General features: G+C 35.4%; 14 protein-coding genes and 4 long non-coding RNA genes across 20 annotated transcripts in view; 8 read left to right on the top strand and 10 right to left on the bottom strand.

Annotated features, from left to right (window-relative positions):
• LOC104747463 (subtilisin-like protease SBT1.6) overlaps positions 1-320 on the top strand; it is a 2649-nt gene extending 2329 nt beyond the window's left edge. Inside the window, exon 1 of the mRNA XM_087489176.1 lies at positions 1-320. This exon is cut by the window's left edge and continues 2329 nt beyond it. Coding sequence (XP_087345302.1) covers positions 1-158 — 158 coding nt within the window. The 3' untranslated portion in view covers positions 159-320.
• A 1465-nt stretch (positions 321-1785) lies between these two features.
• On the bottom strand, positions 1786-3040 carry LOC104747462 (actin-depolymerizing factor 5). The gene is made up of 3 exons (XM_010469093.3): positions 2730-3040; positions 2395-2654; positions 1786-2215 (listed from the first exon to the last, which is right to left on the bottom strand). Exons 1-3 carry the CDS (start codon positions 2748-2750, stop codon positions 2065-2067), a joined length of 432 nt encoding a protein of 143 aa, XP_010467395.1. The 5' UTR covers positions 2751-3040; the 3' UTR covers positions 1786-2064.
• An 11995-nt stretch (positions 3041-15035) lies between these two features.
• LOC147927175 (uncharacterized) lies at positions 15036-16140 on the bottom strand. The gene is made up of 3 exons (XR_015582978.1): positions 16006-16140; positions 15437-15797; positions 15036-15098 (listed from the first exon to the last, which is right to left on the bottom strand). It is a non-coding gene; the product is annotated as an uncharacterized LOC147927175 (long non-coding RNA).
• Positions 16141-45073: 28933 nt separating this feature from the next.
• On the top strand, positions 45074-47803 carry LOC104747461 (protein NUCLEAR FUSION DEFECTIVE 4). The gene is made up of 3 exons (XM_010469092.3): positions 45074-45565; positions 45733-46568; positions 47116-47803. The coding sequence occupies exons 1-3, from the start codon at positions 45233-45235 to the stop codon at positions 47588-47590; spliced, it is 1644 nt and encodes a 547-aa protein (XP_010467394.1). The 5' UTR covers positions 45074-45232; the 3' UTR covers positions 47591-47803.
• A 2250-nt stretch (positions 47804-50053) lies between these two features.
• LOC104747460 (proteinaceous RNase P 2) lies at positions 50054-53056 on the top strand. Its single transcript, XM_010469091.2, has 7 exons — positions 50054-50339; positions 50659-51708; positions 51830-51931; positions 52010-52185; positions 52279-52399; positions 52537-52605; positions 52688-53056. The coding sequence occupies exons 2-7, from the start codon at positions 50722-50724 to the stop codon at positions 52820-52822; spliced, it is 1590 nt and encodes a 529-aa protein (XP_010467393.1). The 5' UTR covers positions 50054-50339; positions 50659-50721; the 3' UTR covers positions 52823-53056.
• Positions 53057-53275: 219 nt separating this feature from the next.
• Positions 53276-57648, top strand: LOC104747459 (translocase of chloroplast 132, chloroplastic). Its single transcript, XM_010469090.2, has 3 exons — positions 53276-53374; positions 53739-57359; positions 57479-57648. Exon 2 carries the CDS (start codon positions 53756-53758, stop codon positions 57263-57265), a length of 3510 nt encoding a protein of 1169 aa, XP_010467392.2. The 5' UTR covers positions 53276-53374; positions 53739-53755; the 3' UTR covers positions 57266-57359; positions 57479-57648.
• A 136-nt stretch (positions 57649-57784) lies between these two features.
• On the bottom strand, positions 57785-59479 carry LOC104747458 (uncharacterized). Its single transcript, XM_010469089.3, has 3 exons — positions 59050-59479; positions 58416-58968; positions 57785-58326 (listed from the first exon to the last, which is right to left on the bottom strand). Exons 1-3 carry the CDS (start codon positions 59201-59203, stop codon positions 57984-57986), a joined length of 1050 nt encoding a protein of 349 aa, XP_010467391.1. The 5' UTR covers positions 59204-59479; the 3' UTR covers positions 57785-57983.
• A 1515-nt stretch (positions 59480-60994) lies between these two features.
• Positions 60995-61875, bottom strand: LOC104747457 (peptidyl-prolyl cis-trans isomerase CYP19-1-like). Its single transcript, XM_010469088.3, has one exon. The coding sequence runs from the start codon at positions 61687-61689 to the stop codon at positions 61171-61173; it is 519 nt and encodes a 172-aa protein (XP_010467390.1). The 5' UTR covers positions 61690-61875; the 3' UTR covers positions 60995-61170.
• Positions 61876-66862: 4987 nt separating this feature from the next.
• Positions 66863-67756, bottom strand: LOC104748756 (early nodulin-like protein 15). 2 transcript variants are annotated; one of them, XM_087489598.1, is made up of 2 exons: positions 67397-67756; positions 66863-67342 (listed from the first exon to the last, which is right to left on the bottom strand). In XM_087489598.1, exons 1-2 carry the CDS (start codon positions 67754-67756, stop codon positions 66863-66865), a joined length of 840 nt encoding a protein of 279 aa, XP_087345724.1. The 2 variants fall into 2 exon arrangements, with proteins under 2 accessions (XP_087345724.1, XP_010468655.1); XM_010470353.2 differs by having other exon boundaries at positions 66863-67756.
• A 1287-nt stretch (positions 67757-69043) lies between these two features.
• Positions 69044-71557, bottom strand: LOC104747456 (translocon-associated protein subunit alpha). The gene is made up of 8 exons (XM_010469087.3): positions 71272-71557; positions 70979-71128; positions 70821-70871; positions 70642-70727; positions 69882-69959; positions 69590-69793; positions 69399-69470; positions 69044-69308 (listed from the first exon to the last, which is right to left on the bottom strand). Exons 1-8 carry the CDS (start codon positions 71333-71335, stop codon positions 69261-69263), a joined length of 753 nt encoding a protein of 250 aa, XP_010467389.1. The 5' UTR covers positions 71336-71557; the 3' UTR covers positions 69044-69260.
• A 2847-nt stretch (positions 71558-74404) lies between these two features.
• Positions 74405-78403, top strand: LOC147927174 (uncharacterized). The gene is made up of 2 exons (XM_087487664.1): positions 74405-74550; positions 74833-78403. The coding sequence occupies exon 2, from the start codon at positions 75735-75737 to the stop codon at positions 77589-77591; it is 1857 nt and encodes a 618-aa protein (XP_087343790.1). The 5' UTR covers positions 74405-74550; positions 74833-75734; the 3' UTR covers positions 77592-78403.
• LOC104748755 (F-box protein At4g00893-like) lies at positions 74456-79568 on the top strand. The gene is made up of 3 exons (XM_010470352.3): positions 74456-74550; positions 74833-74870; positions 78457-79568. The coding sequence occupies exons 1-3, from the start codon at positions 74456-74458 to the stop codon at positions 79470-79472; spliced, it is 1149 nt and encodes a 382-aa protein (XP_010468654.2). The 3' UTR covers positions 79473-79568.
• Positions 79569-81863: 2295 nt separating this feature from the next.
• Positions 81864-83645, top strand: LOC104748754 (F-box protein At4g00893-like). The gene is made up of 2 exons (XM_010470350.3): positions 81864-82150; positions 82337-83645. The coding sequence occupies exons 1-2, from the start codon at positions 82056-82058 to the stop codon at positions 83472-83474; spliced, it is 1233 nt and encodes a 410-aa protein (XP_010468652.2). The 5' UTR covers positions 81864-82055; the 3' UTR covers positions 83475-83645.
• A 19137-nt stretch (positions 83646-102782) lies between these two features.
• Positions 102783-103572, bottom strand: LOC147927173 (uncharacterized). The gene is made up of 3 exons (XR_015581539.1): positions 103356-103572; positions 103199-103273; positions 102783-103119 (listed from the first exon to the last, which is right to left on the bottom strand). It is a non-coding gene; the product is annotated as an uncharacterized LOC147927173 (long non-coding RNA).
• A 542-nt stretch (positions 103573-104114) lies between these two features.
• On the top strand, positions 104115-105630 carry LOC104747455 (F-box protein At4g00893-like). Of its 2 annotated transcripts, XM_087487685.1 has the most exons (3): positions 104121-104276; positions 104370-104870; positions 105000-105630. In XM_087487685.1, exons 1-3 carry the CDS (start codon positions 104182-104184, stop codon positions 105451-105453), a joined length of 1050 nt encoding a protein of 349 aa, XP_087343811.1. In that variant the 5' UTR covers positions 104121-104181; the 3' UTR covers positions 105454-105630. The 2 variants fall into 2 exon arrangements, with proteins under 2 accessions (XP_010467388.1, XP_087343811.1); XM_010469086.3 differs by having other exon boundaries at positions 104115-104276; positions 104370-105630.
• Positions 105631-112804: 7174 nt separating this feature from the next.
• LOC147927172 (uncharacterized) lies at positions 112805-113860 on the bottom strand. The gene is made up of 4 exons (XR_015581575.1): positions 113667-113860; positions 113416-113583; positions 113240-113315; positions 112805-113023 (listed from the first exon to the last, which is right to left on the bottom strand). It is a non-coding gene; the product is annotated as an uncharacterized LOC147927172 (long non-coding RNA).
• A 5346-nt stretch (positions 113861-119206) lies between these two features.
• LOC147927171 (uncharacterized) lies at positions 119207-120261 on the bottom strand. The gene is made up of 4 exons (XR_015581574.1): positions 120068-120261; positions 119817-119984; positions 119641-119716; positions 119207-119422 (listed from the first exon to the last, which is right to left on the bottom strand). It is a non-coding gene; the product is annotated as an uncharacterized LOC147927171 (long non-coding RNA).
• Positions 120262-128149: 7888 nt separating this feature from the next.
• Positions 128150-128746, bottom strand: LOC104747454 (uncharacterized). The gene has a single exon (XM_010469085.2). It carries the CDS (start codon positions 128608-128610, stop codon positions 128314-128316), a length of 297 nt encoding a protein of 98 aa, XP_010467387.1. The 5' UTR covers positions 128611-128746; the 3' UTR covers positions 128150-128313.
• Between the last annotated feature and the right edge of the window lie 14017 nt (positions 128747-142763).

Raw genomic sequence — 142763 nt, 5'->3', positions numbered from 1 at the left:
CCGTTAAGAAACTAAGCTATGCTGTAACAGTGACTGTGGATACGAAGAATCTTGCGCTTGGTACGTCAGGTGCGGCGTTTGGGTCGGTTACTTGGTTTGATGGTGGAAAACATGTGGTTCGGAGCGCCGTTGTTGTAACTCAGATGGTCCCATTGTGAGTCGGGTCGGGTCTGGCCGATTATGACTAATGAATGAATCTTGTATGCCAAGTAACCGTAGAAGTTCTTTTTAGTTTTTGCCTTTTTTCTTCTTAGTGGTATTTATATTTGCCGTTTGTCTTTTTTACTTTCCTTATATATGAAAGAAGAAACATATAAAAACTCTATATATCTCAACTGATATGTGTTGCTTAGTACAATAGTACTATGTGTTTGAATTTGTACGGTAAGCTTCTTCTCGCAGCCTTAGTACAAACACAATCACAAGAAGTACTCTCTTTCTCTTCTTCTCTACTCTGTTTACTTCTTATCACAAACATGAATCATGAATGAACCACTTTTATAGCACCTCCAACGCCAAGTTGCTGCATTTTTAAAACTGCTCAAACTTGAACTTCACATTATACACATCACCTTCTTTTGGGGTCACTCCTTCGGCCCATATACAACAACTTGAGAGTTTTAGACCCAATGCTCATTTTTGACAACATGCCAAAGAAGTGGGAGCTCTAAATCTTGCATGATTGTCTCGTTGGAATGTTCATAAATTGCTGAGTTTCGAAAGAATTTTGCTACGATTTAGTCATAACCGTAAGCACATAAAAAACTTAAAGCGGTTAATGGATTGCCAATAATGCGAGAAATTTGGAATTTGAAGTGAGCCAAAGAATAAGTCTTTCTTTGGTGAAGTTTGAAGAGTTATATAAGGTCGCATGAAAAGTAAGAAAGAATTATCCTATTTGAAAAGTGTGGCTCTTCGAAGTTTTGCTTGGGTGTATAGTATGTAAAGAGAAGAGACAAAAGAAGAAAATTTAGTTTCGTTCGTTTATATTTTTCAATTTAATTGAAGAAAATAATGGTCGCTCTCTTTCTTTCTCTGAGATGGTGATAAGATATGCTGATTTGGTATGTCAGTGTCTATTAGAGAAGCAAAAATGTAATTGACATGTGTAGGGATTTTATAGGAGAATATGGACTACGACTACATAGATCCAAATCAAAAGTTATTTTTGTTACATCTTAACTATATTGGAAAATAGTTTCACGATCTAATACTTGTAATAGTAATACTGTAATACACAAAAACTATGTCGACGTAGATTAGAAAACTAAAAAAAAATCATCCGAGTAATAGTTTAGTTGGTGAAAAAATAGCTCAATCAGAATGTCAACATTGGTTTTACATAGAAGCCATATTAACTGGTCTAAATTAACGGCCGATTAATATTTGTATAATTATTTTTTATTTTCTCTATACCAAGAGGATAAAAAAATATACTAGAAAAATATGTTTAGCATTATGTAGAAAAGCCTCACAAATGCTTAAACACGACGCAGAGGCAAACCTGACCATACTAGACTACAAAATAGAAAAGTTGACTTTAAAAAGACTAACGTCGACGTCGTTAAAGGTGGACAAACTAATTTCTTCTTCATACGTAATTTGTTCGGAGTTATCTACTTACCAACTGTACGGTTGTCAATCTCTGCTTTCAACATCCCAATAATTCCTAATTTTGAATCCTAATCTATGATATTTTTATACACAATAATATCTCAAACATGCCCATAATTTGGTCGAATTCGGACTTCAACTAACCATTCATTACAAATTAGATATATGATATTTTGATCCAAAGATACATTTCTCATAGATGTATATGTCGTTACTTAAAGACAAATTCGAAGCTTATGTTTGCTTAACCGACAAAAAAAAAAATATAACTATAAACAAGTAAACAACACAATCAAAAACACAAACAAACGTCCATAATTAAAGGGTAGTGCTGGTAAGACTGAAAGGAAAAAGTAAGCACTAACCCGCAATAATTAAACATTAATCGATACCTAATTAACGTTAATTATTGACAAAGTGAGTCAAATCATACTCGCTTAGTTAATAATTTTACTTAGCACGGTCTTGGATGATATCGAAACCCATCTCCGTCGGATCAGTGGCTTGAAGCTCATAGTGTATCCCTTCCAATACTCTCCTCAGCCCAGCCTTTGACGTCGCGTACAATATCTTCGCCCTTATCCTCGACGCTTCCGGCGACCTATTACAATTACCATTTTACCTTTTTAGCCCATACAAATAATCACGGACATACAAAGACATATAATTACTATTTTTACCCTTTAAGAGCAATATTTAGCGTTGAGCAGGCGTTGAGTATTAACGAACTATCTATTTTACCCTTTGTTATGTGGGGTAAAAAGGTAAAAATGGACTAACCATGAGATGAAGAAGATCTTGCTCTTGCGGCAGTTATCGACGGTGACAAAGTCGAAATCGAAGACGGCGTAGCGACAGTCGTCAACAGGCAAAGAAGCGGTGAGATCGTGGTAGTTTTCGCCGGCGCCGCCGACTTTATCGACGGTGACTTTACGTGACTTCTCATCGATCTTGAAAACGATGTATCTGTGGATTTTTTTCCATTTCATCTCCATGAATGAGCTCGTACACTCATCAGTCACACGCATCCCCGTCGTCGCCTGCATGAACCATCATCATCATCAGAATCAAGAATCTTTAAAACGGAGAAAGAAAGAAAGTTTTCAGAGTTTTACCATCTTGAAAGCCATCGCCATTGTTGCTGCTAAAGGTTGTAAAGTTTGATTCTTCTTCTTCTGTCTCTTTCGTTTTTTTAGGCGTGGAGAGCCTTTTTTTGGTTCTGTTCAAATGGTAAAGACTTTGAGGTCTTCTTTATATAAAAAGTAATGCATATACAAAAATTACTCTTATTACAAGATTACCCTTGTCAACTTTTTTCGTTAGTGGGGAATATATTTGATTTGTCGTCGGCATGTACACGTACGTCATTGTGTGTTGTGCACTAAGTAATTCGTACTTAAACGATATTTTGTTGTTGTCTAAACATGCTCGTTTGTATTTTTCGCTGTTTTACAAATCTAATAGTAGATTCAAACTCAGATCAGATCTAGTATCGCTTATAATATTATAATCTAAATGAAGTATTGAACTAATTGCGTTTTGATCAAGCGTTTTTTATTTTCCTTTAACAGAAAAGTATTCGTAAAAGCGTCGATTATATATATTACTTTATTATTTAATTTCGTAAATGAGATTACTCATTTGAAAAAAGAAGCTTGCAATCCTTATTTCCTAAGTTAACACTTAACAGTATTTCAAGATTTTGTTTATGTAATGTGTTGTTTGTGAAATGTCATTTCTCATTTGTTTTACTAATCCATCAACAAACATTGGATATTTGGCTTCTTTTTTTCATCCTGTGAAACTTCGAAGAAATAGATGGAGCATCATATAGTTCAAGAGCATGCAGCTAGAAACTTTAATAATTTCATTTTGTTTTCTAACTATTAATTATAGTTCAAGGACATTAAATAAGTGCACTGAATAGTATATATTTGTATTGACTTGACCAGTAAAAGATCCTAAATTTTTACTAGGCAATTTAGGCCTTGAATGGTAACTTCTCATAAGTGGATTTCAACACTACTTTTTTTAAAAGTTAATTCATTTACCAATCACACATATTTGATGTTATTTGCGTTATTGAAAAAGTAAGGGTCCGAGTGGTAACAGCGGATTTGGTTGTGCGGGACAAACGATTTACTAGTGCGGTATGATTCAACAGCGGTACGGGCGGGACAAATATATTTGCAGGACAAGTGCGATTAATACAAAATAAACAGTACAAAATAATGTATGATTGGTGAAAAACTATTTGCTGTGCGGATTTTATATTATATGATTATAATTAAATTGTATATTTTATTTTTAATGAAAAAATATTTTCATATATTTTTTATGATTTTTTAAGAGTCAAAAATTTATTTTGAAATAATTAAATGAATTTTTTTTATTAAATAGTAAAAAAATACATGTTTTTAAAATAATTTCATAATTACAAAAACTATATATTTTTTTTGAAATTGTTACATCTATTAATATATATATATATATATATATTAATCATATTTTTCATCATAAAGTTGACTATAGATTTTTGTTTTTACAAATCTGTTATTTTCTATATTTAAACTGATTATTTTATAATTTATGAAAAATAATGAAGTAAGTTAATTTTGTTTTTCAAAAGATACACATTTAAGAAATAATTCATCAATGAAAATCTTCAATAATTAAAAAAATCTTTTTAGCATACAGTCATTTGTTCAAACTTATGTTGATAATTACTTTTTTCTTAATTATAATTTAAATAAATCAAATATTTGCTTTATCCAAAGCGTTTTTGTTAAAAACCGCATGATAATTGGTTGTTGGAAATACAAGTGCGGTTCATAAGGTAATACTACCAGATTTGGAATAACCCAAACAATACTTTTTATGTTTATCCCAATAACACAAATTTCATTTGGTGGTGTGATTGGTGACATGGTTTATTTTTTTCATAAATATTGAAAAGGAAATTTTATTAAATTTACCATATTTGTTTTCAAACTTTCGAGTTCTACCACAAACGAAAACATTTTTTTCAATATACCATAATATGAAGAGAAAATGACCAAACTGATCTGCATGTAATGGACTATAAATATCGCGTGTATAAGCAAAATGAATCTATATTAGAAGAAAGAATCAAAGTACAAAAAGACAAATAGCTAAATGAAAAATTCGTGAACAATAATTATAGTCTACCAGATATAATAAGTTTTTTTTTTCAAATTTGTGTCCGTAATACAACTTGGGAGAGCTCATATAACTTGTTTTATATGTAAGAGTATTAAAGTTGTCCACCGAAAATTTCAGTGTTATCCACCAAGATTTATTTCATTGTTGTGCATTTCTATATTGGTGGACAAAATTTATTTTCTGCTAAAACTAAGAAAATAATAAATAACTTTATAGTAATTATTCACAATAATTTATTTACTTGAGATAACTCATCTAACTTGTTTAATTTGTAAAAGCATGAAAGTTGTCCATCTAAAATTTTGTAACATTGTGTATTTTTTATATTCGTGGACTAAATTTATTTTTTGCTATAATTGTCTATATATAATGTAAACTTGTCCACCGTTATATTTGAATCTCTAGAAAAAATAATGTAGTTGTAATAAAGAAAAAGGTAAAGAAATAGAGAAAGAAAAAAAAACAAAAACTTTCGTCAGAGTTGTTCTTTATTAAATAAAAAACAAAAAGAAACAATTTTCTGTGGTTTTGCAAAAAAAAAACAAATTGGAGGGTTATAATGGTCATTTTTAAAGAGAGGTGTGGTAATTTTTGAAAGTTGTTTTGCAATGTGGTACATCCGGAAAGAATGACTTCTGAATTTGGTAGAACTAATAAAATTCTCTATTGAAAAACACTTTTTCACGTGTTACCATTCAAGACCTTAAAATAAAAAGTTGGGTGCGTTTTTCATGTAGTGTATTATCAAGTGGAACAAAGTTAATTTTTAGATTTGGACCAGATTGATTTAATTATCGATTTGGACCGGTTTGCTTTAGGAAAAACCATTAAACCAAGTTATTTAAGTGTTTTGTCGACCATAAGGGTTTTGGAAAGATTGTTTGGTCACCGTTCTCATCGTTTTGAGAGAAAACAAAGAGAAAGTGTGTTCTTGAGCTTTTTGGTGATTTTTGGGAGATTTGTTGGCTTTTCTTGGGAGATTGGAAGCTAGGAAGAAGCTAGAAGATTGCTGGGAGTGTGAGATTCATCATTGTTTGTCAGATTCTTCCTGCAGAGAGGTGAGTGCATGACCATGGCTAATCTAAGCCTGTGATTCCTTGTTCTTGCTTGTTTGTTGCTGTGTTTGTGTGTTTTTCTTGCTGAGATTGACTGCTACAGGTTCCTACGGATGTATATGGCTTGGGTCTCGAGTATTGGACGATTTGGTGGAGTTTGGGAGCGAGATTCGACTCTCGGCTTCGTGAGGATTGCGGTTGCAGAGGTAGTGTCGATTGACACCAGATGGTGTCGGTCGACACCAGTGAAGCGGCATCGATCGACACTGTTGGATAGTGTCGGTCGACACTTGGATGGTGTCGGTCGACACCTCCCTTCCAGTGAGACGATGTTTGTTTTCTTAGTTTGTATGCTTTGTTTGTTGATTGTTTGGAACATTGGAATTACAGTTGCTTGTGTGTATAGCCCAGTAGATGGGAGGATTGTCTCACTGAGTGTTTATAAAATACTCATGCATCTCAATTTGTGTTTGTGGTGCAGGTAAAGGCAAAGTGTGATCGTGAAATCAAGGCAATGAAGAGGAGGATGTTCTAGGGACTCGATTGGTTGTTGTCTGACATTGCTAGGTTGCTAGAATTGGGTCATTAGAAACATTGCTAGGTTGATAGTTCTATGTTTCCTGTTGTTTGGTATTTGGATATTGTTATGTTATAATATTGGTTTATTATTGGATTATTATTGGATTATTATTGGATATTTATTGGTGTTGGTTATTTCCGTTGTTGATTGTGAATGTGGTTTTGGTGGCTATTGGGTATGGGACCACTAGTTATAGTTTATTTATAATTATTATTTATTATTTATTATTTAAAAAAAAATAACGGGTCGGATCGTTTCATTTGTAAAGTCTTTTCCTTCGGTTTGGGCAACCAACCTTGGAGTTATTTTCTAATTTAACGTGTGGTTGAAAAAAAAAACTAAGCATCATTTCATAATTAATTAAAAATAAAAGTCAACTAAGCATGAAAAAAACTGCAAAATTTAAAGAGTCAAAATTACCAAACAACATTAAAATTTGTAAAGCATTTTTTTTTTGTAAAGCATCTTATAAAGTGAAACAAACAAAAATAAACTTCTTAAACATTTTATATTATAGGATATAAGGATTATTGAATTAGAGAGTACCCACGAAAATGTTTCTGAAATCCTTCGAAAGATATTTAAAGTAAAGGTTTTAAGATTTTAGAGGAAAAGATCATAGTTGAACATTTTCGTATCGACGCGACGAGAATGTTTGGACAAGCCTTTGAAGTTTGAAGAATCGATTAAACACATTATGGGTTAAATACAAAGAAAATCAGAGTATAGGATAGGGACAAGAGAAATAATAGGTCAATGCTTGCTTGCTTATATGCAATTAAAATACAAAAAAAAAAAAAAAAAATGTGACGTTAGGAATGGAGAGGGTGGTCCCAATGAATAGAAGTGGATCTCCAAGTAAACTACTCAACATCCACAATTTCCATTGATCTCTACAATTTCGTGTTACTCAAAACTCACCCTTTACGTGAAAGCTAAGAAATTGAGATATAGATGAGTATTGTTCCATTTTTGTTTTCGTTAGATTTTTCAGCTTCAACTATTGGTAAATTATATCAGTTGACAATTCAAACGTATAATTCACCAATGACAATGAGATGGGGCATTGAAAACAATAATACTAAAATAAGAAAATATTAATATATTCATGTGGAGTACAATGCAAAAATGTTTTCGTACGTTATATATATATATATATATATATGTGTGTAATTTTTCTGTTGACGAAAATATTTCATAAACATTTCATGTTGCCATTGATTTTTTTTTAGAAAAAGAGAAAGCGTAAACTTCATGTTAATACACTAATATTATACTCCACATGAATATAAAAAATATTTGCCCACGATTTAATATAATTATCTCAACAGACAATTATACTTGAGGTTGGTTTAGTTTGCTGGTCTAAGATCAAGTTACCAACAACTTATATAAAAATCATTAGTGTTTGTGACTAAGTTTGGGAAAAACCAAATATTTTTACCCACGGGTTAAAATAAATTATAAGTCTCTAAAAGTCTCATTTGGAGAAAACACAATACTTTTATCAAGTCTTATAAAAAATAGTATTGAGGAAATCAGTTTTCTATGTGACCAGAGAATGAGAAAAATAATCACTTTACCACATCTTACTAAAATCACCGGTCTTTGTGACTGTGATTGAGAAAAGCAAACTCTTTTAGAGCATCTCTAATGGTTCTCTATTTTTGCCTCTATAATTGAGGAATTCTATAATAGATGTGGATTTTACTCTAATGATCCTCTATTTCCACCTCTAAAATAGAGATTCCTCTATTCATAGGTCTTTGCTTTTACCCACATCTTTAAAAAGCAAAGACCAATATTGGATCGTAAGGGCAATTCATAATAATGTTGGGATATTACAGAATCAATAAAGGTATCTATTTCAACTCAACCATGATCGTCACAAGCTAATTTCTTGAACATCGATATTTACGTGGAAAACAATTGAATTATCTTCTTACCTCGGTGACTTCTCATATTGAGCTGCACATTCGTAATGTTGTACGGATGTGTTTGTTAGGCAATTGGATCACGCGACCAGAAGTGTGATGTAATCGCTTCCAACTTAAAAGCACTATTTCACAAAATCGAAAGCGCAAAACTCTCAAAAATAGAACAACAAAGATCTCTTTACCAAATACTAGGATCGCACCCGCGCTACAGCGCGAGAGAATGTTTACAAATACATGCAATTTATAACAAATTAAAATATATTATAATTTACATATTGAAATATATATATTATATTTTATTTTACTATAGTACGGATAATTATGGTGAAATAGTGGAAGAGAAATAAACAAATAAAAGAATGATAATATACTGAATTTTCATACAATAAAATATATGAAAAACAAAAATTATCATAAATTTGGAATAAAAAAGAATAAAAATAATGAGTAAATGATATTAATGTATAAAAATAAATACATGTAAATATTTTGCAAATAATTAAGTTTGAGATACATTTTTAAAAATGATCAATATAAATACACGAAAATATATATATATATATATATATATATTGGTTAATTATTTATATACGTAATGGACTAAATATATTAAGTCTAAGTAAACTATGTGGGCTTAGTACAGTATTAACATGCAGCTAATATACTTCTCAAAGTATTGCATAATGCCAATACATTATGAGAACAAATGTCCATAAAAGAGGTGATCTTCTACATGGAATTATGTCTCATCAAGTCACCTTCACGTATTCTCTACTTATCTGCTTCCCTTCTACTCAGCCAGGCTCTAGACATGTGCTAGGTGAGCCATAGCACCGGGTCTTTTCATTATTTTGGTTTTTTTGGTTAACAATAGGGTCCAAAAAAAAAAATTCACCAAAAATACATAGGGGAAAAGGCCAAATTTTTTTTTTTTTAGGTCAGGACCTTTATTATGTTAAGAGTTTTGTATTGAAACTTTCTCAAATCTTCTCCATATTTTTGCAGTTCAATAGCGATGCACCTTTGTGGAAAGGAACCACCGAACCCAAATGTGAAGTCACATTAGTACAACTGTACCTGCAGAAGAGAATCCAAAATATACAACTTTATTATCACATGAAGATTTAAAATTTCTTGGCTAATCTACCACCACCAATCTTATAATCTTCACAAACAAAAACCAAAGATAATAAAGATTAGATTGTTCTACAAATTATTTAAGCAGTTACACTTATACATTTTGTTGCAAGTCGTCGTCTCTCGTTTATATATCTGCATTTCTTAAATTTTTATCACTTTAGAAGCATACTAAAGGAAGTGTGTTATGGCCAAGAGCTTGGATAATTTTATTAGTTAATGAAAAAAAAAAAAAAAACATTGAACTTACTTGATAACGCTGTAGATTATTCATGTTGAAGATGAGAGACTTTATCTCTACTTTTCTCCTGAGAAGATGTTGGACTTATGATTGTTGAAGCTGGCTCTTGAAAAGAACCTTTAAGAGCAACAATTTGATTTACCTTTGTCATATTTTTGTAAGTGTGTGAGATTGGTAAATAAAAACAGTAAACGATCTTAAACAGATTTTCTAGAACTAATCAACAAAAATATAAAATTCTGGAGATTAGTGATTGTTCTACAAAAGAGACTAATTGAATCAAAGGCATACTGACCCGCGAGGAAGATGTTCCCCTTCCAAGAGGCTTTCCAATTCTAGAATCATCTCTTTTGTGCATATCTTTTCTGCATATGCAGAAGCATCTGAAACCTCTTAAATCCTAATTAACAAATTATTTAAAAAAAAAAAAAAAATTTAAAGATCAAATGACAAAAAATCATTTGAAATAAATCTGCTTTGAAATTGAGTAAATTGTATTAACCCTTGTTAAGCTGCTCCGATTTAATCTTCCACCACGAGCATCATCGCCAACAACACACCATTGTCATCGTGGTGGTGCTCTCCAACAGAAACTTACGAACCTTAATCACTAAAACACTATTTTTTTTTTTTTTGACAAACAATCACTAAAACACTATAAGCAAAGACATTCATGAGTTAAACTAAGAATTTCAAACACAAAAACCAGAACCAATTTCACATATCAAATGTATGAATTGAAAGCTGTATGACAAATGCGTATTTATACTTAGAGTATATTCTCATAATTGATTTGATAATTTTAGAAAGTTAACCTTCGTGGATTTTGTTAGTTTAAGAGGATGATTATGCGATTTCTGTTTTCAAAATCAATTAGAAGACTAAAAATTAGGATTAATTTACCGAAAATATATTTGGTAAAGATATGATATCTTTGACAGTAATTTTGGATTTATGAATAATATCCCACTAGGTAACAACCCGCACTATGTGCGGAATAAATCAATTTAAAAAAAATTATTATAAGTAAATAATAATTTATATTTTCAAAATCAAATTTATATTTATGGTTTATCGACTATAACAATTTTGCATAATGTAATAGCCACTCATTTTAAATATATTATATTTTTTGGGTACTAAGTTTATTTATAATGATAAGAGTTATTTTCTCATTCCTTTTTAATAGCACATAGAGGAATATACAATTAGAACATATATTCTTATTCGGTTATCAATATTTCTATTTTTAATGAATAATGATACTAAATGTTGAAATTAATTAATTTACATACTTTAGATATATATAAATAATCACACATCATGATAGTCCCTAATTTTTTGTCATTTTTATATTTATTTATGAATATATATAAATCTATATTTATTAGGATTCAAGTTTCTTTTAATGAGTTGGAGATAATTTAGGGATAATATACTTCTTTCTGTAATCAATTATAATAACTATTAAAAGGCTGTTATTTAAATTATTATGGTTATAATACTAACATAAAAATAACATTTTGTTTTTATATGATTATGTTCATAAGTTATATGTTTTTTCTTTTTATAAACTTTATATTAATTGATATGTTTTTATAGCCTTTTCAGAATATTTTACTTATATTGACTCTAAGAAATCAATATAACTTTGTCTTGTATATTTGTAAGTAAATTATAGTAAAATTTTACCTTAAAATAGTATGTAGTTATTTAATTAGTATTTGATATTTAAATTTGTGTCAAAAATGATGACATATTTAACTATTATTCAGTTAATTGTCTTTTTTAAAAATATAATGGCATGTTAATGTAATTAAGTAGTAAATTGAAGGGTAATTTGCTAAAAGGTGCACAGAGCTCTCTGGCGGCGATACATCAGCTTTTTCAAGAATGTGCTTCTCTATTAATATATAGGGGATAGAAAGAAACATTACCTTATATATTCTAATGACACATTTATGTAAATAATAATGAAATAAAGATTTCCTTATATATTTTAATGGCATATTTAATAAATCAAAGGGTGAGTTACTAGAATATTGCATAAAAGCTTCCTTATTACAAAGGTAACATACAATTGTTTGTTATTACTAGACTAACCCATTGTACCTATACTACCCCTGAAACTAGTGTTGGGAAAAAACGTAATTACGGCTAATGCCATTAGAAAAAAAAAAAAACATTGGAAGTTGGGACTAAGTCTACCGATCCTTTGATGATAGATTTATACACGTGGACTGATTAAAGGTGTACGTCAGATATTTTTGGTACACTTAGTTGTAGTCTTGGTACACTTATCGGTCATTGTAGATGGTACACTTAGTTGTAGTGTTGGTACACTTATCGGTGGACGTACATGAAATCGATTCGGTAGATTAAGTTGGTAGAGGAATTTCCCTTTGATGATAGACTTTTGTTTTTAGCGCGTGTAGCGGCAAACGTAAAAGGGTGGGAAGATATTTATGGTAGATTAATGGCCTGTTGCGACAGATTTTTGCGACAGCCTTCTCTCCTTACAGATATTTTTGGTATACTTGTTTGTTTTTTTGAAATAGTTTTCGGAGTGTGATGGTAGGTTTCTTGTCCGTGGTAGATTTAGTAAGCATTTCTGACAGCTGTAAAGTCTTACCAGAATAACACGAATTTGTTTGAGCTGTCAAAGACAGTCTAGCGTTGCGATAGACTTATTGGAGGTAGATCTAAACACGTTTGCTGTTCTTCCGATCTATGGTGTTCATGTAATAACGTTTGTAGCAGATTCATCAATCGTATTCTGTTTGTCGGCCGGAGCAAACGTCTTTTTCCTACTCTGTTTCGTTAATCTTTCCTCTGGGTTCATCCATGGAAGAGCTAGATATCTGTTCGAAAATCTATATAACTCACTTTTTATAGGTTTTTAATTTAGAAATCAGATGTTGAGATGAAAATCTATAATAGTTGAGTAAAAAACCCACAAGTGAAACCAAAAAAATAGACATAAGTCGTGAAAAAATAAAGTGAGGCAGGGAAAATTAGGGTTTTCAGTCGTATGTTAGAGGTAGAAGACGAGGATATTCTGGTAATTTCGGGTTCATTAAACCTAAAATCGAACGTGTACGTACATATAAACGTGTACGTACATATGAACGCATACGTACATAATGTTCTTGAGATTAGAGTACGTACATAACGTTCTTTTCCTTAGTGTAGGTCCATAAATCCGTTTTAATGAACAATATTATTGTAATTTTGTAGTCATCTTCAACATATCTTCTTCTATAACCCTAGCTAATATTGTCGTTGTTGTTCACCGGAAATGGAACAAGTAAGAGATGTTACTAGAAAAAGTAAGAGATGTTACTAGAACAACCTATGTAATTCGTAATTGTTTATTTATCATATTTTCGAGAGGTAATGAACAATAACCATACAAAATTACATCCACGTTATAGTTAATATTATTAATTAGTAAAAGTATTTAGTTAGTATCTATTATAATATACATTTGAATTATTTAAAAAGTAGTGGTTTCTATTCTTGGATGTTCGTTCGTTACGTTCCATTATAGAAGTGATGCTATAATGACATATTTCTTCGTCGAGATATTACTAAAAAAGTTGAAGATCTGAATTGTGAAATTTTGTTTTTTTCTTTTTCTTTTCCTCCTAAACTATACAAGGGTTATAGTAGATTCTATATGTCAATATGAGAACACAACAAGAATCATTCAACTATATTCTAATCGGACAAGACCGTGCTGATTTTGATTTTTCAGTGCTATTGGGAGAGAAAGAGAGATTAGAGAAGAGGCGTTTCTAAATGAAGACCAATCTTTTGGATAAACGAAAACAAACTAGATATACAGTACTTTCAATAATACAATATATAAACAAACATACTCCGAAGTAGAACAAGAATGGAGATCATCTCAAGAATCTGATTATGAATCATATGAATCAAAGAGCTGGTGAAGCAGAAGATGTCATCTCAAGAAGCTGATTATGTAAACGTCCGTTGCTAACTAGAACACCACCCGCAGGGAAAATGATCCTTCTTTCAGATTGATCTTCCTCCAAATTGATTTCATCTCCTTCCCAATCTGTTACCTGAGAAGATAGAGACTCGTTCTCTCAATAAACTTTAAAAAGAGATCATGATCATTAGACTTAGGGCCTTGTTAGATTCCTAGGCAAGCTCTATCTTGTTATTTGCCGATTTTTAAGAACTCTTTATTGATGAAATGATATGGTAACAAGAATGGCTTCGAGACACAGTGTATAAAGATTTCACCAACCTTTCCTCCGGCTTCATGAACACATATCATCCCAACAGCATGATCCCAAGACTACATGTTTTCAAGACAATCTCTTAAGAGAAAGAGAGATAAATAATACTCGATACAACAACATAAGAAAGAGATTTTGCTGTGCGTAGATCCGGATCAAACAATCTGAGTACCTTTATTGTTCGCTGAGTTTTGGTTCGGAGCTACCACCATATACTTGCACAAACTGTACACACAAATAGGGAAAGTTAACTGAGTGGGAAATGTTAAAAATTTGCATACAAGCAACTCGTAGATAGTTTCAGCTCTAAAGAGGTAAAATTGTTCATTACTATTTCTTTTTGTATGAAGAACTTTAATGTGTGTTTTAGTAGATAGAAAATTAGTAGATACCTTCCACAACATGTGGGCACCAGAATGATATCTTCATGCTGTAAGTCATCTGAAGCTATATTTGCAGCGAAGAAACCAGAGAGAGGAAGTGATTCCCAGGTTTGGCTTTCTTGTATACAATACCTTGCTTTGTTCACTAAATCACAGGAATCAACAAAACACCTTGTCCAATCACCGCTTACTTTGCCAGAGATATTTTGTAACCCCTTGGTCCACGTTCCACAGCCAATATGCGAGATCATTAGAGTTCCGGTGGATTGATCTGATAAATCTCCTGGCCAGTTTGGACATCCCATAACTCCTAGCACAATTTCATTATCTACAACAAGGGCCAATCCTACCTGAGATTTATGCATATAAAATTTATGACGAAGAAGAGATATCAGAAACAAAACAAAACAACATGAAACCTCATATCCAACTCATATATATGCATAAGAGAAATATATATCTTGTTCATTGCTCAGCCGTGCTTTTGCAAAAAGAAATTAAGTAAAGCTAAGCAAGAAAGTTTTTTGAGGATATATCAAATTATCAATCCCAAAAGATGGTTTCTGTAACTCTCACACGGACCTTTTTTAAGACTCTGAAAGGAAATGAAAAGCACAGAGGTATGTCATACGAGAGATACCACATATAAAGCTTCATCTCCTTTAAGAAACCCCCTTGTGCCATCAATTGGATCCAAAGCCTGCAGAAAATCAATGGAAGTGAGTTGCAGACAGTATGGAAAATTATCGTATCATCTAGGCACAAAAGATATATGTGCATCATTTTCCATTCTTCGACTTCGCAAAGACACATAAATCGAGTATTACACATTTCTTAGTTCAAGTCTAACATTCCAAGATTTACAAACTTCAAAATGACAATCAACTGTGGATGGTAAATATCTAATCTACTGAGATTACCTTTGACAAAAAAAGCTAATGGCGGAAGATGATATGGTCTTATCTTTTGAAGATATTATGTAAGACCACAACATACGAAACTTAGAGAAACCTTCAAACTATGCTACGTATAACATACCCAATAAGTAGCTGGTTTGTTGCAAAACGCATAGGCATCTTTGCCACCTCTGTCAATTGCTTCTAGTACATCAGCATCAGACAAATCACTGTCTCCAATGCTTGTTTTTGATTTGACTTCACTTACCACAGAGCTTACGAGGTTATTAGCATCAATAGACGGTTTGACGACGCCGGCTGCTCATTCTTGCTCACAGACTCAGTTTGTGACGACGCCGGCTGCTCCGGTTTAGCTGCAGGGGGTTCCGGTTTAGGTTTCGGTTTAGTCTTCCCAGCACGGCCAGGTGCGAATCTACGGGTTTTAGCAACCTCCTTTGGCTTGGGTTCATCATCAAAGTCCATATTTTTTAGCTTTTTGCTTCCTGTGAAAATTGCAATTAAGGGTTTTAATTCATCAAACGAAACAAAGACTGATCAAACCCAATACGTAATCATAACAAAGATTCAAACTTTGTCTAAATCACTATTTTAAAAACCAATACTTTCAGAAATCTTAATCGATAAATCTTGAACTGTTACGAACTGAGATAGAAACGAAAAGTGTGCACAAGAAAGAAAGAAGGTAAAAACCTGTAAATCAAGAACAGAACAGAAGAGAAGATATAGTCACACTCCTCCGGTCAAAAGAGAAACGTCGGCGAAGAAAGTGAAAGACTGAAAAAAAAAAATTGAAACCTTTAAGGTTGAAATCTCTCCTCTGATTGACATCTCCCAAAGAAAAGAGAGAGAGGAAACCCTAAAAGAAAAAAAATTGTAACTTTATTTGGTGGAGAAGTGAAGCTTCTTTTCTTGCATCCGGGAATTTATCAGAGTAAAGGAGGATTTGACAAAAAATCAAACAAACATCGATTCAAAAAGAAACAAAAACAGGGAAACAAGAGCAAGAGCATAAGATCTCAAGTTTTTTTTTCAGAACAAATTTAATTATAAATGACATAAATCGTAATAAAACACACAATTCAGATATAGAAGTAATTTGCAAACTTTTATGTGTTATTCTAGTAAAACAGAAATCTCAACATGTTAGTCTAGTAATAAACCTACTTTTATGTAATATTCTAGGTAATTTCCCTAAATCAAAAGACATTTTTGTAAATATGTTTATCTTGAGATGCTTAATTGCAATTAAATCTCCAAATCGTTCTGGTGACGACACATTAGCATTTTCAACAAAATGCTTCTCTATTAATATATAGAGGATTAATTTTGATTGTTTCCTAAATTATAGGAACTGTAATTATACATCCGACCCTCTTTGTTTTTTTATAAGATTTATGGAACGATTATGGAACGATATGAGAAGTATCCATTTGTAGATTTCGGATGTTAACAACCCAAATCCGATGAAATCAATTTCGGGTAATTTTTTTTATTGACCCGACCCAGAAAATATTTTGTACTTCTCTTTTACTAATATAGAGATTGCTTGATATTGAAGACATGAGAGTAAGTGTCTTAAAAAAAAAAGTTAACCCGTGGGTAAACTAGAACTACCTAATAATACAAAATTATCTAAATTTTATATAAAAAGTTTTTAAAAAAATTAACCCGTGGTATACTACGGGGTAAATCCTAGTACACTAATATTATGTGTTTTAACTCGAACTTGGAGTTTTCTCCATGGGGATTTATCGTGTCTAAAATTGGTTTAAACCAATGGCTATCACTTTTGCATTGTAAAGGGAACAATAATTATATAGTAAGAGCATTTCCATTGGGGATTGCTCTCACAATTTCTCTTATAACTAATTAAAAACCTATTTTTCGGTCCGTTACAAAGAGTATTGATTCTATGGGAAGGAATTTAAGCAATGCAGTAGTGATATGTCTATATTTTTTTCCCTTTAGCATATATTTATCATGCATTTAGCTAGGATAACTGATTGTTTTCCAACATCTTCTAGTCTTTTCCATACACTTTGCATGTCTAGGTAGTTATTGCATCATCCTTGCATACATTGTGCATTTTGGAGTATTTCAGGTATCTAGGAGACGTTGGGAACACATCGCTCAACATCACCATTCGATTCGTTGTCCGAGCCATCCTCCAAGACGTCGTTCGAGTCGCACCACTCTAGTCGTTCGAGTCACTCCACTCGAGACACCTCGTTCGAGTCGTTCCACCCGAGTGGGATTTAGCTTTCGACGTCTTCATAAAAGTTGTAGAAACTTGAGTCATCTTTCCAACGCCGTTTATTTCAAGCCAATCAGAGGTGTGGTTCAAAAGTTATCATCGTTTTAGTGGAAGCGTATATATCCAGCTCGAGTCGCCTTGCATATTAGTTTGCACTTGCTTATTAGGATTGAAAAAATTTCCACAAAAACATAGAAAAACCATAAAAATTTGAAATTTTTTTGAAAATTTCCACAAAAACAGAGTGTTCATATAGTTTGCACTTGCATATTAGGATTGAGTCTAGTGTTATTCATATAGGGTTGTTGCATTTAGCATAGGGGTTGATGAGGATTGTAACCTTGGTAGCATGCTGGATTCAATAGGATAGGATCAAGGCCCTTGTTATTAGTTCTTTGATGCATGTTGATTGAATTTGAAAATGAAAGATTGAAGCATGTTTTGAATTGATATCATTTCCTATCTACCTGAACCTAATCCTGACTTGCAATTATCCTGTTATGCATTGAAGTTGAACTCATGGATACCATATACATACTTGGATTTTCTTTCGCATTTTTACCACCCTTGTCAGTAGTTGATTCCCATCTCTAGAACAGTTCTCCGCACCCTTATCCAATCATTCTTTCAAGCCAATTGTATTCTTGAGTGTCAGGCCTTTTCCGAGTTGAGCTTGTTAGAAAGTGTTAGGTTCTAACCGACAAGAGTAAGATCCTATGTATTTCTAGTTCGCATTATCCGGACTAGTAGGACTAGGTGAAAACTCGATTTGGGGTATTGGGTATGGATCTGTACAGAAAAGTAAAGGGTAGAAAGTCTTAAGGAGGGGGATGTGTTTTCAAAGTTTACAAGTCTAGTAAAGGATTTTGGGTTGAGCAAAATAATGAGTTACTGGTTCTGGGTATAAAATGAAAAGATTAGACAAAGAAAAGAAGGTAAAATGTTTAAGATGTCTAGAGTCCTTAGAAGAAAAGAAAAAGAACCTTATTGATAATAAAGATTTCCCAATCCGCTAGAGTGATAAGAAGTAAACTCCTCCTAAGACCAAATCTAAAGAATGAAAGAATGGGTTTGAGATGAAGTTTCGGATGAAGGGTAGAGATAGGACCAACTTCGGTTTGGAATATTCTTTGGGCAGACAGGGCGCTGCTCTTGTATGTATCAGTTGGTTTCAACCTTTAGCCTTCTCTTAAGCTCAACTCTTTTCATGAGAGAACCTTGTTCTGAATTGATGAAACCACTTGAAAAGGAGACCATCTAAGTCTTTAACCTTTTACCCTAGCCAAATGAGTTCAACGACATTGCTTAGCTCGATTCACGGTTCTCTGTTAATGAATGTTAAAGGGAATGATTGATAGGATTGCATGTGTAGAAAAAATATAGAGTTCCTTCACCATGCATCATAGAGCTAAAAACAAGGACCTTGATTCTAACTATTTTATTTAGCATGTTTTAGGTTCTGAGACCCCATTTTCAAACCTCTTCTCCATACGTTGTTCTTGATTGTTTGCTTGAGGGCAAGCAAAGAATAAGTTTGGGGGAGTTGATATGTCTATATTTTGTCTCTCTTTAGCATATATTTATCATGCATTTAGCTCGGATAACTGATTGTTTTCCAACATCTTCTAGTCTTTTCCATACACTTTGCATGTCTAGGTAGTTCTTGCATCATCCTTGAATACATTGTGCATTTAGGAGTATTTCAGGTATTTAGGAGACGTCGGAAACACATTGCTCAACATCACCGTTTGAGTCTTCGTTCGAGCCATCCTCCAAGACGTCGTTCGAGTCGCACCACTCTAGTCGTTCGAGTCACTCCACTCGAGACACCTCGTTCGATTCCTTCCCCCTGAGTGGGATTTAGCTTTCGACGTCTTCATAGAAGTTGTAGAGAATTGAGTCATCTTTCCAATGCCGTTTATTTCAAGCCAATCGGAGGTGTGGTTCAAAGGTTATCATTGTTTTAGTGGAAGCGTATACATCCAGCTCGAGTCGCCACCCGTCGACTCGACCCTCCAGCTCGAGTTGCCACCCGTCGACTCGACCCTCCAGCTCGAGCTGCTGCCCGTCGACTCGACCCCCTCCACTCAAGCCAATACCGTCACCCACTCGAGCCACTACTCGTTCGCAGATGTCAGGAAGACGTTCCGTCTTACACGCTTCAGGAGATTCCCAAACCGACTCTTTATCTTGTCGTTTTAAGTTTTAGGGATTTACATGTTTTCACTATAAATACGTTTTGTTAAGTCTTGGCGGACATCATCTTAGTTTTTATCTCGTTTTTTTGTAAGGTTTACCTAGCCACTAAAAACGCTCTCACACTTTGTATCCCGATATCTTTGAATTTATTCAGTATTTTGATTCGATTTCTTCGACAAAGTTGTTCTTCACATTTTAATCTATCTAAGAATGCTTCTTTCAATGTTTTATGGGTTTGCATCCTTGACTATGATTTTCGGATCCGAGTAGTGTGGTAGTTCTTGAGGATGGGATAGATTAGGTGGAGGATCTTAGGATGTAGGGTGTTTAAGCGTTGATTTGTATGATTCCCTTCTGGACTAGAGTAAGAATTATTAGTTTCTCTCTGATCAATTGGAACTAGGTTCGAGACATTTCCACACCCAAAAGGTGTTCGATGAAATGTCTGACCAACTAGTGCCAGAGACATACGTTCCTAGCCTAAGAGATTAGTTGTCTAGGATTTTTGTTGACGTGAATGAACTTGTTTGTCATGCCTGCTCGACCACGTTTCTCTAGCGAGAGCTAGGTATGGAAGTGGTTGAGTCTGAGTAGCTTTTGCCAAGAGATTGGATTAGCTAAGTTGTGATGTTCATTGTTTAGGGATAGTTTGCTTGTGGTATGTTAAACACTCTGTAGAGTATGATACTCCACCGACATCAATTACCCCATCCTTAGGACTTCTTTCTTTCTAATTTTTATTACATTCTTGGAACTGTTTCATTTGTTCATGCTTAGAATCATTTTCGGTTTCACTTATTCTTGTTCGGTACTTGTCATACATTTTTGTTTATGATTCTGTGACTCGTTTCCGTTTTGTATTTTGACCATTCTAGGATTGTTAGAAAAACACTCTTTTTGAATTGGCTTAACTTGTGACTTCTTGATTGCATCTTGAGTGATAGTAAAGGTTCCCAATTGGATTGACACCTTAAGTACTATAACTACATAAGGTTAATTGAACCTGCTAGGATAGACACACAAAAAACCTAGTATCAAGTAGCAACGCTACGTGGCGTTTTATGATACGTAGATACATAAATATAAAAGGAAAAAAAAATCACATTTTTTCTTTCTTTCTTCCCCGATTCTCTCTTTTCTCTCTCTTTTCTCTCTCAATCGAAAAGGCGAATCAATCGCTGTAAAACATCATCAATGAAAATTCTAGTTTCATCATCATCTCCGATCTCCGATCAAAACCAGAGAATTGAGGTTCTTGTAATCTCCGATCAAAACCAGAGAATTGGGTTTGCTGATGATAACAGACACGGATATCTCTAGAACGGCGTTTTGCTGCGATTGTGTGGGGTTCTCTAGTGATTGAGTAACTTCTTTGGAGTTCTCTAGTGGAAGGATAATTTTGTTTAAAGTTCCAAGTGGGTAGCTTTGATTAGTTTAGTATTAATTATATGATTGGTTTATTTCTGAACAACTTAATAGAGTTTCTGGAGTGGAGATGGTCTAACGTCTTCTTAATTATTTTATGTCTATTTTGGTTGAATAGCGGGAACTTCTTTGCTAAGTTGTGCAGCTTGGTGGGATTTTCCGTTTGAACATTGTTGGGCTTAGTCTATCCACACTAGTACTGGCTACAGGACGGGTACCCTTGAATTTTCTCCGACCCTTTACTCGTCCCGACCCTAACGGGTAACAGAAAAAATTTACTCATACTCGACCCTTAAATAACGGGTACCGGAGAAACGGGTACCCGGTAAAAAATAGTTGACCCTTTACTCGTCCCGACCCTTTATTATTACCCGGAAAACGAGTACCCGATAAAAAAATGTTATAATCGCAATAATAATTTTATCTTTTGAAATCCAAAAAATGAAAAATTCATAAATTTATGCAATATATAGTTCCAAAATTATAAAATTACGAATTTTGAAAATAAAAATAATATATTAATTCAGTTAGGCTAAGTTGAACTTAGGTTTTAATTCTAACTCTATAAATTAATAATAAATAATAATAATAATAATACAAAATATTAACGGGTATTTACGGGTCGGGTAGCAAAACAGGTAAAGGGCCGAGTAACGGAACGGGTATTGAAAACTAAACTAATACCCTATACTCGTCCCTTACTCACGGGTAATATAAATATAATACCCTTTACTCGACCCTAAAGCTGCGGGTACCCTTTTTTTTGGGACGGGTACGAGCTGAGTAACGGGTCGAGTATGGGTAACGGGTATTAGTGCCCAGGCCTAATCCACACCATTAGCTTTGAAAACCTCTGTTTCAAAACTAGACTTTGATTGTGTCACCTTTATATAAAGCACTCTCAAGATCTACTGATATATATATAATCAAATTAATCATGATCAGTTGTAAAGCTTCTGGTTATAAGAATTACCCCAGTTCAGTGTATATTTTAAATACTTGATCTTGATTAATTTGTCCATAGAATATAAGTTATAAGCCAATGAAACGTTGAAGGCCTGGCCACTAGACAATTCCAAGGTTATTTTTCAATCCCGAAACTGTTAGTTTTCCCATAATATTATTGTCCGATGATTGAATGGTACAAATTGACCAACTTCACAATATCTGTATTATTGTGTGTGTGATCAGTGTGAGTATATATACTTAAAAATAGATATCTATCATTTGTGTACATATATGACTTTGAGTACGCGAGTGTGCGTGCACGCTCACGTAATGTTCAGGGAAATCAAAGTACTATACATGGGGACGTAAAAGATCATTCCAAAAGACCAGACACTAAACCTAATGCAGCCTGTTAGGTATATGGCCACGTGAAGGTCGACATGCCTTTTCACCTCCAATCCTTTTCCGGGGTTTAAACTTTCGCTTTATAGGAAAAATAAAATCAAATTATAAGAAAAAACAAATACGATTCTGTTTCAATATGATTATATCTTATTATATAAAGTTAGGTTTTGAAAGTTAGTCATTAACAAGATTTTGACATGTGTACAAATTAATATAATATGAGAGATTTCAAATATCAAAAGAAAACAAAATATTTTGTTTTAAACAATATTAATAATGTAAAAAGATAATTATCAAAAAAATACAAAATTTTAAATTTTTTTTTAAAACAAATAATTATAAAAAGATTCTATATAAAAATATTTCATAAATTTCGAAATTATAACATTATTTACTTATTTTTAATTTTAAATTATTAATTTTACAAAACAATAGAAAAAAGATTACAGAAAATATACAGTTAACTATTTATTCTAAATTTTGTAAATGCTCACTTCTATATAAACATAGATTGTCTCATATTTTTCATCTAACAAAATAATTTTTCAAAAACACTGCTTTCAACTTTGTTCTATTTATAAAAAAATTTTAATGGAAAACTAAAATTTTCCTTTTTTTATACCAAAATTTTCTTCTACTTTTTCCTTTTTCAGTTCGAAATAGATAAGATTAATATATTGACCTAAAAAAAATATTAATATATGCGTCTTTTTTTCTAATACTTTATTTTAAAATTTATTATAGTATTTTTTATTCTTTTATTTAATTTATATTTTCATCTCTGAATTACTTGGGATTTATATATTACCGTGCTTATAATTTTCTATTATTTCTTTAATTATGTCAAATCAATTTTTTCTAATTTCTCAACCTTGATTGGTTGGTCATTGAAACTTTATTTTTTGTGCAAACATAATTATTAACATTCATTCAAATCCTAAAAGGAGATAACGAGTAGAAGCTCATCAACCTAATGATTGGATAAAATAGGCTAATAAATACAAGTTTACAACAAAAATAGATAGATAGATAGATTGGAAATACATAAATCATTGTTGAAAGATCCATAGGAGCTTGGAGACTGTGACACCCTGGTTTGTAGAAAGGTTTAAAAAAATATATTTTGCCATCTATGTCACCAAAGTGTACTTATCTTTTTGGTCAAGGGTCCTGAGAGAACTACAGAGTTAAGCGTGCTTGAGTTGGAATAGTTTTAGGATGGGTGAGCTTCTGGGAAGTGATTGTAGAAACTGCACGAGTGAGAACAAAACACAGAGAAATATCATGTGGTGATTTGTAGGGTCCGTAAAGTATTTAAAGCCTGCCAGATGTAACAAACCGGCCGTCGGATATATGAGCCCACGGGTCGGGAGTGGACGTGGGCCCACTAAGGAAGGTGGATGTCATGGCGTTACAAAGACAGAGGCTACATCATGGTATGTCAAAGAAGCTTCCACGAATACATTAGTAAATTTAACATTAGTTTTTATCAAAAGATTTTGTGACGTTAGAAAATGGTCTTTAGTTTCTTTAGTTGTCGAAGCAAACCAATTTGAAATAGCTAAAAAATGTGAACATGTTCTCTCCACATAGGAGGAGTGCAGAGCCGAGGTTCTCTCTATAGTGGAGGAGGTTGGTCGCAAGGTTATCTTCCCAAGGAAAGAATGTAGAGAAGGTTGGACGCATGGTTATCTCTCCAAGGGAGGAAGGCGGAGCCAAGGTTTTCTCCATGGTAGATGAGGTTGGACACAAGATTCTCTCCATAAAGGAGAGAAGAGGGAGGAAGGCGGAGTCGAAGTTCTCTCCATAGTTGGTAATACACTATTGTGATAATACATCATTGATTAGTATACTTTTTTAACAATACTTGATTAGTATACTATGTAATATATTTTTTATTTGAAATATTTTTTGAGCCAATAATTTTTGTAATTAGAAAAACTGTGCAAATGCAAAAGTGAAAGTAAAGAGACATATAATAGTTGGCTTAATGTGTTCATATAGACATTTTTTAGGTGGTGGTAACTATTTGTAACATAAAATATATTTAGGTGTAAAAAATACATTTTTAATGATAACATACATAAAAAATTTGTAAATAGATATAAATCAGTGTATTATAGCAAAAAAAAAATTATTTATAACATACAACAAATTTTAATATATTTTGTTAAATTTAATTTTATTTACAAAATTTTAAACCCGTACATCGAACGGGTCTTTATCTAGTATATATATAATATATATGGTACTAATGATTTGATATCTACAATGTGATTTTGGGTTGAAATAGTTTACGAAGTATGTTATTTTCTCTTTTCATTTGTTATTTTTCTCATTATGGTACGTGTAGGATTTGGTTTATGTTACATATATATATATATATATATATATATATATATTTCAAAAGTTTATTTATACAGTTCTTTCAATCCTTTATTCATACAAAACTTGTTGAGTTATCGTTTGAAATAACTTCAAGAGAAACAGTAAGTCATTAGTCCTTGTTTGTAGATCCAAACATGAGTTGTCAATTAAGGTTTTTTTCTTATTACAAGAAAAGGATTACATAACTAATTTAGTATAATGACGAAATCAACCAAAAGAGAATACCAAGGTCAGAACTCAGAAGGACAAGAGGAGTGAGGGGATCGGGGGATCGGAGCGTGATGGCCAAGTCAAAGCCACGTTAACTCTTGTAAGATACGAAGAAGAGTTGGCTCTCAAGGCTGCCAGGGAGCCGCTTGAGTCTTTAGGGCCGCAAGAGGTGGTTGTGAAGTTGCATGATAGGACACATGGCAAGGTACTGCTAGCAACTACATGTGACAGAAGAGGAGGCATAATGCAAGAAGGTGTCTCATAAATATTTCTAGCGAGCATCAACATGTTTGTAAAGGTTGTTGATTTAAGCTTGAAGAGAGCTTGAGTTATAAGTAATCCTAATCCTACCAAGTTGTGGTTTCTAAAAGGATTAGGATAAGAATAAGTTATATTTAGGAGTTATCTAGATATACAAAGTCTAATAGGAATAGAATTTGGTTTATGGGTTTTTCTATATAAGAAGATGCAAGCATGTTGCATAACTTATCAAGTTTTAGAGAACAAGAAAATATTATTTAGGTTTTGAGAGAGTTTCCTAAAGATTAATAAAAGAGAGTGATTCTTTTAATTTTTGTGTTCTTTAATCTTTGAAGTTTACTTTAGGTTCGATCTTTGAATTCTATATTTGGTATTAGAGCAAGATCTTTCTGCACCATTGATTTCAGAGTTTCAAGGTTTATGTGCCCCAACCTTGCATGCCACCTACTTGATTCACTTATGGTCTTAGAAAATAAACATGTAGTGTTTTTAACTCCCATGATTACCTTATACATCCTGTTGTTGGACCTTTCTGCCTTGACAAGTAGCTTCCCATTGTGATGATGCATAGTTAGGTGTTCTCCTCGCATTCTGATGTCACATCCTGCCTCCGTAACTTGTCCGAGGCTAATGATCTTATTCTTGAGGTCCGGAATAAAGTAGACATTCATCATCTTTCTTGGTTCCCAATTGATATCTATAAAGGAGATTGGTCCTTTTCCTTTGATATCAATACGGGAATCGTCACCAAATATTAACTTTCCTGTGATGGAATCATCAATCTGATCAAAATATCTTTGATCACCGGTCATGTGATTACTAGCACCATTGTCAAGGTACCAAACATTCTCTGCACTTGTGTTTGGTTCAAATTGACTTGGTGTGCAATGTTTTTCATTCAAGTAGATAACCTTGTGTATCATAAGAGCATATGCATCCTTTGTGTCATTGTTAATGTCTGGTTCTTGAATTTACTGCAGTTTTAGCAGGCGATCAAGACAACTGGAGGCGTAATGTCCAATCTTGTCACAGCGAAAACACATTACGTTTGATGTGTCTCTTCCTCCATTAGATCTTCCATGACCTCCTCCTCGGTAAGAAAAACATCTTCCTCATCCTCGTCCTCGTCAACTGTTTCTCAAGGACTACCACGGTTCATTATTGATTCAGAAGTTTGCTCATCATGCTTACTTGGAAAGCAAACACGAAAGGTATTCCCCAAATCCACTTCATACAGAGCAGCCAAGGTTTTAGAACTCATCAACGATCATCTTTGTGGACTTATCTCGCCAAACACTGTTGCAGGTAACAAGTATGCCTTTGTTCTCATAGATGGTCATTCGCGTAATATGTGGACAATCTTACTCAAAGAAAAAAGTGAAGCCTTTGAGAAGTTTAAAACATTCAGGCAACATGTGGAACAAGAGGCAGGAGCTACTATGCAAACTTTCAGAACAGGTAGAGGAGGAGAGTTGTATCTTAGGAATTCAACTTGTTTTGTGAAAAATAAGGCATTAAGAAACACCTTACAGCTCCATACACTCAGCAACAGAATGGTGTGGTTGAAAAACGAAACAAGACGCTTTTGGAAATGACAAGAAACATCATGAAGCACATGCGGGTTCCAAACTACCTTTGGGGAGAAGCCATCAGACATTCGACTTATCTCTTGAACATAATAGCAACAAGTTCTCTTGAGAATAAAACTCCATATGAAGCATTACGGAGACCAAATATTGATCATCTTCGAGTGTTCGGTTGCATGGGCTATGCTAAAGTGCACAAGCTTCATCTTAGAAAACTAGATGATTGGTCACGAACCACTGTTCATCTCGGAACAGAGCCTAGTTCTAAGTCTTATAGACTACTTGAATCACAAACTCTGAAAATACTAGTAAGCATGGATGTTGTGTTAGACGAGACAGAGGGTTGGAATTGGTGTGCTAACAACCAAGAGCCAGAACAGAGTGGAAGCTTCAGTGTTATGTTTGGTGAGTTTGGAAATTGTGGCATCTAAGAGGAGAATGATGAAGAGCATGTTCGAGATCAACCAGTTGTTTTAGACCATGGTACTAATGCGGATCAAGATCATCTAAACAATGAAGAAAACATTGACAATAGCTCATAAACTTCACAGGATTACAAAGAGGATGAATAAGTACATGTTCAAAATTAACATGTTCTACGACGAAAACAAGGCAAGAGTGTAAAGCCTAAATATCTCCAAGATTATGCTTTACTAGCTAAACAAGAAGGGGAGATTTTACTTATGTGCTTAAACAATGAACCGAGAAACTACTATGAAGCGAAAGAGGTAAAAGAATGGATATGTGCGTGTGAAGATGAACTTCATTTGATCAAGAAAAATCAAGTGTGGAACCTTGTGGACTTGCCAACTGGAGTTAAACCAACAGGTTTAAAGTGGATATTTAAGCTCAAGCTAACTCGGATGGGAGTATCAACAAATACAAGGCTCGGTTGGTGAAAGATATGTGCAGTAGTATGGAGTTAACTTTGAGGAAGTCTTTGCTCCAATGGCCAGAATAGAGATTATACGGCTGTTGCTTAATCTTGCAGCGTCTAACGGTTGGAAGATACATCATCTTGATGTTAAAACAGCGTTTCTACATGGCGAGTTAAAAGAAAATGTTTATGTCACACAGCGTGAAGGTTTTGAGATAAAGGAGAGCAAAGACAAGGCTTACAAATTTAACAAAACACTATATGGATTAAAACAAGCTCTGAGAGCATGGAACAACAAGTTAAATCAGATTCTTATTGAGTTTCAGTTCAAGAAGTGTTCAAAAGAACCATCAGTCTATCGCAAGGAAGTAAGAGGTAATCTGCTTGTAGTTGCAGTGTACGTAGATGACTTGTTTGTCTTAGGGGTAATACATGAGCAGACATGAACTTCAGGTTTGGTTGAAAATATTGGGGGTAGGGATCTGATGGTGTCGGGAAAGAGACACAATAACTAGAACTGTTGGCAGCGTATTGATGGCTAAGGTCATTAGATAGGATTTGCATGGAATCATTGTTAGCCAAAGGTCTCCCAACATCAGGATCAAGCAGAAGATAATTTGAATTCAGAACTAAACCGATGGGAGGCTTCAGGGTAATGGGAGCAAGAATAAACACCACATAAGGAGCCATTACCATGATCTAAGATAATGATTGAGCAGACATAGCAATCTAGTCGGATTATTTCTCAAGAGGAGTCTTCAACCTATGAGAATATCACGACCTAGATCTAGATAAAAGCTAGAAACTGACCAAAGAGATGATAAATCGGACCTAATTTTTTCCATAATGGGTTAAAGCTTGATAAATGCTAATGGGCCAACTTCAGGCTTCAAGTCCATCAAGAAAACACCTAAGCTTTTGTTTGTCCACCAAAGGAAAATTGGTGTGCGGAGAGAGCATTGTGGTTTTCAGTGAATGGTGCATCTCTAGGTGAAGCAGGTTCAGTCCCGCCAAGCTCTGGCAGTGATGTGTGGTTGAAGCGGAGAGCCAATTAGTAGAGGAGACCATGAACCTGAAGAAAGGCTCACCGTGCGCCGTCGGCATCTCCTCCTGGCAAGGCGCATCTGATGGTCCAAGAGGGATCTCTCCTGCCATCGATGAAACCGAGATGAAACAAATCTCAGGTGGCCATGAAGCTCCAGATCGGGACTTGTAAACAACCATGGATTCTCAATCCGCTATCATGGTGTCTGGACTCATAAAGGGGTTGTTGAGGCTTGCCGGAAACCATCTCCAACCGTTGAGTGGGAAATTAGCCAGATTTTTTACTTTCAAAAGGATTTGAGAAGTGTGATAAAAGCTTAAAAAAATGGGGAAAATACATGAAAAGGAAATTAAACAAAGAAGATCTGGAACAGAGATGAGCGGGATGAAGGATCTCCCGACGCCGGCCGAAGCACCACCGGCACCGAAAAAGGTAGCCGATGGAGATGTCTCGATGTTTGGGCCTGAGAGAGTTTAAAAGATGCAACAACACTTTATATTATTTTTTTTACACTCCAAATACAACATTTCGCTTTGACCTATCTTAACCATTTGATTCACTTTGTTAAACATAAAACTAACATGTCTAATTTTAGCTCCATTTGATTTCTAAGTCACATACTACGATGGTCAGTCAACTAACCAGAATCCGCTAGGTTTAGGTGGTGTAAGATATTCTCAGATCGACCTAATTAATCGTCATCTTCATCTTCATTTTGATCCTAAACCAAATTTAGGTCGTCGTTTGCCGTTTACTTCACGGGTTAGGAACTTAGGAAATTAACCTTGTTAACCAACCTTGTTAACCAGCCTTGTTAATGACTTTTATCTGAAATTTATATCCCTTTTCTCCAACTAGCACTAGTCAAAACACAAAGTTCAAAGTCATCAAAATCATGCAAAAAATTATGTTTACTCGGAATACCGAATATGAACTGAATTGTCTTAGGAGTGGAGACTTAATTGCTTCTAGGTGATAAGCCGCATTTGGTGTTTGATACTTTTAATCAGTTAATCCAAAAGCTCGTTAGTCGTTACCACATCCACCAGTCGAGTCGTATTACTTTTTTGGGATCTAGAAGAATTATGGGCTATTGATCAGTTGTGGAGAAACTATACCAATTGTTTTGTGGGCCTTTTGCATTCTGTATAATATAATGCCTACACATTTTGGATAATGTTTTTGAAAACTTTCGGTGATTAGTTGGATGGTTGAAAATTTCAACTTGAAATATACTTACTTCTTGGCGATCATAAACTAGTGCTTGATTTTAGTTTTCCTGTAAAATATTAAAGTGACCAAACATCTTTAAGTGATTTTAGTATGTTTATGAAAATCTTTCATACTATTTTGGACACTTTCATAAGTTCCGATACTTTCACAATATTACTTTAAAATTTTTTAATTTGTTTTTCATCACACTAAAATAATATCAATCCCATCGACAATTTAAAATGTGGTCAATTCTTCCCATTTAATATTTTTTCTAACTAAATTTTCTAATATAAATTGCTACCGTGACATTTCATGCATCTATGCTACACAACTTTTGTCTCAATCTGCTTTTAACGTATGTGCGAAAGTGTTTCTTTAGAGGTAGGTAGCTAGCAACAAAATTTGAGAAAACATTTTTGTTAAAAATAATAGTAAAATATTTACTTGAAAAACGAGTCTTGAAAAACAACACAAAAATGAGCTATCTCATTAAAGTAAAGAATCAAAAGGGATTACTCACCCCGGTTTTGATTATATCATCATCAATTTAAACTTTTGTTTGTCTTTTCTCACATCATGTCGATTTATATAGAAAAGCAGATGTTGAAATCTCTAGTTATTTTGTTTTTGTTGTTAATAACAACACGCTGTATTGTACCACAGCTAAAGAAAAAGCGTATAAATAGTGAGTTCAAAATTTATTAAATCACTCCATTTAACTAGTCAAAATGGTACTAAACTACTAATGTACTATACTACAATAGAAGAAGAAAAAAGCAAACGATGGGTTTCAAGTGGAGGTCCAAATCAATGGTCACCACCAGCCTGCCGCTGTGGCTTGTACCTGTATAGGTAGGTAAGATATTTCTTCACGTCACTTAATTTTGTTCTAGACACATTCTCTATATTCTTTTTCGTATTCATTTGTACTTTTTTCAAACTTTCTCTTTGTCTCTTCTTGCTTTTATTTTCAGCATTTTTCGTATTAATTAAATATTTGATCGTAAGAAAAGAAAAAGTAATATAAAAGCTTTATATGGCTGTCACATTTGACTCGATCAAGCATTATAAGATTTGATTTAGATGCGATGCGACATGTTTTAATTTTTATCTTATTGCAACATGGTTATTTAAAACTTGGACGATACAATTTGCGTCATTGTTAAATAGACGAGCATGAAGCACATCGCTGTTCTTATATAGCTTTTGTAAAGTAATGGCTGCTGGGGACATCATAAGGCCACTTGTAGATTGCCTTCAAATCAAAGAGAAGAAAAACTTCGTCCTTTTCATGGCGTACACTCATGAACTGCCAATATCTATCTGTGTTTTAGGATTAGGAAGAGCAAACCAATTTGTACACTTGTTAAGCCATTTTTTTCTTCTTCTTATTATGAATGTTTTTCTTTTTTTGTCAATAGCGTATTATAATAATTAAAAGGATCAAAGAGCACGTACCCATATCATTACGTATATCTTTTTTTTTTGTCATTTGAAATTTCTATTAATAGTAACAGTTACATCAAGAAACCTTGCGCCATTAGCGTTAGTGTTGTTTATACAGCTGCACTAACCTCCAAAAAATAGACTAATTACAAGTTTTAACGAGACAAACCAAATGCACATGGCTAAAAATTTCTCACTCACATTCAAATAAATCATGCAACCAATCTAGATAACTTTTGGCCTAAAGCATTTCTTGTTGTACTTAAAGTTATGAAAGAAGCTCCTATCGTAGATGAAGGATCATTGAAGTGAATTGATGAAGTAAAAAGGACCAAGCTTTTAGTCTTTCCACTACTTTGACCAGTTGAGTTTCTTCGGATGAAAAGATGACTTTGTGTCCAGCTACATCCTCAGATGCTCATGGTATACCAGAGTAGACATTGCAGATGCATGTAATCTTTACTTGCCAAAAGATTTTCAGAACTCATATAAATCCAACTTTTCTTATCATCATCAAAAGCGTTTACTGATAGCTATAGCTAGCTACGATGCGGTGATTTTTCCAAAACTTTAAACGAAACCACCAGTCCACCACAGCTTAGCTAATTCTAGTCATTGTCAGTCACCAGAACTTTTGTTTCAGTGTACTAATTAAATTAAGTAATCATACACCAACATGTTCAGCCGCAAAACAAGCTCACCCACTTGCCTAATGCCTACTGCTTTGGCTTGTTCCTCCATGTAGGTAAGATATTTCTTATGTGATATGTCACTAACTCTTTTCAGACATTATCAGTTTTTTTTTTTTTCTGTCATTTTTCTTCGTTCAAATATAGATTTTCTGTTTCGGTTTTATCTTAGATTATTAGGCTTCTTGATTTCCAGTTTGAATTTCATATTCAGACAGTTGAAATAAACAAAATTGCTGACATTTTGATAGTTGCAAGTTGCAACAAATGATTTGTATTTCCTCTTCATGCGGAATTGAAAAATTCCTAATATAAGGGAAAGTCAAACATTATGCGACACATGATTGAGATATACCTCAAGCCTTGGAGACGAGTTGTTCAAAGGTGGTAGTGACGACTCCACTCTCCGACTGAATGACCAACATTTTGTAATCTCAAGGATGGTTTTATAACTTTTAGATATCAGTTTAGTAGTCTTGAGTATGATTCTTCTTTTTGGTTCACAAAAGTATTTTGAGTCGAAAAGGTAACATGAAGTAACATTTTTCATTTCGACACATTTGATTCGCTCAAGCATTAATTAAGATTTGGTTCTTTTATTGTTATGTTAAGTGCAACATGGGTTATACGATTATTAAACGTAATAATCCCACTAATGGCTTTTGGAAACCACTTAAGGCCACATGTAGATTTGCCTTCCAACTGATTTTTATACTACTTAAGTAAACTTATAAAGTTATAGTTAACAGCCAATTTATATATTATCTTTCCAGATTAGGAAACGCAAACGAAGCTGTACACTTGGTTTTTATACTACTTATTAACAGCCAAGTTTATTTTAATTTTTTCTCTAGCTATAGATAAAATTGCTACTTAAGAAACTTTTGTTAGAACATTGTAGGGCTATCAAAATATCGAGAAGTGCATTTCGTGAGTTTCATCTAAGCTTCTGTTAACCAATAATATTAATCTATTGGTCCTAGGTTTTATGAATTTTTATGATCTTATTGGTCATAAAAACTACACTACATAACAATGGTACAATTCACATATCTCTCTCTCAGCCGTTGGATCCATCACTTTTAAGATCAGATCAGATCATATCATTTTAAGACAGCCTGTCGAACGCCCGTACCAAAGAGATAAAGTTTTCGAAGTGCAAGTTTCTGTCTTTTTCGAATGTGATAAGCAAATTGTGATAACCTCTCCCGCAAATCGAATCAATGGCTAATAAAATAATACGTCTCTATTATCGATGGTACTATCAACTACGGTAGATAGAGAGTCGTCTTTATCAATCTATTTCTCTCTTATCCCCACCATTTTCTGCAACTTACACGGCAACATTCATTAAATTTTTACCATTATTTGACTATTCTTTTTTTTTTTTTGGACAAACCATTATTTGACAAATCAAAAACCCATTTTTCTATTTGGAAATTTAAAATGAAGATTTTGTTTTGTTTATGGCGTATTACTCAAACGTTAACTCAACAGTGAAATATTCTAAATATAATAATTAATTTTAACAAATTTTTTAGTCATCAAATTTACAAATTCTTTTAATTTATTTTATATTCATACTACAATAAAACATCTATAAATTAATAATGTCGGGACCATGAAATTTTATTAATTTATAGAAGTTTTAATTTATCAATAAATTAATAATTATTAATTTATAGAGAAACTTTGGTAAAAAAATAATTTACAATAAAAATTAATTGTTAGAAATAGTATTTTATAAAATCAATTACAATGAAAATAACAATTATCATGTTTTGAAGATAACGCTCAAAGATCTTTAAATAGGAAAAAAAATTAAAATAAACTCTAATGAAAATGAATGTGTATACATATATTTAGATAATTTTATGTAATTATTAATTTATACTATTGATAGAACCATATATTTACAAAAGATTTTTTAAAAAATTGTTATCTTATTATATTTTCGAATTGTATCCAAAATTACACTAGTATCAACTTGGGACTGGAAAAATTTATTAATTTATAGAGATTATCAATTTACCAAGTATTAATTTATAGAGGTTCTACTGTAATTTGTTTTTTATTTATTTTTTTTTTGTTAAAAGGTATTCAAGTAAAAAATATACCAGAGGGCTATTTCCGGATTATGACCATACAAAATCCCCTTAGGGTCCAACCCATATACATTAAACCAAAACTAAACCATTGGAATCTAAAACCGACCGGGTTCACAAACCGAACTAAACCGGTCGCTGAAACCCTAATCTACAACGTGTTGTAGCCGCCGTCCAACAGATCTGCGGATGCTTACCGGAACAGGATCTCCGGTAAGCCTGGAAGACGCAAGCCGAACGGAGATGGTGATCCAAGATCCGTTTCCATTCCGCCACCGTAGAGCCGTTTTGAGAAGGAGGAAGAGAACCGAGCTTGTCTTTGTCGCGGAGGCTTCTTGCTCAGTCGTGAAGAAGAAAGACAGGAGGGAGTAGATAAAGAGACCTTCGACGGTGGCTTAGCCTCGCCGGATCAGAGACTACTGATATATCATGGTTTTTACGGTCTTTAACCATGATATAAGTGTGCTTTTTGAGTCTTTTGATTTGTTTTCTAGTTTGTTTTGGAGTCTTTACAGGTTTTCTAGGACTTTGACACAGAAGGAGCAAAGTGGAGTAATTTAGATCATTTTGGAGCATTTAACCGGAGGAAACAAACTTGGAGCCGATGAAGAGTGATGGTGTCGATCGACACCACCTTTTGTCTACACGAGAAGCCAAGTTTTGAAAGTTTTACAAAATTATCCAAAGTTTTCCACAATTGCAACACAAGTCCCTGACGTGTTTTAGGACATATAAATAGTATTTTTAGGTTTTACAAACCCTAAAGTTTTATTCTAGAAAGTTTTATTTTCTGCAACCCTATGAGATTTTGAGAGCTTTTGGGAGAGAGAGATCTGAACTGCTTTGTAGAGAAGAAATCATAAACTCCCTCTTTACTCTTTTAATTTCAATTGCTTATTATTCAGAAAGATGATTTGCGTTTCATTGAATATGTCTGAGTAGTTTGCTTGTTAGGTTCAGGGTTTTTTATAGGGTTTATATGAATTATTAGATCTGTTTATTTAGGATTCATTATCTTTCTAAATCTTCATCTTAGGTTGTTCTTCATATTAATTCTTGATTGATCACCTAGAATTAATTACTTAGAAAAATAAATTGATATGAGAATATAATTGATTTTCCTGATAAAACATTTTGATGAGCAAAATTACTTTTTGCAAAGAGATTTGATTTAGTAATTTTGTGAACAATCTAAACATGTTTTCAAAGGTGATTTTTAACCTAGAATTTTAGAAAGAGATTTGGATAATTTAGATAATATTTGCAGTGAGAACTGATTTATTTTACAAAACAGTTTAGAGTTCTAGATCTGATCTTAATTGTTTGAATCCTATTTATTTGTTGATTTAATATATTATAAATTCCTGAGAAATTTCCTAAGCCTAGCTTTTTGATCCATTGAATTTTTACAAGCTTTTATTTAATATTTTGCTTTTCTTAATTTTAATTCAACTTGTTTAGCATAATTATAAAACTCTATAATTTATTGTGTAGATTTGAGTCCTTGTGAAATTCGACCACTAAGTACTGCAGTGATCTCTTAATTTGAGAGAGTAGCTCTAGGGATTAATTTGAGTTTATCAAATTTTGGCGCCGTTGCCGGAGACTCTTTGATCTACCATTAGATTTGAGTTTTTGATTTTGTCTAAATTTTTCTTTTTATTTTTAACTAACACGCTTTTGTTTCTCTTCTCTTGTGTGTTTCAGGTACATGCCTCCCAGACCTAACACTAGAAGCAATAAGACTGGTCCAACTGTGAAGCTTTCAAACCAAGAGTTGGGAAAGTTAGAGCGTGAAAACCGAAAAGCAGCCAAATCCTTGAAGATGGTTAACACAGTCATTATGATTCGTGATGAGGATGGTGCTTTGAGGGATCAAGAGGGCCACTTGCGCAATGAGCAGGGCCAAAAGCTTGATGCAGAAGGGAATGTTATTGTTGAAGTTGTTGTTGTCGACGAGCAGGCTGATGGTGTCGACCGACACCAACAGGATGTCGATCGACACCCCTTTCTTGCAGACGAACGTGGAGCTGCAAACCACGTTAATAACCCGGTTCGAAGATAGGAGCACAACCGAGACTTGATCAGGACCATTGCTGACTTCAACAGAGCTGACCTAGTTTATCAGAACCGATATGCAATTGTTGCTCCTCCATTCCAAAGGAATGACTTTGAGCTGAAGCCTGCTTACTTCCAGCTGGTTGGACAGAGACCTTTCTCTAACCTGCCCAATGAGAAGCCTTTGGACCACATAGAGCACTTTGAAGATCTTGTGACCAGTATCAAGGCTAATGGTGTGACAGAAGACTACATCTACTGCAAGGTCTTCCCATATTCACTTGCAGGAGAAGCATCTCAATGGTTAAAACAGTTGCCAGATGGATCTTTGACATCTTGGCAACAAATTAAGGTGGCTTTCCTTAATTATTTTTATGATGATGCTATGTCTGATGAGTTGAGAGTCAAGCTGTTCTCTTTCAAACAAAGACCAGATGAGGCTTTTAAGGCAGCCTGGGTGAGATTCAAAGCTTATCAGAGGGACTGCCCACACCATGGCTTCTCAAGGGTGCAACTTCTAAGTATCTTTTTCAGAGGATGTGACTGGGAGTATCAGTTAGCTTTAGATGCTGCAAGTCATGGGAATTTCAAGACAAGATTTCCAGAAGATGTTGAAGGTTTGATTGAGAATCTGGCTTCCAGTAATAGCACTAAGAGAGCAGATGCTGAAAGGAAGAGATTGCATGGAGGATTTGATGCAAACCAGCTTGCTTCTGAAGGAGTCTGTGGAGGTTATCAATCCTCATTCAGTGAATCAATCCTGAATGACGAGCTGGTTTGCATCAAATCTGATCGGAACAGTTAACTGTGACATTCAATGGTAAGATTGATAATGTCTACAATGTTCCGATCAATCCTGATTCACTGAATGTTCATGTTAAGAAGCTAGAGAGTCAAGTTGCACAGACTGCTGGGTCTGTCAAATGACAAGAGGGTTTTCTTCCTGGAAGAAGTGAGTCAAACCCCAAGCATGCTTGCAATGCCATATTAGTGAGAGATGAAGAGTATGGTGAAATTTCTTCTGCAGAACAGGGAGAGAAATCGACCAAATCCTCTACTTCAGATGATGGTGTCGATCGACACCAACTGGGTGTCGGTCGACACCAACTGGGTGTCGGTCGACACTCATCTCAGACGGAATCCAACATTACAAAATCTCCGTTTCCAGGTGCTGAGAGGGTGCACCAACTGGGTGTCGGTTGACTCTCTAGCTTTTTAGGATGTCTACAATCTTACCGATCAATCTTCATTCAGTGAATCAATCCTGAATGACAAGCTGGTTTGCATCAAATCTGATCGGAACAGTTAACTGTGACATTCAATGGTAAGATTGATAATGTCTACAATGTTCCGATCAATCCTGATTCACTGAATGTTCATGTTAAGAAGCTAGAGAGTCAAGTTGCACAGACTGTTGGGTCTGTCAAATGACAAGAGGGTTTTCTTCCTGGAAGACTTGAGTCAAACCCCAAGCATGTTTGCAATGCCATATTAGTGAGAGATGAAGAGTATGGTGAAATTTCTTCTGCAGAATAGGGAGAGAAATAGACCAAATCCTCTACTTCAGATGATGGTGTCGATTGACACCAACTGGGTGTCGGTCGACACTCATCTCAGACGGAATCCAACATTACAAAATCTCCATTTCCAGGTGCTGAGAGGGTGTACAAACCTAAGATTCCTTTTGCCAAGCCACGAAAGTCTAAGCAGTAGATGGAGGAAGCTAGATGCAAGGCAATGATGGACAAGGTGATGATTGAGATGCCTTTGATTGATGCATTAAAGCTTTCACCACCTCTTAAGCGGTATGTGAAGAGAATGGTATCAAATGGTTTGAGCCTTGAGGAAGGAGCTTTGCTAACTAAGGATGTCAGTGCAATTATGTTAAACCAGCCTGTTCAAAGGAAGAAAGAGAGGAAAGAGAAGGTGGCTGTTTCTGAGAATGTGAGTGCAGTGATCCAAAGTAGAATTGCAGAGAAGCTACCTGATCCTGGACGTATTGTGTTAGATTGTTCTATCTCCACAGGAAGGTTTGCTCACTCACTTTGTGATCTTGGTTCTAGTATCAACTTGATGCCACATTTCTGTTGCTGAGAGACTTGGGATAACAGAATTCACGCCAACTAAGATATCTCTTATCTTAGCTGATAGATCACAGAGAATTCCTGAAGGTGTCTTAGAGGATATTCCAATTAAGATTGGAGATTTCATGATTCCCACTGACTTTATGGTTTTAAAGTATGATAAAGAGCCTAAAGACCCTCTCATCTTAGGAAGATCTTTCTTGGCTACAGCTGGTGCCATCATAGAGGTGCAGAAGGGACACATAACACTGAATGTGGAAGGTTTGAGTATGAATTTTGAGATGGATAAGCTGAGGAGGGCTCCTACTATTGATGGACAAACTTTTTCTGTTGAGGAAGTTGCTGCAACACGAGCATCAGGCTCAGTGTCGATCGACACCTCCTCTGTGTCAATCGACACTCCTTCACGACTGAGTCCAAACTTGTCCACAACTGATGACTTGCAGAATGTTCTCTATGCTCCAAGTAAGAAAGCTGTAGTAAAGCAGAAAACTTCACATTCTATGCTCCAGAGTCCTCAGGTAAGGTAAAGGTACACATCTTCTGCACCTAATCCTCCTCAAATCATTGATAAGAGTTTCAAAGATACAAAAACTGTTTTGCAGTTAACCAAGCCAAAAGATTATCGTAGAGCAGTTGTTTCTTCTGTTGATGATTTTGCAGGACATAAAGGAAACCCTCTCATACCTACGTCTCGCCCTGGTCATGTTCCTCACATCCTTGGCAAACGTCATGCACCTAAAGCTTATACACCCCCTTGGATGAAGAGGCCATTCTCTAAGAGGCTTACATTGCCAATTTCCAATCCACCGGATGCCTGAGCTCCAGCACAGTCAAGCTACTGACTGAAAACAAGCGCTTAGTGGGAGGCAACCCACTCATAGGTTTTTTCTTTTTCTATCTTGAGTCATTTTTATTCTTGCTTTGAGTCAGTTTGAATTAGTGTTGAATTATGAACTTCTGTCTATCATGTTGCGTTTAATCTTTTGTTTGAGTGACTCATAGCAATGCTAACATCCAAGGATTGAGAGGGACACAAATTAACAGTAACTAACTGTGGGATTTCTGAGCGAACACTCTGCAGACGCAGAGAGTGCCGACCAATACCACTATTGGTATCGCTCGACACCACCATCACAGATGAGTTAATCCGATTTTGGTTCATACTTTCAACACTCATTCATTTTTGTTTATTTTTCTTTTACCAATCCTAGGATTGATAACACTGTGGACATTGTTGTTTAAGTTTGGGAGAGGCAGTTACTAACTACGTTTTTGTTTTTGAGACTCAGTCGAAAAAAAAATAAAAAAAAAAATGTTTTATTGTGTCAAAAATTAGGTTGGAAACTATGATTTTTCTTTTTAGTGTATGCCTTGGTTGATTAATGTTGCGGATTGAATCCACAATCTGACTAATGAAAAATTCAAAGGCTGACCAGTAAACCAGAGACATCCAAATTTTCAACAGAATCCACAAAAGCCTGAGGTAATTTCTGCGCTTTTCTTTTTACCTCATCAAGGAGATTGATGTTCATAGGGTTTGACTCCTTGTTCATACCTGACAAGTAAGATTTCAAAAAAAAAAAAATAGTACTCCTCTCCTTTTTTCAAGTTAAAAAAAAAAAAAATCCTGAGAGCTTTGTAAAAAAAACAAAAGAGAATAAAAGATGAGATGATTTTGATCAGTTTAGAGGGGTAGGTAAATTACCTGTGACCTCATTATTCTACTCTTGAGTCAAATGATCACACAAAGTTTGGAAGCGAGGGGTAGGTAAATTACCGATGACCCAGTATTCGCCTACAACTTTTGATTAAAAAAAAAAAAAAAAAAAAACAGCAAAGCAAAACTCAAAGGAAGATAAGAATATAATAAGTCTGGCGGAGAGAAAGAGTACCAAATGTGTTAAAGATATTGTCTTGCTTGTTATAGTATTGTACGGGAATGAGTCTTGAAGGTTCTTGACATTGATCAAATTGATGAGTCCCATCGATGAAGGCCTAATGGAGGATGTTGAGGAAACTGGGATGCTATAAGTGTCAACGGAGAAGTACATGGTGGTTGGATTTGGAAATATCTGCTAAGCATATGGATTATGGTTTGGATGATCATGGCATTACTTTAAAAAGAAAAGGAGTTTTCGCGTTTTCAAATCTCTTTCACAGGTCTAAATTCCTGTTTTGCTTGAGGGCAAGCAAAGACTAAGTCTGGGGGAGTTGATATATCATGGTTTTTATGGTTTTTAACCATGATATAAGTGTGCTTTTTGAGTCTTTTGTTTTGTTTTTAGTTTGTTTTGGAGTCTTTACAGGATTTCTAGGACTTTGGCACAAAAGGAGCAAAGTGGAGCAATTTGTATCATTTTGGAGTATTTAACCGGAGGAAACAAACTTGGAGCCGATGAAGAGTGATGGTGTCGATCGACACCACCTTGGTGTCGGTCGACACCCCGTTTTGTCTATGAGAGAAGCCAAGTTTTGGAAGTTTTACAAAATTACCCAAAGTTTTCCACAATTGCAACACAAGTCCCTGACATGTTTTAGGACATATAAATAATATTTTTAGGTTTTACAAACCCTAAAGTTTTATTCTAGCAAGTTTTATTCTAGCAAGTCTTACTTGTCAGGTATGAACAAGGAGTCAAGCCCTATGAACATCAATCTCTTTGATGAGGTAAAAAGAAAAGCATAGAAATTACCTCAGGCTTTTGTTGAGTCTGTTGAAAATTTGGATGTCTCTGGTTTACTGGTCAGCCTTTGGATTTTTCATTAGTCGGATTGTGGATTCAATCTGCAGCATTAATCAACCAAGGCAGTACACTAAAAAGAAGAATCATAGTTTCCAACAAAAATTTTGACTCAATAAAACATTTTTTTTTAATTATTTTTTCGACTGACTCTCAAAAACAAAAACGTAGTTAGTAACTGCCTCTCCCAAACTTAAACAACACTGTCCACAGTGTTATCAAGCCTAGGATTGGCAAAAGAAAAATAAACAAAATTATTGAGTATTGAAAGTATGAACCCAATTCGGATTAACTCATCTATGATGGTGGTGTCAAGCGACACCAAAAGTGGTATCGGTCGACACTCTCTGCGTCTGCAGAGTGTTCACTCAGAAATCCCACAGTTAGTTGCTGTTAATTTGTGTCCCTCTCAATCCTTGGATGTTAGCATTGCTATGAGTCACTCAAACAAAAGATTAAACGCAACATGATAGATAGAAGTTCATAATTCAACACTAATTCAAACGCAATTGCTGAGTAATGCATTACCGGTGGGTGACTTCTTAGTGCGCAGAGGACTTAAAATTGATGGAAGTTGCCAAGTGTGTGGTATGATTGGTGAGTCTATTTGTCATGTTATGATCTCTTGTCCATTGTCAAGACATATATGGGCTCTATCAAACTATCCCTCGCCAAACTTTGGTCCAAATGAGGGATCGGTGTTTTCTCACCTTCACCATCTACTAATCAATAGAGATAATGTGATGTGGCCTTCGGAGATCAGGAAAAGCTTCCTGTGGATACTATGGAGAATTTGGAAAAACAGAAATTGCCTGGTTTTTTAGAGGAAGTCTTTTTCTCCGGTGGAAACCGCGATCAATATACAGGAGGATGTCGAGGTGTGGTTTGCGTCTTAATTAAGTGAACATGCTATAGACGAAACAACAGTGTCTGTCCCTTCACAGTGAAGAAAGTCAATCGGTGATCCTGGATCAGTGGCTGCCTCCACCTCAACAATGGTTAAAGTGTAACATCGGTGTTTCTTGGTCAAAAAGGAAGAAATTAGCGGGTGCTTTTTGGGTGGTGCGTGATGCTAGTGGAGGAACGGTGTTACACAGCAGGAAAGTTTTTTCCAATATAAATTCCAAACAAGAGGCGGGCTTATTATGTGCTGTGTGGGCTGTCGAGAGTATGATAAGCCATAAATTGGGGAAAATTGTTTTTTGCTGTGGAGGATTCAGTTTTGGTGGGAGCGGTTAATAGGCCTAAGGTGTGGCCATTTTTTAGTTTCCATTCATCCCGGTTGCTGTTAGCTCTGGCTGGGATAGTGGATTGGAATTTTGTTTTGGAAATAAAGTCTTCAAATAGAGGAGTTTTTCTCATTGCTCGAAGTGTTTCCGAGGATTCAGTTCTATGTGGCCGTGGGGTTTCCATTTTGGCTAACGGGCTTTTCAACAGTGAGAGAATGGGATCCTCTTTTTGAAGGTTTGTTGATGCTGGGTACTCCTCGGATGGAGTCATTCTTTTGTAAAGACCACGGTGTATCTGGTGGTGTCTTCGATGGGTAGTGTTATAGAAGGTTAGTAACTATTTTGTTAGTCCTTTTGGCCTTGTACAAAGATGCTTTCCTTAAGTCTAATTGTAACAGTTAACCATCAATCTAATATCAATACAGTTGACAAAAAGAAAAAAAAAAGATCGTGGGGTTGTCTACCTGACAAGCTAGCAGTAACCGATTCAACCCCAAATATTAACAGAGCAGCACCAACAAATAAAATATTAATATATTTATTGAATTAAATTTTAGTTTAGAAAATGATTAAACCACATACATAGAGATAGCCCTGGGCAAAATACCCGAACCCTAAAACCCGATCCGAACTCGATCTGAAAAACCCGACCCGAATCCGTACCCAAATTTTTAAAATACCCGAATGGATCTAGTACCTATTAAAATCGGGTACCCGAATCCGATATCCGAATGGATACCCAAACTAACTCGAATATATATAAACATATACTACAAAATAATAAATAGTATGACTCAAACCCGACACCTTAAGGATTTATGGGATACATTGTAACCATTTTGCCACTTTAAAATCTCTAATCAGTATTAAAACCTTAGATACTTATATATTACTAGATACAATTGTCCCCATATTCTATAATGTGGGTTTGCCCCTGTTATTGATACCAGTTCTATTTTCTTTTTTTGAAATTTTAGATATGAGACAAATATTTTAAAACAAATATTTTTAGACGCGTTATGGAAGCAAAATTATAAAAGTTTTCTAGAGCTTATAATTATACTTTATTTTCTAAAATCATATAATTCTCAAAACAGAAAAAATTATAGCAAATCTTTTTTACCTTTTCGGATAAAAAATAAGTTTCAAAAATATGATGTAGATCTAGTATGTCGATTTTATAATCAAATATCGTGATTTTATCTTGCGATTCATAATCTCATAAGCCAACCACATTGAAGAGATTTGTAGAATTCACTAACAATATTATATCTGGCCTCCAATATTCATTTTTCTTTAACTATATTTTTGTTCACGATTTTCAATCCGTAATTTCCATAGTCTTTATAATCTTATTTCAATAAATTTATTTCTTTTTATATTTTTAAACCAATTGAATATTGCAAGCAACTTTTCAAAACAATTTTTTTTTAAGTATTCAAATAGTTCGAACTTCGAAGAACGCTTCTCTCTAGTGGAGAAAGTCTTCAAGTTCCCAATATATTCATCCGTAACTAGGCATGTCAATTAGAGCCAAAACATGTGGGTTGGTGTAGTCTAGTCCTGAAAAATATTGGATTCGGGCTTAAATATATATATGTCCAGAAAAAAATCGGGCCTTTCGGGGTCAGCCTGTTTGGGCTATAGAGTTTTCGGGCTTAGCCCGACCAGGCTCGGGCCAGCCCGAAAAGCTCGGACCAGCCCGAAAAGTTCTTTAACAAATATATTGTACTTTTGTGTTAACATTTTTGTTTGATTGCAATATTTGATTAATGATTTATTGTAAATAAAATTTTAAACTCTAATCATAGTTTTCATATTTACTTAGTAACCTTACTTAATACTTTTAAAATCTTTATCTATGATATTTTATATGAATTATATATTACTTTATTTGGTTAAAGTATTAAAATTTTATTTAGTTTTAAATTTTAATTTTGTAAATTAAGTTGGTTGTAGTAAATATAGATGAGTTATTAAAAATTTGATTGATTTGTTTTATAGTGCACCTTTAAACACTGCTTTTTAAGACTTATAAGTTTAAATTTTTGATCTAACATAAGCCCGGAAAAGCCCGAAAAAGCCCTGTTAAAACCAGATTCGGGCTTTAAAATATAGACTCGAAAATATTTCGAGCCGGGCTGGACCGGACCAAACTCAAACATATGCGAGTTTTACGAGTTTCGGGCCGGGCCGGACCGAGCCAGCCCGATTGACAGCCCTATCCGTAACAGCTTATTTACATGTATCTCTCTGTATTTAAACTTCCCGATACTCAGACTTTATATAACGGGTCGGAATTGAGTAATATATCAAACCGTATATTCCTAAAGATATATCATATATCCATGATCCATCCCCAAGTTGGTCATCTACTTATTATTAAACGACCGGAGAAAGTAAAAACACAAAATATGAGCACGCCGTGTTTTAAATATTCCGTGTCATAATACATCCACGGTTTATACACCAACTTTAACCGTACATGTCGGTGTCGTACGCACCTTCCCTGGTCTCATTCCACATGTTAAAATTAAAATACAAGTTGTTATTTTTTTATTTATATTTTTCTTTGTATACAATACAACTTGATATTTTGACAAAAATGTCAAAACCTAATTAATTAAATAAAATAAAATAAAAAAACACGCAAAAGCATAAAACCCTTTTCCCTTTTTCTATTTCTATAAAAACCGTCCATAAGGTGAGGTTCCACGACCAACACACACACTTCAATCTTTTTCACACAATGGGTTTCCGAAGATCTTTCTCTTCTTCTTCCTCTCTAAAATGGCTTGGATTTGTAACAGCGGTTTGGGTTCAAGCCATCTCCGGCAACAACTACACTTTCTCCAACTACTCCGGCGCTCTCAAGTCTCTCATGAACCTTAACCAACTCGAGCTCAATAACTTATCAGTTGCTAAAGATGTCGGCAAAGCTTTCGGAATTCTCGCTGGTCTCGCTTCTGATCGTCTTCCAACTTCTGTCATCCTTCTTATTGGTTGTTTTGAAGGTCTTCTTGGTTATGGTGTACAATGGCTTGTTGTTAGCCGCACCATTCAACCAATCTCTTATTGGCAGGTACTAAAACCAACTTTTTGCTAGTTTTTTTTTTTTTGTCAACCGCACATTTAATCAATAGATTTTTAGATGATTGGTTACTCAATTGTGCCGGTGTTATTAGTACAACAATGTTACAAATCCCAATCTTATAGTTTTTTTTTTTTTTAACTTCTTAAATTTTTCAGATGTGTATATTCCTCTGTATGGGAGGAAACAGTACAACGTGGATGAACACGGCGGTTTTAGTGACTTGCATACGCAACTTCAGGCGCAACCGTGGTCCGGTCTCGGGGATTTTGAAAGGATACGTCGGTTTAAGCACTGCTATATTCACAGATCTATGTACTGCTCTGTTCTCAAACGATCCGGCGTCGTTTTTGGTTTTACTAGCGGTCGTGCCTTTCGCCGTATGTCTCACGGCGGTTTTTTTCCTCCGTGAGATCCCACCGGCTTCTTCCGCTGAAGAGGAGAACGAAGAGACTCGTTACTTCGCGGTGTTCAACATTGTGGCAGTCGTTGTTGCTGTGTACCTTCAGTCTTACGACATCATAGGAATCAAAACCGGAGTGTTCTCTGTCGCTTTCGCTTCTATACTTCTCTTCCTATTAGCTTCTCCAATAGCTATACCTTTCCACTCTTTCATCAAGAGCTTGAACAACGGTGAACAAGGTGATGACATAGAAGGACGGATTCAAGAACCGTTGCTCAGATCAGAGATCGCGGCCGCAGCGGCGGAGAAAGAAGTGATTGTTGTAACTGCTGTAGAGGAAGGGATGGAGAAGAAGAGACCAGTGTTGGGAGAAGACCACACTATAATGGAAGCAATAATGACAGTTGACTTTTGGGTGCTATTCGTGTCCTTCTTGTGTGGTGTAGGAACTGGTTTAGCTGTGATGAACAATATGGGTCAGATTGGTCTTGCCCTTGGCTATACAAATGTTTCAATATTTGTCTCCATGACTAGTATTTGGGGTTTCTTCGGCCGCATTCTCTCCGGTACTCTCTCCGAATACTTTCTCAAGTAAGTTCTCCTTTTAACTCTCTATATGCATTTGTTTTTGCCATAGTTTACTGTTTACTCTGTCTCGTTCTGAACGATGCTACCATTGAAAATATCATTTCAATTATCTCATTCTAACATTAATTACTAATATTTATTACATAGCTGTAACGTGACGTCTATAAATTTTCATTCTCATATATATGGGCATGTAATATTCAATGCGTTCTGATTTGAAAATATATTTTTCCCATCTGCATTTTCTTCTTCCTTGAATGATTTTTCTCATAAAAAGAAAAGGGATCTTTTAGAATTTTCTGTTTGATTCATTTAACTAAATTTTGTTCTTTTACATAGACATGTCCAAATCCAATATTTTGATCTTTTCCTTATTTTGGACCAGACTCATAAATTTTCCTTTGGATTCTTTAGATATTTTTACTTTGTTTTAAAAAAAAAAAAAAAAAAAAAATTAAAAGGTTATGTATCAGTATCACATAGATCATATCAATAAGCATGTTGCTTTTATACTTTACTAACCAAAAAATGTAAATTTGTTCTCTTATAGGAAAGCTGGAACACCAAGACCACTGTGGAACGCAGCTTCTCAAATCCTTATGGCCGTTGGATATATACTAATGGCGTTAGCCGTGCCTAACTCACTCTACATCGGTTCAATGGTGGTTGGAGTTTGTTACGGTGTTCGTCTAGCCATAACAGTCCCAACAGCATCTGAACTCTTTGGTCTCAAATACTACGGTCTCATCTACAACATCTTAGTACTTAACTTGCCACTTGGCTCGTTCCTCTTCTCGGGTCTCCTTGCTGGCTTCCTCTACGATGCAGAGGCCACACCAACTCCAGGTGGAGGGAACACGTGCGTTGGAGCTCATTGTTACCGTCTCATATTCATAGTCATGGCATTAGCTTCTGTTGTCGGAGTCGGTTTGGATCTTGTGTTGGCGTATAGGACGAAGGAGATTTACGCTAAGATTCACGCTAGCAAAAAGTCCAAGAATAAATCTGGTGGTAGCCTTAGTTAAGAAATTGTAAATCTAGTTCTGACGCACTTGATTGTTCGTAACGTTTCAGATGCTGATTCTTTTAGACATGATACAATATCGAATTCAAGATATTGTTGAATTAAGATTTCAAGTACCAGTGATCATTGTTGCAGGAGCACCGCCAATGTATTTTATTTGAAGATTTTGTTCAGAATTAATTATATATAAATGTTATTAGACATTTTGATGTTACCAAGTCCAGTACTTCTTTTCTATCCTTTTCTTGACGTAACATTATGGACCAAAGTCGATCTAACCTGACCCGACTCGAGTCTTTGCAGCCAGAAACCTATTAGCGATAATACAGTAATAAGAGACAAATGAACCTGATCGTACTTTGTTTCTATACAATTAATTAATTTAGTCATGAATACAAAAAATAATGCAGAAACTAACTCACCAAGATTTCACCGCTCAATAAATCACTTGTTGCAATACTGAGCAGTTAATACATGGAAACTTGAATATACCATAATTAAAGTTCAAGATTTTGACGGTCACATATACATACAAATTGACCATGTTATTGGCACATTGCCACTCCCATATAAAAGAACCATCCATAACGCTTACTTTCATAGCTATCTTTCATATTTCAGTCATTATAACAGCAGTAGAGAAAAATAAGAAAAAAAAATGTTTTGGAGAAATTTGTTTTCGAGAGTTGCAAAATGGTTGGATTCTGCGAAAAACATGGTTCATAACTTCATCTCCCCAATTGTTGAAAGGGTCCAAGAAACGTTGTCCTCTGCGGTTCCCAGGCTTCGTGGTTTCTTTGTTACCGTCATTGCTAAGCTCCGCAACTTCTTTGTTGCTGTCTTTTTTAAGCTTCGTGATTTCCTTGCGAAGATTCGGAATTTCTTTGCTATGGTTATTGCTAAAATTCACAATTTCTTTGCTACGGTTATTGCTAATGTTCGCAGTTTCTTCGATACTGTCAAAACATTGTATCGCCTTTTTCAGAAATTGCAAAAGCCACTCAGCCTAATAAACGACTTGTTGGATATCTTGGAGAGTGAGATGACGCTCTTTAGCAAAATGCTTCGTGTTCTCGATATCTTTAATCGATTTGAGGATTTGGGAACTAGCTTTGGTGGAATGGTACAACACTAGTGAAGCCTTCTTATTCTATTAGTCGATCGTTTGTATTTTTTTTTTTAATAATCATATGGATAATAAAATTGATTTTGCAGCAGCTATTATTGTTTTATATAATGGATATTCATTTTTTTCCTTCATTATTTTTACTACTCGTCTTTGCCTAGTGTCGCTCTAAAATCTCATCATTATTATTTCGTTCAACTAAAAATTATTCATCTACAACTCTTCTTATTCAATTCGTCTATTATTCTCCAACTTCTTCATGCTAACTTGATTTACGCATACTGCATACACTTCCTTCCATTTGATCCTGATTAAAAAAAAAAAAAAATTACATGGACCATCCCGACCTGGCCAACATGCTTTATATTTGTTCGATTTCCAATCTGTTTTAGAATGTACATACGTACTAATGAAACTTAATGATAAATTCCAAAAGTATTTGGTGCTATTTAGCGCCAAAGTAGAAATAATATTGTACAAAACTTAAAAATTTCATATATATATATATATTGAATCTTTATTTATTTTCTTTTTTGTGTTGTGAAGTGCCAAAAATGAAAAATATACTTCAATCTTAAAATTAATTACGACTAGTTTTCTGGTCTAAGGGAAATTTATAAAACAAATTCAATGTTTTTTTTTCTTATTTTAACGCTGGATTCATAAAATAACCAAGAGTTTGGAAACAAGGAATAAGCAAAATGAAAACAGGACAAAAATTAAAGACAGAATCCTGAAGAAAGAGCAATCCAAAACAGGCAAAAACTCAACCTCCATAGCGTTTGTCATGCTCAATCAAGTTGTGTAACCATGCCGGACCACCCAAAGCCAAATATGAAGAGAATTGTCCATCCCGTGTAACACTTGAAGCAATATCCCTAGCCAAGTCATTAGCTTTCGGTGAAGAAAGCTTTAAGGAAACCTCCCCCATCACCTGTACTACTCCAGTGATTCTTGACACCTCTGAACGATACTTTGGCCAATCTTGCGGTGTTTGAAAAACTGTTATAGCCGTTTGACAATCAGTCCATACTTCATAGCTGGTTATATTTAGATCACAAAAGCTTTGGAGACACCAGCCAATACCATTCAACTCTGCAGATATCCTATTGATCCGAGGCAGAAAAGCATTCCTCACATGATAAAGTTAAAACAAATTCAATGTTTTTTGTGAAAAAAATAATAAAAGTTAAATGTCTATTAATAGTATTGGTTAATTATTAAAGTGAAGAAAGAAAGAAATATTTATTTTGGAAATGTTATGCATGAATGATATAGTATTACATTTCTTTACTGAAAAATAAAAAGTATATATAAATCTGATGACCGGTTCAACATGATGATGATTGATGAGTGATGACCTTCTCTTAATTAGCTCGATAACCAGGTCAATTACAAGTAAATCAAAAACTTAACCAAGATTACGCTGAACCGGGATCGACAATTCAAAACCCGATAAGCAATCCGGTTCACTTTCAAATCTTTGTTGCTCAGTGAGTCGCCGCCGTGCTCTTTTGTCGAATTCGTGTGGTCTCTCCTCCACGCATCGACGTCGCGCCACCGTCTAATCGCGTAAACGTTCGTCACCTGGTTTCTCTCGCCGGCCTCGTCTACTCGGAGCAAGGTAAGGTCTTTGTTCTGTTTTAGGAAGTGAAACTAATAGATGTTTTGCAATTGGTTTAGAAATGGAATTGAAAAACTCAGGAGAACTATAAATAGTTAGAGCAATCCATGCAGAATAAATCGAGATTCCAAAATTTGTATATTTCTTTACACTTTCAAGAAAAGTTCAATTTTTTTTTTTTTTGATTTTGGGCGATCTTGTGCAGCTTTGATAAAAGCTACAAGCTGATGTCTCAAGTTTGAATCTTTGTAAAAAAATATTGATTTTGGAATTGTATCAGTTGGTTTGTTTCAGCTTATTTAAATTTTGTGGCTGTCAGGGTCAGGGGTCTCATCTTCCAGTTTCTGCCAATGCAAAGCTTGTAACGATATATAGTATATACATGGCTGCTTCTGATCAACACCGCTCTCGCCACCACGACGGAAGCCCTTCAAAACCCAACAAGAGGAAGAAGGTACGCCAGAACCCAGAAGCAAATCTCCTCTTCAGTCTCAACTCATGCTCCAAGTCCAAGGACCTCTCAGCTGCCTTAGCTCTTTATGATGCAGCAGTCACTTCTAGTGAAGTACGCCTCAATCAGCAACATTTTCAGACCCTTCTTTACCTATGCTCTGCTTGCATTAGTGACACGTCTCTTCAAAAACTTGCTATTGATCGTGGCTTTAAGATTTTTGATTGTATGGTTAATTCCGGGATAAGTCCTAATGAGGCATCCATCACTTCAGTAGCTCGTCTAGCTGCTGCTAAGGGTGATGGTGACTATGCTTTCAAGGTTGTCAAGGACTTTGTTTCAGTTGGCGGTGTTTCCATTCCCCGTCTGAGGACATATGCGCCGGCTTTGCTATGTTTCTGCGAGAGATTGGAGGCTGAAAAGGGTTATGAGGTGGAAGAGCACATGGATGCTGCAGGTATTGCATTGGAGGAGGCTGAGATCACGGCTCTGTTGAAGGTAAGTGCTGCCACGGGACGAGGAAACAAGGTTTATAGATATTTACATAAATTAAGGGAATATGTTGGCTGCATTTGTGAAGAAACTTCGAAAGTTATCGAGGAATGGTTCTGTGGTGAGAAAGCTAGTGAGGTTAGTGATAATGGAATTTGTTCTGGTGTTGGGATGCTTAGAGAAGCTGTTTTGAAGAATGGAGGTGGGTGGCACGGGCATGGATGGGTTGGGGAGGGTAAATGGATTGTAAAGAAAGGTAATGTTAGCTCAACCGGAAGATGTTTGACCTGCAGTGAGCAGTTGGCTTGTGTAGATACCAATGAGGTAGAAACACAAAAGTTTGTGGATTCTTTGGTGGCTTTGGCTATGAAGAGGAAAGCAAAGTTGAATTCATGCGAGGCAACGGCGGTGTTCAGCGAATTTCAGGTTAGAGAAAGAATTGCATTTGAAAGTCGATTCTCTTAGGTTGAAACATACAAAAAATATTTATCTTGAGTATTCAAATTTCAATTTTTTTTTGTTGATGTTGCTTATCTATATATGTCAGGACTGGCTTGAGAAACATGGAGACTACGAAGCTATAGTAGATGGAGCAAATATTGGGCTCTACCAACAAAATTTTGCAGATGGCAGTTTCAGTCTTTCACAGGTTCTCATCTATTTTTACATATTTTCTTTTGTGAAACCATTCCTGCAATACTGAGAACGTACATGCGTGATAATGCAGCTTGAATCTGTGGTAAAGGAATACCATGAAAGTGGTAATAACAAATGGCCCCTAATTCTATTGCACAAGAGACGGGTCAGGGCGCTTTTAGAAAACCCAACCCACCGGGATCTTGTTGAAGAATGGATTAGTAACGGTGTCTTATATGCAACTCCACCAGGTTCCAATGATGATTGGTATGAAATTTAGCTTCTCTTATTTGGTTTAAAGCAAACAATGTTACCAGACACACTCATCTTTTGCTTTTTTTTTTTTCTTAAACTTTACAGGTATTGGCTGTATGCTGCTGCTAAGCTCAAGTGTTTGCTTGTTACAAATGATGAGATGAGAGATCACATTTTTGAACTGTTAGGGAGCAGTTTTTTCCAAAAGTGGAAAGAAAGGCATCAGGTAGACTTGTAAACTTATAACATGTAACTTCTCACCAAAAAAAAAAAAGCTTATAACATGTAACTATTTTTATAGTGAAAGTGTAATTTTGAGAAATCTGCAATTAGTTAGCTTCTGGTTTTATGGTTTTGGTACAGGTCCGGTATACTTTTGTGAAAGGTAATCTGAATCTTGAAATGCCTTCGCCTTTTTCGGTTGTCATGCAGGTTTGTTTACCATCTCAGTCCGTTTTGTTTCCTTGGTTTTACGAAATGGATAGTTTCTAACTTATTTTTTCGACAAAATCAGGAATCAGAGAAAGGGTCATGGCATGTCCCGGTATTATGCGAAAACAATGAAGAGTCTTCAAGAACTTGGATGTGCATTAGCAGACAAAGTGTTTTAGATTCATCTAAGATTAATGGAAAGCTTGCAACTTCTTGAAATGGGAAGATTCTTAGTAGCTGCAACATCTTATTGAGTTAATCTGTTGTAGCCTAATGATGAGAAACAACATTTTGGAATCCGACAATGGAGCGAACCATTGTTAGCCGTCGAAAACATGATCGGTTGTTGTTGTTATGATTTTTATTTATAGTCCTTGAAAGATTAACACTTTGTCAACTGAACTTTGCTAATAAGTAATAAGTAATAAGAAAAAACAAAAAATTGGTTAAATCAATGTGCACAAGACCGAACCGGACCGGACCGGGTTGGTTGAATCGAATTAGCACACGAGGGTTTTCTATTCCCATTACGGCTTCTCACACTCTTCTCTACTTTATTTTTTGTCCACGTCAGTATCATTTTCACGACTGCATCATCCACCGTACGATGCTTAAACCCAAAACGATCTGGACCGTTGATGAACGTCTCTTATCTCCTTTCTCCCGTCGTAGTCGCAGGGGCTCGCAGCCGGTAAAGCGCATGAAGGATCTTCACACTTTTTCACCTTCTCTCTCTATTTCTCTCTCTCTCTCTAACGAACCCTCTCTGGTAAGCTCTTCGCCATTTCTAATTCTCCTTCTTCTTCTTCTTCTTCGTCTCTCTTCTGTTCAGTTTTTGGTTCTTCTTTGTGTGTTTGGAGATCCTTATCAGTTAATATACTTGTGTTTAAGCCGATTTGGTTCAGTTCAATTGAATTTTAGTTTCTGGGATTAGTAACGGATACGTGGATTTGTTGTGGTGATTAGCTCTGATCTAGGGTTTTTCTAGCTGTGTGGTCAATTTTGTTTTTGTTTTTGTATTTTGGGGGTTGTTGGATTATGAGTAAGAGCTTATTTGATTTGGTTTAGTTGCAATGATTTTGTGATTTGTGATTTATGAATAAGTGAGATTTTTTTTTTTGTTTCAATTGTAGCGGTGGTGATCTAGAAAATGGGAGATGGGACTGAGTTTGTGGTTAGGTCAGATAAGGAAGAGGATATAATAAAGATTGGTGAGGATGAGCAAGTAGTGAAGAATGAGTTGGTGGGATCTGATGAAACTAGGGGTGATACAGAAGATGATGTTTTTGAGGAAGCTATTGGTTCAGAGGATGATGAGCAGGAGGAGGGTACAAAACCTAAATCATTTGAACCAGATGAGTTGCAAAAGGGTTCACCTTTGAAGGATTCCTCCAAGGATGAAAATGAAGTGGAGGATTTTGAAGAGGCAGTGGGTGATGATCTGGATGAAACAAGTAGCACCGAAGGAGGAGTGAAAGATTTGAAGGTTGTTGGAGAGAGGCATGGAGAAGCTGAATTTGATTCTGTGATTCCTAAAATAAATGGTGATAACGGGGAAGCAGGTGCGGGAAATTCTTATGGTCAAATTGATTCAAGCTTGGATGTTGTTGAGAACACTGAGATTGTTCATTCCAATGGTTCCAGTGTAGTGTCTGAGGGTGTGACTATTGTAAACGGAAAGACTCATTCTTTTTCGGAAAATGGAGTAAACTCTCCTAAGAATAAAGATCTAGCGGCTGAAGTTATCTCAAAAGCTGTTGGGCCTGAGGAACCATGGGATGATGGCATTGAAGTCGAAAGTTGGGAGGAAAGAGTTGATGGCATACGTACAGAACAAGAGGTTAAGGGAGATGAAGGAGCAAATAAGAATAGTGTTGAGAAGGGTTCAGTATGTATTGACAATGAGTCTGAGGCAAAAAGAAATGGTGAGACCGGTGTCGACTACACTAGTAAAATTGTTGAAAATGCTTCAGGTGACAATTTTTCTGAGAACAATAGTATTGGAGTAGCAAGTGCTGAGACTTCATCTCCATTGGATAATTCTAGTTCCAGGGATAAGGGAGAGACCGAAGGGGACAATACTTTTTTGAAACCAGAGCAACAGTTGCCTTCTTCGCCGAACTCAAATCTTGAGTCTATTGAACTTCACAGCAATAGTAGCTCCCCTGGGGTAACTTGTAGAGAAGACGGGGCAGTTCAAAATGCTAATGGAGGACATGATGTTCAGCAGAGTCCTCAACCTAAAAAGGAAGTTGAGAAGCAGCAAAGCAGCAGAGTAAATTTAGATCCAAAGATTAAGGAAACCTCACATGTGGGTAGAGAATCTGAGGTAGTAAGTTCTGTTTCACCAACAGAGCCGAGAAGCAATCCTGCAGCATTACCACCTGCTCGTCCAGCAGGGCTTGGTGGTGCTTCTCCTCTTTTGGAACCTGCACCACGTGCTCCTCAACAGTCTCGTGTCAATGGAAATGTGTCTCACAATCAGTCTCAGCAAACTGAGGACTCTACCACTGCAGAGACTGATGAGCATGATGAGACCCGTGAGAAGCTTCAGTTGATCAGGGTAAAGTTTTTGAGGCTTGCACATAGACTAGGGCAAACCCCGCATAATGTTGTAGTTGCTCAGGTTTTATACAGGCTTGGACTGGCTGAGCAGTTGAGGGGGAGAAATGGAAGCCGTGTTGGTGCTTTTAGTTTTGATCGTGCCAGTGCCATGGCAGAACAGCTTGAAGCAGCTGGACAGGATCCACTTGATTTTTCTTGTACGATTATGGTGCTTGGTAAAAGTGGGGTTGGTAAAAGTGCAACAATCAATTCTATATTCGATGAAGTGAAATTTTGTACCGATGCATTTCAGATGGGGACAAAGAGGGTTCAAGATGTTGAGGGTTTTGTTCAGGGGATTAAGGTACGGGTGATTGACACTCCTGGTCTCTTACCTTCCTGGTCTGATCAAGCCAAGAATGAGAAGATCCTGAATTCTGTTAAGGCTTTCATCAAGAAGAGTCCACCTGACATTGTACTATATCTTGATAGGTTGGATATGCAAAGCAGAGATTCTGGTGACATGCCTCTCCTGCGCACTATTAGTGATGTTTTTGGTCCATCGATATGGTTTAATGCCATTGTGGGTTTGACTCATGCCGCTTCTGTTCCACCAGATGGCCCAAATGGCACTGCTTCTAGCTATGACATGTTTGTAACACAACGTTCTCATGTCATCCAGCAGGCCATTCGCCAAGCAGCTGGAGATATGAGGCTCATGAACCCTGTTTCCTTAGTTGAGAATCACTCTGCTTGCAGGACCAATCGGGCAGGCCAGAGAGTATTACCGAATGGCCAAGTGTGGAAGCCTCATTTGCTGTTACTCTCATTTGCATCCAAGATTCTAGCAGAAGCAAATGCTCTTCTGAAATTACAAGACAATATTCCCGGGAGACCATTTGTAGCTCGGTCCAAGGCTCCACCATTACCATTTCTCCTTTCATCACTTCTGCAATCAAGACCACAGCCGAAGCTTCCTGAACAACAGTATGGTGATGAAGAAGATGAAGATGATTTAGACGGATCATCAGATTCGGATGAAGAATCAGAGTATGACCAGCTTCCTCCCTTTAAGAGCCTGACTAAAGCTCAAATGGCTACGCTTAGTAGATCTCAGAAGAAGCAGTATCTAGATGAAATGGAGTACCGGGAGAAACTATTAATGAAGAAGCAAATGAAAGAGGAAAGAAAGAGACGTAAGATGTTTAAGAAATTTGCTGCAGAGATTAAAGATTTGCCTGATGGGTATAATGAAAATGTGGAAGAGGAGAGTGGTGGACCTGCATCAGTTCCAGTTCCCATGCCAGATTTATCTCTACCTGCGTCTTTTGACTCTGATAACCCGACTCACCGCTACCGCTACCTTGATTCCTCCAATCAGTGGCTTGTTAGGCCAGTCCTGGAAACTCATGGGTGGGATCATGATATTGGTTATGAAGGTGTGAATGCAGAATGCCTCTTCGTTGTAAAAGAAAAAATACCAATATCTGTCTCAGGCCAAGTCACAAAAGACAAGAAGGATGCAAATGTGCAGTTGGAAATGGCAAGCTCAGTTAAGCATGGAGAGGGTAAATCAACTTCCCTAGGTTTTGACATGCAAACTGTTGGAAAGGAATTGGCTTACACTCTTCGAAGTGAAACAAGATTCAACAATTTCAGGAGAAACAAAGCTGCAGCTGGTCTCTCTGTAACTCTCTTGGGCGATTCGGTTTCTGCGGGGGTGAAAGTCGAAGATAAGTTGATTGCTAATAAATGGTTCAGAATGGTTATGTCTGGTGGAGCAATGACTAGTCGGGGAGATGTGGCTTATGGTGGTAGTTTAGAAGCTCAGTTGAGAGATAAAGATTATCCGCTTGGTCGGTTTTTGACTACTCTTGGACTTTCCGTTATGGATTGGCACGGTGATCTTGCTATAGGAGGGAACATACAGTCTCAGGTTCCCATTGGACGTTCCTCTAATTTAATTGCTCGTGCAAATCTGAATAATAGAGGAGCAGGGCAAGTGAGTGTCCGTGTAAACAGCTCAGAGCAGCTCCAACTTGCTATGGTTGCAATTGTTCCTCTCTTCAAAAAGCTACTTAGTTATTATTCCCCGCAAACGCAATATGGACAATGATGAAGAATATTTAGGCTGATTTCACTTCTATCCCTTTGCAATGGAGCATTAGGAAATGATTAGTCACAAGAACACGTTAGAGTGAGTTGAAAAGGTACAGAATCTGATATCTATGGATCTATATCATGCTTTGTTTGCTGATTTCGGTCTTTTTCGTTTTTCTTAATGGAGTTTGCACTTCTGCTGATGTTGGTGTGGTTTGGTTTTGAGCAGGAGTTGTTTGCTAGCAAGAGACCAATATCGCTGGAGGAAATCTTGTGTCTTGAAATAGCCAGAACATAACACGTTCCCTGTCTGATATATACTAGCTCAGTGGTTGTTTTCCTTCTATTTCCAAAACGTTGTGATCTCTATTATGAATGAAGCATATCTATTTTTGTTCATGTTCCTCTCTGGTTTAGTCCTTTCTTCAGTCAATGTGGCGCATCAGATAATCATATTCATATTTGTGTGGGATGTTAAATTTGACTTATGTTTAAATACATCGTACACAATACACAGATATACAACATTTTAGGCTTTGCAGAAATAAATACTGATTTTATACTTAAGAAAGATGTAAACAAGTACAACAAATAGGGGACTATAATAATAGTCTATAAATTCTCCAATGAATCCAAGTACAGACTTTTTATAGTATTACAAAAGGTACCCAAGAACAATGGAAAAAAAGAAGATAGTGTCTGTAGAGTATGTAAGCAAAAAAGAACACACCCAATCAATTGCAGACTGTGAATCTGCAGGTCCCGGAATTAGCCTTGATGAAACGAATAGCAGTCATGAGAACATCATGCTGCGAATTCCCGAGGAGAGCCAAATTGGTATGTGTGATGACAGAGATGGAATTGTAAGGAAAGCCAAGAGAGTTGTATGAATTGAGTAACGCAGTTGTTGCCTCTCTTAGGAGTGTCTTATAGGCTTCTCCTCGACCGTCAAGCGCTTCCCTTATCGTCATATCAGTACCGTATCTCCTCCCAGCCACCAGCCCGAATGCAACAGCGACCTTTGTGTCGGGGCCTATAGCTCTCCAGTAGCATCTATACTCAGGTTTCATCCACAACCTATGTATATATCACAAAGCGAAAATGTTATGAAATTATATGAAACAGAGGTCCAGGCATGATGTGAATGGATTAGAGAGAAAGCTCACTGGTGAGAACAAGCTGATGCCTCTACAAATGGCACTGGAGGGAGTGGAGGCAAAGGTGGAAGCTTAAACTGAGGAGGTGATGTAACTGGAGGAGGACTTATGACCGGGACTTGAGGAGGAGGCAATGTAGCTGGAGGAGGATTTATGACCGGGACCTGAGCAGGAGGCTTGGCCGGCACTTGAGGAGGAGGCTTGACCGGCACCTGAGGAGGTGGCATGACCGGGACTTGAGGAGGAGGCATGACCGGAGCTGCGGGTGGTTTAGGACAAAAAGACCTGGGCTGAAGTGGCTGAGCAAGAAGTGCATCGGCAGCAAACGTTTCAACCCCAAAAAAGCTGAACATTAGTTTAAGTTTCTGAGCAGGACCTGAAGCAATGCTGCAACTATTTGGGTCTTGTTGAGCTCCATTGTCTGAAACCTGAGCATAGCAGTTACTCAGATCCGGTGTCCCATCAAATCTCATCACATAACCTCCAAGCCAATTAGTAGTCTCTTCTCTCGACATATAGACCTGTCCATTTCCATCAGAACATGTGACACTAACCTTGACCCCTGCAGCATATTAACAAACACATCTTAAGGAACACAAGCAGAGCTAGACAGCAATGTAAAAATGTTATTAACTATTATTACCGGAGACAGGAAAATCGAACAAAGATCTCTCTCCATCCTTGCATTGGTCACAAAATACCGAGCCTGTGACCGTGGCATATCCGGCTACTTCATTAGCGGCTAAACAAAGAATGAGAAAGGATACAAAGAGGAAAATATTATGATATGGATCCATTGATGCTCAGAAGCTATAATCAATAAAGAATAAGAAGAGAGATGTGTAGTTATGGTGTAGTCTTTTAAAAGGAAGACGATAAAAAAGAGTAAATAAAAAGCTCCTCTCCAACCATCAACTGCTAAATATTAATTGAGGTTGTTGACAAAGACATTTTAAAAATAATAAACAGTGTTTATGTGTATGAACATGAGAGCATCCGTACGAGTCAAGAAAATTAATGTTCCAGCCTCCAAATTTCGTAATGGACTCTTAATGATCTCCCTAACCTTATGTGCTGAGCAATAAATTTTGCTGTTCTTTTTATAGTATATTTTTTTAGTGGTTTTGGAAGGTGTTGTGTTGGCTCTAACGCAATCAATACAATCAAGACTTTGTATGAATATGGTGGTTGTGTCAAAGGCTTTTCCAAGGTAATGGTTGTGTCAAGCTGTTAACTAATGTGTGAATGTGAACACAGTTCCACACAGAACATGTGAAGTGTGAATAAAAAAGAGAAGAAATAAATTTTACACGACCCTACCCGCACGTATTTTTACAAGTTTTTAACATATTGTCCACTGTTCTTGAAATTTTCTTGGAGATGTTTGGATGTTTTCTTGATATAAGAAGAATGATCTTGCAGTGTAGGAATGTCATGCAATTTGTATCTGTTATGCTGATTCAAAAAGATGTTTATTTTGTTGTTATATTATTTTACATCAAGACTTCTCTTCTTCCATGATAAGTAAACAAGTTTATTGGTTTCATAAGTTAATCAAGGTGAGAAAATTCGAATATACACCACTACTAGTCTACTACATATGGTGTAAAGCTACGACATCTCATTGCAAATAAGAGTGTTATTTCTTTCAGATATTTTGTTTTTCCAATTTATATCGATGATACTTATTATGTTTCACAATGAATGTTATTTTGACATGTTTCACAATTCACACAAATTAAGAGATTTTTAGTCTTAAACTGTAAAACAAAATTAAAACCTTAAAACGATACTCTTTTTATAGAAAACGAAGGATTTTTTTTTTGTGTGAAATGAAGAGAATAGTATCTAACGTAAAAACTTATGTATATATATATTTTTATACCATTCCAATTTCGGTTTGGGTTTGTATTATTCTAAAGTACATCCTTAAATCTTTAGGAAAAAAAAATACTCAGTATAGATTGATTTTTTTTCTTTTTCTTTTCCAGGTTGCTTCGGATTCAAATTTGTTTTTTTTTTTATGGATACAGAAACGATGAATCAATTTAAACCAATATTATGATATGGTTTTTGGAACGATCAGCTAAATTCGGCTTTGATCAGTTTATCAACACCATTGAACATCCTAGCATTATATGGTAACGCAAAGAAATGTAATTGGGCCTCAAAATGTAGCGTACAATATTGAAATGGGCCGTCCTTACAAACTCATATTTTGGTTCTGGTTTCACTTTCTTCCTCGTGTGCAAAACATGACCACATAGCAAAAAGACTTGAACGAAAAATATCCATAAAGTTTCACCCTTTTCCATGCCCTGACACCTAAAAGCCAGACCAATCATCCATTTCATATAAAAACAATATACTTTCTTTTGTCACATAGTCCAAATTTCAGTACTTTACCATATCCAATAAGAACTAAGTCTACTTCACATAAACATTATTGTATACGAACGAAGCTTGACTATTCTAAGATGCATAAGCTTTTAGTGCTTTACCATATATCCAGTTACAACTTAAGTCTACTGCTTATATGAAGCTTCGATTCTTAAGACGATGATGCTTAATAATAGAAGTAATAATAATAACCTAAGAAGAATTATTCTCATTTTTATTCAATGGTAGCCAAACTCATAACGATCACAAGAGCAAAAAGAAAAAAAAAAATCGAAATCCAAAAGAACACAAACCAGAAAACTTCAAAAGAAACAACACAAAGCTACCATTGTAATACTCATCATCACCACTCTCTCTCTCAGATCTAAGAAATCTGACCACAGTCAGCAATGACAACAGGCTTAGAGGTCCTTCCAGCATCAGATCCAACCTTCTCAATATCTCTAACAACATTCAAACCCTCAACAACTTGACCAAACACAACATGTTTCCCATCGAGCCACGAAGTCTTCTCAGTACAGATAAAAAACTGAGATCCGTTCGTGTTGGGACCAGCGTTGGCCATAGACAGAATACCTGGTCCAGTATGTTTCTTGACAAAGTTCTCGTCTTTAAACTTCAACCCGTAGATAGACTCGCCTCCGGTTCCGTTCCCGGCTGTGAAGTCACCTCCTTGGCACATGAATTTGGGGATCACACGGTGAAAGCTCGATCCTTTGTAGTGCAACGGCTTGCCGGATTTGCCTACACCTTTCTCTCCGGTACAGAGTGCTCTGAAATTCTCGGCGGTCTCTGGTGTTGTGTCAGCGTAAAGCTCCATCACGATCCGACCAGCTGGTTGCCCACCGACGGTCATGTCGAAGAAAACTTTAGGGTTCACCATGATTTGATCGGAGAAGACGATGAAGAAGAAAGGTTTGTGTTTTGTGTTTTGTTGTGAATGTGAGAGATTAGGGTTTTGTACTGTTTTATATAGAGGAAGGCTAGTGAAAAGGAAAGATTTTTATGACCGTTGATTTGTACACGTGTAAGGAGATTAAGAAGGTTTGTGTTAACTGTGGTTAGTGTTGAATCTAACTAGGGTTAAAAGTTGCGTGGATCCAAGGCAGAGAATATTGTGTGTTTGTTTCCTACTTTTTTACTGGATAGATATTTGACTGAAGTAACGATGTCGTTTCATTCGTTTAGTTATGGGCCTAAAATAATGAAGTCCAATGTAATAATTTAAAACTCTTTGGTTTTGGAGGTAAGCTTTTGTAGGAACGCTTTTGTAATTTTTTCTTACAATTTTTTTTGTAATCAGGCCATCAAAATCTTTTACATGTATGTATATCTCAAATTTGTTATATATATGTACATACCTAACAAAAGTTCCGTTATAGCACTATGGTTAAACCTTACTGGATCAGTAACTTTTCGGCTTCAAAGCCTGGCAGCAGAACGCTTTTGTAATTTTTTCTTATAATTTTTTTTGTAATCAGGCCATCAAAATCTTTTATATGTATGTATATCTAAAATTTGTTATATATATATGTATATATGTACATACCTAACAAAAGTTCTGTTGTAGCACTATGGTCAAATGTTATTGGATCAGTAACTTTCCTTGTTCAAAGTCCGGTAACGGAAAACTTTTTGTACTTTAAATAAACACATGCAAGGAGGAGCTACCTCCATAAAAAAAAAACTCTTGAGAAGATCTCAATTGCAAGGTCACCTTTTCTCATCCCCTTAGTGCTCTTAAAGAATCCCAAATCCCCACCCCAACCATGTAAAAACATGTAACGATGTCGTTTCATTCGTTTAGTTATGGGCCTAGAATTGTGAAGTCCAATCTAATAATTTAAAACCCTTTGGTTTGGAGCTTTTGTAATTTTTTCTTACAATTTATTTTTGTAATCAGGCCATCAAAATCTTTTAAATGTATGTATATCTCAAATTTGTTATATATATATATATGTATATATATCTATATTATTATTCTCACAGCAACTTTAGCAAAGAAGGCTTGAAGTTGAGAATTATTTACATCTCATGCCATTGTAATTTAATGTTTTTTTTAATAAAATTATAAAACATAAAAAATCATTTCAACTCTTTTCCATTAACAAAAACAAAGATTTTCTAATTTGTCTCCCTATTAAATCTGAAATAAAATTTCCAAATTTCATTCTCCTAAAATCTCTCTACAAATTCTTTACAATAATCGATTTTAAAATATAAATTTATGAGGAGCCTATAAATCAGCTACAGTTGATTTTCTATCTTCCTAATTAGTCACCACATTCAATTGTAAAATACAATAATTTTGTCCCGAATTTCTATATATAAAATCGTATAAAAAAAATTAATGACTTAAAATCAATCAAAATTAATCTAATAATATAAACTTGGCATATTCCCATATATATTATGCGATTTTATAGTTATTAATTTATTTTTATACGATTTTTATATATAGAAATTTGGGACAAATTATAGTATTTTAGAATTGAATGTGGTGATTAATGAGATTAAGTTGAATATGTCCACCTATAAGTTGAATACTAGGTAACAACCCGCACTATGTGCGGGATAAATCGATTTAAAGAAAATTATTATAAGTAAAATTATTATTCTAGAACCAATATTTGTTTGTGTCAAACATAATATGTAACTAAAGTTTTTATTTATTTATTCAAAGCTGCGTTTTTCGTGTAAAAAATATGTTTCACCCGTGAAATCTTTAAATGTGGAAGATAAAATATTGATAAAATGTTATATTTGTTGCAACATGTCTTTTGTGTGGTTTAAAAATCAAATTCATATCTTTTATGTTTTATTTTGTAATCATAACAATTTTGCATGTTTCTTATGTAACCATAACAACATATACTAAATTATTCGGTAGTTTAATTAATTAATTTTATTATATGTTAGTAACAATCAGATTCTAAACTAAATTTTCTGAAGATAACCTAATCTATTGATTTAATATTTGTGATTAGGCTATTTAAATATTTTGAGTTAGTCGGTTTGTTAATATTTTCTATAAATAACGGATTATTACCAAAAAAACCATTATGAATAAATTAATGAAATTTCAAAATCAACGTATTCGTGTAAGAATACATTTCACCCATGATTTATGTGAACGTGGTAAAGAAAATATTTATAAAATGTTACAATTTATTGAAATATATATTTTTTGTGTGCTTTAAAAATTAAATTTTATATTTATGGTTAATCTAGTAACTATAACAATTTTTCATAATCTAATAATCACTCATTTTAAATATATTATGATTTTTTTGGGTACTAAGTTTATTTATAATGATAAGGGTTATTGTCTCATTCCTTTTTAATAGCACATTGATTAATGCACAATTCAAAAGTATATTCCTATTTGGTTATCAATATTTCTATTTTTTAATGAATAATCACACTAAATGTTGAGATTAATTAGTTTACATACTTAGATATTTATAAATATTCATACATCATGATATCCCCTAATTTGTTATCATTTTCTATTTATTTATGAATATATATAAATCTATATTTATTGGGAATTAAGTTTTCTTTAATGAGTTGGAGATAATTCAGGAGTAATATATTTTTTTTTATAATCAATTATAATAACTATTGAAAGCTTGTTATTTAAATTATTATGGTAATAATACTAACATAAAAATAACATTTTTATATGATTTTGTTAATAATTTATATGTTTAATAAGTTATATGTTCTTTATTTTTATTAACTTTATATTTTTATAGCCTTTTTAGAATATTTTACTTATCTTGATTTAAAGAAATCAATATTTTATATTGAATTCTTAAAAATAATACTCCCTCTGGTTTTTTTTACTTGTCATTCTAGAATAAAAATTTTGTTTTCCAGATTTCCAATGCATATGTTTGGTAAAAATACCAATTATATCCCCATTATTTTAATGCTTTGACCAATAAGAAAATTAGAAAATATATTAAAGAAGGAGTAAAATAGAAAATTGAGTTGTTTTCTTAATCTCCGTGAAAAAACCTTAAACGACAAGTAATTTAAAACGAAGGGAGTATAATTTTGACTTGTATATTTGTAAGTAAATTTTAGTGAAATTTTGACTTAAAATAGTATGTAATTATTTAATTAGTTTTAATATGTGATATTTAAATTTGTGTGAGAATTGATGACATATCTAATTATTATTCAGTTAATTGTTTTTTTAAAATATAGTGGCATGTTAATGTAATTAAGTAGAAATTTTAAGGGTTTTTTGCTAAATATGTCTCGAGCTCTCTGGCGACGACACATCAGCTTTTTTAAGAGAGTGCTTCTCTATTAATATATAGGGGATATCCACCTATAAATAATGTTGACTCCTATTCTCAAGTTAGCATCACCAGCAACATAAAAAAATGCACCTATTTATTATGCTCATTTGGCAGCTGCACATATACAACTGTGATGAAATATGTCGAGATGTCATAGAGGGATCACCAAATCTGGAGCAGTCCCTATGCCTCCCATCATCCCATGCCACAGTTGAATGATAAGGTTGTGACCTCTATGTTCTTTTGCTGATGGAAAACAGTCTAAAGTAGCTGATTTTTAAAAGTTTTTATGCTTTATAAATGTATCTCCCCATCTTTTCGTTTACTCTTCTCTGGGTTCAATATCTCTTATTTTATTTTTGGTCTATCCTTCAAATTCACGGGGTTATATAGGTTCACGGGTTTGGATTAGTATTAATATAAATTTGAAATATCATTATTTTGGTACTACAAAATTATTCATTAAAGTATTTATCAATATTAAAATATTAGACATATTTAATTAACTTGATTAAATTATGATTATGTAAAAATAAATTATTTCTCTGTATACTACGGGTTAACCCTAATATTAACTATCAAAATACACTTATACAATTTTAAACACTAAATAAAACAAACAAAAATTAACAAACAAATGCAGGTTAGAATTTTTATATTTTAGTTTAAATGTAACCGCGGGTTAAAATCTAGTATATATGTATATACCTAACAAAAGTTCCGTTGTAACACTATTTTTTTTTCTTTGGGTTAAATTTCAAACGATAGTTCTTGCTATTGTTTTATACTAGGGGTTCAATTGCTCCTCGGAATCTAACACAGGGACATGTCACATGTCGAACGCTTTTGTAAATTTTTCTTACAATTTTTTATGTAATCAGGCCATCAAAATCTTTTATATGTATGTATATCTCAAATTTGTTATATATATATATATGTATATATGTACATACCTAACAAAAGTTCCGTTGTACCACTATGGTTAAACGTTATTGGATCAGTAACTTTCTCAATTCAAAGCCCGGCAACGGAAAATTTATTGTACTTTAAATAAAAACATGCAAGGAGGAGCTACCTCCATAAAAAAAAAAACTCTTGAGAAGATCTCAATTGCAAGGTCACCTTGTCTCATCCCCTTAGTGCTCTTAAAGAATCCCAAATCCCCACCCCAACCATGTAAAAACATGTAACGATGTCGTTTCATTCGTTTAGTTATGGGCCTAGAATTGTTTCATTCGTTTAGTTATGGGCCTAGAATTGTGAAGTCCAATGTAATAATTTAAAACCCTTTGGTTTGGAGCTTTTGTAATGTTTTCTTACAATTTTATTTTGTAATCAGGCCATCAAAATCTTTTAAATGTATGTATATCTCAAATTTGTTATATATATGTACATACCTAACAAAAGTTCCGTTGTAACACTATTTTTTTTTTTCCTTTCGGTTAAATTTCAAACGATAGTTCTTGCTATTGTTTATACTAGGGGTTCAATTGCTCCTCAGAATCTAACACAGGGACATGTCACATGTCAAATGCGACGTGTTCGTGTTTATGAATTTATGGCCATTCTCATGATCAAAGTAAATAGAAACGTTGAAATATTAAAGAAAAACAGATGAAAACATCTAAAACGAAACAATGTATTCGATCCAGCCACAAAATTAACGACTAACAAAAAGAAAACCAAAAAGCCAAAAAAAAAAAAAATAACTTTCAATAACACCAAAGTAATAAACCCAAATGCTTAGTGATGAGGTCTGAAAATGCGTAACCACCACCTGTTGAAGTGGTAAATAGGTGACGACTTCATCTTCTTCTTGGGAACACTCGGCAAAGTAACGTCTTCGGTTGATGGTTGCACCGTTACACGAAGTTTAATCCCAGCTTGACAGAGACCAGTCTTTAAGCTTACAAAATAATGCACTCCTGGTTTGGTGAGCTTAACAAGATCGTGCCCTGTCTTGTACACGGCTACAGTAGAAGTTGGTTCACATGATTCGAACTCAAGTTCATCGCTGATTTCTCTAACGTCGTTGATGTGCTTGTTGTATTCGAAAAAGAGGGTATCTCCAACACGAAATTGTTTATCTTCACTCCACTTGGAATAGTAGAAAGTGTTATATACGCTCCATCCGCTTGAGTCGCCGACCTCGTAAATCCTTCCAGCAGAAGGAAGTATCTTGCTCGGTGGTGGTGGAGGAATCGGACGTGATGGGCCATTGATCTTCCTCGATGGTGGTGGTGGTGGAGGAGGAGTCGGACGTGACGAGTCATCGACGACAAGAACATCGAGTTTCATTCCCCAGACGCATTGAATATGATTTGAGGTGATGAAATAGTGATGTCCTGGTTCCGTGAAGGTTACGACATCGTGTCCTGTGTTGTAAACAACTTTAGGAGAAGAATTATCGCATAACTCATACTCTAAAGCGTTAGAAACTTGAGTGACGTCGTTGACGTTCTGATCGTATTCGAAGACTACTGAATCTCCAACGTGGAATTCTTTATGTTCAGCCCAAGAGTCGTCCTTTACCGTCCAGCCATAATTGGAACCTCCAACTTTGTAGATTTTAGCGGAGCTGGAACCCAAGAGAAACATGACCATAAGCACGAAGCCAAAGATCTTCTTTGTGGCCATGATTCGAATCGTATGGATAGGAGGAAGATGTAGAAAGATGATGATGAGATATATGAACTCTGAGAATGTGTTGGTGAAAAATACGTACGTATGTGCCCTATTTATATAAATTTACAAGCTCTTATCATAGCCCTTTTAGGATTTTGTTGTTAGTTTAGTTCCTTTCTATCTAGATGAATACGTAAGTTATAATTTTTTTGTGTATACATAATATAATGTAGTGATCCTTTTTGCAATCCTTTTCTCATTAGGCTTTTATTTTTCAGTGTTTCTAATATAGTGGAAAATCTTATTTTATTTTATACAACTACGTATGGGCTTTGTTCATAAATTATATACTTTAATTACTACTAATTCTTTTGGTGATAATAGGGTATATTGGATAGATAATATATGATTTACAAATCATAGTCTAACTATACGATCTCAATTTCTCATATGTCTAACGTAAATAAATTTCGTGTACGGAAGAAAACTATTATGTCTTTAATATATTTTATAAGTAGGATTAAAATACAGACACCCAAAATTGGTGATGTTAGAGATCATCACTAAAATTTAGAAGCTGTGACATTTTGTTTTTTAACGTCTTCAGCAAATTTACGAGAGAGAGAGTTCAAACAAGAAGTAATAAATAGGATTTTTGCCAAATATGCCCTATTTTTTTAAAAAAAGTTTTGAGGAATGCCACATTTGTTTCATCTTTCTAAAAATTCCATACTTTTGCTGTTCACATGAAGTGAGGCGTCAGTCACTCGTAAAACAGGCAATATCCTTGCTATAACTGTAACATTTATGTAAAATATACAAATGTACATGTACATAGCCAAGATTACTCTTAATTCATTGTAGAGATATAGCTTCATATATAGAGCACATAATAATAGTTCCATGAAACTAATATGTATGTGGATTGAACTGTTTTTTATTTCCAATTGATAAATTATATCCATAGTGGTGTGAATCCAAAAAAAAAAACCACCGTGGGTTCTGATACTATATGAATAGAGACTGAATGATTATATTAGATAGTAATGTTACATTATATTATAACAATAAAATTTAAATTATATAAATGTATATGTACATACCCCCAAATTACTCTTAAATTCTAGAAGAGATTGAGAGAGATGGCTTCATAGAGCATAATGATAGTTCTACTGAAACAACTTTTAGATTTTATACCTTGTGCTATACGATCTTAACACAAAACTATAGGATCTTGAGTATCCAAATACAAAATGTATGTTTTCTAGTTTTCTTTACTATGTTTATGAAATTCGGAAATTGGAATTGTAATATTCTTAGATAAAAGAAATTAATTCTGACAAAATTACTAAAGAAACATAATTAAGAAAACTGTTTCCAGAAAAAAAAAAAAAAACAGTAAAGTTTTTGTGAAGTTACACAAGGAAGGAGGATCTCTCTACCAACAACTGCACCGTTAGTATTGTTCGTGTGTTTTTTTGGTTTCTTAACAGAACGTGTGAGATTTGCTCTTAACCTACTTCTTCTTCTTTGACTTACTCGAAGATTTAGTATACGAAGTACCCTGCAGTACGCGATAAATTGAGAGCAAAGTATCAAATACCAAAATTATCACTCATTATGGAAAAGATATTAGGACTTGTGTGACGAATACCTCAAGCCATTCATCATGCGAAGCATCTTTAGTTGCTGTTCCAACTTCAACTTTTGGTGCTCTCTTTGTTTTCTGCGCGAGGAATTCACAGTAACCAACCAATCTCAAAGTTAGAACAAAGTTTTGGAAATGTGTTTTTCCCTTAAGAGAAAATGACAGATGGGGCGAAAGTGCAATAAGATACGATGTACCTTGGTCATATGCTTTAAACCATTTTGGATATAGAGGGCAAGAAGAACGATGACAAAAACTAAAAGGCCACTAAGGAAGACTGACTCCATCCTGAAGAGAGGACCGTCTTCAACAACTTCAATAGTTCCATTGTAAAAGGTGCTTTGGTATGGCTTACCATCTATCTCGTAGATAATGGTGCCAACTAAATCAAAAGCACCCGCCTGCACAAACAAATGGTTAGCTCGGATTCTTTTCTTTATTTTATAGTCATCTAGGGGACTAGAAGAGCTATATGGTAAACAAACACACCTGCAGGAACTTGCTGACTGCAAAAACATATGGGAAGGTAGCTTGAGCGGAAGTTGGCACAGATGCATTGCTGAAACTCTACAAATAGAAGATACAAAAAAAAAATTACCAAATAAGAAAGTAGAAAACTTAATGACAGAACAAGAAAAGAGGTAAATCTCTGTATTCAACAAAGCTATGGCGTAGAGAGATGACCAAAGAAAGTAGCCAGATATAAAAGATAGATGAGCATGATTATACAAAAGCACAAAACTGGATTCCAATTGTAAATGTTTTAGGTGCAGAGTCTGGGAGAGACATGAGATGAGACTAAAACAGGCAATATAAAAACCTAATACAACAGCAAACTAAGACTGATTTGTTAAGGAGACAAATTAACACATGACATTCATCAGAGGCAACAAATGTGACGAACCGAGGTCAAGCATACATGTTCAAGATTATAAGCTAGAGAGCGACAGTGAACCAACAAGAGCACAAGTTAGTTATAAAACTATGATAGAACTAACAAATACAATCAGAAAGATCCAGACCCATAAGTTGTAATACAATGAGATTCAAAGTGGTGCTTAGAAAACGAAAACACACCACAGGATGGAAAAGGCAAATGTTTGATTATGGTGTAGTAGAGTGTAGAGTGACATGAGATACAAAAAAAAACAGGCAACAAAAAAGAACTGATTGATTTGGAAAGACACAAAATTGACACATGAGAATACAAGCAATAAATGTAAGAGGAAAGCAAAGATCATTAAATTACCAAAGCAGTGAGATTCTGAACCGCATTTTGATCAAAAGGAAGATGTAAACTCCCTTTAACCGCAACAATATCTACATTGGATTGACCTATTCATATGACCCCAACACAAAAATTAGAAACTTTATAGCTAACTTTCAAGTAATCAATCATTAGTTGTAAAAAAAAAAAAATTTCCTTACCATCATTTTTCATTCCAACAAGCAGCTCAGTCTCAACTCCAGCTTTTATTACTAAAATAAAATCAGACAAAATAGGATTAGCAGAACACACACAAACAAAACTGAGACTAATTTAAGAAAACTTGATGTTTAAAAAAAAACAGAGGAAAAATCTAAACTTTTTGCAGTGTTTTTGGGGAAAACGCAAAGGGTTTCAACTCCAGGAGCTGAACTAAGTTCCAAACCAAACACTTCCTCTGTATCACTCTCTTCACCAACATCAGAAACTTCAAAGCCAGAATCTTCCGAATCCGATTGGCACAAAGCAACTAATATGAATTCAAGAAAGATCATGTGAGCAACCTTAAATAATAGTTGGGCAGGGCCGGATCGGTAACAAGAAACAGAGTAGACTAAGTTAATGGATCAACAACATGATCTATAGCTATGGAGAAGCAGAGAAAGGTTTTACCTTTGAGGAAAGGTGAGGCAAGGAGAAGGAAAGCGAGGAAGAGAAGTCTAATACTTGTCGTCATGATGGTTTTTGAGATTGGTCTCGAATTGATCGTCGTGAGTTGAATGAAGTAAGGGCGAAGAAAGCAAGAAGACAAAGGTGTTGTTATGTCTTTTTTGACGTGTTTTTTTTTTTCTTTTTCTTTAAGGCTATCTGAATCTGATGATCGGATTTGCAAACAATGTAATAAACCGGCGGTGGGTCCATTATAAAAATTGGCGGTGGAGTGGTATCATATTAAGTTATCGAATATTATGTGTTTTCATATATTATATATTAAGGTCGTGATTGGTAGACTACTTTTAAGACTTTAAAATTTTTTAAAGTCATGATAGTCATTTTTTTACCAATCAGACTTTTTTGGCTTTTAATTTTTTTAAAATTTTAAAAGTTACTTTTTTTTTTTCTCTTCCTTGTTTTCCTTTCCTTTTTAAAGCGTCAAATTTATGCTTTAAAACAAAACAATTTTTAAAGCATTCTTTTTTTTTTCACCCTTTTATATTTAAAAGCTCTTCAAAAGTATATATACATATTTTATATACTTTATTTTTATAAATTAATTATTCTTATTTTTTTCTTTTTTTTTTAAGACCCATTTCAATAATAAATTTTATTTTTTCATCATCATCACTAATAATATTATAAAAAAGTTTATGAAATTCATCATTAATAAGAGAATAACATTCAAACAATACATTGATTAGTGGTTAATAGATTTTTGACTAGTTTTTATAAATTAATGAATTATTCTAGATTTTTGTGACTAGATTTTTGACTAGTTTTTATATATTTTATTTTTATAAATTAATTATTCTCATTTTTTTCTCTTTTTTTAAGACCCATTTCAATAATAAATTTTATTTTTTCATCATCAGCACTAATAATACTATAAAAGAGTTTATGAAATTCATCATTAATAAGAGAATAACATTCAAACAATGCATTGACTAGTTTTTTTTTTTTTGCATTATTTAAAATTTAATAAGTTAATAAATTGATGTCTACAACTTCAATTATTTATTTCTTATTCTTATAGTTGTTTGTTTTTAATTAGTTTTCAAACAAAATTTCATATTTGATTGATTTATATTTTTTAAAATTTTAATTTATCATTAATAAAATTTATTTTGTCATTAAAATGTTATATAAATTAATTTTTGACATAATATATATTTATTATTAATATTTATAATAATAATAAAAATAACAGCTACAACTTTAAAAGTTGTTGGTAAACAATCAGATTTTAACAGTTAAAGTTTCTACAGTCAAAGCATCTACAGCCAAATTTTCTACATCTAAAATTTTAAAGTCAAAGTCTTTACAGCCAAAAGTAACAGCCGTTACCAATCAGGGCCTAAAACAGGTTATATAATATTTTTAGTTAGTGTATCATACGATAATTTGATTTTTTTTTTGAAGAATCCCTACTAGAGAGTAACGCAACTTAATTGAATCGAGAACTTAGTGAAATCAGTCACAGAAGTGATGCTGTAACTATTTGGCTAAAAACATATCCTATTTTATTATAATTTTTACTTTGAAAAGTTTTTATATATCTATAAATTAATTTGATCTTAAGTTTTTACTTAGCACAATGATAAAAATTTTTACTTTTAAAAATTTTAAATACTTTATCATAAAATAATTTGATTTTAATTTTTACTTCTATAAATATAAAAATATTTAAGTGAGAAGAAAAAAAAGAACATGTGTCAAATATTTTGATGATGCCATGGGTGGTAGCAAGTATTAGGAAGACTTTACTTTTTTTTTTTTTTTTTCATCCGAAAGATTTTATTTCATTGATAAACGTCCAAGGTAAAATACAAACAGTCGGCAAAGAATACATTCCTTCCAGAGACTTAAGCCGGAGAGTACAAGAACACTCCCGGAGACTAATACCAAACAAGGTAAACTAAGGGGAAACAAACCAGACAAAGAAACACAAACATCCATTCAAATACTTTCCGGAACAGACTCCAGAGCTCCAAAGGTAGAAAAATAAAAACTTAACCTTTAAAAATTAAAAACATATCTGAGACAAGAAAGAACACACAAACGGGTTACAAAACAAGATTCTCCTTACCTAGAGTTAGAACCGAATGAGAGTGCCGTGCGACCTCTTTATGTTGCTCCATAGGTGAGCTACCAGAGACGGTGAGACAACAAACAAAGCCTAGAGGCTCTTCAAGATGAGCGACTTTTAGAATCAGAAAGGAGATCTAGATCTACGGTTGTGAATTTTCTTCATCTGAGGCGGTGAAGAATATGTTGGAGACTGCCTCTACCTTGAAGACGGCCAGATCTGAAGCTGAACTTGACGGTGAGAACATAGACAAGTAGCTGAACCCATAGTTGAGAAGGTTTAAGGTTAAAAAAATCTGGATCTGAAAAACGAGATCAGAGGTCGTAGAAACAAAAATTGAGATGAATGTGCCGAAAAAGGAAAGAAACCAAATAATTAAAGAGATACATCCAGCTACGGTGCTGCGAAAGCCACCGGAGCTGGAAACCCTAGGTGGCGGCGAGCTTGTTTCTAGAGAGAAGAGAGAGCGTTTGTTTTTGGAGAGAGAGAAAATTAGGGCGACGAGCTACTACGAGGAAGATTTTACTTTATCATATAAGATTTGATTATATTTTTTTAAAAGTATGAAAATAGTGTATATTTTTAAATTAATTTGATCTTAAGTTTACTTCGCATAAAGATAAAAGTATACATCTTTCTCTTTTAATTATTTTATCCTAAAATAATTTAATTTTAGTTTTTACTTTAAACATATGAAAACATTCTATATATTTTTAAATTTATTTGATAAGTTTTATTTAGAGCAATGATAAAAAAGGAAACATATAGAAATATTAATTATTTTTTAAATGGAAAGAAAAATTAGAAAAAGACATATGTCAAACTCTTTGATGTCATATATATGTCAGTTTTTGGTAAAATATGATTAGGAAAACCTTACTTTATTATATAAGATTTTTATACACATGTCAACTTATGATTGGACTTTATAAGATAAAAGATACACTTACTATCACCATCACACAGGTGAGTTGTGCTTTTATATTAAGGAGAACTTATTGTGTTGAGTGTTGAAACTAAAAGTAAAACTCAACAAACCCTAAGGTCTTAAGGATGCTGCCAGTGTCCTCGTCCCGTCAAAGTCCACCGCCGTCTCCGAAAATGGCGTCACCTTCTTCGCTGTCTCTTGCCACCGTCTCACGTAGAGGGTTTGTTACTCTTTCTGCATTTTATTACAAATTATAATATTCGATAATATATTGGATTTGAGAAGTTCGATAGTGTTTTTCTCTTATTGGGAAAAATTAAACTGAATCGAATCTAAAGTGAATCTAATGTTAAAAGGTTTCTATGATATTCATAGATTTTGTTTTTGTTTTTGTTTATTATTGTGTTAGTTAGATCATTTCCGGGTTCTTTCACATTGAGATCCGAATTTAAAAGTCACGACCGGCCTGATTTTAAGTTGATTAATTATAATTGTTTTGTAGATCCAAAACTCCTAGCGAGAAGGCCCTGAATCCAAATTTCGCTTGAAGATATATTGGTCTGTCTGAAGTAGTGTCTGTGTGATTCAAGACGTGATACAAGATGGCTGTTGTTTTATGTGCGTGAGAAGTTTCTAGAAGACTTGAGAAGGCAATATTGAAGGACGGTTTGAGGATAAATTGAAGAGGAAAACTACTATTTCTTTGGTTGATTAAATTGGAGTTTTACAAAGAAAAGGAAAATAGCAAAAAGGAAAAAGTATTTTTCTTATGAGATTTGGAAATCTTCTCCTATGGTGATTAGGAAGTATTGATGGGTATATAAGGAGGTGTTAGGCACGTCCTAAAGAAGCAAGAGAGCTGAGGCATAAAGGTTAGAATCCTAGAGAGCTTTCTGTTGGTGTGCGGCTTAGTTTCGCTGTTTGGTGCTTGTGTTGTTCAAGCTTCTTTGTTCGTCGGTGTGACGTGTGTGTGAAGGTTGCTCAAGAGAGTTGAAGATCTGAAGTCTAGGCTCAGGGGGAGTTTAGCCCAAGGTTAGGTTATCTTGGTTTGAATCTAGGCTTGGTGTTAGTCTAGTTAAGGGTAGAGAATTATCCTTAAGATTTCGTGTTATAGAACGGAGCGGTGAATTAAGAGGGTTGTGCTTAATTTACGCGTTTGCGAATAGGTTGTATTTGCTTTCTTGTTCTAGTGGAATCGAAATCTGGACGTGGTCCCGGGGAGTAGGAAAAACCGAACCTCGTTAACAAAGTTCTTGTGTTCTTTACTTTCTGCTCTTTATTATTGCCTCATCCGCATTTACAAGTGGTATCAGAGCGGGTTCTCGATAGAGATTCAGTCTTGTTTCGGGTAGATCAAGGGTGAGGGTAGTTCAGGAAGTAAGGAAGAGCTTTGAATCAGTTGTGATGACTTCATACAGAGAAGGCACGTCTATGACAAGGCCACCGTTGCTTGATTCATCTAATTATGGATATTGGAAGGTTCGTATGCAAGCGTTTATTAGTAACCTTGATGAGGATTGTTGGAATTCGATTGAGCTTGGTTGGGAGCCCCCTAAATTCGTGGATGATAAAGGAGTTGAGTGTCTTAAGCCAAGAGATAAGTGGACTGCTGCAGAGAAAAAGCTATCAAGTTGCAATTCGACAGCCAAGACAGCGATTTACAATGCTATTGATTCAAGCCACTTCAAGTTAATCTCTCAATGTGTATCAGCTCAGAAAGCGTGGAAGTCATTGGAGAATATGTTTGAGGGTACTTCAAGTGTCAAGAGAACTAAGTTGGATATGTTGGCTTCACAATTTGAGAATCTAAGGATGGAAGAAAAAGAAACTGTGGCTCAGTTCAGTGCTAAGTTATGTGATATATCTAATGAGGCTTTTGCTCTTGGAAAGCAGTACAAAGACAAAAAGCTTGTGAAGAAGCTGAAGCGATCGTTGCCTGCAAAATTTGAGTCAAAAATTTCTGTAGTTGAAGAAGCTCATAATTTAGATGAGATGGCTTTTGATGAGTTTGTTGGGATTCTTAAAGCTTTCGAATTAAGCAAAGCATATGAAGCTGAAGGAGTTAAGAAGAAAGATGATGAAGTTAAGGAAGCAATAAAGAAGGAAGTTGACATTGGAGTAGCTCTTAAGGTATCATCTTGTGAAGATTCAATGGCCATGTTATCAAGACAATTTGCTAAATTTCTGAAGCGTAAGGGCGAAGAGAAGAAAAGTAGAATGGGTGAAGAGATGAAGACTTTATCAAAGAATGTTCAATGTTTTGAATGCAAAGGATATGGTCATGTACGGTCTGATTGTGCTAATCTACAAAAGCATAAGAAGAAGGCTATGAATGTTGTTACTAGTGATTCTGAAACTGATTTAGATGAAGAAGAAGATCTGAAGAATTTTGTGGCGTTTACAACTTTTGAAGATAGTTCTGAATCAGCGTCTGCAACAGTGTCTGCAACTGCTTCTGAATCTGCAGCAAAACCTGCAACTGCAACAGAGCATGAGTCTGAGAGTGATAGTGATTCAGAGGATATGAGCTATGAAGAACTTGGTAAGAGTTATGAGAAGTTGTATGCACATTGGCTTAAGGTAGTTGAGGATAATTCAGTTTTGATTAAGGAGAAGCTCGTGTTAGAGGCTACAGTCGTTGAAGCAGAGAAACATGCAACAGAGAAGGGCGAAGAAGCATTACAAGCTAAAGTGCAGCTTGAAGAAACTCAAAAGAATTTGAGGATGCTTAATAATGGTACAAAGAAGCTGGATCATATTCTAAGTATTGGCAAGACAGATAAGTGTGGTCTTGGATATGAAGGAAAAGTTTCAAATTCAGATCCAGTGTTTGTTTCAAGTGGAAAAATCACGTCTGCTTCAAAGCGTATTTCAGAGACTACTACAGAGGCTGCTTCAGAGATGATATTTGTGAAAGAACGTGGTACAAAATTTTCTGAATTGCAGAATGCACCTAGACAAATGTTTCGACCTGTTTGTCATTATTGTGGTATTGTTGGGCATATTAGGCCAAGATGTTTCAGATTGTTGAGAGAGAGAAGCCGAATGGAGAATGCTTATGATGTAAGGTTTCATGGTCCTACATGTTATCATTGTGGAGTTCAAGGACATGTTAAGAGGAATTGTTTCAGATTCATTCAAGGAGTTAATCATGGAGGTCTAAGGCGCAACAAGATTTGGGTTAGAAAAGATGAGTTCTATGGAGGTTGTGTACTAGGCTATCAACCGCGTATTGCAAAGCGGGGAGAATTTTCCTGTTAGTTTTGACCATGTTGTGACTCATTCAGGGGGAGAATGAAGATGTGTCTGGTGATGTTGTTTAAGTGTTTGAACTGATGAGTTCACAAGCATAGTCAAAAAGGGGGAGAATGAAGATATATTGGTCTGTCTGAAGTAGTGTCTGTGTGATTCAAGACGTGATACAAGATGGCTGTTGTTTTATGTGCGTGAGAAGTTTCTAGAAGACTTGAGAAGGCAATATTGAAGGACGGTTTGAGGATAAATTGAAGAGGAAAACTACTATTTCTTTGGTTGATTAAGTTGGAGTTTTACAAAGAAAAGGAAAATAGCAAAAAGGAAAAAGTATTTTTCTTATGAGATTTGGAAATCTTCTCCTATGGTGATTAGGAAGTATTGATGGGTATATAAGGAGGTGTTAGGCACGTCCTAAAGAAGCAAGAGAGCTGAGGCATAAAGGTTAGAATCCTAGAGAGCTTTCTGTTGGTGTGCGGCTTAGTTTCGCTGTTTGGTGCTTGTGTTGTTCAAGCTTCTTTGTTCGTCGGTGTGACGTGTGTGTGAAGGTTGCTCAAGAGAGTTGAAGATCTGAAGTCTAGGCTCAGGGGGAGTTTAGCCCAAGGTTAGGTTATCTTGGTTTGAATCTAGGCTTGGTGTTAGTCTAGTTAAGGGTAGAGAATTATCCTTAAGATTTCGTGTTATAGAACGGAGCGGTGAATTAAGAGGGTTGTGCTTAATTTACGCGTTTGCGAATAGGTTGTATTTGCTTTCTTGTTCTAGTGGAATCGAAATCTGGACGTGGTCCCGGGGAGTAGGAAAAACCGAACCTCGTTAACAAAGTTCTTGTGTTCTTTACTTTCTGCTCTTTATTATTGCCTCATCCGCATTTACATCGCTGACCTTCCATCAGACGTCCTACCTATAATAATGTCTCATCTTGTCTTAAAAGATAACATCTATGCATCCGCGACATGTAGGTCATGGTGTAAAGCTGCTGTATCTGTCCGGGTAGTGGAAAAGCATCCTTGGCTTATGTCCTTTCCTAAATATGGCAACTTGTTTGAACTCCGTGATCCATTAAAACGGAAGGTGTACACTATGAATCTGCCAAAGTTAGCTAGATGCACTGTGTGGTACTCAAAAGATGGCTGGTTACTTATGGCTCAACGAGGATTGAAAAAGATGTTCTTCTTCAATCCGTATTCTCGGGAGCTCATAACATTGCCGGATTATCAGAACGCTTTTGATGAGATTGCGTTCTCTTGTCCTCCTACATCAGATAATTGTGTGGTTTTAGCGATAAGGTTCATAGACGAGTTTGTTCTTATCAGCACTTGCCACCCTGGAGCAACTGACTGGACCAATGAAGTTATCCCTTTTCGCATAAGACCATTTTATAATCAGAGTAACATTGTCTACTGCAAAGATCGATTCTATTGCTTCAACGCACGTGGAACTTTGTTTAGCTTTCACCCATCTTCCCGTACATGGAGTTATACGTGTGCAGATAAACTGGAATGCCCGTATCAGTACGATAGAGAGAAATATGGATGGAGTGAGAAAGGAGTTTCCTTGATAGAGAAGGAAGGAGAACTCTTCGTCATGTTTACAAGTAGCAACGAAAGGCCACTAGTGTACAAGCTAGTCTCTGGGACGTGGGAGGAGATCCGTACGACTGCACATGATGGCTTTAACATCTTTGTCAGTTATTATAACAGTGAGCTGAGAACTAATCTCCCAAGGAAGAAGAACAATATATATTTCTCAAGGTTCAGTCAGAAGCGCAAACGTTGTGTATCGTATTCCTTTAATGAAAGCAGGTTCAGTCGGCACAAGGAATGGCAGAGATGGAGAGAACTATGTCCTCGTCAAAGCCTATGGATCGATCCGCCTCGTAAGAATGTGTGAAATAGATAAGTAGTCATGTTTGATTCGGAATTTTCATTGTTGTAATGTTGTTTGCCAGAACAGTTTCGGCCTTTGTCAATGTCTTCTTTTTTTAAAGTTGACATGGAACCATTTCTGATTCTCCCTTGCCTTCGTTGACAAATGTTTACATTCTCGGCACAACCTTCAAAGTAACATTGCAAACAATATAGAGACTTGTATCAGCTTTGTGGGTTAACCCTAATTAGTTGTCCCAAAAATGGACTTTATTTCATGTTTGGATTCACTCCATTAGTTTAAATGGGTCGTGTCCTTCCACATGTAGTCTTCACATGGTTGTTAACTTTAAAAGCATGACCATGTCCCTAACTTAGATAGATTAAGCAGTGGCAAGATTACATGTGAAGACAGAAAAAAAAGTAATGGGAAAGCTTTTCTTCTCGTTTTGGGTGTAAGAGTAGGATCATCTCACTTATCTTAGGATCTAACTTTCTGGTAATAATTGAAGCTTTATTTTTGTTTATCTGCCTTGTATCCTTGGATTCTGTTTCATTCTACTCTTTGAATTTTTTTTTATTTTAATTTTTTTAAAAATTTTGATAAAGAGTTTTTTCCGACACATACCATTCGATAAAGAGATTTTTTGATAAGCTTGCACGAGTGTGAGCTTTCTTTTCAAGAGATTGCATTCAGTTGTCCTCTTAATTACATTGAATAATTCTGTATTGGTAGAGCATAAAATTTACATGGAAGATCTAATCACTTAGAGAGAGTACGTATACAACGAGCCCAGTTTGTTCTACAAAGCTGAATTTTTTTAATACTATTTGTTTTTCAAGTTTGTTTATGTCATAATTGACGTCATAATAAACCCAAGATATAAATATCAGTTGAAGACCTACTAATCACTTAAACAGCCCAAATCCAAAACGACATTGTTGAGTGTTGAAACTGAGAGACAACAAACCCTAATTTGAGGATGCTGCCAGTGTTGTTGTCCCGTCAAAGTCCACCGCCGTCTCCGAAAATGGCGTCACCTTCTTCGCTGTCTCTTGCCACCGTCTCACGTAGAGGGTTTGTTACTCTCAAAAGCTCAAAGCAAATTATAATATTCAACTGTATTGGATTTTGACAAGTTCGATAGTGCTTTTTTCCTTCTCTTATTGGCGAATATTGAATCGAATCTAGTGTAACGTTTTAATGACACTAGTAGATTTTGTTGAATACGAAATTGAATCGAATCTAAAATGAATCTAGTACTGTAAGATTTTTGTGTGGTTAATGTTTATTTTATTGAAGCTGATGATTAATTGTTTTGTAGATCGAGATCTCCGAGCAAAAAGGCCCTGATGAATCCGAGTTTTACTGACCTTCCATCAGACCTGTTACGTATGATAATGTCTCATCTTGTCTTAGAAGACAACATCCGTGCATCTGCGGCTTGTAAGTCATGGTGTGAAGCTGCTGTATCTGTCCGTATAGTAGAAAAGCATCCTTGGCTTATGTGTTTTCGTAAACGTGGCAACTTGGTTGAACTCCGCGATCCATTACAGTGGAATTTGTACACTTTGACTCTGCCAGAGTTAGCTGAATCCACTATGTGTTACTCGAGAGACGGCTGGTGGTTACTTATGGATAAAATTGGATCGAAAGGTTTATCCGGCAAATCCATTTGTCCCACACGGACCGCAGTTAGACCGTACTGCATTATCAAATCGTTTGTCCTGCACTACTAAATCCACGGGTACTATTTGGACCTTTAGTAAAATCAATCACAAAAGTGGTGATGTATCAATTTGGCTAAAAAAATATCTTATTTTGTTATAATTTTTACTCTGAAAAGTTTGAAAATATTTTATATATCTATAAATTAATTTGATCTTAAGTTTTTACTTAGCATAATGATAAAAATATTTACTTTTAATATTTTTATATACCTTATCAAAAAATAATTTGATTTTAATTTTTACTTTTATAAGTATAAAAATTTTTAAGTGAGAAGAAAAAAAAAGAACATGTGTCAAATACTTGATGCCATGTGTGGTAGCAAGTATTTAGGAAAAGTTTACTTTATCACATAAGATTTTTGATTATAATTTTTAAAAAGTATGAAAATAGTGTATATCTTTAAATTAATTTGATCTTAAATTTTACTTTGCATAATGATAAAAGTAAATATCTTTTCCTTTTAATTACTCTATCCTAAAATAATTTAATTTTAATTTTTACTTTAAAAATATGAAAACATTCTATATATCTTTAAATTTATTTGATAAGTTTTATTTAGAGTAATGATAAAAAAGGAAAAATATATAAATATTAATAAATTTTAAATGGGAAGAAAAATTAGAAAAAGATATGTGTCAAATTCTTTGACTTCATATTTATGTCAGTTTGTGGTAACATGTGATTAGGAAAATATTACTTTATTATATAAGATTTTTATACACATGTCAACTTATGATTGAACTTTATAAAATAAAAGATACACTTACCATTACCATCACCATCACAGAGGTGAGTTGTGCTTTTATATCAAGGAGAACTTATTGTGTTGAGTGTTGAAACTGAAAGTAAAACTCAACAAACTCTAAGGTCTTAAGGATGCTGCCAGTGTCGTTGTCTCGTCAAAGTCCACCGCCGTCTCCGAAAATGGCGTCACCTTCTTCGATGTCTCCTGCCACCGTCTCACGTAGAGGGTTTGTTACTCTCAAAGGCTCAAAACAAATTATAATATTCAATTGTATTGGATTTTGACAAGTTCGATAGTGTTTTCTTTTTCCTCTTATTGGCGAATATTGAATCGAATCTGAAATGAATCTAGTGTAAGATTTTTGTGAGGTTAATGTTTATTTTATTGAAGCTGATGATTAATTGTTTTGTAGATCGAGATCTCCGAGCAAAAAGGCCCTGATGAATCCGAGTTTTGCTGACCTTCCATCAGACCTGTTACGTATGATAATGTCTCATCTTGTCTTAGAAGACAACATCCATGCATCTGGGGCTTGTAAGTCATGGTGTGAAGCTGCTGTATCTGTCCGTGTAGTAGAAAAGCATCCTTGGCTTATGTGCTTTCGTAAACGTGGCAACTTGGTTGAACTCCGCGATCCGTTACAGTGGAAATTGTACACTTTGAGTCTGCCAGAGTTAGCTGAATCCACTGTGTGTTACTCGAGAGACGGCTGGTTACTTATGGATAAAACTGGATCGAAGAAAGACGTGTTCTTCTTCAATCCATTTTCTCGAGAGCTCATAACCATGCCAGAGTGTGAGCTGGAGTTCGATACGATTGCGTTCTCTTGTTCTCCTACATCAGATAACTGTGTGGTCGTAGCGATAAGGTTTACATATTATTCCGCCACGATCAGCACTTGTCATCCTGGAGATGATAAGTGGGTTACTGCTACATTCCCTTGTCATGGAATAGGGGTTTATAAGCGGAGCAACCTTGTCTACCAGAATGATCGATTCTATTGCATCAACGCAGCAGGATTTTTGTCTAACTTTCACCCATCTTCCGGTACGTGGAGTGGTTACTGTGTACATAGACTCCGATCCCCGTATATGTACGATAGAAATCAATATGGAAGGAAGGCGAAAGCAGTTGCCTTGGCAGAAAAAGAAGGAGAGCTCTTCGTAATGTATGCATGCATGAACGAGAAGCCAATGGTTTATAAGTTAGTCTCTATGAAGTGGGAGGAGGTGAGCGAGACAACACTTGATAGCTTGACGATCTTTTTCAGTTTTCATAACTCTGAGTTGAGAACTAATCTCCCATGGATGAGGAGCAAAGTCTATTTCTCAAGGTTCGGATACAATCGCAAACGTTGTTTATCCTACTCATTCGATAAAAGCATGTACAATCGCAAACGTCGGGCATCCTACTCATGCGATGAAAGCATGTGCCGTCCGGGCGAGGAATCGCGGAGTTGGATAGAACTGTGTCGTCCTCAAATCCTATGGATCGATCCGCCTCCCAAGAACTTGTTGGACCTTATGTTAAGCTCTTCGCATAACAATTGAGAAGGGTGTTTTGTTTTTTATGGTGTTAATGTGTAATTGGGGATTTGGGAGTTTCACTGCTGTGTAACTTGTGTTTGTGTGTACCAGAACCGTTTCGGCTGTTGGGTTTAAATTTGTGTATGTTTGTTATTAATTTTTTAGTAATTGGGTTTAATTTTTGTGTGTTTGTTATTTAGCTTTGTTTTTTTTATTAACTGATTGTGAATTGTTTTGCTATATGAGCTCATTGGCTTAGTTTACTAATTTTGTATAAAATGTGATTTCTGTTTCAAGTTAGATCGTAGTATTCATCATGTATGTACGGTGAGATATGTGTTTTAGGTGAAATCATAGACGTTGGTAACTTGGTATTCAATATATCGTTGCCCATTGAGTACCCACACTACGTCGTTTTTTTACTCACCAAAATATCAGTTTTGTTACATCTTATGGATTTTGTATTTTTACAAGTCGTAACAATAGTAGAATTTGACGTGTTGGTAGTTTGGTGAAAATAACATCGCAAAGAAAGACGAGGACATTAATGTGCCACATTGGTGATGATCTTGAAGTTAAGAAACTCACGTGTGGCTAAACCCCTTCACCACAATCCTATATCAAAAGTATAGGATAAAACTCGAATTCAGAAACCAGACTAGTCAATTACTTGCTTCATGTGGATGATCAAACTCTATTGGTGGATGTTCAGGTCTTATATCTTGAGAAACAAAAGTCGGATATACAAGAACATTCACACATTGGTGATGATATTCAAAATACTCAGGATAAGGGGAATCGAATTTGGAGACATGACAAGACTCGAATTTGGAGACACGATTTTTAATTTAAAATCTTCATTGGTGGATGTTTAGTTCTCATATCTTGACTCTTGAGCCAACGAAGCAGGATAAGCAAGAACATTCATGTACCAATTCAGCATTGGTGATATGATCATCCAGAAATTCAAGAAGAAATATTGCAAAACTCGAAATTGGATACAAAACCAGGTCTGCTGATGCAATGAGATAGAGACAGGAAGTAGTGTAGCTCTCAGAAAATTGATTGTTAATTTATCCAAAATTTATTTGTAATAAACTATACGAATTATTACTAATGGAGAGAAGAATAATAATAGAATAGAAGAAACTGAGAATTTAATTAGCTTTTACAAAAGAATAACAAAAACAAATCATACAGTATAATGACGTGACTTCAGAAAAATTGAGAAAAAAATGCAAAACAAACATAGTGGCTGTAGAAAGTAGGGAAAACAAAAAAAAAGCGTGATTGGTATTTGGTAAAATTTTATCTTTTATAATATTTTTTAAAGTATAAGTCCTCAAAGCCTAAGCTAATCACTTAAATAGCCCAAATCCAAAAGGACACTGTTGAAATTGAAACACATAAATAAACCCTAAGATTTGCACAAAAAAAAAAAAAAACCTTAAGGTTGTTTAACAAAAAAAAAAAAAATATTTCAAGATAGTTAATTCTAGGTGCTTAAGAGGTTTTTTTTTTGTTAAGGATGACAAAATTTGATATATCATGCTTAAGAGGTTAGGATAATAAAATTTGTCAGATAAAAAATTATATATATGGTTTTTTTTTCCTTTTTTGTCGAGCAAAGCTAATTCTAAACTGCGCACTTTCACTTGCATTCTCCTATACCTATTGTCTCCGCCATTTTCACATCTATTCTCTTTTAATTTTCCTATCCTTCCAATATGAGAGATGTTTTAGATGCATCGTGTTTCAAAAACATATTCGTCTTTTATGATTTCGTCAATGAAGTACTCACGTACGTACGTGTAGCTTCTTCGAGGTGACTTTGAATACCTTGACTTAGAAGAAACGTGTTATCTCCATATTTTTGCAGCAGAAGCATAAGCATTCGAGTTACCTAAAAGAATTTGATAACCAAGAGAAGATGTTTCGTGATTTTACATAATAATGATGTACATGATTACTATTTTTTTTTGTGTTTTTGCTTTCCAAATTTTAACTAATTGTGATACACTTGCCACATGTCACCATAAGATTGCACAAATAGTTTGAACTTAAGATAAAGGATACACTTCCATATGTCACCATATCATTGTACAAGTGAGTTGTGCTTTTATAAGACTAGAAATTGGAAGACTTAATCAATTAAATTAAATAGCCCCAAATCCTGAAACACAACAAACCCTAAGGTCTTAAGGTGTCGTTGACTCGTTGTCTCGTCAAAGTCCACCGCCGTCTCCCAATATGGCGTCACATTCTTCCCTTTCTCTAGCCACTGTATCACGTAGAGGGTTTGTTACTCTCAAAACATTTTATTACAAATTGGGGAAAACTGAATTGAATCAGAAATAAATCTAGTGTATGATACTTAGGGATGTTAAAATGGGTAAATCCACCCCCATTTAAACCCACCTCATTTAAGTTTAAACCCATTTAAACCCACATATATTTCATATTTGAAACTCATTTAACTATAGGAAAAATTAGAAATAAATGATCTTTTTCCAAACTTTTATCCATATACACTTTTTTTTGAAGATTGTCAATTGTAACAAAAATACTTCTACTAATAGATATAGTGAAGTTTTTAGGAGTTTAAACCAAAAAACAAACAGAAAACCCGTGTTAGTATACAACTGTGTAAAAATTTTTTTGAAAAAAAAATGTTTTGGGTGTCAAAAATCAGTTTGTAAATTGATGATTTCTGGTCTAAATTGTTCAGAAAATACTTTCTACGACTTTTTCAAGTTCTGAATTATTTAGATTATTCATTCTACAGTTTACATGTTCTACGAAGTTTAGACGAAAAATTTATTCTAAAAACTTCAGAACCTGGAATTTTGTAGTATTGGTCATGGAATTAGATTTTGGTGGCTGAGAAACACTTGAAATCGACTAAGGATCGTATTTCAGATGTGGTGTCGCTCGACACCATAGTGGTGTCGGTTGACACCAATACTTGCAGACGAATTGTGCGGACTGGTTCAGGTTGGCTATTTCGGGGCAACGTTTTGAGAATGAAACATAGTTTGATTTGGCTGAAATTTGGTGGGGCTTCGTCGTGCTACAGGCTCTATATCCAACGGTGGGTTGGTTAAATGGATGGTTGGTTTGTAAATTATCAGGTGTTAATATGGAGGTTTGGCATTGATGGTTTGGTGGAAATTGGGTTTCGGTCGACACCAAGGTGGTGTCGATCGACAATAGCATGTTGTTGTGTGTTTGGTCATTGGAGAACGGATGAAGTTAGTGTAGGTTGAACCGGATCGTTGGTAAGGTTAATTATGTGGCTGGAGCGGAATGGAATATACTAGCCCATCTCTATTTTTAGTTGGTCGCTTAGGGGTGGTTGGTTATGCAACTAAGTACCAAGATGAGATGGTGTTCGAGATACGTGATTTAAGTGACACTTGTTCCTAGAAGTGGAGAAAAGTGGCTTGTTAGTTCTGATGTCGAAGGAGTCTGATGCAAAGTGATCGAAGTGTACAAATGTAAGGTGATTGTGGAGCGGAAGTACGTTCATATGCATGCGGTTGGTATTTGCAGAGTATGGGTTAGTTGTACTTATCCTGCATTTATGGAAGTTTTTATAAGAAGTGGTTTGCGCCTGTTGTCTCGTCAGAATTATGGAGTTCCAGTGAGACCATTTCCCTTAGATCCTATGTGAGGATTGGGAATTCGGGTGTGGTCGTTTCAGTATGGTATTATACTTTTCTAGGTCATTGAGACTTGAGAAGTGTTAAAAAAAAGAGCACGAAAGTGTAGTGGGAATAATTCATTACAGAGTGGGTAAGTAGGAAATTTTTTGGATAAGGTAATCTGAGAATAGTGTTCGAGAAGTTAAGTTGGGAACTAATGTAACATCTGCGAACCAAAATCCCAGTTTAGGGGATGCATCGGTCGACACACTATGTGCATCAGTCGATACAAGGTCGGTTTTGTGCGGTTTGACTTAAGCTAAACGTTGTGTTTTGGGGATAGGAAACCCTTGAGCCGTTTATAAATGGGGGTTTGTCGTGTTGTGGCCTAGGTTTAGCCGCTTTTGAGAGTTTAGAAGAGCAAAAAGAAGTTCTTCACTGTTCTTGAGGTTTTAGATGAGAGTTTTGGAGTTTGAGGCTGTTCCTGTAGAGATCTGTAGCTAAGATCGTTATAGGAGTGTTTCTCTTCCTGTTTAAGGTTCAGAATCTTCTTGGCAAAGGTGAGTGCCTGACCATGGCTTATCTAAGTTGGAGATTTCTTCGGTCAGCTTGTTTTATGGGTTTTCTTGGCTTGTTAGAGTGTTGTTGCGTTGCAAGAGGCTTTGGGAAGCTTTTTGTGGCATTGGTTTTGTGTTCTTGGTGGTTTAGGGACGGAGATGCGGCAAGAATCTTTGGGGGAAAACGATGCTCGGCATATGCATCGGTCAATGCACTTTGTGCGTCGGTCGATGCAATGCAAGGATGGCGTGTTTTGACCTAAAAGCATCGGTCGATGCCATGTGGAGGCGTCGGTCGATGCAATTAGGGATTTCATGCAATGTCGAGCATGCGTCAGTAGATGCAGTGTGAGCTTCGGTCGATGCAAGTGAACTTTGCGTCGGTCGATGCAAGCGTGTGTCGGTCGATGCGTACCCTGATGGTGTCGTTCGATGCATGGTTGGTGTTGGTCGTTGCGGATGTCTGGTTTGTTGTTGGTTATTGAATGTTGTTTGATGGTTAGAGTTATCTCTATTGCTTGTGTGTATAGCCCAATAGATGAGAGGATCGCCTCACTGAGTGTTTATAAAATACTCACGCATCTCATATGTGTTGTGGTGTAGGTAAAGGCAAAGTGTGATCGTGGAATCAAGACAATGAAGAGGAGGATGTTCTAGTGTCTCATTGATTGTGGTCTAACTTCTGTTAGGTTGATAGAGGAGAGTTATTAGAGCATTGCTAGGTTGTTGGCTTAATGTTTTACATTGATGTAGTTGGAATATTATTGTTATTGGTGCATTGGTTATTTATTGGATATTAATTGTTTAAATGTTATATTTTGATGTTATCCACTGTTGTGTGATTGTGAGTAGGTGGCTAGTGGATATGAGACAATTAGTTTAGATTATTATTATTTTTATTACTAGATGAATATCCGCGCTATGCGCAGACTTATGGCTTACCGTTTTTTTAACAATTTTGCTACTAATTTGTTTTTTTTATGTAGAGTTTATCTATTTTTTAATTGTGGAAATTTTGAAAAATATAATTTTGATTTTGATATTTTTTAATACTTCAAATAGGTTTTTCATTTTGCAATTTAATTATTAGATACATGCATGGACAACTTTGTTTTGAGAGCTTAAACATTCTACAATTTTTGTCTGAAACTTCTAAAAAAATATTCCAAATCAAAGCTTGATCTAAAGTTGCATATTTTGTAAGAGTTTTTAGCTTCTCAGTTATATACTATGACATACTAAGAGGGGGGTATTAAACTTGATATTCTTAGGATTTGGTAGAATTTTAAAATTTTAGAAGTCTGAAAGATTTTAGGAGATTTGTGTGTTTTAGAGTTATTCTATTAAAAAAAAGGAAAATAAAATGTTATTCTATGAGATTCTATTAGATTCTATGAGATTTTATAGTAAACTTTGAATGATTTTAAAATATTTTATAATACCAAAAAAAGAAAACTCTATACTCGAGAGCAACAACACAACTCAACGATATAGCTATAACATTTCCATAGAGCACATCAGCCATGTTTTTCCTCTTCTATACGTGTATGCAACCACGCTGGACCTCTGATGGCAAGATAGGATCTAAATCGTCCATTCCGTGTAACACTTTTAGCAATATCTCTTGCAATTGAATTTGATTTTGGTGACGTAAGCTTGAAAACCACTTTATGAAAACCCGGAAGTAAACCATGAATCCTCGCAAGGTAAGACTGATAACGAGGCCAATTTAGAGGATATGTTACTGCCTCAATTGCCGCAGCACAATAAGACCATAACTCAATATTCTCCAAGTGTAAATCTTGCAAACTTTGTAAAGCCCAAAGAAAACACCTTAACTCTGCAGCTATTCGATTAGAAGACTTCCCTTGCGTGAAAAACTGCATCGCCATTGTGATTTCGTAAAATCCAAGAACCACCACACATACCCACTTCATTAATCCATGAAGCATGAACATTGCATTTTAACACATTTAATGGTGGTCTATTAATAAAGCAAGAAATAAAAAGAAGGTTAAGTGAGATGAAGAACAGAGGAAGAAGCTAAGCGAAGAAGATAAGCAAAAGGAAGAAGAAGGTGAAGGACACATGAGGAGAAGAAAGAACAAGTCAACAACGAAGTGGAGCACTGATTTTGTGTGTGTGTGTTGTAAGTAAGAAAAAATCCATGTGATCCTATATTTCAATGGTTCTTTATAGACAATAACCAAAACATAGTAGAGAGAGAGAGAGAGAGAGAGAGAGAGAGAGAGAGAGAGAGAGAGAGAGAGAGAGAGAGAGAGAGAGAGAGAGAGAGAGAGAAGCAAATGAGGAGCAAACAGAGATGGTCCGCGGAGAGTTGCCGGAGTTGACCTGCGGAGAAAGTTTACCAAGATGGTGGTGGTTTTACAATTGTGTTTATTTGTTTTGTTTTTTTGATGAAATCCTTTAAAATTCTACCTCAAAGGGTATGATTTTGAGAAGAGTATTTTTTAACTAAAAAGCAAAGAAAAGTCTCTTAAAATCATTCAAAGTAGCATTTTTAGAAAAAGTTGTGATATTTTGAATAACAAGAGATTTTAAGTTGGTTTTATAAAGTATTGATTGAATAACAAGAGATTCTGAATTATTTTAAAGGATTTTATAAAAATCTTAGTTGAATAACATAGGATTTCATAAGACTTTTAAAAATTCTCAATTGAATAACAGAGGATTTTAAGAATACATTAAAATCTTTTAAAATGTTAGGTTCAATACCCCCCTCTAACATTTTAATTTGTCAAGATTTCAGCTTGGTTAACTCTTTAATATATATAATTAAGATAGACATCTTCCTTTCATGTTAGCTCTTCAATTTCTTGAATATAACTCTAGAATTTTTTTTAATAAGAATTTCATTTAATTTTATTGTTGACAACTTCTAAATATTAGAATATGAAAACCCCTTCTTCTTTGTTTCTGTATTTTGCTAAACCAACATTCTACAATTTTATTCAATTATCTTCCATTTGATAGTGAACAAAACTCCAATCTTCTTCAAATTTTTTTTTTTTTAGAGACAAACTTTCATGATTTTCTCTACAATATTAACAAATATCTCAATCACTGCTGCAACTCTTCAAACTATTGACAAAATTGTAACTCCTAAGACATCTCCCTCTGCACTCTCCTAGCAGCCATCTTCACTAACACCACTGATCTTGGTGAGTCCACAAATCCTGTCAAACTCATCAAGATGGTCTAAGGGGTCTTCCATTGGCAAACCATGGAACTTGTTTGCTTGAATCATAGAGATCAGACCACTCTTGATCTCATAGTTGTTGTTGGCAACTGCAGGAGGAACAATACCAGCTCTTTGGTTATGTGTGTTTGGTGCATCTCCAGCACCAATGTTCTTTGGCCTTTGATCTTGATTATCTTGTTGCTCCATTAGCAATTGTTGTTCTTGTTCTTGGAGGATTCTTGTTCTCTGCTGTCTCAGATCTCTTGGTGGGCAGTTGATGTGATCAAGAAGCCTTTGAAGATTCTGATGACCCTTGGATCTTGTTTGCATCAACTGACTCGGACAGGCACTCGGTCGAGCACAGGCTCGAGTTGAAGGTCGAGTCGACTGAGATGAGAAGTCTATTTGAATCCGGGTTGTGGCTCGATCAGGTACTCGATCGTGCAGACGGTCGAGTGCTTGCTCGAGTTGGTACCTGAGACTCAAAACAACCAAGCATAGGAAGAATCTTTATCAGGAGTGATCAAAGTAGCTCTAGAACTTAATCTTAGATTTATGTAGATCCTAATTGTCACAAACAAACACTCAAAATTGGCAACGGCGCCAAATTGAAACTTGCATTTTTGTGTGGTGATGAATGATGAATGATGAACAGGTGGAATGCAAGGGGATCAATTACCCTTATGTAGTTGTAGCATAAAGGATGTCAAACCAAAATGAGTGTGATGCAAGCAATCAAGATGTGAACACTTATCTAACTTAAGCCAAATATGATGATGATTTTTAACTAGCAACCTAATGAAAATAATGAAATGCAGAATGTAAAAACAACTAAGACAAGAGATACTAAATGCAAGGTAAACAATATGATCAAAACAGTAATGAAACTAACAAGAACAAGTATTAAACTAATGCAAGACAAGTAATGAAACAAGATCAAACATAAACTAAATGAATGCAACAGGAAATGAAATGAATGCAACAATAATGAAACAAGAATGATGAAACAAGGAGGTTGCAGGACATAAACAGGAAACTCTGGAACGAGCTCGAGCAAGCACTCGATCGGATGCTCGATCGAGTGGGTGGTCGAGTGGACAAATACGAGAAATAGAGCCAACCAAACAAAACAGAGCAAAACAAAAGCAAATCAAACAGCAAGCGATTAACAGGATTTAAACAGAGAAATTAATAGACAAAGAAGGTCCTAGGGATGGATTCATGGGCTGGACTTGGATTATGGTTATCTAAACTGGTCAACAAACCTCAATCAAACATGAGCTATCTCTAGACAATGATCTTCTAATACCTTGCTAATCCACTCTCATGGCAATAACAATCAAGCTTAGATACTCCTAGACCTAGCTCTCACTAGCTAAGAATATATAAATGCATGCAATAAACAACTAGATCATTAATGTCAAAAATCAAACAAAACATCTAATCTCTTAGCATGCTTAATGATAATCTCTAGATCTAGCCTTATCTAGCAACTTAGACATTGGTGTGATGCTAAGGAGCTTAAGATCTAACCTTACCCTCTCAGTATAAGGATATCATAGAGTATATCTAGTCTAGAAGAGATCTATAAACAAACAAGCTTGACCAATCTAAACAACCACAACCTTTATCCAGCCTAACCCATCCTTAAGATCCTAGCACACTACTCACAATCACTAAACATGATGAACAAAATCATAAACCCAGAAATCAATGAAACTTGCATGATTAGATAGATGAGATAGAGATCTACAATATTGAAGAAGAAATCAAACTCAAATTCTCAATACATAGAAAGTTATGGAACCAACAAGTATCAAAGATTTATTGAGACAAATATAAAAGTGGCTAATGATCTAAGCAAAAGAAAGCAAAAAGTAGATAAATCCCAAAAGGGTAAAAACTAAGTTTAGATATTGTTTCTGACTCTCTCTCCCTTAGTCTGACTTAGCCCTGGGCATTCGGATTTTCGGATCGGATCGGATCGGATAAATCGGGTTTCGGTTTTTTCGGATTGAGCTGTATGTAATCCGTTTAGAATCCGAATATAGTTCAGATCAGATCGGTTTGGATTGTTTCGGATTCGGTTCGGTTTTCAAATTTTTTTGAGAATCCGAAGAAATCCGAAAGATAACTAAAATCGGATTAAAATCCAGATTATAATCCGAATTATACTAAGAATCCGAACTATCCGAACCAATCCGAATAAACTACATTCAAAACTAGCCTAACTAATCTTTTAAACCATGTTCATAATCATGTTCATAAACTAAACAAAGTACTCCATCTCCAAGTTTCAAAATCCAAACCATAAAACTGAAATAACAAATAACTTCCAAAGAGAAGGTCTGAAAAAACTGAAACACAAGCGATATAAGTTCACTGATCCAAACACAATTCCAAACTTCCAAAAACAAAGACATCCAACTTCCAACTTCCAAGCATTCTTGATTCCTCTCTCAATCAGTTCAAACGTGGAATAATGTAGAAAAGAACCTGTGTAAAACACTAAAACGAAAAAACTTGATTCAAAGGAAGGAACAAGAAGAAAGCTGCAGAACATAAACCACTTAAAAATCATCGAATCTTTATTAAAAACAGACTTTTGGATCGGGTTTTAAGAAATTAAAAGTACCATGGACATGACTCATGAGCAACTCGAGGCTCTGTATAAACCACTTTTAAAGGGCTGAAAATAAGTAAAAGAGGTGAGACTTGTTCTGTTGTTCATACCTTATTATTTGTCTACTTCTAGTAGATAAGAGACTTCTCAATTCAGCTCCCCAAATTGCAATGAGAGAGACTCAAACTCTGAAAAAAAATAAAAAAATTAGACAAAGTTAATAAGTAATACTCAAATGCACAATTGAAAAATGATATAATGAAAAGGACTTACCTCTCTGAAGACTATCCTGCAGCTCAATTTCAGCAAGCATTTGCTGAGTAGTAACCACTTCTTTCTCACTCAACTGAATCTCACTCTTTAACCACTGCTGACTACACATGAGAACCTCAAGCATGTAATGACTCAAGCAACTCCTAAATGGGTCTAGGATTCTATTACTATTGCTGAAAGCAGATTCAGATGCAACAGAAGACACTTGCATAGCAAGCACATCCTTTGCTATTGAAGCTAAAACAAGATACTTAGCACCATTGATCCTCCACCATCCCAAGACATCAAATGGTATCCCAAGCTGGTTAGTTATCGGATTTTCCACTTTCTCCTTCAGATATAACTCCAACTCTGTACTTGCATCTTGAAAACCTATCTCATTTACCATCTCTTTGTACATAGTGTCCACCCTTTGATATTCAAGATCACTATCGAGATCCATTTTGTGATCAATATCACTTTGAGCTGATGGTGCAGCCGACTGTGACTGAGAGGATGAACCAACCATTGTCGCATCAATACTATACTCTTCAAACAGCTTTTCCAAAACACCATTGACTGACTTGCTAAGCTCCTTTGATTCTGAACTATCTTTACCATATAGCATATCAAAGCACATACCAGCAAACTTCATTTTGTTCCTCGGATCAAACACACTAGCTACAATTAGCATCTTATTTATTTTCTGCAAACCACCCCAATACTTATCAAACTTGTCTCTCATAGCCTTTGCCTTTAACTTGAGCTTCACATCAGAATTAGCGCTCAATGCTATAAGATTCTTTTCAATGGTAACAATCTCATTGTAACACTTATGAGAACAGACAGTATATGATGCTGAAACCACTAAGGTTGAGTTGTAGAAGATGACCAGAAACCTTACTAACCTCTCTATTTCATCCCAGTCTTCTTTAGTTGGTGGCCCAGTCCTCTTTTTTCCATCAACAATTTCACAGAAGTAATCATTATACAGCTTATCTTCAGCCTCCATCCTATCAAAAGCCAACCTGAATTTCAAAGCTCTTGTTAACATAAGAAATGTTGAATTCCATCTAGTTTTGCAGTCCAGTGACAAACTTCCCCTTGTCATTTTTCCTGATTCAACCTTCTGCTCAAAGGCTTCGAGTCTTTTACTTGAAGATCGAACATACTGAACACCATTTCGAATGGCCTCCACACGCTCATTAAGATCATGCAAACCATCCCTCACAACTAAATTAATGATGTGAGCACAGCAACGCAAATGCATGAACTTTCCACCTAACACAAATGCATCGTTTCCTATTAAGCTGAACGTCTCTTTAAACTTCTTCAGAGCATTCGTGTTGGCAGTAGCATTGTCAACTGTTATTGTGAAGATCTTCTTTATTCCCCATTCTGCCAAACAGTCAAGAAGGACAGAACTTATTGTTGACCCTGTATGGTCAAAGACGTGCTTAAACCCAATGATCATCTTCCTTAGGTGCCAATTTGCATCAACAAAATGTGCTGTGATGACCATGTAGCTAGCTCCTGTCGTAGGTGCAACCCATATATCCGTTGTCAGAGAAATCCTTTGCTTATTAGCAGCAATAACCTTCATCAATTCTGCTTTCTTCTTCACATAAGTCTCCACAATGTCCCTAGTAGCTGTTCTTCGAGAGTGAGGTTTGTGAAGATTAACCTTTCTGCAGAAGTTTTTCCAAGCCAAACTTTCAATAAATGAAAGTGGCAATTCACCGAGAACAAGCATTTCATTAGATGCTTCCCTAAACACATCTTCAGTAACTTTGGACAGCTGCAAACTATCATTAGTAGGATTTATAACATGCTGAGTCTGACTTCTGCATTCTTTCCAGACCTTGTATTCCTTGCAGATTCCGAGATGATTTTTCAGACAAGAAGTTCCATTAGCTGTCGCACAACCCATCTCTCTAGTACAGTAATGACAACGGCATCTATCTTTCTCTCCTACGAGTCTTGTAAAATGATCCCATACCCATGACCTTGGTACTACCTTAGCCTTCTTCTTCTTATTCATCTTATCCTTAGGAACTGAACCATCTTCTTCTTCTTTCCTTTTGTTCCCAGTTTCATGACTTGTGTGACCAGCTTTAGGAGACTCAGACTCTACTTGTTCTCCATCTTTTTCATTTCCAAAATCATCTGCGGGTTTAGGTAAGGAAGAATCCATCTGCGGGTTTAAGAAAAGCAGAAAACCAATCAATCACAACTAAATCACACTGTCACAGAATTACTTTGCTAACATCCACACACTATGTTAAACAAAACCAATCAATCACGGTATTACTTCACAGAGTCACAAACAGTCACAAAATCACAACATTACTTCACAAACAGTCATAAAATCACAACATTACTTCACAAACAAATCAATCACAACATTACTCCACAAACAGTCAAAAAATGCAGATTATGACAAACATTTTACAAAAACAAATCAATCACAACATTACTTCACAAACAGTCAAAAAATGCAGATTATGACAAACATTTTACAAAAACGTTTGTAGCTAGCTCCTGTAAAATCAAACAAGGATAAAGGATTTGTGAAAGCATATGTTCCTAGTCCTACTACTACTTTCAAACTTTCAAGCAACCCACGACCAGACACAAAACTTTATAAACAGATCTAAAGTTCTGAACTTTGAACAAAAGATAAAGCTTCACATATACTTCAAAGGGAGAAACTAGAAACCATGAAATTAAACAAAGCTTAAATAGGAGAAAATGAAAGCGGAGAAGAAAGTACCTCTGAGTGATTCCTTGACACAATTGACAGGGGAGAAGGGATTCGTTGGAGAGTGTTTGACGGCTATCAACTAGGGTTTCTACTAGTGTGGAAATTGGGATTTGCATCTCAATATAAAGCAAAGGAACTAGGGCTGAGTTGTTGAGAGGCAGTCCGTAATCGGCAAAAGTTTTCTGTCGAGACTTGAGAAGGATCGAGAGAGTGAGAGTCGAGACAAAAGAAAAAGAGGTTTGGGGTGTCGAAGGACAAAGCTAGACAAAACAAAACAAAACGCAGAATAAAGAAATTAACAATGTGTCCTCGGTTTAGCGGATAACCGATCGGATTTCGGTTCGGATCGGTTTATATCCGAAATCCGATTCAAGATTAAAACAGAAACCGATCGGTTTTTACACAGTATCCGAATCCGATTAAAATCGGGTTTTTCGGATCGGTTCGGATCGGTTTAATCGGATTCGGTTTATTTGCCCAGGGCTAGTCTGACTTGTGGGCGGCCATGAGATACAAGGGACTTATATAGAAAAGTGGGGAAGCCCTAAATCTGTTAGCAGACAAAATAGGAAGGCGGCTCGGTCAACTCGACCGTGTGCTCGGTCGAGTGCCTGGTCAAGTGAACTCTTTTATGCTTCTTCTATCCGGTTGAGTCCTTCTCCGTACATAGTCGAGTGTCTGGTTGAGTGGGCGGTCGAGTGGACTTCTGGATCTTGATTCTTCAGCTCTAGCTCCCTTGTTTTCTTCACTTGATAGCTCCAATCCTCTTCAGCATTCCTTCCATGCTCCTTGGGATCCAAAATCACCTGTTTATGCAAGAAACTATGCAAACACAATGCAAATCTACTCTAATGCATAAACAGTCCTAAAGCTATACAATAATGACCAAACTAGATAGAAAATCATGCAAACGATGTGAATATGCTTAGGTAAAACAAGGTAAAATCTATGAACATCAACACCCCCAAACTTAGTCTTTGCTTGCCCTCAAGCAAATAAACAAGACATAAGAAGGTAGGTGAGGTTTGAAAATGGGATCTCAGCTCCTAAAGCTTGCTAATAAACTAGCTAGAATCAATGTCCAAGTTACTAGTACTATGATGCAAGTTGAATGAGCTGTACTTAAAAATTTTAGACAAGCCTATCACAACCTTAACTGATTCAAGCCTTAGACATCCATATGCATTCAAATAAACCATTTCCTTTGACATTCATTACTCAAGAACATGAATCAATTTATGCAATGCTTAAACTCATTTGGCTTGGAGATAAAGGTTTAGAGATAATGATGGTCTCTCTTTAGAGTGGGACTTATCAATATCAAGGTTCTCTCATAAAAATGGATTGAGCTTTAGAAGAAGGCTAAAGGTAAGAACAATTAGACACATACAAGAACAAAACATTGTCTACCCAAAGGTACCCAAAGTGTTTGATCCTATCATTCTAATCCCAAATTTTCCTAGTTCTACCCTTTATCTTCCTCTTTTCTCTTATACCCTTTTCTCTTTTGTTTTTAAGTCTTAGGAGAGGTTTCTTATTTGAATAATCTATTGGAATGAGGGTTTTTTACTTAATTACTATGGTTCCCTTTTCTTCTTATTTCTTAAGACATAAAAGCATTTTGCTAGACTCTTCTTTTCTTTTTTTCTTTTCTTTGACTAGAACCATCTTCAACAATCTTATACTTCCCATTCTTTCACTAGAGCATAAATTTGTGAAACACATTCCCCTCCTAAAGACTCTAACCTTTTCTTTCTCTTTTTCTCTTTTCTTTTCTTTTCTTTTTCAAAACAACCAAGTCCCAAACCCAACAAGTAAACCACCTAGTCCTATCTAGTTTGAAAATTGCAAACTAGAACTACACAAGGCTTTACTCTTGTCAGTTCAAACCTAACACTTTCTACCAAGCTCAATCCCAAAATAGGCCTCACACACACAAGAATAAACATGGCTTGAAAGAAGGGTGGGAGAAACTGATTTAAAAGTGAAATCAACAAAGAAAGATGATCCAAATATTTATATAGTATCCATGAGTTTAAAGCAATGCACAAATTGATAATTAAAAATCAATATTAGGTTCTTTATAAATAGGAAATGGCATCAAATCACAACATGCTTCAATTTAGACCATAATGCAGTTTAGGAATTCAAGGCTTGGTTCAATCTTATGCTTCTAACCACTCAACTAGCATCAAAATACTATTAATTTGGGCATTGATCCTTGTTTAATGAATCTTTACAAGCTAACAAGCCAAAATTCATCATAGATCCCTAATGCAAAAATTTAAAACAGTCTAAGTGAAACATTCTAAACAAGATCCTAATATGTAATGCAAACTACATGAACAATCTTTTTTTTTTTATAAAGATTTTTGCAAATTTTCAAATTTTTGTTTTTGTTTTTTTCTATGCCTTAGATGCAATGCAAATATAAACATGAATAAGAAAACAAAACACAACATCAAATACTATCTCAAACCCTCCCCCAAACTTAAATTACACAGTCCTCTGTGTAAGAGAAATTTGTAAGAGGATTCAAGACTAAAAACAAAATTAAACATATGCAATGGTATTTACAAAGGAAAGGTGATAGTGTTATCTCATGATTGTGGAAGAAGCTGTCCACATCCTCATTCATGCTCTCATAGGTGTAGTTGGGGTCATGTTGCTGGCTTGAAGAGGGAGAAGGAGGCAACTCGACGATGGCCATCGACTGGTACTCGGTCGAGTGCTCGGTCGAGTGGGTCGGTCAAGTTGGTGCAGGAGGGAAAAATTGCTGGCCTTGCTACTGGTAGAATTGCTGAAATAGGGCTGGATCCATGAAGTATTAGGGTTGGAAGGGAGGGTAACCTGGATAGCCTGGATAGCCTACTGGAGCTGGGAAACCATAAGGAGGTCTGGACAGGTACTCGGTCCGAGTCCATTGGAGGTGCTCGGTCGAGTGGGTGCTCGAGTGATCCGGTCGAGTGCCTTGGAAACTATTGTTCTGGGCGACTTGAACCTCTCCTCCTCTGAATTGGCTCATCCATTGAAGCTCTAGCTGGTACCACTGGGTTTTCAGCTCTAGACAAAGCTCTAGTTGAGCTACTCCTCCTCAAAGGGCTAAATGGTGTTGGTGATGAGTTCCCACTCTTCAATTCAGCAATCTCCTTCTTTAAGCCCTTGATGGACTTAGTCATCCTTCCCATCTTCTTCTTCAGCTTGTCAAAGTTCTTCCCATGCCACTTGTTCCACTTTTGTAGGAGTGTCAACCTCTTGTTATTCTCCCTCACTCCTCTACTATCTCTTAGGCTTGGCTCATAATCTTCAAAATAAAATTGCTCTTCCCCATCAGCCATCTCCACATCTCCAGCTTGGTCTACTCTCACTTGAGCTGTCCCATCAAACAAATATTCATCAGCTGGCCAAAAATCAATGTTTAGCCCTTCACTTATGGTGTTAAGAGCCTTGTTGGGTAGAACAAGTTGAGCTTTCCCTAGTGTAGGATGCTCAAAGTTGAAGAGGTGCTTCCCATGGTGCATCTCCTTGGCTAGTATGAGAGTGGAGGTGAGGTAGTTGGTGTCAATCCATCTTGGCATGGCCTTCTCTCCTTTAAGTGGTACCTTGGCAGCTAGTAGCATTGGAGTGATGTTGCCTCCAATGGTTAGAACTCCCATTGAGCCTCTCTTGTGCAGCTTGCTCACCCAGCTTCTATAATAGATCAATCGGTCAATGAGGACCATAGCAAGATCAGTCTCCACACTGCTCCCAAGGATAATGATTCCATCTCTTGCTTGAAGGATGATGTCATTGAGTGCCACATCAATCATCTTGATCTCACCCTCATTCAAATTACCAATCTTTTTCTAGTAAAGAAAGTGTTTGCTAAGGCCTTGTGGAAGTACCTTAGGACTAAGCTCTTTATCCTTGAGCTCTTGGACTTGGAGGATGAGTAGATGTTGCTATCTCCAATGGTTTCCCAAACAGCAAAGAGTTTTTTAATCACTCAAAGGCAACAAGGGTAAAATTTATTTGGAGACTCGATTCCGAGACTTGAAATTATTTTTATCAAGCAACAAAAAAAAGAACAACTTGAACTGATGTAAATATAAAGGAGATGTTTAAAACTATTGTTTGACGATATTCAAAACCACATATTATAAGTCAATTGCATAACACTATGTTCAAATCTAAATTCTATAGTGATGACATCCCCTGGATTAAGAAGAACTCTTTAATTAAATTGGAGTCTTCACAAACAATGGGACAGAGAAAATAGAAATATCATACATATAATATAAATATAATTTCATTTTGACATCAACAAGAACAAAAAAAAAATTACATTAGAAAATTATCTTACTCTGACCTTTCCTCTCAACAAATTAATCAAATAAAATAAAACATAAAATAATCATAGATTGAATATAAAATTAAAGTGATATATATATATAATCTTCAACAAAAATTGTATATAAATCATTTAAATAGTAACACTGCAAATCAAATCAGCATAACATACCTTTACAATCTAAAAAATGAGATAGATGGTTTACAAAAACAAGTAGCAGGGTAGAGATAAAAGGAGACAAACAGAGAGAAGAAAGTTACAAATCAAAAATGGTTGAAGTAGCGTACATAAATTTTCTTTGGATATGTAAAATTGTGGTAGATAGAAAGGTAATCCTCTATTTATAATCATATAACGATATGGATTAATAACTGTCAGATGAATCTCCACTGTAGACATAAAGATTTAGTCATTAAAAAGTCCTAGATTTTTTTCTATTCAATGTATTCAAGACTATCCATTAATCTTTTGACTATTTTTTGAAAAACATAATTAACATAAATGTGAAATATTATTATTTTTCTATTTTACATAATATTTTCTACATATGTATGGTTTATTCAACTATTTTTTAGAAAAAAGAGTTAAAGAGGTTGAATCAACATGCACCCATAAATATTGAATCATATGTGTTTAAATGTTTAGTCATTTTAATTTGATTATGACTTCCGAAGAGATTTTCATTTGAATATGAAATATTCTCTTATATAAACTTTTAAATTACTATTAAGACAAAAAATTTATTTCAAACACACAATTTTTAAAAATATGAAATATATCACATTATACTCTTTTAAAAAATCAAATCTGATAAAAATCATGAATTTATATTTAAACATTATACTATTTTTCTTTCTCTTATTCGTCAGCTTTCTCACATTCTTCTACTCAATAATCATTCAAAATCTCTTTTTTACACCACCACACAACTTGTTAACCAATCAAACTCCACGACCAAAATCATTGCCTCTTTTCTTGTTAAATTTGTGCAATTCATGAAAACCAACATAATCACCACATGCACTCAATTACTGATACTTTCACCGTATACTTACTCGGTTTTAGATTCATACGTATTGAAACTTCTCAAATCAAAATCTTTAATACTACAAAATTGTATATTTTTAAACCAAAATCTTTAATACTACAAAATTATAAATTACTTGGAAAGAAAGTAATATGAACAAATATATAGCTAATAAAACATGTGTGCTTGTCATCGATCCTTCTTTCTTAAACCCAGAAATACTGAAAGAATATCAACTCATCTATAAAATCATACACAAAAACATGTATTAACGCTCATAAGATATAAAAAAGGAGATAAATAAGATATTTTCAAAATATTTGAAAATTGAATATATAATATTTACTAATACTTAAACTTTAAAATTTTTAATAGAGTTTAAATATTTATAATCTTAAATGTTAGGTATAGTTTAAATATTTATAACATTTTTATTTTTTTAGAGTTAAATATTAATTATACTTAAACTTTTGATAATATTTTAAACTTTCTATGGAAGTATTTATAGAATTTCTAAACATTCTATTAAGTTCAAATATTTATAATATTTGGATCTTTTAAAAATTTCAATAATTATAATATTTTAACATTTCAACTCCATCCAAAGTTTTAATACTTTAAACTTTTTAAAATATTATAATATTTTGAAACTTTTTAGAAGTTTTAATTTGCTATTAGAAACCAAATAAAACTTTTAAATTTGGACACCTAATAAATCAAACTTACTGTTCATTTGTAGTTGGAAGGATATTAGTCTTATTTATAATGGTTAATTATTTGCTACACGTGGGTTTATTTGATAAAAATTATATATGATTGATGACAGTTATGAAATATTAGCTTATATAAAATTTTGAATTACAATTGATTGGTGAAAATTTTAAACTTTTATTTCAGATACAAAATTTTTTAAAAATTTAAAAGTCACTTGTGCTAAAAATTCAAATCTGATAAAAAGAATTATGAAATTATTTGGACGTCCAGGCGAGCTGGATCAAACTGGTGACCTAGCATATCCTAAACCGTTTCTTTCATCAGACAAACAAAACATTTTTATAATCATGAAATAATCTTGTTTTCTCATAGTTAATTAACCACCTCCATCTATATCTTTGTGATTTGTTATTCACTATTTTCTTGTTCTTCATATTCATTCTCATCATTTTCATTGTCAAATTTGCATGATAAATGTCATCGTTACTTTTACCGTTTGGTTCTTTGTTATACTCTTCTTCTTCCTCTTCCTCATCAGCTTTCTCACATTCTTTCACTGAATAATCATTTAAACCCTTTTTTTAGACTACCACACAACTTGTTAACTTATCAAACTCTAAGACCAAAATCATTACCTCTTGTCTCGTAAAATTTTTGCAATTCACGGACCAACTTAGTCACTACATGCACCCAATTATTAATACTTTCACCTGTATACTTACTCGGTTTTAGATCCACACATATTGAAACTTTTCAAACCAAAATCCTTAATAGTACAAAATTGCAAATTACTTGTAGAGAAAGTAATATGAACACATGTATAGCTAATAAAACATGTGTGCTTGTCATCGATCCTTCTTCTTTAAACCACAAAAACTAACTCAAACAACATCAAATCAAGATCTTGCGACGTCAATCCTTCTTCTTTTGATCCAAAAATAATTTTACAGAAACAATAATAAATCATCTATTAAGTCATACATAAAAATATGTTTAAAATTTTTGAGAGTTAAATATTAATAATACTTAAACTTCTTATAGAGTTTAAATATTTATAATATTTTAAACTTTCAATGGAGGTATTTATAATATTTTTAAACATCCCATAAAGTTTAAATATTTATAATATTTGAACCTTTTAAATTTTTTTAGAGTTAAATATTAATAATAATTAAATTTCTTACATAGTTTAAATATTTATAATATTTTAAACTTTCAATGGAGGTATTTAAAATATTTTTAAACATCCTATAAAATTTAAAAATTTATAATATTTGAACATTTTACAATAATTATAATACTTTAAACTTTAAAAAAATTTAAATTTGGATCATATGATATATAGAAATGTTAAAAAATGTTAATTAGTGACATGTCAAATCCCTATTAGTTATTAAAATTCTAGGTGGACAGCCTTAGGAACTTATTTTTATTTAGTATAGATTTGGTTTTTAAGTTTGTTTATGTCATAATTGACGTCATAATAAACCCAAGATATGTTGTAAAAAAATAAAAAATAAACCCAAGATATAAATATAATCACTTAAACAGCCCAAATCCAAATCGACATTGAGTGTTAAAACTGAGAGACAACAAACCCTAATTTAAAGTCTTAAGGATGCTGCCAGTGTCCTCGTCCCGTCAAAGTCCACCGCCGTCTCCCAAAATGGCGTCACCTTCTTCGCTGTCTCTTGCCACCGTCTCACGTAGAGGGTTTGTTACTTTCCGAAGTTCGATAGTGTTTTTTTTTTCTTCCCTTATTGGCGAAAATTGAATCGAATCTGAAACGAATTAATTGTTTTGTAGATCTGAATCTCCGAGCAAGAAGGCCCTGAATCTGAGCTTCGCTGACCTTCCATCAGACCTCCTAGGTACAATAATGTCTTATCTTGTCTTGGAAGACAACATCCGTGCATCTTCGGTTTGTAAGTCATGGCGTGAAGCTGCTGTATCCGTCCGTATAGTAGATAAGCATCCTTGGCTTATGTGCTTTCGTAAACGTGGCAACTTGGTTGAACTCCGCGATCCGTTACATTGGAATTTGTACACTTTGAGTTTGCCAGAGTTAGCTGACTCCACTGTGGGTTACTCAAGAGACGGCTGGTTACTTATGGATAAAACTAGATCGAAAGACGTGTTCTTCTTCAATCCGTTTTCTCGGGAGGTCATAACCTTGCCAGAGTGTGAGCTGGATTTCGATAGGATTGCGTTCTCTTGTCCTCCTACATCAGATAACTGTGTGGTGGTAGCTATAAGGTTTCCAGATTATTCTGCCACGATCAGCACTTGCCATCCTGGAGATGATAAGTGGGTTACTGCTACATTCCCTAATCATATAAGGGCTCATAAGCTGAGCAACCTTGTCTACCAGAATGATCGATTCTATTGCTTTAATTCAGAAGGAACTTTGTCTTCGTTTAACCCATCTTCATGTAGGTGGAGTTACATTTGTGCACCTAAACTCAGATGCCCGTATATCTACGATGGAAAATATGCATGTAAGGAGAAGGCAGTTTCCTTGGCAGAGAAGGAAGGAGAGCTCTTTGTCATATTTACGTGCAGCAACGAGAGGCCAATGGTGTATAAATTACTAGTCTCTTTGAAGTGGGAGGAGATGAGTACGTCTACATTTGATGGCTTGACGATATTTCTCGGTTTTTGTAACTCGGAGTTAAGAACTAATCTCCCATGGATGAGGAACAATATCTATTTCTCAAGGTTTGGTTACAATCGTAAACGTTGTGTATCCTACTCGTTTGATGAAAGCAGGTACAATCCGTGCAAAGAATGGCAGAACTGGATAGAACTATGTCCTCCTCAAAGCCTCTGGCTCGATCCGCCTCCGAAAAATGTGTTAGACCTTATGTTAAGCTCTCTGCATAACAATTGAGAAGGTTTGTTTTTCTTGTGTTAATGTGTAATTGGGGGATTTGGGAGTTCTCACTGTTGTGTTTATGCTAACCAGAACTGTTTCGGCTTGTACTTTAGATTCAGTTTTATGTATTATTAATGACTGTATGTGCGAAATTATAAGATTCAGTGTTATGCAAACTTACTTTAATTTTAACTTTCGTATGTGACTGGTTCGGGTTTATGAAATATTTTTAGATTTATTCTCTTTAACTTACAAAGTCTTTTGCTGTGACTGATTTTTTTATTTTTCATATCATTCATACAGTAGTTCTTGCCTGAAACTTTAAATATCTAGATATATGAATGTTGCTTTCATACGCTGTTTTAAAAAAAAAAATAATAAAGGAGACAATGAAAATAAAGTGACTTCAGGGATTTTCTAAGGTTTAGTTTATTTAAAGATTTTTTTTATAGCTAATTTTTTCGAATCACACTTTATCATCCTTAAAGCTCAATTAAACTTTCTCATAAGTCATAAATTATAACCCACTTACATTCTTTTTTTTTCAACCAAACATTAAATTAAAAAATGACTCCAAAATTAGTTGCCCAAACCGGATGGTAAGAGCTTACAAAAGAAATTTCGGAAAATAAAGATCTCGAAAAACGAGCAAGACAATCTGTCCTCACATTTGACACTCGCAGGATCCTAGTAAGAGTTAAGAAAGGGAATGATGATCTGAGCAAAGTGAAATCGTCTAGCAGATTCGAAAAAGCGGGGCATTTGTCAGGGGACTGCACCATCGCGACTAACTCTGCATAATCCATCTATAAAATTTTGACAGTCAACACCAACCGCCAGGAGAGACTCTAAAGCCCAAATCAAGGCTTGTAACTCTGAGTGTAGGGGTGTAAGGCTGCGTCTAAGACTCCGTGCTCCCAATAGTAACATCGTATTCTCACTATTACAATACCACCAACCCAGATCCACAAAAAGATCTGAACTCTTCTAGAATCCATCAACCTGGCATCGGAGAAAAGGATCACTGACCTCCAAGGTTGATGAAGTATCCAGGTATCTTGCAATAAAAGACTTGGCCTCCTCCCACCATAATTTATCATTACCTTTTTTTTTGTTTGTTAATTACCTTGTTTTTCTTTTCTTTCTTTCATAAAGTCATTAATTTATAGTTTCAATGTTAAGTAAAAATCTATCTTTCAAATTCAAATATTTTTTTGCCCAAGAAGGTCAAAATTTTAGAGGAACATTTTAATTTCACATTTCCAGTAAACAATTCTAAAAAATGATCCATGTATATAAATAAAAGAGTTCTATAAAGGAGTTCTATAAAAGATTTCTATAAGTAACAGTAATTTAGTTGTCAACTTTATAATCATTTTCTTAACAAAATACCTTTTTATTCATTGTGTTTAATTCCATGTTCTTCTACTAGAGTATTTAAAGTCTATAATAGTTTTAACGTTAAGTAGAATGTACTCTACAAGAATCTGTGCATAATTATTAGTATTAGATTTTGTTTCGGCGAGTCGCGCGGAAGTTTATATTCTCTTCTATCAATATAATTTTTTGAACATAAATATAACTTCAATTTTAAAATATAAATCTTTGAGCATGAATCTATATAACACTTAGGGGGTGTATTCAAAACAGAATTTGGAAGGATTTTGGAGGATTTATGATATTCTGGATTTTAGGAGATTTACAGTGAGTTTTTAAGGTAGTTTGATGGATTTATTATTATTTTTTTATTTTTGAAAAAAAAAATAGTTTGTGATTTGATGAGATTTGGTGAGACTTAAGTGAGTTTTTAAGAGATTCTCAAGTCCAAACTTGAGGTGTTCATATAGCATACACAAAGAATGCATTGAACATATTCATATGTATAGAGGTTGGTTTTTGGTTTTTTGGCAATTTGAGAATGAACAGACACCACCGTAATTTGCATCATGAAGCATTTACCCTAATTTCGAGAGTATATATACTTAACAACTAACTCTAATAAAATAAATAAAACAAGACGTGAAGTCCATAATTAACACACAAAAAAACAGAGAAAGGAGAAGAGAGAGAGCCCAGAAACGACGAGAGAGGAGAAGAGAACAGAGAAAGATCGAGAGAGAGAGCCCAGAATTTTGTAATTCGTAATTTGTTTTTTTAAACCAATCCTTCAAAAATACCCTCTGGAAGGTGAGATTTTTTAAATAGGATTTCCCTTACAAAATTGTACCCAAAGTCTCTCACAATTACTATTATGTTTTTCTAAAAAAAAAAGAATTTTGTTTTGAATAAAAGTGGATTTGTTATAATTTTTGTAAATTGTTGATTGAATAACATTGGATTGTGAGTGATTTTGAATGATTTTTAACAAATTTCATATTCAATGACAGTGAATTTGAGATGTGATTTTAAAATCACTAGTTGAATAACAGGGGATTTTTTTAAAAATCACAAATCCTCCCAAATTCTGTTTTGAATATATATATAACATATTTTACTAATCGATATATAACATATATGTATATATATATATATTTTTTTTTTTGAACAAAAACAACATATCTATTATTGATGATAATGTTTGATTGACAAATAGATAATTATATATATAACTTGTGGTAACAATGATCACTTGAAAAATTTGGGGAAAGCATAAACGGCATCGACGACAAGCTCATGATATTTTATCTCTTTGTTTTTTTTAACAACAACTCGTAATCTTTTATCTCTAAGAGAGGTTCTTTCTTATTAATATTTCATGAAAATACTTTTTTAAAAGGTTTTGATGAGGTTAATTATCGATTGTGGACCTAATGATAGATATCATTTATGATTAGATGCTGATAATTAAAAACGTACACCACTTCATATAAAATGCAAATATACCGAGTCTCACCAACACTATTTACGCCCTGAATGGAAGCATATAATTTGCGGTATTGACAAAAAAAATTATGAATAACGCAAAGAAAGAGATGGGTGCGTTTTTTGGAAAGAGATGGGTGCGTTTGTGGTTTTGTACCCATCTCTTTCACAAAAGAAATTATGAATAACACAAATTATTTATAATTTTCCTTTTGCACCCATGAATTTGTGGTTTTTAAAATAAACAAAAGAAAGAGATGGGTGCGTTTTTTGGAAAGAGAAAATGCCTTGGACTGCAGTACAAATACAAAGAAGTTATTAAGCAAGCAGTGGTCGGAGGAAAACGCAAAGGATTATATTATATTTATATATTTTATTATTTTTTATTATTAAAAATAATATATATCTATTATTTTTTCTCTAACATATATACTTCTACCTAGGCTATTTATTCTCCTCTCTTTTTTCTTATATCATTGTTATATAATATTAAAATAATATAATATTTTAATTTCACTATTATTGGATAAATATTAAAGTAACATGTGATATTTTGGTATATTGAATTTGTTAAAACATGTTATAAAAAATTGTTTCTTAATTTAATAAATTATGAATAAAAAAATAAATAATAATTAATTTACATATGTAGATAGGTACAAAAATTAATAATTTACAAATAAGATTTTAGTTGTGCATAAAATAATTAAATAAGGAGTTAAATTTTTAATAACTTGGCCTGAATAGTATTCATATACGTCAAAAACATCCTTTAAGGCCTGACAGTTTCGGTTGTTTGCTCTACAAAAGAATAAACTATCATCTGCAAATTGTAGATGAGTAATAGGTGGAACTCCGTTACCAATTTTGATTCCTTGTAAGCATTTAGAGGACACTTGAGACTTAACGAGGTAGCTTAGTATGTCAGCACATAGAATAAAGAGATAGGGTGACAGAGGATCACCCTGTCTTATGCCACGACTCGGCTGGACCTTCCCGTACGGTGTACCATTTATCAAGACAGCATATTCCACTGAACGAACCGTAGCCATTATCCAGGTGATCCAAGTAGAAGAGAAACCAAATAGTTTCATAGTAGTTTCCAAGAAATTCCATTCCACTCGATCATATGCTTTACTAACATCCGTTTTAACAGCCATATATGTTTGAGAACTCGTTTTCTTGCTTTAAGAGAATGCATCAATTCGTGAGCAATCAATATATTATCGGTAACCATACGCCCAGGAATGAATGCCGCTTGAGAATCAGAGACAATACCATCCAAATGAAGTTTCAACCGGTTGACCAAACACTTAGAAATGATTTTGTAAATGACATTACAAAGCCCTATAGGACGATAGTCTGCTAGTGTTTCCGGTTCAGTAATTTTAGGAATCATACAAATATTTGTGTTGTTAATCCCCGGTTTCATGTATGCTGTTGTAAAAAATTCTTTAACCTCCTTAATTATATCCTCTCCCACAACATCCCAACATTGTTTGTAGAATCTAGCAGTTAAACCATCTGGACCAGGTGCCTTGTCATCACCGATCATTGACAATGCTTTATCACGTTTGGTTCGAGAGTCTTTGGTCATAGACAAGTTGCAATGAAAAGAATCTTGGACATACCGAATCATGGGGGTGGAGGGAAATACCTTGGCTTACCAGAACAGTTTGGTAATAAGAAACAAGAAATGTTCAAATACATTATTGAAAGAGTGAGACAACGTACAACAAACTGGAGTGGCAAATTTTTATCATCTGCAGGGAAAGAAGTTCTGCTTAAGTCGGTGGCAGCTGCAATGCCGGTTTATGCGATGTCATGTTTTAAATTACCTCTTGGTCTAATCTCTGAATTAGAATCGATCCTGATGCATTTTTGGTGGAAAAAATCAAACTCGTCTAGAGGCATTTCTTGGATTGCTTGGAAACGACTACAATATTCTAAGAAGGAAGGTGGTATGGGATTTCGAGATTTAGCTAAGTTTAATGATGCATTATTAGCAAAACAGGCTTGGCGCATACTAACATGTCCCAACAGCTTATTTGCTAAAATTATGAAAGCTAGATACTTCCCTGAGTCTTCAATTCTCGATGCCACACCTAAAAAATCACAATCGTATGGTTGGTCATCAATCCTTACCGGTTTGGAGCTGCTTAAGAAGGGAGTTCGAGTTTGTGTTGGTGATGGTTCAACAATACGACTAAATGTGGATAACGTCATTGTGGAGCATCCTCCGCACCCTGTTTGTTCCATTGACCCTAATGTTTTGGGTTTTCTTTCCTCTTTTATTGATGATACTGGCTATTCTAAGTCATGGGACACATCTGCACTTGTTAGTCTGATAAAGCCGACTGATATTGAGGCAGTGAAGCAAATATACATACCACAATATACATTTCAAGATAAAGTTATTTGGCATTACAATGCTTCGGGAGTTTACTCTGTTCGTTCTGGTTACTGGTTGTCCACACATGATCCGACGGTGTTGGTTCCTGGCCCTCCCATTCCCCATGGTTCAGTTGATCTGAAAAATAAGATTTGGAAACTGAAAATTTTACCGAAAATAAAACATTTTCTCTGGAATGTTTTATCTAAATCACTAGGTATAGCCACAAGGCTAGTTTCTCGGGGTGTGAACATTAGTACTCTTTGCCAACGATGTCATGGAGCTGATGAATCTATAAACATACTCTGTTCTTATGCCCAGCATCAAAGCTGATTTGGGACAATACTGATCTCCCACTATCTGCTTTTCATTTAACGGATTGTGAACAGAATATTTCGGCACTATTACGTTTGTCTGATGATCACTCTTTGACTAAAGAACAAAGATTCTTACCCTTTTGGGTTCTGTGGAATATATGGAAGCATCGCAACAATTACATCTTTCAAAATATAACTAGTGATCATCACCATGTTGTCTCTCAATCCAAAGCTGATGTTTTTGAATGGATTCAATCTACCCCATCTCACTCTTCAGCTTCAGGTTCTAGCGATCATCCGTTTAATCCTCACTGGTCGAGACCAAGATATCCAACGGTTAAATGCAACTTTGATGTTAGCTTCAACACATATACGAAGGAAACTATCGGTGGCTGGATAATACGTAACCACTGTGGTGAAGCAATTACTTGGGGTTCACGTGTTCTTTGCAATGCACAGAGTCCATTAGAAGGAGAGGCCCAAGCCCTCTTACTAGCTATGGAACAAACTGCAGCAAAAGGCTTCACCAATGTATGCTTTGAAGGAGACTCCAAAACATTGATCGACTGTCTAAATGATTCCCTACATGATGTCTCAATTCACAGTTTATTACAGGATATCAAACACTGCTCTAGGAATTTTGCTCATGTAATCTTTTCATTTATTCATCGTATAAACAATGAGATTGCCCACTTATTAGCTAAATTGGGATGTAATACATTAGATTATTATTCAGCTTCTTCCAATCCACCTGTATGGATTATGGAACCTTTGTACATGGACAAATTTTATTCTGAATAAATTTCCTTTGCTGAAAAAAAAAAAAAGAAGTTAAATTTTTAGTTTAAGTAAATTTGGATATTTAAGATTCAAAATTTTTTTTATGAACACAAAGAAGATAATTCTTATAATTATCTATATTTTTACCAGTTTATTCATATAATTATTTTAATAACAACAAAATCTATACATATATATAATTTTATTGTGAACCGCAATTTTTTTTCACCAATCAAACATTATTTTGTACCGCTTATTTTTGAATAACCGCACTTGTCCAGCAAATACATTTGTCCCGCACGCACCGCAGTTGAACCATACCGCACTAGCAAATTTTTTGTTCCGCACTATTAAAACTGCGGTTACCATTCAGACTCTTAGTGATTTAGTGTAACTGTACTTATATATTATTAGATTAAGATCCGTGCTAGAGCACGGTTTGATATTCATTTCATTTATATTGTAGTTTTTATATAAAATATAATTTATGTGATTGTTTTTAAAAGTTTTTTTGGATAAAATATTATACAATAAACTCATATACTAAATATGATGACTTGAAAAATACTTATTTTGTAAGTTTTATATTGTTAATGATTCTAGATAAATATCCGTGCTATAACACTGGTTAAATTTTGTTTTTTATATAAAATTTTGTACATTTTCTATTTTAAAAGAAAAATTTAATATGTTGTATTAGTTTATGTACGTGAAGTTATTTCAACAATGTATATTCTACATCATGAATTGAATGTCATTATAAGACATAATTTTTTGAATTTGGTTTTTAAAAAGCGAGTTATTATATTATGAGTAATTTAATATATTGGTATACTTTTTGTTTTAATATACTTAGTTTTTTAAAATTCTTTCATATTATAGTGACATATTATTTGAAACGACCGACGTTTTTTTTTTTTTAATAATAAATAATAATAACAAATATATAATATAATATAATAATAAACTACAACTAGTGGTCCCATACCCACTAGCCACCTAACCACAATCACAATCATCAGCGGAAAACATTACCAATATCCAATAAATATAAATAGCCAATATTAATTCCAATCACAAACTAATGATCCAAACAACATCCAAAGAACCAGCAATCCTAAACAACATTCTAGGACTCCACTCTAGCAACCTAACAGAAGCCAGACAATCAAACGAACCACTAGAACATCCTCCTCTTCATCGCCCTGATTCCACGGTCACACTTTGCCTTTACCTGCACCACAAACACATATTGCAATGCATGAGTATTTAATAAACACTCAGTAAGGCAATCCTCCCATCTACTGGGCTATACACACAAGCAATAGAGACATCTCTAACTCAACCATCAACCAACAATCATCAATCAACAATCAACAAGCCAAACAACACATAAACAAGCAGATTAGAAAAAATCTCCAGCTTAGATAAGCCATGGTCCTGCACTTACCTTAACAAGTGATTCACAAAACTAAATACAACCAAATGAGAGGCTTTCCAATATCCAAGAACAACCAAACTTGTTCCTACAACCAATCACAACAACAAACAAATATTGTAAACAAACTACCAGAAAAAAATAGAAAAGAACAACCTCACAAGTGAAACCACGAAACCAAAACGAACCGTTAACTTTCTAATCCCTCCGGTGAAAAGCAAGGTATATACGTCCAGAAGCTTCCCACAAAATTTCAGCACGATCAGATTATAGATGAAACCGCAATCATCCCCGTAACACCCGCTGGTCTCAATCCGCGAATGAGAAGAAACGCCTCACGAAAATGCCAATATCTCCTAGAATATTAATCCAAATTCATTTCTGTAAAAAGGCGAGTGTACGAAAATCTCTTAGCTACAACCCTACCAAAAATCAATACCTTTCAAAACGATTTGACCCGTCGGATCTTCCTTCTCCCAAACCCTGACATTTCTGTTTCTCTCTTAACACTAAGGAAAAAGCTTGATCTCCTTCTCTTTCTCCTTTACACTCAATAACCAAGAGTTAACTCTCTTTTTCTCCCTCTCTCTGATGACAATGTCGACCAAAGCACAAAAAGGAGGAAGTGTCGACAAAAAGAAGAAGAAATAAGGGTTTTTGGTTTTATTAAATTAAACCAGAATTTAATTAAACCAAAAATCAATTCCTTCGGTTTTCCCTACATCCCAATTTTAGAAAGAGGATGTTACAATTCTCCCCCACCAATCTAGATTCGTCCTCGAATCTCGAACAGCCATCAGTCAAGGACTCCCGCGCAACCATCTCCACGGCCCGCACTCCTCCGACCGATCTACAGAAGGTCACCTCTAGGCGATAGACTCACGTTCCAGGCGTCATTTGCTCTTGACTTTTTGGACTTTCCTTTACTCCTAGGCCTAAACCTTGAGTTTTTATTGGCTCCTCGTCAGACCTAAGTCTGCATGCCAAAATATATAAGGAAAAGTCCAAACTCGTCTCTCGGGTTGCCACCCTACAGCGCGCCCCCGGATCGTCATCCGAAGTCGATATACCAACCATACTCCCGAGCCACAAAGTCTCTGAATATGGCAGTACTAGGAGAACCTAAGTCCCCCAAGAGTCGCGAGCAAACGATTCTGAACACGTCTGAGCCCTATCCCCATCCAGGTTTCCTTCCCGTGGCTCGCGTAAAACATTTCAATGTCCTACCAACCACATATCCCCTCACCGGGATACCCCATGACCACACAAGGATCATATTCACGCCACAAAGGCCATATGTCCCGAAGGACCTGTCTGTCCCGAAGGACCATCAGTCCCGAAGGACCGTCTGTCCCGAAGGACCATCAGTCCCGAAAGACCGTCTGTCCCGAAGGACCATCAGTCCCGAAAGACCGTCTGTCCCGAAGGACCATCAGTCCCAAAAGACCGTCTGTCCCGAAGGACCATCAGTCCCGAAAGACCGTCTGTCCCGAAGGACCATCAGTCCCGAAAGACCGTCTGTCCCGAAGGACCATCAGTCCGGAAGGACCGTCTGTCCCGAAGGACCGCCTTAACAGGCACTCTGGCTAAACAGCCTGCCACAAAGGCCACACAATAACAACAGAATACTGCCACAAAGGCCACACCATAACAAAAGAAATACCGCCACACACTGGCACACTGACTCAAAAGTCCGCCACTAAGGCCACACAAGCCCCTCCAACGCTCTCCACCGCTAAAATCGACAAATTCCAACTCCCGGAAAACTTTCCATATTTAGCACTTTCCACTTTTGGAAACTTCTAATTTAGGAAACTTTCTTCCAAAACCCCGCCTCACGGAAACTTTGTACCCCGAACACCACCTCATCTTGTTACTGAGTCGCACAACCAACCACCCCAAGCGACCGAGTAACAAGAGAGATGGGCTGGAATACTCCATTCCCGCTCCAGCCACGGATTACAGATGGGACCCGGCTAAACAAGCTCAAGTCACGGCTTGCTTCTCATACCACTTCTTGAACCTTGCCTTCATCTTTGCCTCAGGCTCCCAAGTCTGCTCCTCAACACCATCACAGTCCCACAGGACTCTCATCAAAGGAATCTTCTTCTTCCGAAGTTCCTTGATCCTCCTCTCGAGAACCCTCACTGGTCTCGCCTCCAAAGTCATGTTAGGCTGAAGATCCTCATGAATCTTAGCCAACACCTCCTCTCCCTCACGGAGACACTTCCGCAACATAGACACATGGAAAACCTTATGGAATGCACGCATCACCTCAGGTAACTCCAATCTATATGCCACTGGTCCAACCCGCCCAATCACTCTGAATGGACCCATATACCTCAGACTCAACTTAGTCTCTGACAATGACCTGTTCGGACCCCGCAACATGGCCATCTTGAGGTACACTCGTCTCCTACCTGAAACTCAAGATCTCTCCTCCTCCTATCTGCATAACTCCTCTGCCTATCCTGAGCCTCCTTCATGTTTAGCTTGAGAACCCGAATCTTCTCTGAGGTCTCCTGAACAAAACTAGCACCAAATATGCTCCTCTCCCCCACCTGAGTCCAGCATAATGGTGTACGACATGGCCTCCCATACAAAGCCTCATAAGGAGCCATCTTAATACTCGCCTGATAGCTGTTGTTGTAAGCAAACTCTACCAGGTTCAGGTGATCTGCCCAATGGCCACCCCAATCCAACACACACATCCTCAGCAAATCCTCCAGCGTCTGGATCGTCCTCTCTGACTGTCCATCAGTCTGTGGATGATAAGCTGTACTCATATGCACCTTACTGCCCATCTCCGCCTGAAATGCCTTCCAGAACACCGAAGTGAACTTAGAATCCCTATCAGACACAATGCTCGCTGGCACCCCATGCAACCTGACTATCTCCCTCACATACTTCTTAGCCAAGACCGCTGCTCCATCAGTCTTCTTGATGGCCAGGAAATGTGCTGACTTAGTCAACCGGTCCACAATGACCCAAATAGCATCAAAGGTCCGTGACACTGGCAATCCTACCACAAAATCCATAGTGATCATATCCCACTTCCACTCAGGAATGGGTAAACTCTTCAGTAACCCGCCAGGAACCTGATGCTCAGCCTTCACTAGCTGACACACATCACACCTCGAAACCCAACTAGCCACATCCTTCTTCATCCCGACCCAATGATAGTACCTCTTGAGGTCACGGTACATCTTGGTCGCTCCTGGATGAATGGATAACTTGCTCGCATGAGCCTCTCTCAGAATCTCCTGTCTCAACTCCTCATCCTTGGGCACACACACACGACCGTGCACCAAGATAGTACCATTATCTGAGACCTGATACTCTGAATCCACATCCTTAGAGGCATTCACCAGCCCCAAATCCTTCTCCTGAGCCAACTGCACTCTACTCAGAAGATTTGCTCTATAAGCCGCCTCCTAACCCAATGGTTCTCGAGAAAACCGCACACAAGCTCAACGCACTGATCTCTCCTACCAGAGACTTCATCTCCTGGTCCTGTAGTAATCTGCCAAACCAAGGAAACTCCTGATCTCAGTGACATTCTGTAGTCTAGGCCAAGCCTTGATAATCTGAATCTTCTTCGGATCTACAGAAACTCACTCTGCATAAACAATGTGACCCAGAGAACCTATCTCACGCTGCCAAAAACTACACTTGCTCAACTTAGCAAACAACTTCTGCTCCCGCAGCTTCTCCAGAACTGCCCTCAAATTTACTGCATACTCCTTAGGACTCTTAGAAAATACCAGGATATCATCGACGAAAAAGATGACAGACACGTCTTGAAACTCCTGAAACACACTGTTCATCAATCTAAACTCTGTTGGCGCGTTAGTCAACCCAAAAAGGCATCTCCATGAACTCATAATGCCCATACTTCGTCCTGAAAGCCGTCTTTCTCACATCTGTCTCATCTATCGGTATCTGATGATAACTCGACGCCAGACCTACGTTGGAGAACCAAGTAGCACCTCCCAGCTGATCCAACAACTCATCAATCCTGGGAAGAGGGTACTTGTTCTTGACAGTGACCCGGTTCAAACCCCGATAATCAATACACAACCTGAAACTCCCATCCTTCTTCTTCACAAACAACACCGGCGCTCCCCACGGTGATACACTAGAACGTATGAATCTCTTGCTCCATAAATCCTCTAGTTACTTCTTCAGCTCAACTAAACCAACACTCAAGTATGCCGACATCAACTCGCCCCCACCTGAATATCAACCCTCTTGTTCCTCCAAAAACCTCTAGTAACTTGCCAGTTAGGGAATCTTCCACAAGTTAGCTTATTCCAAAGATAGCTTTCCGCTTGGCAATTCTCCACAGCAAATCATCAATACGAACGTAATAAAACAAACAAGTACCATACGCTCGCATATTCTGATTCACCGCTTCAAATGCTTTGCACGCCGCTAACTCAAGCCACTTGACTTATTCCCTCCAACAAGCTTACCAAAACTTTGAATCTAGCAACCCTGTCCATCTCCAATGAACTTCATCCAACATCGTTGCAACGATTAGTTTATCCTGCCATGAAGGCTTTCCGTGAACTTATGTATCTGGCAAACATGCCTCTCCTGGCTCAATCCTGCTGTAACTCCCCTGCCCGGGACTCCGGCACCACCGGCCTCACAATCCTGGCAAAACAGCCACACATTCATAACCGCTCTGGTTCATAAAACCCTGGCCCAACGGCCAACATAATCCTAAAATCCAAGATTAAACCACCGTAAATCTCTCGAGGTCTACATTCAATCGTTATGTTTATACTCACGTCCTAGGAATTGCTTGCTCCCAACTCTTCCACTCTTAGGTCGAAACCTTCGAGTCATACCGATCTCACTCTCAGACCAGCGTCTTCGAGTTATACCGTCTCACTCTTGGACCACAATCCTCAAGATCTCGGTATCAGGGGAACTACTCATCCCCTCAGGAGAACAACATCCCCTCTGCCACTCTCGGAGCCCTCAGCCCCTCGAGCTATCGGTATTCAGGGGAATCACCATCCCCTCAGGAGCAACAATCCTTAACGACTATAAACATCTCTCGACACAACTACCTCCTGTGATCCGAGTATAACATTGCAATGTTACACCTGCCCACTCAACTTATAATATCCAACTGGATTAACCACCAAGCAGAGAAATATCTACTCCAACTGCATATGTCCACATATCCGCCTCTCTAGGCCCGATACCTCTTGAGAATAATCTCATACCGGTCATCTACAACCGCTCCATCCTCTTAACGTAAGTTTGAAAGTCCTCAACATCCGCAGCCCTCGACTGCACCCCGCCACATGTGGCACAACTGGAGCCTACACTGGTACCCCTCTCGGTAACCGCTCCAACAGCACGCCAACAGATCCGCCAAGCGATCATCTCGACCCTGGGCTCCACCTGCTGCAACCCCACACCTGGGTTCCCAGCACCCCCGGCACGCTCACCGGCTAATCCCCTCTGGTCCCTCCTGATACGCTTGCGACCCTCTGACGTACCTCCTCGTGGAACTCTGGAGTACATACTCGCTGGCCTTGGGACCCGCCCGACAATGACCACGACCACGTCCCCGTCCACGACCAACAACTCAAACACCTTAACCACTGATCTTCCAAGAACAGAGGCTAACAAGCAGAAAACAAATCAATACCACACAAAGAAACATAACAATAACTCACCGTGGAATCTCATTGAAGGCTCGAAGAGGATGTTCTAGGACTCCATGCCACACACAATTGACTAACTCACATAATCAATCAAGACATGCAATCCCAAACATCACAACAGAAACCTAGTGAACCCAAACCTAGAACCGTAAGGGCTCTGATACCAAAATGAAACGACCGACTTTTTTTTTTTTTAATAATAAATAATAATAACAAATATATAATATAATATAATAATAAACTACAACTAGTGGTCCCATACCCACTAGCCACCTAACCACAATCACAATCATCAGCGGAAAACATTACCAATATCCAATAAATATAAATAGCCAATATTAATTCCAATCACAAACTAATGATCCAAACAACATCCAAAGAACCAGCAATCCTAAACAACATTCTAGGACTCCACTCTAGCAACCTAACAGAAGCCAGACAACCAAATGAACCACTAGAACATCCTCCTCTTCATCGCCCTGATTCCACGGTCACACTTTGCCTTTACCTGCACCACAAACACATATTGCAATGCATGAGTATTTAATAAACACTCAGTAAGGCAATCCTCCCATCTACTGGGCTATACACACAAGCAATAGAGACATCTCTAACCATCAACCATCAACCAACAATCATCAATCAACAATCAACAAGCCAAACAACACATAAACAAGCAGATTAGAAAAAATCTCCAGCTTAGATAAGCCATGGTCCTGCACTTACCTTAACAAGTGATTCACAAAACTAAATACAACCAAATGAGAGGCTTTCCAATATCCAAGAACAACCAAACTTGTTCCTACAACCAATCACAACAACAAACAAATATTGTAAACAAACTACCAGAAAAAAATAGAAAAGAACAACCTCACAAGTGAAACCACGAAACCAAAACGAACCGTTAACTTTCTAATCCCTCCGGTGAGAAGCAAGGTATATACGTCCAGAAGCTTCCCACAAAATTTCAGCACGATCAGATTATAGATGAAACCGCAATCATCCCCGTAACACCCGCTGGTCTCAATCCGCGAATGAGAAGAAACGCCTCACGAAAATACCAATATCTCCTAGAATATTAATCCAAATTCACTTCTGTAAAAAGGCGAGTGTACGAAAATCTTTTAGCTACAACCCTACCAAAAATCAATACCTTTCAAAACGATTTGACCCATCGGATCTTCTTTCTCCCAAACCCTGACAGTTCTGTTTCTCTCTTAACACTAAGGAAAAAGCTTGATCTCCTTCTCTTTCTCCTTTACACTCAATAACCAAGAGTTAACTCTCTTTCTCTCCCTCTCTCTGATGACAATGTCGATCAAAGCACAAAAATGAGGAAGTGTCGACAAAAAGAAGAAGAAATAAGGGTTTTTGGTTTTATTAAATTAAACCAGAATTTAATTAAACCAAAAATCAATTCCTTCGGTTTTCCCTACATCCCAATTTTAGAAAGAGGATGTTACATTATTGATATTGCTATAACAAACCAATTTAGAGTGTTTATAGTTTCTAACTTTTATATCAAGTTTAAATCTTTAAAGAATATTTTAAAATAAATTATTTAAAGTTTATTATATTATATAAAATTATAAAATTCAACAAAAAAGTATGAAATTGAATTTAAATATTCAAATTTTCACCTGTTATTCAGTAAAATGTTTAATTCAATACATCTATATATACATTTTTGAAGTACATTTTGGGTTCTACCCTTTTATTTTTACTTATTTACAAAATTAATCTTTAGAAAATTGCACAAAAAAACAATAAGTTAAATATGGAAATCAAAATCGAAACTAATTTTTTTTTTTGACAACAAAATCTATTATCGATACACATGTGATTGGAGGATTAGAGGATGGGTTGGTTTTCTTTGAGATTTTGTTGATGCGAATGTGATCTAAAAGTTTCTTTGTTTATTTCTTTTTGATTAGTACTGATTTTGAAAATTTCCTTTGGTTTGTTTTTTTATTTGGCAGGTGACAAGTGTAAGTAAAGAAGACTGTACGTATCCTAGCTTCTTCAGTCGAAGAAAAATATTTGTATGAATGCTATACACGTATAATTACATTGAACTACCACCTAAAATAGCATGTTTTGGAATGAATTATCTAACTCTAGACTTACCCGAAGTGGCTTAAGAACTTATAAGAAGATGATTTTCGTATTGAACTTTCAGTATGTGCATAGCAATGTAAGTACTTAACGCTCTTTAGATTTTTTCTACTAGGTGTTTCAGTGCAAGTGATTTACCATTTGAGATATGTTAAGAATGAATACGCCGATTGAGATCTTCTTTGATCAGAAAGAAGAGAAGAAGAGAAGTAAAGCAATGAGAACACACGCGATTTAACGAGTTCGGTTAACCGATGTGGTTAACCTACGTCTCGCCGGAGTCTCGCTCTCCGGAATCCACTAACTCAGCTCGAACTTGAGCTCAACACAACGGTTACAAGATCTCTCTGATCTACTCTCTCTCTCTCTCTACAATCTCACTTTTTTCTGTTACAATATACGAATGAATCAAAAAAACTGAAGGAAGAAGAAGAGACGAGAGTCTTATCCGAATAACAACCCTTCTCACGTGTGAAGCGTGTAGGGAAGCCGAGAGAAAAGAACACGTGTGGCATAACCTTAGCGGATTGCATAACCTAAACCAGATCTTAATAAATCCTCGGTTATCTGACTTAACCAGCCAGCTCAAGAGAATTTAATCTCTTATCCAATCTCAGACTAGAATCTTCAAATCTCCACCTTAGTCTGAGATAACTTCACTTGGTGAAATCTCTTGTACCCAAACCCGGATACCTGCTTAACGTCCAACAGGACGAGCTCAGTTCCTAGCAACTCGAAGCATCTGCAATGCTTCTTGAAACTTAGCAATAGGTAGAACCTTGGTGAGAATATCAGCAGGATTGTACTCGGTGGGAATCTTCACAACTGCGATCTCTCCTTTGTTAATCAGGTCCCTGATAAAATGAAACTTCACTGAAATGTGCTTCGTTCGTTCATGAAACACAGCATTTTTAGCAAGTGCAATCGCACTCTGAGAGTCACAATGAACCTCCACCGTCTCTTGTGGAAAACCGAGCTCTTCTGCCAACCCTTTCAACCAGACAGCTTCCTTTACAGCTCCTGACAAAGCAACATACTCAGCTTCTGTGGAAGACTGAGCAACCACCTTTTGCAAAGACGATCTCCAACTCACCGGATTACCTCCCACAGTGAACACCATTCCAGACGTCGACCTTCTATGATCGAGATCAGCAGCATAGTCTGAATCGCAATAACCCATAACAACAAAATCTCCTTGTCTCTTAAACTCTAAGCAAGTCTTTACTGAACCACGAATGTACCTGAGAACCCACTTGACCGCATGCCAGTGATTCTTGATTGGTTTGCTCATGAATCTGCTTATCAGACCTACTGGATAAGCAAGGTCAGGTCTGGTACCAAGCATAGCATACATAACACTGCCCACAGCACTCTGATATGGCATCTTCTTCATGAAAGTTGCCTCCACCTTCAACTGATCTTCCGTGGCAGACTTCAAATTGAAGTGAGCTCCCATTGGCGTATCTACTGATTTAGCTCGATCCATTCGAAAGTTACTCAGAACTTTCATCAGATAACCTTCTTGAGAAACTTTCAACTTTCCACCAGGTCGATCTCTAATTATCTCCATGCCCAAAATTTTCTTTGCCTCTCCGAGATCCTTCATCTCAAACTCTGAACTCAACATAGCTTTGAGTGCTACAACCTCCCTCAAGTCAGTAGAAGCAACCAGAATGTCATCCACGTAAAGTAAGAGATAGACATAGACATCACCCGGAGCTTTCTTGTAGTAAACACAGTAATCATGCTCACTCCTGATGAAGTCCTTTTTCACCATGAACTCATCAAACCTTTTGTTCCACTGTCTAGGAGCCTGCTTCAACCCATATAGTGACTTCTTGAGTAAACAGACCTTTTCAGGATGCTTCTTATCAATAAAACCTTCAGGTTGCTCCATCAATATATATTCATCCAGATAACCGTGAAGGAAAGCAGTCTTCACGTCTAACTGGTGTAGCTCCATGTTGAAATGAACTACAGCCGACAAAATGTACCTTATGGAAACATGTTTCACCACAGGAGCAAAAATTTCTTGATAATCAATGCCCTCCTTTTGAGAAAACCCTCTCGCCACCAACCTAGCTTTGAAGCGAGGATCCTCAACTCCAGCAATTCCAGCCTTTCTTTTGAATATCCATTTGCAACTGATAACATTCTGCCCCGGAGGCTTATCGACCAAATCCCAGGTACCATTCTTCCTTTGAGAATCCATTTCCTCATTAGCAGCTCCTAACCATTTGTCACTGTCCGGACTGTTCATGGCTTCAACAAAATTTGATGGTTCTGAGTTACCACTGTCTTCAGCAATACAGCAAACATAAGCGGTGAGATCCTCGTCCTCTGTTCCTACATCATAATCCCGAAACCTGACTGGAGCCTTAGTCTGCCTTCTAGGTCTATCCCGAGCTAACTGATAGTTACTGAGTCCTCCAGAAGCATTCCCTTGACTGTCAGCTACCTGAACTGGAATGTCTGAAACATCTCCACCTTGAGAAACATCTGAGATATCCCTATGTTTACCTGCAAAATCAAAACTAGAAAGATCATTAGTACTTAAAGGGAAAAACTCACTACCTGTCTGCTGACTATGTCCAACTTCCTTGTACATGACGTCTTCCCTGAACACCACATTCCGACTGATGACACACTTCTTATCCTCTAGAAGCCATATTTTGAAGCCTTTGACACCTTCCGGATAGCCAGTAAAAATTCCCTTTTTAGCACGAGGCTCAAGCTTTCCTTCATTCGAGTGAATGTATGCCAAACAACCGAATCTCTTCAAACCATTCAAAGCTGGCATTGCTGAAGTCCACATCTCTTCAGGAACCCTGAAGTCAATAGCAGAAGATGGAGACCTGTTTATCAGATACACTGCCGTAGAAGCAGCTTCAGCCCAAAATCTCTGACCAAGACCACTCTCGCTCAACATACTCCTCACTTTATTCATAATTGTTCGATTAAGTCTCTCAGCAACTCCGTTTTGCTGTGGAGTGTAGGTACAAGTCCTATGCCTGACAATACCTTCATCCTTGCAGAAGCTATCGAACTGATGATTACAGAATTCAAGACCATTATCAGTTCGAAGCTTCTTTACCTTACGCTCTGACTGTGTCTCAACCATTTTCTTCCAGCTAACAAAGCTTTTGAAAGCCTCATCTTTGAAACGCAGAAAATAAATCCACACCTTCCGAGAGAAATCATCCGTGAACGAAATGAAGTACTGACACCGACCTAAGCTCAATGGAACATTGGGAGACCCCCAAAGATCAGAGTGAACATAGTCGAGTTTTTCTTTAGTGACATGTTGAGCCGGTCCAAAACTGACTTTGTGTGTTTTACCAATAACACAATCCTCACAAAACCCTATCTCCGTAGACTTGCAACCCTCCAAGCAGCCCTTTTCCTCTAGAACCTGAAGACCCTTCTGACCGATGTGTCCCAACCTATTGTGCCACAATCTGGCCTTGTTGTCAACTTTAACCTCTTCTGCAGTCGTACTGCGTTCAACGGTACAAACCTCTGAAACTCTTGCGCTCCCCTGAAAAATGTAAAGAGACTGACGCCTAACTCCTTTCATAAAGACAGTGTCGCCCTTGACTACTCTCATAACACCTCTGCCACCTCTGAACTCACATCCTTTGGCTTCGAGAGAACCAACTGAAATCAAATTCCTTGAGATATCAGGCATGTATCTGACCTCATGCAACAGAAAAGTAGATCCATCCGAATTTTTAAACCTAACAGAACCAATTCCCTTAACTTCACAGTAAGAGTTATTAGCCATTCGAACTTTGTCGTAGGACCCCTCCTTTAACTCAACGAACACATCCCTTCTTGATGTCATATGAAACGAACAGGCAGTATCCATGATCCACTCATCCTCTGTTATCTCCCCCATGGTCAAATTAACTTCAGATGCCACTAAGCCAACAAGATCCTTGGCATCATCCTTAACCATCGCAGCTTCACCAGAATCATTTCCTTGACCTTTGGACTTGTTCCTCTCAATCCATTTGTAACACTGCCTCTTAAAGTGTCCTTCCTTACCACAAACCCAGCAAACCTTCTTTCCCTCTTTGGATTCAAATCTTGATCCACCAGTATTGCTTCCTTGATCAGTTTGATATGTAGAACTTCTTGCAAATCCCTTTCCGCGAACATACAAACCTTCGCCAACCTGATTTGAGCCACCAGATTCATCCTGAAGCTCCAATTCCTTGGACTTAGCAGCACTGATAACATCCTCCATCTTGATTCCATCTCGACCATACTTGAGAGTCTCCTTCAACATGTCATACTTCTCCGGTAAAGAACTCAAGATTAGAATAGCTTGAACCTCATCAGGAACTTGAATCTGAAGGTTGTTCAGATCTGAAATCATCTTCAAGAACTCATCAATGTTATCATCCAGACTCTTAGATTCCTGCATCCTATAGTTGTATACCTTGAGCTGAAGATAAACTCGATTTGGTAAAGACTTTACCAGATACAACCTCTCAAGCATAGACCATGCTTCTGCTGCCGTCGTACACTGATCGATCTTCCTTAGAACCTTGTCACCGACGTTTAAGAAAATAATGTCCAACGCCTTCTCACACAGCTCCCTTCTTGACTTTTCATCTTTGATTCGTTTCTTCTTCTTCTCCGAATCGCCTTCTTCTGCCTCCGTCAAAGGAGCAAATGGCTCTTGCTCCTTTAGAACATCCTTAAGACCTAGGATCCTTAGGTGAGCGAGCATCCGTGTCTTCCAAAGAGAGAAGTCACCAGATCCGTCGAACACAGCCACCTTGAGTTTCGTATTTGTCATCTTTCTTAACAGATCTGACAGACGAAGCCTAAACCTTGCTCTGATACCAATTTGTTAAGAATGAATACGCCGATTGAGATCTTCTTTGATCAGAAAGAAGAGAAGAAGAGAAGTAAAGCAATGAGAACACACACGCGATTTAACGAGTTCGGTTAACCGATGTGGTTAACCTACGTCTCGCCGGAGTCTCGCTCTCCGGAATCCACTAACTCAGCTCGAACTTGAGCTCAACACAACGGTTACAAGATCTCTCTGATCTACTCTCTCTCTCTCTCTACAATCTCACTTTTTTCTGTTACAATATACGAATGAATCAAAAAAACTGAAGGAAGAAGAAGAGACGAGAGTCTTATCCGAATAACAACCCTTCTCACGTGTGAAGCGTGCAGGGAAGCCGAGAGAAAAGAACACGTGTGGCATAACCTTAGCGGATTGCATAACCTAAACCGGATCTTAATAAATCCTCGGTTATCTGACTTAACCAGCCAGCTCAAGAGAATTTAATCTCTTGTCCAATCTCAGACTATAATCTTCAAGATATAAATCGATTGATTAAAATTTTAATTTTTTACTTTAACAAATTGTCACGCGGTATACCGCAGGTTAAAACCTAGTATTATTTTAAAAATTAATATTACTAAAACTTAAATATTTATAGATTGAATCATTTATATTTATTTTAAAAATGAAAAGTGAAGTATAATGATAATTAACAAATTAATATGTTAAGTTAGATATCAAAGAATTTTTTTTATGAATAATTTAATAAAATAAATTAATATGGTAAGTTAGATGATATCAAATGTTTCTTTAGAATATTCTCTTTAAGATTTTTGGAAACAATAAATCCAGACTATACAAATATAAAACTTAATCTATAACCTATTTGTAACCCACATATTAAAATTATATAGTATATATACAAAACAATGTTGTGTACTTCCATTTTATTATATAGGGATATATCATGTCACTAGAATAACATTACCAAGCTTATTTTACCTATCGAAGGAAGTGTAACATGCCATAAGAGAATTCTCGACCAAGTCATAAATGTATGTATTTTTCGAGTAAGAAAAAGTGCTCGATCAAGTCATAAAAGTCATAAATGTATGTATTTTATGGCCAAATAGTTAAAACTGATTTTGAATTTAATGATTTTGTATGTCATGTAATTTTTTGAAACTCATTCGTTTCACACCGTGAATGTGATTTGAAAGATTTTACTTTAGTCATGTGCATTATGTTTTCAACTTTTATTAACTAGTTTCAAACATTCTTAACTACCAATTCTTTAGTCATCTACTACGATACATTTGTTGTCTCTCAGACATTTTTTTTCTATTGGCTCACATATAATATATTAGATTGTGTATTGATTTTTAAAACTTATCATAACTATTTTCTCCTTAATTATTTACTATCTTTTAATACCCAATTTTTTGGATTAAAAACATTTGATTCAGTTTATTGAATATCATATTTGTTTTTCATTCTAAAGGTGTAGTTTCACTTAAGAATAAGTCTTTCTCTTATATTATTTTTAATGGCTTACATTTCACTTTTTGTATATCTTGTTGTAGAGCTTATGAATAATGTGATCATTGATTATTTATGTTTTTAGAAGATGGATGATAACCTTTTAATTTTTTAAGGATTTTTTACATAAATTTCGCAATATAAAATGTGACCTTTAAAATATCTTCGTCTTAAACTATAAATTTTAAGTTGAGTTTAGTAGTCTTTATTTTTCTTGAAGTGAAAATTTAATGTTTCACTTAATTTTTCTTTTTTTGTTTAAAGTTTGGGGGATTTTCAAAAATATCCCTTTTTCTATGTCACTTTTCAAAAATACTCTTTCATAGTGTCTATTTTCAAAAATATCACTTTTAATATATTAAATGATTAAATTTTAAACCATAAACCCTAAATGCTAAATCCTACCTCCTAAAAACTATACCCTGAATATAAAACTGAGAATTCAAACCTAAAAAAAAAAAATTCTAAGAGTTAATATAACGTATTGTAATTATGTAAAATAGAGTAAAAATGAAAATATTCACAAAAAAATATTTTTAGAAAAGGTTTTCAAAAAGGGCATTTATAACAATTTTTTTTTTAAAATTTTGTAAATAAAATTAGATAAATTTTGTGTTAATTTATAATGCATTTAAAATTTACTTCTATCCTAAAAGTCATTAACACATCCAAATAACGCGTCCAATTTACCAAACGAACAACACCTTGGTAATACATGATCTCTTAGCTCGAATTGGAGCACTTTTTCTTACTCGAAATTAAATCCATAATGTTGTCAAAATTTCCTCCATGTATATAAGACGAATAATAATGTAAAAGAACAATTTTGCTGCTTAATATGATTATTCTCGGGTCATGTGTCTCATGCACACATGTCGTCGAGCTTCAATTAACAAAATTTATCATAATTATGGCTGAGGAACATAAACCTATAATCTCTAGATTTTGGGACATTTGGGTACAGCAATTTGACACCACCAGAGCATTCTGTGAGCAGCTGATCCTAGGTTTCGTTCCTTGGCCGTAAGGAATCTACACATACATGATGTGGATTTTTTCAGTTTCTCACAACAGCCAGTAGGCAGTTTACCTCCCTGGCCGTTAACTAGAAAGGGTTGGACGCATGGTAGAAGCTCCAGATTGCAAAATGGTAGCTCTTTTTTGGCATCAACGACTTTGATTGGAGCCGGAAATGATGTCATGATGGCGATGAATATGAAAGGAATGATCTTCATGTCTAATGACTTAGTAGTAACTCATAAAAAACACTAAAAAACAAGATAAATTAATTTTGTAGAAATAACTTCTGCTTATATACATTGTTTTTTTTTTTTTCATTTTGTTTTAGGTGTCTTTAAATAGAAAATTGGAAAGCAGAAACTATGGAAAGTTCGAAGAAATAAAGAGGTGATGAGAGTTACAAGGCAATAAGAACAAGAAAATATACATTTCCTATTGTTAGCCCTCTCTTTTTAAACGTGTTGTCCTCTCCTTAGCTATCTCCTAGGGAAGGGGTGATGAGATTGACCAAAATTTGAAACTAAAGGTGGATAATGATGATGATTGGTAAAGACTTTCTTTTTTTTTTTGGATAAAAGATTAATGATGAAGACTTTGTGATGACCTTATGCTTCCTCAGATATAATCGTACAGTCTCCACTTTCTTCTTGTCTTCCTTTGCGACGTACAAGCTTCCTCACTCCTCAGATATAATCGTACGGTAGCAGAAAATATATTGCCATAAGTTATAACCACTATCTCCATTCTTTCTACCACTAGTCCAAGTCTACAACTGCAAATGTATGTGTTTTATATATATCTAAACTCTTATAACAGATCAGTAAGTATTCCATTGTAGATCATATAATATATTGCCATAAACAATGCTCAGTTGGAAGAAACAAGATTCTATTATCAACACGTTTAGTTTAAACTTTTTTTGGCATCCTTTACCCATGGGAGCATCATCGTCATCAGCAGACGAAATTATAATCTCACAAGTATCAGAGAAATATCAGTAGATGGAGGCTCCAAAACCGCAAGCTACGACGAATGTGAAGCCACACTCTCCTGTGAAGACGACATAGGACTCATAGGAGGAGAAATCGGTGAAGAGATTTCTGGTTCGATAGGATTAGCTGCAACACTCAAAACATCGACAAGTGGACTTTCTTCTAGCACAACAGTCGTAAAAGGAACCAAAACCTTATCAAAAAAAGTATCCTCGTCATTATATATATTAGAACGAGGTGTCAATGTATTCAGCGATGATGGAGGCTCTGATGGAGCATGAGCAAACAGATACTCAGCCTTGATAAAGACAACATCTCGAGATGTTGAAATAGCACCACTGTAAAGGTCATAGACCTTCCAACCCTTCTTCCCATAAAGGTAACCAAGAAAAACAGATCGATTGCTTCGAGAAGCAAATTTATCACCACCATGGCGTTGGTTATGAACGTAAGATAAACAACCTAACACTTAAATGGTTCATAGGCGGTTCTCTCTTGTAGAGCATCTCAAAAGGAGTCTTGCCATGTAGAACTGTCGTTATTTATTAAATCTACTGTCGTAAGTACGCAAAAACTCCAAAACTCCATTGGAAACAGAGATTGAAAACACAAAACCCGTGCAAAATTAAATATGTGGCGATATTTTCGCTCAACTCTCCCATTTTGTTGTGGAGTACCCACACAAGAAGTCTCGTGAAGTATCCCTTTTTCTCAAAAATATCCATTTAGACTTAGAAACTTAGATCCATTATCACTTCCAATAGTATTCACTTTTCATTCAAAATGTCGTTCAACCATAGAAATATATCCATACAGCCCAAGAGTAATCATCGACAATGTTAGTTACCATGTCAAATTCGGGCTTACGGTGGGCTTCCAACTCAAAACCAATTAGCAATGAGTGGATTAGCCTTAACCCCTTATATATTATAAATCCCATCACATCTTTCAATGTGAGATCTTTCTCCATACACCCTCTCGAGATAATGACTCTTCTAGCCATTAATCTCGACAGAATCCATCACAGCCCCTCGAGATAATGCTCTTTCTTTTAGTTATCTCGATGGAATTGGACCTTCCTTTAAAACATCAATTAATGGGTGATGGAACTTTTACTTGGATGGATTAATTAACGGGTCAGCTATCATACCATGTCAAAAACCTTATTCAATATAAAAGGTTTCCTTATTCATAAAGATGTGAAGGCTGGACCTTATATACGATTACAATATTAACCTAGATACGTAACTGGAAATAACTAAACTATACAGAAAATATATATTAATTACAGAGATGAGCCCTGGCTCACAATAATGTATGAACTACAAAGTAAAAATCTAATTAGTTCTTATATAGTTCGACTTATCTACACCGACTAATCAGAGTTACCTCTACCTATCATTTTTAGATTTCAGATCTGTTCTCACTTTAGTTCGTCAAAGTTGTGGTGATTGCATTAACGTATACGTGCAGCATTAGCACTCGGTTTTAACAGCCTACAGGTAGGAAGATAGAACAAGAGAAGTAGCGACTTCTATAGCAGTTAGAGCCAAAACAGTAATGGATGTACCTTTGAGGTAGCCACTTCTACGAGAGACTTTTCCCTATATCAGTTTAATTACAAGACTTGTCAGCTTCTTTGTAAAGAGAATCACTGAATCCTCTCTCAGTGATGCCTTTTTCTATGTTTAGCCTGAAGCTCTTAACAGTTTGATTGAGAATAAGAGTCCCACTCGGTTTTAACTTGGTCGTTTTCTTTGTTTGTAAATTCAGCAGGCCTCCTTCCTGACAAGTTAGAGGGGAATTTATTTTAGAGATATGGAGCCAATTTCTTAAAAATATTCAACAATCTTATAATTGTTAAATCAAATCAGAATGCATTTTTCAAAAACTTTATAATTGTTAAAAATAAGCTTCTGATCGATGCTCTTAGAGTCGAAATTAAGAGTTGGTTGGAAATTCAGAGTTGTTGCGTGTAGTTTGGAAATTCAAATGATAATTGATTGGAGTTTATTTGTTTGCAAACAATAAACAATTTTGAGGTGAGCGAGCTCTCGTCACATTGAGTTTGAAGTTTAACCAGTCACAACTACATATATAGTAAACTTATAATCGGAGACTTGTATTTACTCACAAGCTGTCGTCACACTGTTATGGAAACTCAATTTTAATATTAGATGTTTATATAACACTAACGGATTCAAAGAGTTAAGCATGTAAGCGCAAAAGTTCTACAACACTACATAAAGATAATTGAAACAAGTATCATAATTTTTTCTCTAAGGGAAAAGTATCGAGCCGAATCTATAAAAATCTTTGCTTAACTCTTTGAATCACTCGTAATGCATGATTAGATACCTGGTCCTTGATTGAGGGTTGCTACCGACTAGCTAGTATGCGCGCTCAATACAACAAATATAACCACCTAGTTGTAAATTAAATGGAACAACATAATGGAGTTACTCAAACATAGGTAACTTGATACGCTATTTAATCACACAGACATAGGTAAGTGAAAGTGATAAAACTGATGTGTAGCATACACAATCCATTTGAGAAATGTTTTCCAAAACATATTACCTTAGATTTGGAAATCTGTCACCACCTAGTCGTTGTGCTGCCAAATCAAGGAGAATATATCATATACGTCCACAGTACAAAGCCACACATAGTGTCATATATGGAAGTTGATTGATCAATCCATTATATTGTGTAAAAAGGTTATTCGGAATATGAGAAAAGGGGAACTGTTGGAAAAAAAAAAAAAAGGATAAATCATCAGATCAGAGTGATGATCAGAATCAGATCCAGGTTGGTCTTGTCGTCTATATTGTTCCCAGAATATAGAAGCAGATCAAACACACATATCAAAGAGAAAAAACTCACTTGATGATTTCCACTTCTTCAACTTTAGAACAAATAGTAGAATGATAGAGGCTTGCTTTTACCAATCTCCTAAGACAGAATTTCGTCCCTACTATGGTGTAAGTAGTTTAGTGGACGTCTATCTTGAGGATTCAACTATCGATCTCCGGATTATACACCTCCGGAGATCCTCACAAACTATACTCTGTTTTCTTTCATAAATGTATGGGAGGAAGGAGAAGAGACGAAAAATGTTATGTCTTGTTTACGTCAAGTGATGTGTTTATATATTACAACAAACGTTGTTTCTACAACCGACGTATATGTCTTTTCTAATCGACGCATACAAAGAGTGAAGGTACGTGTATGTAAACTAAAATTTTCATTAAATTATATATAAAATATACATGATATTATTTATATATGCCTTGAAAAGAATTTAAATATATATATTTATAAGTTTATAATTATGAAGTGTGCATGTTAAAAGAAGGATACTTTTCACAAATTGCATAGAAATAAGTTTTCGTTTTAAATTTAGCACATCATTTCTAAAATTCTAAAAATACTAAAATAGCATCATGCTTTTAATTTTAGACTCTAAATACTAAATCATATCTCTTCAAAATTATAACCTAAATGTAAAATAGAAAATTCAAACAAAAAAAATATAGATAACCATTGAAAATGGTGTAAGCTTTTTTTGGCATAATGACGGATGTAGCAAGGGTTACAGAAAAATACACATGAAGTATGATTGGTAACTCAAACAATACCAATGCGATATAAAAGTAGTCTTGCTTTTGTGCAGGTTAATCTACTTGTTAATTTATACCACTTTTAACGATTGACATATATCTATGATGAAAGTATTGAGATTACAATATTTACATATATATATATATATTATATTTATAATAGGTATTTGTAATGCTTTTCCGTGTAATGCGAAAGGATGTTGTAAAGTTTGGGAAGTGATTCCAAAGAGGCATAAAGAAGTATGTGATCTTTTGACCATGTATATATGCATTACACGGTAAAATTAAGCAAAGTAAAATATTTTTTGTACTGGGGATAAAAAACTTTTAAAAACGTAAAACAAAGGAAATTTACGAAACATAAACTTAGAAATATATTATAGTTGAAGATCAGAGGACTTAAGAGAGAAATCTAAGGGACCTACAACTATAATATTATGAGTGAACGTTCAAAGCCAAAGAGATTGTGCTTTAGGAGTCGAGAATTGGGCTCATCTTCATCACTAAAAACTTCCAACTATAGTTTGAGAGTAAAATAAAGCACATTACAAAACAATGCAAAATCTTTAACTATCATAAAACATAACTAGGTACCAACCCGCACATAGTATGGGATAAATCGATTCAAATAAAATATTATGAATAGCATTATTATTTGAGATTTCAGATTTGTTTGTGTAAACGAAATCTGTAAGTAAAGTTTATTTTTTCGTTTATTCAAGTTTGCGTTTATTTTGTGTAATATGTTTCACCCGTGAACTATTTAAACGTGAAAAAGAATTTTAACTTGGTGGAGAAAGTTTTGATGTCTTTTGTGTTTCTAAAATCAAATTCACATCTTTATGTTTCACATTGTTATCTACATCATTATGCCATTAAATAGATAAAGTGATATTTTTTAGACTAATCAAATTAATTTAAACTAATCCTAAGTGTAAAAATACAATGAGAAAACTGTATAAAAAGTGGTAAATAATCAAAAAGTGTAGTTCTGGTGAAAATTCGTAGGAAAAATGATTGTCCTAGGGTTTTTAAAAAATTCAATAACATGGATACCATGTTAAGATTGCTGAGTCACATATATTTAAATAGTCATTAGAATTTTTATATAGAAGACAAAGTTTTTGTTTTTCAAAAATTTAAATTGGTGAATAGATTTAAAATTGTTTGTGAAATTTTATTTATTTTTAAGTTTATATTGTGATAATTACTTTTTGATACTTGAAACCGGAGAATAAGTTTTACGTTTCAAAATTTTAAATAGGTGAATAAGTTTAAATTGTTTGTGGTATGTAATTTACTTTTATGATTATTGTAATAATTTATTCTTTTTTTTTAATATAGTTGAATAGTCACCAGATTTTTTCAAAATAGGAGAATAACTTTAGCATTTCAAAAAAATAAATAAATGATAATTTTTTATGAAATGTAATTTACTTTTAATAATTAAATAGGTTATGTAAGTGATAATTAAATACATTTTTGGATTTTAAAAGATGATTAAATCTTTCATTTTTTAAAACTAATAGAAAAAAACATTAATTCATATATTTCAATGGCATATTTATGTTAATAGTAATGAGAAGTAAGAGCATTTATTAAAATGGTACAGGAGCTCTGTGAGCGCGACACCTCGGCTTTTTAGTGAGAGTGCTTCTCTATTAGTATATAGGGGATTTTTGGATTTTAAAAATTGATTAAATCTTTCATTTTTTAAAACTAATAGAAAAAAAACATTAATTCATATATTTCAATGGCATATTTATGTTAATAGTAATGAGAAGTAAGAGCATTTATTAAAATGGTACAGGAGCTCTGTGAGCGTTACACCTCAGCTTTTTAGTGAGAATGCTTCTCTATTAATATATAGGGATCATTTGAAAGAGGCTAATAAATATTGACAAGACTATGATACCAAAAAAGAAAAAAAACATTGAAATTGCTTTGTAAATGATTTCTTCAAATATTCATCGATATATTAATCTGTTAATCATCATACTGAAAGACATCATTTTCATTAAAAAACTTCATAAGAAAAAATAAAATAAAATACCATGGGAAATGATGGGAAAAGAAAGACATATAGTGAATGATCGTTTTCTTCATTATTAGTCATGTGAGCATTAGATCTTATATAATACACTAAACATTTTATGAAATTTGTAAGGAATTCCATTGACACATTATTCTGAGTAAACACATTCATGGCAATAAATACAGTTATAAAGCATATTAATTGTAATTAATTCTGTCATATGCATTATTGCAACATGAACAGTTAGAACAAAAGAAAACATCCACCTATAATGTCTTAAAGGTAATTGATTGAACGAAGTAAATGTAACCTAAAGAAACTGAATAAATAAAATGTCTCAAATTAAAAAATGTGTGTAGACAATTTAGTTTTAGATTAGCAATAATGTGTCTTTTATTTCATTAAAATTGAAAAAAAATTGACACATGTTATAAAAAATAGAGTGGTGCCAAATGAAAATTTTTCAGAACTCTATTTTATTATAGTTTAATATATAGTATATATTGACATGTGAAACCAATAAAAATAGTTAATTAATAAAGTTACGGTTGTGATAAAAAATAGTGAAAAATTTATAAATCGTAAAAAAAAAATAGAATAAATATATTGTTGTAAAATAGATTACTTTTTTTTTAACAAAAGTAAACTATAGAGATTTTTTCTATGAAATAATACTAAATTAAAAAAAAAATTAAAGATTTGGTAAACAAAGAGTAAAGAATTTATTTTAAAAAAATTAGTGAGGAATTTACAAATTGTATAAATTAAAATAGATATATTCTTGTAAAATGGATTACTTCTTTTTTTACCGAAGTAAACTATATAGAGTATTGCTATGAAATAATACTAAATAATACAAACCCAAAATAATTAAAGATTTGGTAGAGGAATATAAGAGAAATGAACATTTTTCTAAGTAAATAAATTTAAAAGATCACAATTGAAATTAATGTAAAGTACACGTGTCGTAAAAATAGAACGCCAAATGTCGCAACGATAGACAAAGTTAAAAAAAACTTGTCATATTATATAAGATGTTCTCTTCTTAGTTTAATTTAGTTAAATCAAATTAATTAAATACAACTCTAACAATACCCCACATTTTCTATTCAAACTCGACAATACCCCACATTTGAATAGAAAATAAGTTCCAAAATTTCCGAGAAAGTAGAATCAATATGCATCAGTAAAGGTGTCTTCTGAACTTGAACCTTTCTTAGTAACAACTTATGGGATTTACTTTGTGGGTAATGAACTCTAGTCTTGAATTAACCACATTTTATAGTAAACCGAGACAATAAGTGAAACACATATATCATCAGCTCATTTCTAGTTTATACGGTTGTGTTTATTTTGGTCCTGAACATATCCCAGCTTCATGAGAGCTCTAGAGAAATTTAGCCATCTCAATTCTCATAGGTGCGACCGCGACACCAACTCTCATATAGGTAACATTAATTAAAAATAGTCCATTCTATTCTATATTTTTTATAAAAAATATTAATATTATTAAGAATAAAATATTCATCCTTTTAATCGTCAATAGAAATACAAATTACTTCATAGGAATTAGAAGTGTGTATTCTTCTCTTGAATCTTCCTCAGCCAGTTTGCCTCTTGAACCTAAACCATGGGATCTACAATGTTGCTAGGTAAGGTTTCCACCAAGTGATGACTCATTGTGTTGGCTTTAAACCCATTCCCCTCAAAGTGAATACGACTTGCTCTTTCGGTAGGCCTTTAGTCAAAGGATCAGCCAAGTTTTCCTTTGATCTAATATAATCCAATGCTATCACCCCATTGGAAAGCAATTGTCGTATTGTAGCATGTCTCCGCCGAATGTGCCTTGACTTGCCATTATAATCTTATTTTTCCCTCTATTTAAGGCAGCCATACTATCACAATGGATACATAGTGCAATTACGGGCTTTGGCCAGAAGGGAATATCTTCAATAAAATTTTTAAGCCATTCAGCTTCTTCCGCAGCTTTATCTAATGCGATAAACTCGGACTCCACTGTTGAACGTGCAATACACGTTTGTTTAGATGATTTCCAAGACACAGCACCACCACCAAGTGTAAACACATCACCACTTGTGGATTTACTATCCGTACTTCCAGAGATCCAATTAGCATCACTATATCCTTCTACTACAGAAGGAAATTTCGTGAAATATAGACTATAATCAATTGTATGCTTTAAGTATCTCAATACTCTAACCAAAGCATGCCAGTGGTCTCTGTTTAGATTACTTGAATATCGACTTAATAGACTCAAAGAATAAGCCAAATCTGGTCTTGTACAATTTGTAATGTACATGAGGCTTCCAACGATTTGTGTGCATTGTACTGAGACACACTTTCACCTTTATTCTTTGACAGCTTGCATGTTGGATCAAACGGAGTAACTACCGGTCTATCATTAAAATGACCAAATTTCTTTAGAACTTTCTCCACATAATGAGACTGAGTAAGCGAGTAACCATTTGGTTCTCGTTTAATTCTAATCCCAAGAATTATGTCAGCCAATCCCATGTCTTTCATTTTGAAACTTTCACTCAACATCTTCTTTGTGGCATTGATAATGTCTTTACTTGTTCCCATTATCAACATATCATCCACATATAGACATACAATGATCGTATCAATTTTGGTTTTCTTAATGTTCACACACTTGTCACACTCATTTATTGTAAAACCAAACGACCTCATTGTGTTGTCAAACTTCTCATGCCAATGTTTTGGTGCTTGCTTAAGTCCATACAAAGACTTCTTAAGCTTACAAACTTTCTTCTCTTGCCCATTGACTATAAAGCCTTCGGGTTGTTCCATATATATTTCTTCATCTAGTCCACCATTTAGAAATGTTGTTTTAACATCCATTTGATGAATTTCTAGATCATATATGGCTGAAATTGCTATTAGAAATCTGATTGAAGTGATTCTAGTCACCGGAGAATATGTATCAAAGAAATCAAGACCTTCCTTTTGACGAAATCCTTTTGCCACTAGTCTTGCTTTATATTTCTCAATTGTGCCATCTGGTCTCAACTTCTTAGTAAGAATCCATTTATGTCCAATTAGTTTATTACCAGGTGGTAAATCAACCAATTCCCATGTATGATTACTCACAATGGATTCAACTTCACTTTGAATTGCTGCTTTCCAATAAACTGCTTTTGATGATTCAGTAGCCGCCTTATACGTTTGAGGTTCATATTCACTCAAATATATCATAAAATCTGTACCAAAATCTTTAGCAATTCTTCCTCTTTTACTTCTTCTTGGTTCATTTTCTTCTTCTTGAACCTTTGAGGCACTTTCATCATTCTTATGTACCCGTTTAGTACTTGTTACTATAGAGTCTTTGTATGGAAACACATCCTCAAAGAACTGAGCCTCATTTGATTCAATGATTGTATTTACTTTTACTTCAGCATTATCAGATTTATGGAGTACAAACCTATAAGCTGCACTGTTTTCCGCAGGAACGATGTAGACACAATCCACCGTCTTTGGTCCAATAACAGTTTTTTGTAAAGGTACTTGAAACTTTGCAAGACAACCCCACATTTTCATACTTTTATATGAAGGAGTCTTTTTTATCCATAATTCATATGGGGGTTTATCACTCTTTTTATGTAGAATTTTATTTAAAATTGAATTTGCCGTAAGAATAGTTTCACCCCATAAATTACGTGGTGCACCAGAATTGTTTAACATGGAATTCATCATCTCTTTTAGTGTTCTATTTTTCCTTTCAGCCACTCCGTTTTCTATTGGAGTATAAGGAGCTGTAGTTTGATGAATGATTCCATGTGTAGAACAAAATTCTGAGAATTCATTTGACTTGTATTCTCCACCACGATCAGACCTAAGAATCTTTATTCTCTTATCTAATTGATTTTCAACCTCACCTTTATATTTCTTAAAAATATTCAAAGCCTCATCTTTAGTATCAATCAAATAGATATGGCAAAACTTACTATAATCATCAATAAAAGAAATATAATAATTCTTTCTTCCACGACTTGGTGTAGATAGAAAATCACACAAGTCGCTATGTATCAAACCAGGTAATACGTTTGATTTTTCCACAGATTTGTAAGAGTGCCTTGAATAATTAGATTCCACACAAACTTCACATTTGCTTATATTTATTTTATTAAGATTGTGTTTTGGTAACAATCCTAAATTTATCATTCTACGTAAAGAACGATAATTAACATGTCTCATTCTTGCATGCCATAAGTCACTTGAATCAAGCAAGTAAATAGAAGCAGAGCTACTGCCTGCATTTTTATTAATAATTGGTACAACATTCAGTTTGAAAAGACCATCACAGAGATAGCCTTTTCCGACATACATCCCACCTCTAGTGAGTACAAACTTATCATATTCAAATTCAATCTTAAAACCTTTGTTGCTAAGAAGTGAACCAGAAATCAGATTCTTTCAAATCTCAGGAACATGGAGCACATTGGTAAATGCAAGTTCCTTCCCAGATGTGAGTTTCAAGACCACTTTGCCTTTTCCTTCAATCGTTTATGTGCTTGCGTTTCCCATATAAAGCTTTTCTCCACCGGAACTGTGTTCGTACGTTGTGAACATACTCACGTTGGAGCACACATGCTTTGTTGCACCAGTGTCAACCCACCAATGATTAGAGTTTGTCATCATGTTTTCTTCGGAAACGACCGCAACAAACTGATCTTCGACTAGGTTTGCATTATTTGCGTCTCCACATGATGTCCCTTCTTTCTTATGGCGACAGTCCTTAGCTCTATGGCGAGACTTTCCACACACCCAACAAGCACCTTGCGGCTTCTTTTTGAAGTTAGAACCCTTTGGTGGAATGAACTTTCTCTTAACGTTTTTGTTCTTCTTAAAGCCCTTGAATTTGGAACTGTTTCTCTCAACTACATTGGCCTTTGCTTCCATCAACGAGAATTCAGATTTCTCGTTCTTACGGCCGGTTTCTTCTTCGACTCGAAGTTTCAGAATTAACTGCTTAAGACTCATATCTTCATGAATATGCTTCAGGTGGGTCTTGAAATCTTTCCAAGTTGGAGGCAATTTTTCAATAATGGATGCAACCAGGAAAGTTTCATTCAGCCCCATACCCTCATCTTTCAATTCATGAGCAGTTACTTGAATTTCTTCGACTTGTTTCACCACTGGGATGGTGTCACTCATCTTAAAATTCAGAAACTTTCCAACGATGAATTTCTTGGCACTTGCAACTTCAGACTTGTACTTCTTCTCCAATGATTCCCACAACTGTTTTGGGCTTTGGAAAATGTGATAAAAATCGTAGAGAGAATCATCCAAGGCATTAAGAATATAAGTCTTGCACAAAAACTCATTTTGTGTCCATGCCTTCTGATGCCTTGATGATTTCATCTGAAATATCACCTTCAACAGGAAGTTCCGGTGCTTCCGAAGTCACGTATTGTGCCAGATTCAGTGTTGTTAGATAAAACAACATCTTTTGCTGCCATCTCTTTAAATCCACTCCTCGGAACACAAAAGGTTTTTCTATGTGATTCTTCACAACAGCAGCAGACTGATCCATCTATCAATTCCAAAACAACAAAGATAAAATTCTGTCTTAGATTGTTGTTCCCGGAATATAGAAGCAGATCAAACACACATATCAAAGAGAAAAAACTCATACATGAACGGATTTGAAAACCAAAGAGGAACTTTGAATAATACTTTTGTATTTACTTGACTGATTACATTTGATCTTTACATCTCTTCTTTTATATACAAGAGTAGAACAATCTAGAGCTCCTAAAGTAAACCTTATCCTCCAGCTGTAGTGTGTGACTCATCGATTTAGAGGTTGCAGAACGTTGGAGATATTTGGACTGGAGTGGAGCTCCTTCACCGTACCAACGTTCCTCTGCTTTGAAAGAGAGACTGCTTTAGTCTTTGTCTTCTTCTGTTTGTTTTGTATTTGGGCTTCAGGTGATATTGGATTGGCAAGGCCCAACAAAGATGTTGGATCTTTGTCTGTTGGATCTATATCCTCTACACTCTCCCTCAAACTTGGAGTGGGCGATGCCGTAGCAGAGGACACACCAAGTTTGCGACAAAGATCATCAAACATTGGCCTTGACAATGATTTGGTGAAGATGTCTGCAATTTGGAGATGTGCCGGAATGTGGTGTGTCTCTATGTACCCCAGAGCCACTCGTTCACGAATGTAGTGAAAGTCTTTATCAAAATGTTTGGTCCTGTTGTGAAGAGCTGGATTGGTAGATAGATATACCGCTGAGAGATTATCACAGAAGACTTTTGTTGGTTGGTACTGAGATATGTCAATGTCACGAAGCAGAGATGAGATCCATGTAAGTTCTTTGGCGACAATAGAGAGAGTTTTGTACTCTGCTTCAGTGGAGAAATTAGCAACTGTAGGCTGTCGCTTGGCCGACCAGGATATTAGTGTGGAGCCTAAAAAGATACAGAACCCTCCTGTTGACCGTCTAGTATCCTTGCAGCCTGCATAATCACTGTCACAGAAGGCTGAAAGAGTGGGATTGCCATGCTTCTTGATTGGGAGACCCATGTCACTAGTTCCTTTGATATACCGTAGTATCCTTTTGAGCATGCTGAAGTCGTAGTTGGTCGGAGCGTGCATTTTTTGACATACAAAGTTCACAGCGTATTGAAGATCAGGACGTGTGATAGTTAAGTATTGCAACTTACCAGCCAAGCTCCTGTAATAAGTAGGTTCAGAGAATGGTCTCGTATCAGGTCTGTCACTCTGTTGTGGAAGTGGCGTAGGCATGGGATTGCAATCTGCCATTCCAGCTTGAAAGAGTATGTCTTTAGCATATGCCATTTGATGCAGGAACAGGCCATCGTTAGTTGTCTATATCTCTATGCCAAGAAAATAACAAGGTGGACCAAGATCTTTCATAGAGAACCGAGAGTTGAGAGCCTGAAGCAACTGTTGCATAAGCTGTTGATCATTTCCTGTAAGGAGAATGTCATCAACATAGAGAAGTAGAACGAGAACCTTCTCACCATGATGGAGAGCAAATAACGAAGGATCAGCCATACTACAGACGAACCCAAAGTCAAGAAGAAAGTTGCTGAATGTGTCGAACCATGCCCGAGGAGCCTGTTTTAGCCCATAGAGAGCTTTTGTGATACAACAAACGTGATCAGGCTTGTCCGGGTCAACGAATCCAGCTGGTTGGTACATGTACACAGGTTCCTGCAGCTCACCATGTAAGAATGCGTTTGAGACGTCAAGTTGCTTGATAGGCCAGCCGAGTGCCGTTGCAGTGTCGAGAACAAGTCTAATGGTAGCAGTGCGAACCACTGGACTGAATGTTTCTAAGTAGTCCACTCCTTCTTCCTGGCCAAAACCCTTAGCAACGAGTCGAGCCTTCAGCTTATCAATCTCTCCATCGGGCTTTAGTTTTGTTTTGAATACCCATTTTGAATCCAGGATGTTCATGTCTTTAGTTGGAGGAGTAAGATACCAAGTCTTTAGTAAGTAAATCCTTCTTATCTCTTCCATAACAGCTTCATTCCATCCTGGATGTTTCATTGCAGTTACAATGCCTTTGGGCTCACTATGCACCGACTTAGCTACCACCAGAGCATACCGAGTATTAGGCTTGTGTATACCCGCTTTCGACCTGGTCACCATTGGGTGTGCATTGTGGACTTGTTCTTCACCAAGATCTGCATCATCTTCC

Source organism: Camelina sativa, chromosome 15, assembly GCF_030686135.1.
Source record: "Camelina sativa cultivar CO46 ecotype springtype chromosome 15, ASM3068613v1".
Classification (NCBI taxonomy): domain Eukaryota; kingdom Viridiplantae; phylum Streptophyta; class Magnoliopsida; order Brassicales; family Brassicaceae; genus Camelina; species Camelina sativa.
This window is presented reverse-complemented; position numbering and strand designations above follow the sequence as displayed.

Excerpts from the sequence above, each read along its gene's own strand:
- LOC104747459 (XM_010469090.2), top strand. The coding sequence starts at position 53,756 with ATGGGAGATGGGACTGAGTTTGTGGTTAGGTCAGATAAGGAAGAGGAT.
- LOC104748755 (XM_010470352.3), top strand. The coding sequence starts at position 74,456 with ATGCTGCCAGTGTCCTCGTCCCGTCAAAGTCCACCGCCGTCTCCGAAA. Across the intron at positions 74,551-74,832 it reads GCCACCGTCTCACGTAGAGG|ATCCAAAACTCCTAGCGAGA; the intron begins GTTTGTTACTCT and ends ATTGTTTTGTAG. Across the intron at positions 74,871-78,456 it reads GAAGGCCCTGAATCCAAATT|TCGCTGACCTTCCATCAGAC; the intron begins TCGCTTGAAGAT and ends TCCGCATTTACA.
- LOC104747458 (XM_010469089.3), bottom strand. The coding sequence starts at position 59,203 with ATGGATCCATATCATAATATTTTCCTCTTTGTATCCTTTCTCATTCTT. Across the intron at positions 58,969-59,049 it reads GTTCGATTTTCCTGTCTCCG|GGGTCAAGGTTAGTGTCACA; the intron begins GTAATAATAGTT and ends AATATGCTGCAG. Across the intron at positions 58,327-58,415 it reads GCATCAGCTTGTTCTCACCA|GTTGTGGATGAAACCTGAGT; the intron begins GTGAGCTTTCTC and ends ATATATACATAG.
- LOC104747461 (XM_010469092.3), top strand. The coding sequence starts at position 45,233 with ATGGGTTTCCGAAGATCTTTCTCTTCTTCTTCCTCTCTAAAATGGCTT. Across the intron at positions 45,566-45,732 it reads AACCAATCTCTTATTGGCAG|ATGTGTATATTCCTCTGTAT; the intron begins GTACTAAAACCA and ends TAAATTTTTCAG. Across the intron at positions 46,569-47,115 it reads CTCTCCGAATACTTTCTCAA|GAAAGCTGGAACACCAAGAC; the intron begins GTAAGTTCTCCT and ends GTTCTCTTATAG.
- LOC104748754 (XM_010470350.3), top strand. The coding sequence starts at position 82,056 with ATGCTGCCAGTGTCGTTGTCTCGTCAAAGTCCACCGCCGTCTCCGAAA. Across the intron at positions 82,151-82,336 it reads GCCACCGTCTCACGTAGAGG|ATCGAGATCTCCGAGCAAAA; the intron begins GTTTGTTACTCT and ends ATTGTTTTGTAG.
- LOC104747457 (XM_010469088.3), bottom strand. The coding sequence starts at position 61,689 with ATGGTGAACCCTAAAGTTTTCTTCGACATGACCGTCGGTGGGCAACCA.
- LOC104748756 (XM_010470353.2), bottom strand. The coding sequence starts at position 67,756 with ATGGCCACAAAGAAGATCTTTGGCTTCGTGCTTATGGTCATGTTTCTC.
- LOC147927174 (XM_087487664.1), top strand. The coding sequence starts at position 75,735 with ATGACTTCATACAGAGAAGGCACGTCTATGACAAGGCCACCGTTGCTT.
- LOC104747455 (XM_010469086.3), top strand. The coding sequence starts at position 104,182 with ATGCTGCCAGTGTCCTCGTCCCGTCAAAGTCCACCGCCGTCTCCCAAA. Across the intron at positions 104,277-104,369 it reads GCCACCGTCTCACGTAGAGG|ATCTGAATCTCCGAGCAAGA; the intron begins GTTTGTTACTTT and ends ATTGTTTTGTAG.
- LOC104747456 (XM_010469087.3), bottom strand. The coding sequence starts at position 71,335 with ATGACGACAAGTATTAGACTTCTCTTCCTCGCTTTCCTTCTCCTTGCC. Across the intron at positions 71,129-71,271 it reads TGCCTCACCTTTCCTCAAAG|TTGCTTTGTGCCAATCGGAT; the intron begins GTAAAACCTTTC and ends AATTCATATTAG. Across the intron at positions 69,309-69,398 it reads CGCATGATGAATGGCTTGAG|GGTACTTCGTATACTAAATC; the intron begins GTATTCGTCACA and ends CGCGTACTGCAG.
- LOC104747454 (XM_010469085.2), bottom strand. The coding sequence starts at position 128,610 with ATGAAGATCATTCCTTTCATATTCATCGCCATCATGACATCATTTCCG.
- LOC104747462 (XM_010469093.3), bottom strand. The coding sequence starts at position 2,750 with ATGGCGATGGCTTTCAAGATG. Across the intron at positions 2,655-2,729 it reads TGGCGATGGCTTTCAAGATG|GCGACGACGGGGATGCGTGT; the intron begins GTAAAACTCTGA and ends TGGTTCATGCAG. Across the intron at positions 2,216-2,394 it reads AAGATCTTCTTCATCTCATG|GTCGCCGGAAGCGTCGAGGA; the intron begins GTTAGTCCATTT and ends TAATTGTAATAG.
- LOC104747460 (XM_010469091.2), top strand. The coding sequence starts at position 50,722 with ATGGCTGCTTCTGATCAACACCGCTCTCGCCACCACGACGGAAGCCCT. Across the intron at positions 52,186-52,278 it reads CCAGGTTCCAATGATGATTG|GTATTGGCTGTATGCTGCTG; the intron begins GTATGAAATTTA and ends TAAACTTTACAG. Across the intron at positions 52,400-52,536 it reads AGTGGAAAGAAAGGCATCAG|GTCCGGTATACTTTTGTGAA; the intron begins GTAGACTTGTAA and ends GTTTTGGTACAG.